The sequence below is a fragment of the Salvelinus fontinalis genome, chromosome 13 (assembly GCF_029448725.1).
Source record: "Salvelinus fontinalis isolate EN_2023a chromosome 13, ASM2944872v1, whole genome shotgun sequence".
Classification (NCBI taxonomy): domain Eukaryota; kingdom Metazoa; phylum Chordata; class Actinopteri; order Salmoniformes; family Salmonidae; genus Salvelinus; species Salvelinus fontinalis.
This window is the reverse complement of record NC_074677.1, coordinates 40,553,815-40,666,230: the sequence shown is the minus strand read 5'-3', so window position 1 is coordinate 40,666,230 and position 112,416 is coordinate 40,553,815. Positions and strand designations below refer to the sequence as shown.

The 112,416-nt window shown below is 42.8% G+C and overlaps 1 protein-coding gene, 1 long non-coding RNA gene and 1 pseudogene across 2 annotated transcripts; 1 reads left to right on the top strand and 2 right to left on the bottom strand.

Moving 5' to 3' along the window:
* Positions 1 to 20,785: 20,785 nt before the first annotated feature.
* On the top strand, positions 20,786 to 22,517 carry LOC129868676 (alpha-2Db adrenergic receptor-like). Its single transcript, XM_055942852.1, has one exon. It carries the CDS (start codon positions 21,183 to 21,185, stop codon positions 22,470 to 22,472), a length of 1,290 nt encoding a protein of 429 aa, XP_055798827.1. The 5' UTR covers positions 20,786 to 21,182; the 3' UTR covers positions 22,473 to 22,517.
* Positions 22,518 to 52,594: 30,077 nt separating this feature from the next.
* LOC129867846 (sodium-dependent phosphate transport protein 2A-like) lies at positions 52,595 to 94,663 on the bottom strand (annotated as a pseudogene).
* A 2,929-nt stretch (positions 94,664 to 97,592) lies between these two features.
* LOC129868675 (uncharacterized) lies at positions 97,593 to 105,222 on the bottom strand. Its single transcript, XR_008761791.1, has 3 exons — positions 104,766 to 105,222; positions 102,896 to 104,103; positions 97,593 to 102,655 (listed from the first exon to the last, which is right to left on the bottom strand). It is a non-coding gene; the product is annotated as an uncharacterized LOC129868675 (long non-coding RNA).
* Positions 105,223 to 112,416: the final 7,194 nt, after the last annotated feature.

Genomic DNA, 112,416 nt, shown 5'->3' with positions numbered 1-112,416 from the left:
GTGTTAAGCTGATAGGTTTGCTGTTAGAACCAGTAAAGCCTGCTTTACCACTCTTGGGTGGCGGAATGACTTTGGCTTCCCTCCAGGCCTGAAGACAAAGACTTTCCTCTATGCTCAGATTAAAAATATGACAGATAGGAGTGGCTATAGAGTCAGCTACCTTCCTCGGTAGCTTTCCATCTAAGTTGTGTAAATGCATGAATATGATGGCTCACAATAATTGGCAACATTAAATGTTTTTATGATGAATAAGCCATCTGATTCAATGAAAAATGGAGTTCAATTTGCCTCCAAATATCATTGGTCTTGGCTTTATAATGTAGTTATTTTTTTTTAGTCACATCATTTCTCAATTTTCAATAAGTGAGCCAGTCAGATTTATTAACCACTCCTTTTGGCCCCATCTCTTTCAACCATAATTTTTTTTCAATTCCTCATCAATCCATGATTTATCAGTTCTAAGAGTAATTTTCTTAACAGGTGCATGTTCATCAATAATTGTTTATCAATAATTGAAAGAAGCAATTTTATAAATTATCAAGTGCAGCATCTGGATGCTCCTTATTAATCACATCAGTATTTTTTACATCACCCACATAAATCACAGCAAAATCTTTTATACATTATTTTAGGCCCAGCGTTTGGAACTTTAGCCTTCCTGGATATAGTCACTGCATCCAATGGGTACGGATAAAGCTTTAGAACAAAAATGTGATCAATACAAATGGAAGATTTTGTTCCTGTAGTGTTTGTAAACACCCTGGTAGGTTGGTTAATAACCTGAGCCATATTACAGGCACCGGTTACAGTGAGAAGCTTCCTCTTGAGCGGTCAGCTTGATGAAAACCAGACAATATTCAGGTCCCCAAGAAATTAGACCTGTTGACATCATATACACTATCAAGCATTTCACACACATTATTTAGATACTGACTGTTAGCACTTGGTGGCCAATAGCAACACCCCAAAATAATAGGCTTTAGATGAGGTGAACCTGCAACCACAACACTTCAATAAAGTTTGACATCATATCTTCTCTAACCATTACAGGGATGTGGCTCTGAATATGTACAGCAACACCACCCCCGTAAGCGTTCCTGTCTCCTCTATAGATGTTATATCCTTGTATTGCTACTGCTCTATCATGAAAGGAATTATCTAAGTGAGTCTCACAAATGGCTAATACCTGTCACAGCCGGCCGCGACCCATGGGGCAGCACACAATTGGCCCAGCATTGTCCGTGTTAGGGGAGGGTTTGGTGCACGGTGTTTCCTCCGACACATTGGTGTAGCTGGCTTCCGGGTTAAGTGGGCATTGTGTCAAGAAGCAGTGTGGCCTGGTTGGGTTGTGTGTCGGAGGACGCACGGCACTCGACCTTTGCCTCTCCCGAGTCCGTATGGGAGTTGCAGCGATGAGACAAGACTGTAACTACCAATTGGATACCATGAAATTGGGCAGAAAACGGGGTAAAAAAAAGACAAAATGGAAAGGAGAAAAAAAAAGGAGAAACTGCATATGACTGTTATCGGATGTTAGCAAGTTATTCATTTCGCGAACCTTATTTCTGAGCATACAAATGTTAATATGGGCTATGTTCAGACCTTTCCTGGGTAGCTTATCAGAGATAATAATATGGAAAAGAACAAACAAAGCAAGATACATTTTTTTTTTTACATTCAGTAGTCTATTAATCAGTTGGTGTGTGTAAGTATGTGTGTGTGCTGCAGGGTTGAAGCTACGAACCCATAGGCTTGGGCTCTCTCATCCCTTCCAGGCTTCTGGGATGGAGGGTGGACAATGAGCCTGTCACGGAGGATTTCAGGAATGTCTCCATTCTCTGGCAGCTTTTATGGATGAGATAAGTTCTTTCCTCTTCTGGCGCACAGCTTCAGGATCGACCTCGTTGAGGAAGATGTGCGTTCCTGTAAAGTTTATTTTATAACTTTTTTATTGAATATTAAAACATACAATCTACCTGCAGTGAAGCGGCTCAACATTTACATTACATTCAGTCATCTAACAGACGCCCACCCAGTGAGACCCGCAGAAGCAACCAGGGTCAACGCAATGCTCAAGGTCAAGGTCAAAAACGGGAACCCGAACCATCAAACTATCAGCCACCGGCCAAAGCTCCCAACCGCCAGGCCACCAGTCCTCCAAGATCCCCTCCACAGTTCTCCGAGAGCTGCCCCTCAACCTTTCGAGACCCCCCCAACCAAGTCCCCATCCTCCAATGCACCAACAAACAACAAAATTAACAAAAAAGAAAAAAGAGAGAGACAAAGGAAAACCTGAAAACAACAATTCAGGAAAGAAAAGACATCAAGGACAACAAAAATCATAACAGCAAGGCCAACTGAATACGTTTGAGCACATGCATGGCACTATTTACATTGAATGAGTGTGTGTATATGCATGTGTACAAACACCTGTGTGGCATTAGCCTCAGGCAAACAGGCATTAACTGTAACAATGCTGCCCCTCAGTGTCATTCAAACATACTTTTTGTTTTGTTTTTTTGACTTATCTTTTTTGACTTATCTTTGACCGTCATTCTATCCCCCGCCCAACAACTCCACTCCCACTTGTCTCCAATTCCAATTCCACATCTCAACCCTCAGCTTCCCTAAGCCCATCCCACCCATCTCTGCTGGCCACTCTCTTCGGATTTCTACCAGCCATATATTTTATTTTTATTTTATTTCACCTTTATTTAACCAGGTAGGCAAATTGAGAACACGTTCTCATTTACAATTGCGACCTGATATCTTTCAACTATGCTGTGATGGTTAACATACAATACGAATCTATCCAATCAAATAGAATCCACAGAGTTGAAGAGAAATACTTTTACTAAGATTACTAGTAATCGACTGACCAGATCTCTTCAGATCTCCCAACAATGCTATTTCTAGGGTCAATTTTAGATTAATGGCTTTTTCAGCCATTCTGTCACGCCCTGATCTGTTTCACCTGTCCTTGTGATTGTCTCCACGCCCTTCAGGTCTCGCGCATTTTCCCCAGTTTATTTATTCCTGTGTTTCCTGTCTCCTGATTTTTTCTATTCTCCTTTTTCTAGTCCTCCGGTTTTGACCCTTGGCTGTTTCTGGACTCTGTACCTGCCTGCCTGTCCATCTGCCTGCCTTGTCTGCCACTCTGTACCTCCTGGACTCTGATCTGGTTTTGGCCTTTAGTCCGTCCACAACCTTTCTCTTGCCTACTCCTTTTGGATTAATAAACATTGTAAGACTCCAACCATCTGCCTCCTGTGTCTGCATTTGGGTCTTGTCTTGTGTCATGATACATTCCTGAACCTGAGACCAGAATCTGCAAAACTGCAATGATTATATTCCCCGAATATTAAATGTTTTGTTGGTGTCAATAATTCTGTATAATAATTTTAGCTGAAAAGCACAAAGTCTTGAATCTTGCGGAATTTTATTTATCAACTCATACATCCTGTACCATGGAATCGGTACATCAAATATCTCTTCCCAACTATTTTGCAATCTGTATGGCACAGCTGTCAACATCCTGGTCCTCAAATGAAACTGTCATACTTACCTATTTATGCTATTTTTATTCCTCCTTCGGGTTTGGATCCTTCATATTGGGCAGACAGACCTGTTCCCCGCTGCCACCTGCCTCCATTTTTGGGGTAATGCTGTAATCTTGGATTGAGCAGACCTTTCAATACAATTCTGATAACTCCATGAAAGACATACCTCTACCATTCCAATTTACAATATCATTTAAAAACAAAATACCCTTTACAAACATATTTTATCAACCAGCATATTTGAGTTCAGCCATAATAATTGTTATATATTTTCATGGGGATAAAATTGTAACCAGCTCTGCAATACTTGTTTGAAAAATGTACTTTGAAAAAGGTTTCATTTTCAATGAATCAAAAATGAGACATGGCAATCTGCACAAAAGCAAAAAGGACAATTTTAAACAATTTATGAGCTTTTCTTAGTAATCTACTTGAGAACCATTTAGGATTCAAGTAAAACTTTTGAATGAGTGAAGCTTTTAGAGAGCTTTAGTGCTTTTATATTTAATAATCTCAACCCACCCAGTTCATATTCATTATATAGATATGCACGATGTATCTTGTCTGGTTTAGCATCCCAGATAAAGCAAAATATTTTTTGCTCATATGATTTGAAATTCAAAAGGCACTCGCACATCTGTCTTTGTTGCAGGTGCATGGTAACAAATCAAATCAAAATCAAACAGTTGAATAAGATGAGAAAAAAGAAGAAACCGGCACACTGCTCTTGCTAGTATTACTGCTCTTTATTAAGCTTTATGTATCGGCCTCAAGGCCTTCGTCAGAGCTTTAATGAGTGTTCACAACCTGCAACCCTATGTAGACACTGCTCCACCCACATCCGTTCAACACATCCAATGGGGTTGGAGTCGAGGGAAAATAAGCAAATGTTAACAAATATAACAATGTGCATTTCATAAGTATTCTAAAAGTGCGTACATAATGCATCAAACAAGACTAAACCACAATGAGGAAAGTTGAGTGAAGTTCAATCTCGTGATTCTCTCTGTAGGCTGATATTTCTTCTGTGTGGCAGTCCTGGGGGAGCTGCAGGCAGTCTCGAAGCTACTGTGTGCCAACACACACGCACAGTTTAGAGGGAACATTGCTCCCTATTCTTATGTAGCAAAATTTTGAAATTGTGTTTTTTACATTAGATAAATCAAAGACTCAGAGCTTCAAAATAGTATATCATACACTACAGTTGAGGAACAATGGGAAAGTAATTCTGCTTTTAAAGTTGATAAACTTTTGAATGTTTTGGTATGGTATCTGGCGAGCTCTTCATTGTCTACACCTATTCACACCGTTCACATCTACTTAAGCTTTAGCCCCACCCATCTCTTTAAGGATTCACATGAGGCCATGTACTAAACAACCAAAGATTTTAAGACTAAAGGCTGGTTTATACTATGGGTGTGTTTGTAAATTTAATCAGAGGGTTTTCTGGGTGTTCGTTAACTCGGAGCGTTCTCTGATTGCCCATTCATAAATTCAGAGAGTTTTGCTTTCGGAGCGTTTAGAGTGCAAACTGGATGCTCTGGCCCAGGACTAGGGTTGACTCAAGCATTCTGACCTAATAACAGCAGTCAAGCACCCAAGCTAACTGGCTAACATTGGCTAGCTTGCTAGCTACTTCCAGACACAAATGAGAGAACAGCTCACTCTAACCATTTTACTCACCCTTGTTTTATGTTATCCAGAGCGTTGGTGACTGCAACTGTGCTGCTGGCAACAATTTAATTACACTTTTTTGCCAACATTTACTGACCCCGCATTCGTAAATTTGTCAGTTATTCTGCGCTCTACCAGCTATGTCTATCGACAGTTGTCGCAGTCACAACATGACCATTCTATTGAAAGGGTTACTTGCATAGTGGAATATTTTGTTTCGACACGTAGCTAGCTAGCTAGCTAAACAATTAACCATAATCCCAACTCATAACGTTACTACCCTGTATGAATCTGCAGGTACCAAACCAACCAGGTTCAATGTTAGCTAGCTATGCAAATGAGATACGAATAATATTACATGTAACATTAGCTAGTGACCCAGCCAGCTAACGTTAGCTAGCTAGCAAACAGTACACTTTAACTTGAAATTAAAACGACTTTCTGACAAAATTAGAAACGTGTAATATCTGAAAATGTAGCTATCTAGACTCTCTTACCCGTATACATGGATGGACACTTCTCCCTCTCTGTCACGGATGCTATGGTTACCCTTAGTTTGAAGATGTAATCCGGAGACCGGTGTTTTTTACAACAGCCATCTGTGTTCTCTTTTCGACTCCTTCTCCATATTTGCAATCAAACCCCAGATTTTTTCTCCATCTCCTTGGCTATCATACTCTAATTCCACTGATTTCAAAACTCGGTCCTCCAGAAAGCGGAGAGCAACACTTATGCAGTTCTACTATGTGATATCTTTCAAAAAAGCTTTTTTAGAAAGGATGACCTACACATACTGACCAGCTCATGTTATATGGATGTGGAGTGTCACTGCACAGCTATTTTCAGGTCTCTCCAGAGATGTTAGATCGGGTTCAAGTTCGGGCTCTGGCTGGGCCACTCATGGACATTAAGAAACTTGTCCCGAAGCCACTCCTGTGTTGTTTTGGCTGTGTACTTAGGGTCGTTGTCCCGTTGGAAGGTGAAACTTTTGCCCCAGTCTGAGGTCCTGAGCGCTCTAGAGCAGGTTTTCATCAAGAAACTCTCTGTACTTTGCCCCTTTCATCTTTCCCTCAATCCTGACTAGTCTCCGAGTCCCTGCCGCTGAAAAACATTCCCACATTATGATGCTGCCACCACCATGCTTCACTGTAGGGATGGTGCCAGGTTTCCTCCAGACATGACACTTGGCATTCAGGCTAAAGAGTTCAATCTTGCTTTCATCAGACCAGAGAATCTTGTTTCTCATGGCCTTAGTCCTTTAGGTGCCTTTTGGCAAACTCCAAGCGGGCTGTCTTGTGCCTTTTACCGAGGAGTGGCTTCTGTCTGGCCACTCTACCATAAAGTCCTGATTGGTAGAGTGCTGCAGAGATGGCTGTCCTTCTGGAAGTTTATCCCATCTCCACAGAGGAACTCTGGAGCTCTGTCAGAGTGACTGTTGGGTTCTTGGTCACCTCCCTGACAAAGGCCCTTCTCCCACGATTGCTCAGTTTGGCCGGGCGGCCAGCTCTAGGAAGTGTCTTGGTGGTTCCAAACTTCTTCCATTTAAGAATGATAGAGGCCACTGTGTTCTTGGCGACCTTCAATGCTGCAGACATTTTTTGGTATGCTTCCCCAGATCTGTGCCTCAGCACAACCCCTGTCTAGGAGCTCTACAGACAATTCCTTCAACCTCATGGCTTGGTTTTTGCTCTGACATGCGCTGCCAACTGTGGGACCTTATATAGATAGGTGTGTGCCTTTCCAAATCATATCCAATCAATTGATTTTACCACAGGTGGACTCCAATCAAGTTGTAGAAACATTTCCAGGATGATCAATGGAAACAGGATGCACCTGAGCTCAATTTTGAGTCTCATTGCAAAGGGTATGAATACTCATGCAAATAAGGTATTTCCGTTTTTTTTTATATAAATGCTCAAATATTTCTAAAAAACAGTTTTTTGCTTTGTCATTGCGGGACATTTTTGGTAGACTGATGAGGAAAACATTGAATTTAATCAATTTTAGAATAAGGCTGTGACATAACAACATTTGACAAAGGTCTAAGGGTCTAAATACTTTCTGAATGTACTGTACAGGGCATGCTCTCTTTGAAGTGTAAAATACCATCTTACAACAACAAAAAACACAGGGATTGGCATCTTTAACTTTACCACGTGATATCAAGCAGCCAACGTGAGGCACAATGAAGAACATTTTTAGAAGGAACAAAGAGAGGATGGGAAGAGAGGAGTTGGATGAGAGTAAACCAGTCGATGGGAATACTGGCTCCAGCACACACAACATCCCCTTCAGCTCTCTCTGTCTCTGGCTGTTTGATCATCCACATTACAAGAGTAATTACAGGCACACAACTCTGGCAGGGACAGCTTGCCTCCACCAGCAGTGCTTTACACGCACAAAGGACATGCACAATTTCCCAGATCCACCATACGTGCCCAACTCTTGCAGATAGCATAGGCCCCATGCAATCCCCAATAGAATAATCATGATCTATACGAAGAGGCAATTTTGTTTGAATCTTGTTTTGTTTTGTAAAATGATATCTCTCGGCCCTCGAGCTCTGTATAGAAAAGCATTCCTTCCATCCGAATGCGAATGAAATTACCAACAAGGCCAACAATAACCAATATTTGGTCTTTAAAAATTATACAATTCAAGGGCTTCCCAGCTAACACATAACGTTCTGAGAACCACATGTTTCTTAGAGCTTGGTGAGAGCGTGAATGTTCTATGGTTATTTTGAACACAACCTTCTCACAATTTTCTGGAAATGTTGCAGGATAGTTGCTTGGCTTTAAGACATTCTCAGCACATTTAAGGAACTTCACAACTATAATTTTTTCTTGGCATTTTAGTACTTTAACAGAACATTTTCTAAATGTTCAAAGATGGTTACATTTAATTTCAATTTTGGTAATGTTCTAGGAATGTTCTCCAACTGGTTTGACATTCGGAATGTTCTCAAATAGTTCAGAAAACATTAAGAAACAACATTCTTCTGTGGGAATTTCAGTACTTCAGCATAATGTTACCTACAGGTTTCCTCATGGTTCTATTTAAAGTCATGTTCTCAAATTGTTCCGAGAACATTAAGAAACAATGTTCTTCTTTGGGAATATCAGCATAATGTTTCCTACAGGTTTCCTCATGGTTCTATTTAAAGTCATGTTCTCAAATTGTTCCGAGAACATTAAGAAAACTCTTCATAAAAACCATAAGAAAACTTTTGTAACGTTCAGAGAAGAGCACAGCAATGGGTGGGCCTGGGAGGGCATAGGCCCACCCACGTGGGAGCCAGGCCCAGTCAACTGGAATTAGCTTTTCCCAACAAAAGGGCTTTATTACAGACAGAAATGCTCCTCAACACCCCCCTCCCCTCCTCTGACGATATTGCAGGTGAAGAAGCCGGATGTGGAGGTTGGGCCACACCTGGGCTGGTGTGGTTACACGTGGTCTGAAGTTGAGAGTCCGGTTGGACGTACTGCCAAACTCTTATCGCAGAGAAATTAACATTAAATTCTCTGCCAACAGCTCCGTTGGACATTCATGCAGTCATCATGCCAATAGCACGCTCCTTCAAAACATTGTGTTGTGTGACAAATCCTGCACATTTTAGAGTGGCTTTTTATTGTCCCCAGCACAAAGTCCACCTGAGTAATGATAATGCTGTTTAATCAGCTCCTTGATATGCCACACCTGTCAGGTGGATGGATTATTTTGACAAAGGAAAAATGCTCACTAACAGGGATGTAAACTAATTTGTGCACAACATTTGAGAGAAATAAGCTTTTTGTGCGTATGGAACATTTCTTGGATCTTTCATGAAACACTTTATATGTTGAGTTTATATTTTTGTTCAGTGTACATTCTATCTGAATCTGAATGAAAATTATACAAATCTAAAAGTAACTTAATGTCACACCCTGACCTTAGAGAGCTGTTTATTCTCTATGTTGGTTAGGTCGGGGTATGATTAAGGGTGGGTTATCTAGGGGAAATAGATATCTATGTTGGCCTGGTATGGTTCCCAATCAGAGGCAGCTGTTTATCGTTGTCTCTGATTGGGGATCATATTTAGGTAGCCATTTCCCCATTGTGCTCTGTGGGATCTTGTCTAGGTATAGTTACCAGTGAGCATTATATCAGCTTCACGTTTCGTTTGTGTGCTTTATTGTTTTTGTTCTTTGAGTTTTTCTCCTCCTAATAAAAGGGATGGAAACATACCACGCTGCATTTTGGTACAATCATTATGACGAGCGTGACAGAAGATCCCAACACAAACGGACCAAGCAGCGTGGCCAGGAGGAGCAGACATCCTGGACATGGGAGGAGATCTTGGACGGTAAGGGATCCTGGACATGGGAGGAGATCCTGGCTGGAAAGCATCGCCTTCCATGGGAGCAGACGGAGGCAGCGAGGGAGGAACAACGACGACACCGGTGTTCGCAGCCACGACGGAAGCCTGAGAGGCAGCCTCAAAAACAATTGGGGGAGGCACACGGGGTGGTTGGCGGATCCAGGTTTCAGACCAGAGCCAACTCCCCGCACTCGCTTTAAGGAGCGTGTGACCGTTCAGGCACCATGTTATGCGGTGATACGCACTGTGTCTCCAATGCGCATTCACAGCCCGGTGCGCTCGGTGCCAGCTCTCCGCACTTGCCGTTTGAAAATGAGCATCCAGCCAGGACGTGTTGTGCCGGCTCAGCACTCCTGGTCTCCAGTACGCCTCCTTGGACCAGGATATCCTGCACCGGATCAGCGCCCCTCATTGGCCGGGCTAAAGTGAGCATCCAGCCAGGACGGGTTGTGCCAGCTCTACGCTCTAGACCTCCAGTGCGCCTCCACAGTCCAGTATGTCCTGTGCCTCCTCCCCGCACTCGCCCTGAGGTGCGTGTCATCAGCCCGGTGTCACCTGTACCGGTCCCATGCATCAGGCCTCCAGTGCGCCTCCACAGTCCAGTACGTCTTGTGCCTCCTTCCCGCACTCACCCTGAGGTGCGTGTCATCAGCCCGGTGTCACCTGTACCGGTCCCATGCATCAGGCCTCCAGTGCGCCTCCACAGTCCAGTATGTCCTGTGCCTGCTCCTCGTGCTCGTCCTGAGGTGCGTGTCACCAACCCGGTACCACCAATGCCGGCCCCACGCACCGAGCTTCCGGCGACAGTTCCCAGTCCAGAGCTTCCGGTGACAGTTCCCAGTCCAGCACTTCCGGCGGCAGCTCCCAGGCCAGAGCTTCCGGCGACAGTTCCCAGTCCAGAGCTTCCGGCGACAGTTCCCAGTCCAGAGCTTCCGGCGACAGTTCCCAGTCCGGAACCTCCAACGACGGTCCGCAGTCCGGAACCTCCAATGACGGTACACGGTCCGGAGCCTCCAGCGACGGTCTGCGGTCCGGAGCCTCCAGCGGGGGTTCCCAGTCCAGAGCCTCCAGCGAGGGTTCCCAGTCCGGAGCCTCCGGTGACGATCTACGGTCCGGAGTCACCGGTGACGAACCACGGTCCGGTTCCTCTGACGATGATACACGGTCTGGTTCCTCTGGCGATGATACACGGTCCGGTTCCTCCGATGACGTATACACGAGCGGAGTGGGTACTCGCCCCGCACCGGAGCCGCCCCCGACGGGAGATGCCACCCGGACCCTCCCCTATTGAGTCACCTATTGAGTCAGGTTTTGCGGTCGGAGTCCGCACCTTTAGGGGGGGGGGGGGAGATACTGTCACGCCCTGATCATAGAAAGCTGTTAATTCTCTATGTTGGTTAGGTCGGGGTGTGATTAAGGGTGGGTTATCTAGGGGAATTAGACATCTATGTTGGCCTGGTATGGTTCCCAATCAGAGGCAGCTGTTTATCGTTGTCTCTGATTGGGGATCATATTTAGGTAGCCATTTCCCTATTGTGCTTTGTGGGATATTGTCTAGGTATAGTTGCCAGTGAGCATTATATCAGCTTCACGTTTCATTTGTGCGCTTTATAGTTTTTCTCTTCCTAACAAAAGGGATGGAAACATACCACGCTGCATCTTGGTCCAATCATTATGACGAGCGTGACACTTAATGCCATTGCCAACTATGTAAAAATAATCTACATAAAGCCTACACAGAAAAACATTGCAGCCTGCAGGTAGGAAAAAAATCCTGATTAAAAAAAAATCCTATAAATCACATTGGCTACGCATGGCCTGTCTGCAACGAACTATCAACTGGGTCGCCTGAAACTCGAGCGAGAAAACTTTAAATAAAATATTCTGGGCCCTCAGAGTTTCCCATGCCAGTGACCTTGGGACAGACACAGCTGTAGGCTATTCTAAAAACAGACTTTGTTAACTTGTTGTTTGAGATGAAGAAAAACTACTTTGAGAAACTCCACAGCTCATTAGCGGTGGTGAGTTAAGACAATCAGAAATACTATCAGACATCCCCAAATGGGAACATTTATAGGCCTACATTTGCGAGCAGGCCATGTAGACTATTCCTACTTCTATACGCATAATCAGATGCACATCCTTACTCAACATTGACAGCAGCTTTTCAAACAAAAGATGAATAAATTGACAACTCATATATGAAAAGAAATTAACAAAAACTTGTTTCTCACAAATGTAGCATAGGTTGTTCTGCAAAACACATGTTCACTCCAACTATGAGAACTGTAGTCCTAAATGACAATAGCAATTATACAGGGTGTAAAATTAACACCCGCCACCTGCGTGTAGATTTTGGCATTGGCAGGTAAAATGTAAATTTCACCAGCCACATTGGCAGATGGTCTGGGCTCCACAGTGTGAGCACTTCACTCACATATCTGAATATCAAAGTATGATCACATTTATAGCACAGTAAATGCTGCAGTAGCTGTTTTCAAATGATTTCTGCATTTTGTTTCATAGCTGGTAAATGAATCGCACAAAGTCAAATAACTACAAATCCTATAGGCTGTCCTACCTACCTTGAGCTGCAACACTGCCTGGCTAGGGGCTGTGCACAGTGCACGTGAGGAGCTGACTGTCCACATGCATAACAGTTGGTCTAATTTACTTGAAACAAAAGTCTACTGAAGTGAGACTTTGTCCTTGTGTTTCTTGGCTATTTGCATTGTTTTGTTCTCAAGCTAAATTGTTTTTCAATGGATGAGTTTCAACTGCTAGGGAAGAGAAGACCACGCAGCTCTTAGTCAGACTCACAAATCTCACAGGCACATGACTTTCAAGTCATATTAACATGGTAACCTCCCACCTTAAAGGGGCAGGTGAACATTTTTAAAGGCTCAGGTGCAGTGGCGACCCATCATTAAGGGCAAGTGGGGCAGCTTAACAAAATCATGAATAAAGCTGCATACAAACGTGGTCTCTTTTTTGCTTTCTTGAGTAAGGCAGTTCCAAAATACAGGTGTTTCAGCCTAGCGCAGTGCTTTCTGTGGTGGTGGGGCAGCCACAGGGGTTGGTAATGTTCTCTAGTTGCACAGTGATTGGCTCAGTGGTCTGTCACTCATTGGGACACTACGTCACTGCCAAATCTAAGGGTAGAGCTTGAAAATTCAGGTCCCTTGGGTGCTGGCATAGTTACATTAGAAGTGCCCATCCAAGAAGTCTCAAGGTCATTGGCCACAGATAAAATGACTTCGAATCATGTTATATCAGCTTTGATTGGACTGATCATGTCAACATCATATTTTCAAAATCTTAGCTAGCAAATTAGCAGTCATCATCATGAATCAAGTCAACAATCTACTAGAAAAATCCTTTTCAGTCCTTGTCACATGAAGAAATTATAGATAAAACTTATCGGTGCTCATCGGCCATTGGACATAAACATTACACAACAAGTTGGAAATCGCAAATTCAACAATGAGTGGTTTGTAAGGAATAAGTGGCTAACTGCAAGCATTGCAAAGCAATCACTAGCCTACTATTCAATGGAGTGGATGTATGGTCCAAGTCTGGGTTTAGGGGTCTCTTTTCCAAGCTTAAAAGGATAAACATTCAACATTGGCCATGCTGCCAATCCAGCATGACTTCTGCCGTGTTCAAAACAACTGGAAACTCGGAAGTGGGAAATCTCAGACTTCAGTGAGTTCAAGACAACTGGGAACTCAGAAAAAAAATAGCTACGACTGGGAAAATACGTTTTAAACGGTCATCCAACTCAGAATTCCAAGTCGGGAACTCTGGCCTCTTTCTAGAGCTCCGACCTGAAGATCACTAACATCATGATTCGACCTTGTTTTTTTCAGAGATCCCAGTTGTCTTGAAAGCACGATAAATCCAGAGAATGCCAAACTTTGGTGATAAAGTTTGATGACAAAATTTGCCTACAAAGGACCGCCGCGCCACCTTCCTGTTGAAGTGGGCACAGAACAACAAGGTGAGTCCAAAAATGTCTTACATGCTGCTGCATAAATGTAATATGCCAGGAGATATGTATACTGTAGCTAAGAAAGTAATACTAAGTGTATGTTGTGTAGTAAGCTGTTAGTAGCCCATGTGCCTCACCCTAATAATTTGATACCTTTTCCCCTCATAATTTCCCCTTCTGTTCTGACTTGCACATATAGCCTATAGCCTGTTTTAGAGAAATGTCATCATCGAATGTTGTAAGAGCTTTCATTGTCTGCTTATGTGCCCCGTTTAATTATCTGATGATAATATATTGAATGCATTAACAGAGATGACCTTAACCAAACAAACATTGCAGATTAGAACGGTAAATGTAGGCTACCGCTGGTAATATATGTAATGGGGAATTGATGGACACAGCAAACAATGCGTACAATGAAGTTATGAAACAATGAATACCTATGAAATGGCGGGAGAGAGCTCATTCTGGAGAGAGACGTGCCTTGTTCATCTGAGCCACATTCCCCATTCTCTTGGATTGTATCATCCCTACGGCCTCCTCAATGGATTGGTCCACTGAGACAGGCGCAAATCACACAGGTGTCTTGTGTGCAATGGGGGAAAAAATGATGTTTTCAATAAAGGCGCCTTTTGTCATACAGTATCCCATTTAAGGCACCCAGACCTTATGAAAGTTGCACAGTGTACCCTTAATCTTGTAATAAATCAAATCTAGTGATACATAGCATTTCTGCCATCCATTGTGACATTGTGGGAGGATAACCAACCTTCCAATTAAGGGCTATGCATTTCTTAGCCACTATAAATGCTAGATTACATATTTCTACTGATAACAGTCTCCATTATCAACATGTTCAAGCAAACAAAAACAGGGAGAATTTGTAGACATGCTGAGATAAAAGAACATACTATTTGCCAGAATTCAGCCAGCGTTCACAAGATCATAACATTTGTAAATATGTCCCCTTCTGTGTTTTACACCTCCAGCAGAATAGTTACATTTCTGAGTGCATGATATTCAGTTTAACTGGTATATAGTTAGTTCTATGGATGGTCTTAAACTGCAGTAATTTATGTCTGAGATTATGTGAAAATGACTGGGTATTCAAACATATCTGTATCCATTCTTCATCATCGATAGGGTCTCCCAGGTCTTCCTAACATTTTTAGTTTGACATGTTTCGTGTCTGTCACGGCCTGATCTGTCTCACCTGTTCTTGTGATTGTATCCACCTCCTCCACCTCCAGGTGTCGCTTATTTTCCCCAGTGTATTTATCCCTGTGTTTCCTGTCTCTCTGTGCCAGTTCGTCTTGTATGTTTTCAAGTCAACCAGCGTGTTTCCCCGTGCTCCTGTTTTCTATTCTCTTTTTCTAGTCTTCCCGGTTTTGACCCTTGCCTGTTTTTTCTGGATTCCGTACCCGCCTGCCTGACCCTTCTGCCTGCCCTGACATCGAGCCTGTCTGCCACTCTGTACCTCTTGGACTCAGAATCTGGTTTTGACTTTTTGCCTGTCCACGACCATTCTCTTGCCTACTGCTTTTGGATATAAATAAACAACTAAGACTCTAACCATCTGCCTCCTGTGTCTGCATCTGGGTCTCGCCTCGTGCCCTGATAGAGGCTTTTCCTGATGACACTAACAACCTTTAATACAGTTTGGAAATCCACTTGAGATTTGTCAGACTGCCTTAAAATAGTTGAAATCTTTTAAGCTTCTGGCTTGTCCAGTGTTTGCTGCACTGAGAGAATCAAGTGTTGTAGAGTATCTGCAAAGGTTCACCTCAGCGCCATCACAGACTGGTCTTCCCTGGCTGCCTGACCCTGCTGAGACCCCTGTCACCATCTGATCCTGCTCAGATGAGGCATGACAAAGAATTATCTTGGTGTACATTTATACATTATATTATCCAAGAATAGAATCAATGGTTCCATAATTGAAATCACCATTATTCCCAGATCTCAGACTGTAACCTTAAGATGCTGTGTCACGCCCTGGCCTTAGTTATCTTTGTTTTCTGTATTATTTTAGTTAGGTCAGGGTGTGACATGCGGGATGTTTGTGTGTATTTGTCTCGTCTTGGGTGGTTGTATTGTATAGAGGGTTTTGTAGAGTGTATGGGGTTGTGTTCAGTGTCGGTGTTTAGGAAAGTCTATGGTTGCCTGGTTTGGTTCTCAATCAGAGACAGCTGTCTATTGTTGTCTCTGATTGGGAGCCATATTTAAGGCAGCCATAGGCATTAGACGGGTTGTGGGTGATTGTTTATGTGTAGTGTTTAGTGTCAGCACTATTTTGTTGATATAGCTTCACGGTTGTCTGTTTGTTGTTTTTGTTTGTTTGTTTCGTCTTTCTAATAAAAAGAAGATGTCTTTCTTTCACGCTGCGCCTTGGTCCTCTCTGCCTCATTACGACGATTGTGACAGAATTACCCACCAACCAAGGACCAAGCAGCGTGGTAAACGGCAGGAGAAGCAGCAGCAGCAGCAGGAGAGGCTGCACTATTTGGAGGAATGGACATGGGAGGACGAATTAGACGGCAAAGGACCCTGAGCAGAGCCAGGGGAATATCGCCGCCCCAAAGAAGAGCTGGAGGCAGCGAAGGCGGAGAGGCGCTATTATGAGGCGCTAGCACGGCAGAGCGGCTGGAGGCCCGAGAGGCAGCCCCAAAAATGTATTGGGGGGGGGGGGGGGACACGGGGAGTGTGGCAGAGTCAGGAGTCAGACCTGAGCCAACTCCCCCTGCTTACCGTAAGGAGCTGGTCAGGGCGGAATTGGAGGTGAGTGACGAAGAGACAGTGAAGGAGTTAATGGCGAAATTGGAGGAAAGAGTTATGAGGGAGGTGCTGGTTTGGTGCATGAAGCACGACATCCGCCCGACTGAACGTGTCGGGGAGTTGATGTCACCGGGGACAGCTCTCCATACTCGTCCTGAGGTGCGTTCTAGCGTCTGGTTAAGACTGTGCCAGCCTCACGCACCAGGCCTCCTGTGCGCCTCCCTAGCCCTGCACGTCCTCTGCCAGCTCGGCGCTACAGCTCTCCCAGCCGTGCTTTCAGTGGAGAGAGGGGGCGTCGTACCGGGCAGGCACTGTGTTATGCGATGGAGTGCACAGTGTTCCCGGTGCGTGTGCTTAGCCCGGTGCGCAACATCCCAGCTCCCCACATCTGCCGGGCTAGGGTGAAGATCCAGCCAGGGCGGATGGTGCCAGCCCTGCTCTCAAGATCTCCAGTGCGCTTTCACGGTCCGGTCTACCCAGTGCCACCTCCACGCACCAGCCCTCCGGTGGCAGCCCCCCACACCAGGCTGTCTCTCCGTCTCATCGCTACAGAGTCTCCCGCCTGTCCAGCGCTGCCAGAGCCTTCCTCCTCTCCAGCGCTGCCGGAGTCTCCAACCTGTCCGGCGCTGCCAGAGCTTCAGCCCCTCAGTCCAGAGGCGCCAGAGCCAATCTGCCCAGAGCTGTCTGAGCTGTCTGCCTGTCCAGAGCCGTCTGAGCTGCCTGCCTGCCCAGCGCCGTCTGAGCTGCCTGCCTGCCCAGCGCCGTCTGAGCTGCCTGCCTCAACCAGCGCCGTCTGAGCTGCCCGCCTGCCCAGCGCCGTCTGAGCTGCCCGCCTGCCCAGCGCCGTCTGAGCTGCCCGCCTGCCCAGCGTTGTCTGAGCTGCCCGTCTGTCCCGAGCCGTCAGAGCTGCCCGTCTGTCCCGAGCCGTCAGAGCTGCCCGTCTGTCCCGAGCAGCCAGAGCCGTCCGACAGACAGGAGCAGCCAGAGCCGTCCGCCAGACAGGAGCAGCCGGGGCCGTCCGCCAGAAAGGAGCTGCCGGGGCCGTCCGCCAGAAAGGAGCAGCCGGAGCCGCCAGTCAGCCAGGATCTGCCGGAGCCGCCAGTCAGCCAGGATCTGCCGGAGCCGCCAGTCAGACAAGATCTGCCGGAGCCGCCAGTCAGCCAGGATCTGCCGGAGCCGCCAGTCAGCCAGGATCTGCCGGAGCCGCCAGTCAGCCACGATCTGCCAGAGCCGCCAGTCAGCCAGTCCGGAGCTGCCCCTCAGTCCGGAGCTGCCCCTCAGTCCGGTGCTGCCCCTCAGTCCGGAGCTGCCCCTCAGTCCGGAGCTGCCCCTCAGTCCGGAGCTGCCCCTCAGTCCGGTGTTGCCCCGTAGTCCGGTGTTGCCCCTTAGTCCGGTGCTGCCCCTTAGTCCGGTGGGGTTATTATGGAGGGTGGCCGTTAGGAGGAGGCCACGGAAGCGGGTAGTGACTATGGTGAAGTGGGGGCCACGTTCCACACCCGAGCCGCCGCCATAAGAAGGCCCAGCCGGACCCTCCCCTTCTGTGTCAGGTTTGCGGCCGGAGTCTGCACCTTTGGGGGGGGGGGGGGGGTACTGTCACGCCCTGGCCTTAGTTATCTTTGTTTTCTGTATTATTTTAGTTAGGTCAGGGTGTGACATGGGGGATGTTTGTGTGTATTTGTATCGTCTTGGGTGGTTGTATTGTATAGGGGGTTTTGTAGAGTGTATGGGGTTGTGTTCAGTGTAGGTGTTTAGGAAAGTCTATGGTTGCCTGGTTTGGTTCTCAATCAGAGACAGCTGTCTATTGTTGTCTCTGATTGGGAGCCATATTTAAGGCAGCCATAGGCATTAGACGGGTTGTGGGTAATTGTCTATGTGTAGTGTTTAGTGTCAGCACTATTTTGTTGATATAGCTTCACGGTCGTCTGTTTGTTGTTTTTGTTCGTTTGTTTCGTCTTTCTAATAAAAAGAAGATGTCTTTCTTTCACGCTGCGCCTTGGTCCTCTCTGCCTCATTACGACGATCGTGACATGCTGCACTGTAGCTACTGTAGATCTACCCATCAATTCAAGATGGAACTTTGTATCCATTCACTGATTGTTATGGTATACTGCAAAATTCACCTGATCTCTGTAGACTGGTCTTCCTTGGCTGTCTGACCCTGCTGGGACACCTATAACCATCTGATCCTGCTAATACATGATGAGCATAGTGTTGTGTACTGACTGTGCACCATGACAGTGTAGCCTGTAGGGCTGTTCATACCGTGTCAGTGTGAAAAGTAGGGAATTAGATAGGGACAGATCAATGCTTTACTGACTCTAATAAAAACTCCCATTGCGCTGTCAAAAAATGTCAGAATATTAGTCTTCAATTGTTTGGCCGCTGGTTGTCATCGTTGATTCAGGTCTAGTGTGATTGGGGCAAAAATAATAGCTAAAGTTAGTAAGCTAGCTAGCTGATGTTAGCCAACTTATGGCTAGCTCTAATGGTATATCAACTGACAAAAACAAACCATGTTAAATACCTTCTGTTGAAACAGGACAAAAAGGCTACAAAACATTTCCATACACACAACAGCTGTTAGATACTTCTACTTGACAGATAGCTAGAGGCTAGAGCTGATCCGGCTGTGCTAGCTACTAGCTAGTTCATTCTCTTCAGACATAACTTCAGTCAAGAGGGGATGAAATATTACTGTAGCTAACGTTACATGTCAGTTACACTACTAGCTCAGAACTTTTTCTGTTAAGTAAAACAGAAGTTACCTTGCCAGCTACATCAGTCAAATTAAGAGTAGCCGGTTTCTGCTCTGCTTGCTTTTACAACCCAGAGGAAAACGCAACACACACAGAGACAGCAGCTACAGAGAGCAGCAACCTGTCTTTCAGAAGCTTTGCCTTCACACAGCCTTCCTGCGCGCTCTGTAGTTTCCGCATGGTCGGTCCTAAAGCACACCATGCTGCTTTTAGTATCACAGTGCAATGATAAAACTGGGGGGGACAAAAATGCACTTTTAGAATGTGGAGGGGTCATGTCCCCCCGTCTCCAGTGAACGTTGTACTCCTGGTTTTGACATGTAAAATGATCAGGTGTGTAACGGCTGTCTAAGTCGTTCTCCTTCTCAGACGAGGAGGAGGAGTAAGGGTCGGACCAAAATGCAGCGTTGAATGTAGACATACTGAATTTATTTGACAAGACGAACACTGACACGAACTACACTTGATAATTACAAAAATAACAAACAAACGACGTAGACTGACCTGAACATGAGAACTACATATAACGAAGAACGCACAAACAGGAAAGACTAACCAAACGAATGAAAACATGAAACAGTCCCGTGTGGTGCAACGGACACAGACACAGGAACAATCACCCACAAACAAACAGTGAGAACAGCCTACCTTAATATGGTTCTCAATCAGAGGAAACGTCAAACACCTGCCTCTAATTGAGAACCATATCAGGCAACACATTTAACCCAACATAGAAACACATAACATAGAATGCCCACCCCAACTCACGCACATACAAAAAAAACACATACAAAAACAAGGAAAACAGGTCAGGAACGTGACAAGGTGCTGTTGATCATCATGTTTCACAGGGATTAACATTAAGGTCTGAATAGCAAAGTATTTATTTTCACCTACACAGAGGGGAGGAATCAGAAAGACCAGACTGGAATTCTCAGCGTTTTTGGTTGTTATCAGTACTTAAAGAAAGCACCTGTCCAATGGGGCAGCCACCTTTATGTCAATCCCTGAAACAGGTGTCATAGTTTGTCAGTTGAGTTTAAGTTGACAGGGATGTATACAATATATTACTGTCATGATGATAATAATAAATTAACTGCAAGGCTGTGTGTGTGTGTGTGTGTGTGTGTGTGTGTGTGTGTGTGTGTGTGTGTGTGTGTGTGTGTGTGTGACAACAAACTAATCCTTTGAGCCTCCAGGCTTCAGACATGAGATATCAAAAACGTCACCCCCACAGAACCCGTGTCTATTACCAGCCTGCTATTGTATATTACGACTTGACATGTTTATGGACTAAAAGTGAATGCCATTCTAATTAAATGTGGATTTTTAATTGATTGAATACCATGAAACAGCACGCACCCGCGTTGGTCAATTATCGTTACGTTAGCCTACGCCTTATAAAGATAACTAGAACATTGATAGCCTGACAGATTGTCAAACAGTGATGTTTTATTTCTTTGACAATTAATACGATTCCAAAATAATACTAAGAATAACAGGCCTATAAATATTAAATGTTTTATTTTTCACCCGTCTTTACTGCCATTATTACATTATTCCAAAGTTTAATCATGTGCATAATTCCGCAGTATCTCTTTCTCTCTCTCTCTCTCTCTAGCTCTCCTTCTCTCGATTTTCCACTCTCTCTCTCTGACTCCCTCTCCCTCTCTCTCTGTGAAATGATACCCCTCTCCACTCCCACACTGCACTAGTAGGGAACACGGCCAATGCGCATCAACCAGATTAAAGTGGGAACTTCAGGCTGCCATCTGACCCTGGTTTCATGGAGTGCCGTCGTACTCAAGGGAAGCGGGCATTCCAAACATGATTATTTCCTTGCACAAATACAAACTGTAGTGCGGCCAGGAATCGCCGGAGACTTGTGCGCTCGCACTGAAAACAAAACACTGGAAGGGTGCTACTTTTCCTGGTCATTTCGTCTGTGATTTCGATTGAACTGTGATGTTTCCACATAACGGGTCATCTGTACAGCGGTTAGATGAAAGATTACATTGATCAAACTGCGCAATTTGCGATCCTCACCCTGTGTAGCCCTGATTGGAATGCGAGAGGAGAATGGGGAGGGACAGACTTTTCTATCCAGAATGGATATAACTCCAACAACTTTTGCTGCGCCGAACTCATCAGAGGATACGAATTCCACGAGTGCCCCGAGACCTCCGCCTCACTCCCAGAGCGCGGCCGTCTTCATCGTGCTCATGGTCACTGTTATCATTCTGGTGACGATCGTGGGGAATGTACTGGTTGTGGTGGCCGTTTTCACCAGCCGTGCGCTCCGTGCGCCGCAGAATCTCTTCCTTGTCTCCTTGGCATCGGCCGATATCTTAGTGGCTACCTTGGTCATACCTTTCTCCCTCGCCAACGAGGTCATGGGTTACTGGTACTTTGGGAGCACATGGTGTGCCTTCTACCTGGCCCTCGACGTCCTCTTCTGCACGTCCTCCATTGTGCACCTCTGCGCCATAAGCCTGGACAGGTACTGGTCTGTAACCAAAGCTGTTAGCTATAACCTGAAGAGGACGCCAAAGCGTATTAAGTGTATGATCGCCGTGGTCTGGGTCATATCAGCGGTCATCTCTTTCCCACCGTTGCTTATGACCAAACACGAAGAGCACGAGTGCTTGCTCAACAACGAAACATGGTATATTCTCTCGTCTTGCCTGGTCTCATTTTTCGCCCCTGGACTAATCATGATTCTGGTGTATTGTAAAATATACAGAGTGGCCAAGCAGCGCGCATCGACCGTGTTCGCGGCCAAGAACGGGATGGAGAGACAGCCTTTGGAGTCGGAAACTTGCTTTGTGCCCAGGGAGAAATTTGAGACGGAGAGCCCCAGCAGCCTGAGTATAGGTGGCCACCCACGGAAAGGAGAGCTGGACGATATATACCTGGAAGAGACCTGTGCCCCCGATAGCAAACCCAAGAAATGCCACTTCTCCAAGAGAGGGAAAGTGGAGGGCGCGAACACGTTCACAAAACAGAGCTGCCGCGCGCCGCCGGCTTCGAATAGCAACGCACAGCTCTCTCGGGACCAAAGGACGAGACAGATGTCACTGTCAAAGACAAAACTGGCGCAGATGCGCGAAAAGCGCTTTACATTTGTCCTTGCAGTGGTGATGGGGGTGTTTGTACTCTGCTGGTTCCCATTCTTTTTTACATACAGTCTGCACGCAATATGCAGAGATAGTTGCCCAATTCCGGATGCTCTCTTCAATCTGTTTTTCTGGATTGGTTACTGTAACAGTTCAGTGAACCCTATAATTTATACAATATTTAATCGTGATTTTCGGAGATCTTTCAAGAAGATCATATGCCAGACTTCACACACATAACGTTCATTCAATTTCTCTCTCCTTCCACCCCCCCCCCCCCACCCCCCCCCCCCCGTGTGTGTGTGTGTGTCTCTGTCTGTCTGTCTGTCTGTGTGAAGCAATTAATACAATAGAGAGAGAGAGGAAGGAGTGAGTGACTTCTTAAGTTCTGTTGCTCTTAGTATCTGTCAATTGATAGCCTACTTACGAGATGTGTAACACGTGTTTGTAGAATACTGCAATACCATTGTTTTTTATATAACCTACTTTTTACGTCTTGTAACATGGACTTCAAATTTGAAGAAGTGAGTTTGTAACCTTCAGATGATGTTTCTGTGTACTTAAATGTATCAGGTTGACAATCCTAATTGGCATATTTGATAACTAAAAGCAAATATCGATACCACTATCTGATCTACATATTAGAGAACCATGAGCCTGCACTGCTATGCTTCTAGGTGTTGTTAATTACATTTCGTAGTGTGCTGTTAATAATACATTAAAGGGCGAGAAGGGCTTACCAAGAAACATTTCCAAAAGGTCTAATTCGACGTGAAAAGGAGTTGGAGTACTCAACAAAAATAGCGAGAGATTTTTTTTTTTAATTTGCTCACTTTGGATGCAAGCTGGTGACTGACGTTTCGACGTCAAGCTGACATCTTCCTCAGAGTGACCTGACCATTGCACTTAGCTCCTATGTATAGCCTAGTGGCCCATTGAGACACAACAATGTGGAAAATAACAATGAGAATATGTTTGAAGTTAAATGGCAAATTATAACACAGAATAATATGAGAAGTAGTGTGTCTCGTTAATCATAGGCCATGTCAAAATATACATAGGTGATATTTTGGGCGTCTGTGAATCTGGAGACACAGAGACCCAACAAATCAAGGCAACAACATTATAGAAACGATGACCGTAAAAAATCATTGCTTAGCTCCTTTGAATCCACAGTGTCTAAGAAATTCTGCCAGAAGGCCTCTATTTGTTTTTGTTTACATATGATGTCAGGCTCCCGAGTGGCACAGCCGTCTAAGGTACTGCATCTCAGTGCTGTGCCTGTGATAAATCCCAGGCTGTATCACAACCGGCCGTGATTGGGAGTCCCATAGGGCGGGGCACAATTGGCCCAGCGTCGTCCGGGTTAGGGTATGGCCGGGGTAGGCCGTCATTGTAAATAAGAATCTGTTCTTAACTGACTTGCAAAGTTAAATAAAGGTTAAATACAATAAAAAATATATTGGTGAAAGTTGGACGTGTTCTATGGGGCAGGGAGGAAGGTGAGCCCTGGTTGTATATGATATCTGTGGTGCTACAAATGATGAAGCTTTTGATTTTGTATTCTTTACCTGTTCTCTGGTGATAAAAACTTTAGTATTGGTTGTATTGTCACAATGAAAAACAGTAGTCACACTGGTGATTGCCATTGGGCGGGCCTGGGAGCCATAACTGAATAGGCTAGATTGCGCGCACGGCGAAAACAAATGCGAGGAGGCGATGTTGTGAACTCTCAGTAGACTTGGATCACTTTTGAGGATGTTTCCAGTGTTTCAATACAATGGATTTTACACGACCAGCAAATGCGCTCCACTGTACTCCCTGGAAAAACACAAACATGGGGGCCTTTTGTTCTGGCTTCTATAGAGTACCACAGTATTAGTCATAATACCCATAAAACCTAGCAGTCAAACAAGGAAATGGTTCCAATTGTTTTTCCACCATTCATTTTCCCCATTGGGCCAGTAGCCGAAAGGTTTCTAGATCAAATCCCCGAGCTAGAAAATCTGTTGTTCTGCCCTTGAACAAGACAGTTAACCCACTGTTCCTAGGCCGTCATTGTAAATAAGAATTTGTTCTTAACTGACTTGCCTAGTTAAATAAAACATTTAAATAGGGGATTTTAGAAACATTTCAAATAAGGGCTGTGTTCTGTGTAGGCTCACCCTGGTGTGACGTTTTGATAACCAGGTAAATCTTTCTAGTACTAGGTGACTTTTATCAATATATTCTCCTATATTTAGCTGCTAATGTGGCTATCATAAAGGACTACAAATGCCATGATGATCTGGATGAGACTGCCGAATTGAGGCAAAGGTAAGAATCTAACTATCTAATGTCAGATAAATATAGTAATAAATAAATTGTCTACATTTATTTGAATGGACAATTCTGTGAACTGTCGTGTGCAAGTTTCAAATTGACACAATACCTGTTGGCAAAGTTGTCAGCTAGAGATTACGTGCAGGAGCAGGCAGTGATATGTAGTCTTGCATGAAGTCTACTTTGGTGCCAATTAGCAGTGTCTACTCTGAGAGTAAATAGAGTCGAGTATATTGATAAATCACCTTGTCCGAGAGAGATTTACATTGTTATCAAAACGTGATGCCAGGGTGAGCCTACACGAAACACAAACCTTATTTTAAGTGTTTCTATAATTCCCTTTGGGGAAAATGAATGGTGGAAAAAACAATTGGAACCATTTCCCTGTTTGACCGCTAGGTTTTATGGGTATTATGACACTTCCACTGTGGGGCTCTATTAGTGCCAGTGAGTAGGCTTGACTTTCAGTCTCTCTAGCAGGGCTATTGATAGGCCTGTTCAATGACACTCTTATAATAACCGCTTTGCAGGAACCTGGTGCGCATATCATTACGTTTGCGCTTGAAATCTAAGTCTGTACTACAGTTAGTCGGAGTCTTAGGAATTGACCCACCGGTATGTTCAGCTTAAGGTGTACCGGGTGGTTGGTTACTGTCTGGGAATAAAAGTGTATTCCTACTCTGCGGCTTGGAGAAGATAGTAGATTCTCCGACTTCTCTCTGCTGTTAATTTGAAATATATTAATATAAGAAATTATCTCTGAGAGGAGAGCGTTAGTACCGTTCCATACCAGTAGGATGTCGTCTATGTACACTACATGACCAAAAGTATATGGACACCTGCTCGTCGAACATCTCATTCCAAAATAATGTGCATTGATATGGAGTTGGTCCCCCCTTTGCTGCCATAACAGACTCCACTCTTCTGGGAAGGCTTTCCACTAGATGTTGGAACATTGCTGCGGGGAATTGCTTCCATTCAGCCACAAGAGCATTAGTGAGGTCGGGCCCTAATATTGGGCGATTGGGCCTGGCTCGCAGTCGGCGTTCCAATTCATCCCAACGGTGTTGATGGGGTTGAGGTCAGGGCTCTGTGCAAGCCAGTCAAGTTCTTCCACACCGATCTTCGACAGTCCAGAGAAGTTCTTCAACACTGATCTCAACAATCCAGACCATTATTCCCCCTCCACCAAACTTTACAGTTGGCACAAAGTTGTCTGTCGGACTGCCAGATGGTGAAGCGTGATTCATCAATCCAAAAAACGCGTTTCCACTGCTCCAGAGTCCAATGGCAGCAATCTGTACACCACTCCAGCCGACGCTTGTTATTGCGCATGGTGATCTTAGGCTTGTGTGCAGATGCTCGACCATGGAAACCCATTTAATGAAACTCTAGACGTGCAGTTCTTGTTACTTCCAGAGACAGTTTGGAACTCACTAGTGAGTGTTGCAACCGAGGACAGACGATTTTTACGTGCTACGTGGTTCAGCACTCGGCGGTCCTGTTCTGTGAGCTTGTGTGGCCTATCAATTCGCGGCTGAGCTGTTGTTGCTCCTAGACGTCTCCTCTTCACAATACCAGCTCTAGCAGGGCAGACATTTGACGAACTGACTTGTTGTCACTGAGTTCTTCAGTAAGGCCATTCTACTGCCAATATTTGTCTATGGAGATTGCATGGCTGTGTGCTCGATTTTATGCACCTGTCAGCAACGGGTGTGGCTGAAATAGCCAAATCCACTAATTTGAAGCTGTGTCCACATACTTTTCTATACAGTGCATTCGGACGGTATTCAGACAGGTTGATTTTTTTTCCACATTTTGTTACGGCACAGCCTTATTCTAAAAAAAAAATGTTTAAAACATGATCATAAATCTACACACACTACCACATAATGACAAAGCGAAAACAGTTTTTTAGAAATCTTTACAAATGTATTACAAATAAAAAACAGAAATACGTTATTTACATAAGTAATCCGACCCTTTGCTATGAGACTCGAAATTGAGGTCAGGTGCATCCTGTTTCCATTGATCTTCTTTGAGATGTTTCTACAACTTGATTGGAGTCCACCTGTGGTAAATTCAATTGATTAGATATGATTTGGAAAGGCACACACCTCTCTATATAAGTTCCCACAGTTGAAGGGGGAGAAGGACCTTGGTCAAGGAGGTGGCCAAGAACCCAATGGCCACTCTAACAGAGCTCCAGAGTTCCTCTGTGGAGATGGGAGAACCTTCTAGAAGGACAACCATCTCTGCGGCACTCCACCAATCAGACCTTTATAGTACAGTGGCCAGATGGAACCCACTCCTCAGGAAAAGGCTCATGACAGCCTGCTTGGAGTTTGCCAAAAGGCACCTAAAGGACTCTTAGACCATGAGAAACAAGATTCTCTGGTTTGATGAAACCAAGATTGAACACTTTGGCCTGAATGCCAAGCGTCATGTCTGGAGGAAACCTGACACCATCAATACGGCGAAGCATGGTGGTGGCAGCATTGTGCTATGGGGATGTTTTTCAGCGGCAGGGACTGGGAGACTAGTCAGGATCGAGGGAAAGATGAATGGCACAATGTATAGAGAGATCCTTGATGACAACCTGCTCCAGAGCGCTCAGGACCTCAGACTGGGGCCAAGGTTCACCTTCCAACAGGACAACGACCCTAAGCACACAGCCAAGACAGCGCAGGAGTGGCTTCGGGACAAGTCTCTGAATGTCTTTGAGTTGCCCAGCCAGAGCCCGGACTTGAACCAGATCAAACATCTCTGGAGAGACCTGAAAATAGCTGTGCAGTAACACTCCCCATCCAACCTGACAGAGCTTGAGAGGACCAGCAGAGAAGAATGGGAGAAACTCCCCAAATACAGTTGGAGCTGGCTTGTAGCGTCATACCCACGAAGATTTGAGGCTGTAATTGATGCTAAAGGTGCTTCCACAAAGTACTGAGTACAGGGTCTGAATACTTATGTAAATGTGATATTTCAGTTTATTATTTTTAATAAATTATCCCCAGAATTCTACAAACCTGTTTTCTATTTGTCTTTACGGGGTATTGTGTGTAGATTGATTTTAGAATAAGGCTGTAACATAACAAAATGTTGAAAAAGTCAAGGGGTCTGAATACTTTACGAATGCACTGTATATAGTGTATATAGGCCTAAGGCCGAGACAAAAAGAAGACACAGTTGCTGAATAAATTAAACAGACATTTTTGGACTTCTAAACTTGTATTGATTTAGAACAACAGAGAGTTACCGCAAGTCGCAAATAAAATAGGAGCTGCCTTCACTATTCCAGCACCATTTCAACTACAACATTTCAACATTATCTAATGCTTGCTCGCTAGCCTAACTTCCTTTCATGGGCTTACGATGCGCCAGGCCAGCTAGTTATAATTACCATACTACATCTAGCTACATGTTGAACTTCCATCCTCTTAGGCCAGGGCACAATGTATTAATTTATGATTGGATCAGAATCGCAGTTATAATCATTGGCCAGCACATAGAATTAAGTAAAACCACAAATCCAAATCCCTATCTTCAGCCGTGGCTGTTGGCTAATTTAGGAAAGAGACAATTTTATCTAGTTAGCTAGCCACCGTTGGACAACGACACAACGAGATGCAACAATTCAAGTTTTTTACTCCTCAATGATGTTTGGCTTCTGATGTGTTATGATTGGTCTGAAGCCAAATCCAAACTGGTTTTCCTTTTGTTGAATGCTACAGGCGGCAACAGTGTCATGCTCTATTTGACCAGACAGCATCAGATAAATACACTACACATACTGAGACAGAGGGTCGCTGTTTTGTTTACTCGGAGGCTTTCTCCGGTGAGATACATTCAGCCTCTTGCGTATTGAAGGACATTTATGAAATACAGAGAGACGAAAGATCAATTATTTTGTATGTTTTTTTCTTGGTACATTTGATTGTGAAGCCTGTCTTCCCTTGGCATCCACAAATACACGCCACTGATTAGTCTTTATGTCAACATTATTGTGTTTTGATGTATTTCCGCTACATTTTAAGACTTTTCTGGTAGATGTTTTCGAAGACACATTTTCCATCTGTTTATCCAGATATCAAAGCCTATACTTATGCCTAATGTTAAGATGGAAAATGGCTGAAAAATATATCTATGCCTTCATTTCCCTTATTCGACACCCAATTTGATATGTTCCTATGAACTTCATGTTTGTGCTCATGGGTCATTTTCGATGGAAAATGCCCCTTGGCTAAAGCCATATTGGTTGAAATATCATATGTTTTGTCACATCTCTTTGCGAACAAAAATCCTACCCAATAGTTGAGCCACAGCTGCCTATTTACACTCCGTATCAATTGTTAGCATTTGTAAATTGAACCCACGTAGGATATTTACTAGCATTAATTGCGAAAAGACTTTGCTTCACTTGCAATATTCACAGAGGCAGTGTCTGACAGTGTTGACCTATAATCTGTTTATTCTGAAGCATTCATCCATCCCTTGACATTTCTCTGTGCATCAAATGACATGAATTAATAAGATGGGCAATGTCATGTCCCTGAACCCCAATGTTTTCACATCTCCTCCATCCATACTCAGACATCCCTGCATTCTCTATTGTCTTTTGAACCAGTCAGCCGGTCAGCCACCAAGCCAGCTAGCCAGCCAGTCAATAAGCGTTTTACTTCCTGCAATTCAAGGCAGCCGTATAGAGTAAAGCACCACACGGTATCAGACAGACAGGAGAGACTGTAACCAGGTGACTTTTTATGCTCCCAAGGTTTATATTCTGTCTGAAATAACACAGGAAGATCAAATGCTCTCATCTCATTCAATCTGGGTATATCGTCCAATCTGGGTACATCAATGACGTTTCTTTTGAGAAATATAAAAATTAAGCTCAAGGATCAGTTTAACACCTGACTTACGATTTATTTAAAAGTGTAGAATAATAAGAACTAGGATGGTTTGTGGTATGACCCTCTGTAGTGCCCTGTGTTTTGGTTGATCATGTCACATGACCTTTAATACTTTTCCAGAAATGAGAATTACAATTTTTTTACAATTGTCTGAGGATGGTGCTAGCCCATCTGACATAAAAAGGAAAGGGGAAAGTGTGATGAAAAGTTTTAAATAAATGTTAAAATCCAGGCCATGTGACATGATCAACCAAAACACATAGCCCTAGGTATGTGAACAATTGCACGCAAGTCTTTAGAACTGTTATTAAAAAACCCTAAAGCACTGGTGCGTCAATCTAAGAAACAGAACAAAAGTAACAAAAATGTTGCCCTTCCGCATCTGCTGTGGGAAGTGGCAGAGCTACAGCACTGTTTGTCAGACCAGGAGACATCCCGAAAATCGGTAGAAAGGGGAGACTCTCACTAACACTATGGTGTTTTGCTCTACGACGGTACTCGTGGGGTAACTTTTGTCTGAAACGTCCGAACCGTTTGGGCTAAAAGTAATATGACCCCAATGTAGAAAAGGTGGACTCATGAACACAATTGTGTTCTCCATTTTGCTCTACGATCCCCAGAAGTGTCACTGGACTTCTCTTCAGGTAATCCATACAAATGAATGGAAGTATGACTTTAGTTTTGTGACAACAAAAATAAGGGGTTAAATATGTGTAAAAAAAATATTTTCTGACATTTCTTATATCTCCTAGAAAGACATTTCAAAATCTTATTCCTTCTGATTTACTTTTAGACTTTTTTTTGCCAATTATGAATGTGTTATTCAATGTGTTTCTATAGTCTATAGTAGTAAAGGCCAGATTCAAGATTTCATTAAATTAAAAATTAAAAAAGGTACCTAAAATGATCCTAAAAGTCTAAATCAAATAGCTAAATGATCCATGGTATGACCTTTTTAAAACAATTCCATATGTCAGTTTAGAACCGCCCCTCAAACTCAATTCTGGACCTCTGCTTTTTTTAAATTGTTCCCCTGTATTCACGGACTGATTTAGACCTGGGACACCAGGTGGGTGCAATTAACTATCAGGTAGAACAGAAAACCAGCAGGCTCCGGAGCTCGTAGTGTAAGGCTTGAATACCCCTGATGTATGGTTACCAATACCATGTAGCATAAGGTTGAAACATTTCATTTTTAAAACTCATTCTTATTAAACAATTTTAAGTAATTACAGTGGTTTGGATATATTATAAGATTAGCTATGTTGTGGGTTGTTAATATAATAATTCATAATTCCCATGTCTTTAAATATCAGATAGAAATTGTTTCCCAGAATACATTAGATCAAACACTGTAGTATTGAAGGGAACAATCTAACATCTCATGACCAAGATAAATACTGTAAAATGGTATGCATATAGTATTAGTGATGTGCATTCTTTGCCTTAAAAATTTGAATATCCTTTTGAGAATAATATATCAAATGAAAAGAGGCTTTCATGTTTTATGTCTCAGTTGAATAGTTTTGAATTGCTTTGAATTATACTGAACAAGTATATAAATGCAACATGTAACAATTTCAAAGATTTTACTGAGTTACTGTTCATATGAGGAAATCAGTCAATTAAAATAATTTAAGTAGGCCCTAATATATTGATTTCGCACGACTGGGAATACAGATATTTATCTGTTGGTCACAGATACCTTAAAAAAATGGGCTTCACAATGTGCCTCAGGATCCTGTCACTGTATTTTTGTGTATTCAAATTGCCATCGATAAAATGTAATTGTGTTCATTGTTGTCACGTCTACTCCTGCTCCTCCCCTCCGGCATTTGACGTCTCCGGTTTACTAACCACTAGTCCTGGGAACCATCATTACGCACACCTGCGCTTCATCATTACGCACACCTGCGCTTCATCATTACGCGCACCTGCGCTTCATCATTAAGCACACCTGGACTCGTTCCATGTTATTTGTTATATTAAACTTACCACCTGCACCTGCTTCTACACTCCCAGTGTCTATGTTGCAGTTGTCTGTAGCTTATGCCTGCCCATAGCATAACTCCACCGCCACCATGGGGCACTCTGTTCACAACGTTAACATCCGCAAACCGCTCTGCATTTGTGAGGCCAGTTGGACGTACTGCCACATTTTCTAAAATGACATTGGAGGTGGCTTATGGTAGAGAAATGAACATTACATTTTTTGGCAATATCTCTGGTTGACATTCCAGCATTCCACATGCCAATTGTACACTCCCTCAAAACTTGAGACAACTGTGGCATTGTGTTGTGTGACAAAACTGTGCACAAACTTTAAGAGAAATAAGCTTTTTTTGAGTATGGATCATTTCTGGGATCTTTTATTTCAGCTCATGAAACACAGGACCAACATTTTACATGTTGTGTTTATATTTTTATTCAGTGTAAATTCTACTTCCTTCAATTCAAATTCAGTCAAAATTTTGCTTCCTGTGGGACATACATATACTTCACAACTATCCAGCAACTAATTCAGTGCACTCAACTCAGATACAGTAGCTATAACACTGGCAACACAAACTCTTTGAATACTATGCACCATTCGATGACAGAAAACCTTCAAGCTGTGAATTTCCAGACAGTCTTTCAGTGCAAAGGAGCTGGATAGTTCAGAGGGGTTCTACCTGAAATAACAACATGACCCATACAACCGAGAACAGACAAATCTGGTTCTGTCTATGTGTTGTTGTCGTACACCAGGGAAAGGCTGCTTTTTTTGTCTCAGCACATTCACTTTTAATTGACAGAATGTTCATCACAAGGCCAGTGTGTGTTTGTTTGTCTGTTTTTGTGAGTTGAATACCTAACCAGTGCGATACTGTACAAAGTTAGCCTTTACGCCACAGCATGCTTGATAATTGTGCAGAGACTCTGTGCTGTCCTATGAGGATGGGAAGCTAGCTGTGATCCACGAGCCCACTCCATAACACTCCCACTGAATCACCGCTCCCGCCGCTCTTAATGATAGAAATGCTTCTCTGTTCACCAGGAAGCAGTGGGAGTGGGAGGCTGGCTGCCTGGCTGGGGGCACCAACCAGGTTCATCAAATAGACTTTTAGAGGAGAGAACGGGTACACACTGTACTGCACTCTACCTTTTGAAGGTTTTGCTTGCCGGGAAAATAGACAGCATAAGAGACTGATTTCATCTCCACCACCACCAGAGAGGGTAAGGGTTACACAAACTATGTTTGACTCACCTTTGAAAACATTTTTTTTTGAGAGAAGGCGAGAGAGCTGAAGATCAGCTTGTTTTTCTCATTAAATTTTTTTGCTATTTGCTATTATTGGCCTATTCTCTTGCAAATACATAAAAACACTACGTCTTTGTGCCTAATAAGGTTGCACTAGATAGACACATTTTATGTAAAATCCTGCTTACTGTAGGTCCAAGTGACTCATCAATACTCACCATTATGCAACGCATTTTAATTTGGAATCAGAAAATGCTTCTGTATGCTTTATGATAATATACTGTATGGCCCCAACAATAGTGTTACCTAGACTCACACTCCAATGTAGGGCATAATGATTTAGCTGTAATGGTGATTTTTTGGGGGGCTGACTGATGCTTAATATTTGTTAAATGTAACTGCATGTGACATGTACAGATGTAGGATCTTAATTTGATCCAGTTTGCTACAGCAGGAAAATAATGATGTGAATTATGATGTGGATTATAATGAACGGACATTTGTGTAGGGGTGGATACATTCTTCTAAATGGAAAATCAAGTCTGATAGTTTTAAGTGGAAATTACAAACTTCAGAAGCCTTTTCAAACCTCAAAAACAATACAAGTTTTAAATGTCCTGCATTGCAGGGAAGTTCTCTTGCAACAGGGTAACATTAATATCCAACATCTGTAGAGGACCAAGTTGTATCACTTTGCCCTGCAGGGGGCAGAGGGGCACATGCCCCCTCAGATTTATCCTGTTCAAAAAATACATCTATGAAGTTGTTGTTCTTGTCGTTTCTCAGTAATAGTACTAGCCACCTAGAAATGTTATGAAGTTGGCTTTAGCTAGCCCAGATAGGTTCCAAATCTTCCAACGTCATAACTAGCTACCAATAAGCAATTTCAGGCTATCAAGTTAGAGTAGCTAACTTGTCTAACTACAGCTAACTGCCAAAACAAAGGAAACATAAAGTGTCTTAACAGGACGTTGGGCCACCAAAAGCCAGAACTGCTTCAATGCACTTTGGGATAGATTCTACAAGTGTCTGGAACTCTATTACAGGTATGCGACACCATTCTTCCACGAGAAATTCCATCATTTGGCGTTTTGTTTTTATCTCCCGGAAGTGTTCAATTGGGTTGAGATCTGGTGACTGAGACCACCATGGCATACGGCTTACATTGTTTTCATGCTCATCAAACCATTTAGTGACCACTCGTATCCTGTAGGTGGGGGCATCGTCATCCTATGGCGGCATAGCCACGGCAGCCAGAATAACGGCCTGGTCCACATTTTTACACATGACCCTAAGCATGATCGAATGTTAATTGCTTCATTGACTCAGGAACTGTGTGTGGAAGCACCTGCTTTGAGTATACACTGAGGGTACAAAACAACAAGAACACCTTCCTACTATTAAGTTGCTTTCCTTCTGTAGCTCTTTCCTGCAGTCAATGACCAAAGGCGCCCTCTTTGGCCTCATGGGTGGAATGTTATATATATTTTTTTATCATCATTTCATAATTAAACGAAAATCCTGTGTTTCTATGTCAAACAGTTTTGTTATATTTCAGTGTTCTGTGATGCATATAAAGTGTAACATTGGGGTGCAAATTCAAAATTGAATACATTTCAACTATCTGGTAGAGTGGCACATGTGTCTTCTTTTTTGTAAGCCCATAACCATGTGTTGTAGGTGTATAGGTGCATCCCATTATCATGTGAGTTGTTAAATTATTCCCCAATCAATCATTTTTACATAAATCATATCACGCACTCTGATCTGTGATTTAATTTCAGAGGATCAGCTGACCTTTCAGAAGCAAAAAAGTAAACTTTGGCCCAACCTGACTTAGTTAATAGAGAATGGCCTGGCATATCATTGGACTATTAAATCATTAATGAGCCATGTAATGAGAGAGAGAGTGTGTGTGTGCAGGAGGGAGGTCAGATGCCATTGTAACAGTGATTGGTTGGCCCATGGCAGGAAAGTGATGTCAGGTGGAGGAAGCTAGTGAGACAGAACGGGACAGGACTGTGCAGCCTTCATCCATCCATAAGCTGAGCTACGAGCTGATGTACGTCAGAGATGGCTCAGCTTGGGCAAGAAACTGAGTTAAGCCTTCCTACATTTTAGTCATTTAGCAGATGCTCTTATCCAACTTACAGTAGTGAGAGCCTACATTTTCCCACACTGGTCCCAATGAGAATTGAACCCACAACCCTGGCGCTGCAAGCACCATGCCCTACCAACTGAGCTACACGGGACCGCACCTATGCATGCACACACTGATGTTTAGTCATGTTTGTTCATTTACTTTGTACAGACAAAACAAAACATCATTTGAAAATGCTGTCACTTTGTATAGATCCCATCCCAACCACACCTTCTGTTCTCCTATTCGTTACCCTCTCTCAAAAACTCTGTGAATTGATGAGGAGACACTCTGACATTGTACAGTATATTACACTCAGACTGAAAGCAATTTGGAACACAATCTCTCTGTTGCCTCGAATTCCGTTTTTGGCTGTTCAAAAAGAAGGACAGAGAAGCTGCAAATGGAGTGTGAATGTAAGCTTGGTTTGGTTACTGAAAGCTGTCTATACCTCCAGACTGCTATGTGAGATGGCAATGCTGTCGGGAAGAGCTTGTCTTGCACTGCAGCTCTGACTGTTTCTACTGGGCACGGGACCCCAGAGAGTGTTGGCTAATCCTGGATTGTTGTCTCACAGTTACCTTTCTTGTTTAGGGGATATGTTTGGTGTTGGGGTTGGATTGTGCTTCTAAGTCCAATTCGATTGTAATAATTTGTTAATGTCTAAGTGTTCTAAAATAAATAGACAAAAAATACTGACTGTTACAACGCTTTGCTCACTCCCTCATTGGAAAAAAACACAATATAATTTTCCTCCTTTTCTTCCCTCTACCGAACAATTAGAGAATAGAGAGATGCCCATGATTTAACCTGTCTTAGATACTGTACTTTTGAAAAGGTTACAACTGTCATCTGCACTGTTTCAGCTGTCCTCTATCTGTGGATCTAACTTCAGGGGCCACCAGGCAGGAAGCCATACATACAAAGATAAATGTGAATCACAAAAATCCCTTTGTTGGAGTAACACAGGTACACAGTGCCAGTCAAAAGCGTGGACACACTTACTCATTCAAGGGTTTTTCTTTATTTGTACTATTTTCTACATTGTGTTATAATAGTGAAGACATCAAAAATATGACATAGCAAATATCATGTAGGAACCAAAAAAAGTGTTAAACAAATCAAAATATATTTTATATGTTAGATTCTTCAAATTAGCCACCCTTTGATGACAGCTTTGCACACCCTTGAATGAGTAGGTGTGTACAAACTTTTGGCTGGTACTGTATAAAAACACAATCAAAGGGAGCTAGGGATATACCTTAGCGAAGGGGCTGGTGGTGGACAACATTCAAGGTGTCTTTCAACCTCAACAAAACAAATCTGCAACCAATCTACCAAGGAGCACGAAACAAGCAGCGAGGTGCCAGCGGAAAGTGTAATGTCTCATCATGTTAAAGGCTTGCCTATCAGTAGCTGCTCCTCAGACGAGCACATTTACACACCCAGCTGTGGAACCTAATCGCCCCCACCAATACAGAGCTAGTGTCCAGCTGGGTCTAGTACGAAATGGCATGCTGTCAGAGTGGAGGGCTGCTGCAGAGGCTTCTGGAGGAACTGAACCTCCCTCCACCACATCTCTTTATACAGACCCAGTTTAGGAGTGGACAACTAAGAGATGCTTGAGAGGCAGTTCAAATACAACAAATGGGGGGGGGGGGGGGGTCAATGTAAATAATCCGGTGGCTATTTGGTTAACAGTTCAGCAGTCTTATGGCTTGCGGGTATAAGCTGTTACGGAGCCTTTTGGTCCTATAGCAGCAAGAAGCATAGGAAGATGTGAATAGAAAATATTTGAATAACAAATGTTGGTGTACTCCGATTTTAGATGGAACGGGGGAGAGAATATTCAATATTCTCAGTACAATATCAGTTCAAAACGATGAGTTAGTTGCTGAACACGCATTGTGGCAGAGCGCTCCAATGGGATGCAAATGTCTCCACATTTTGGCAAATGACTCAAGATTCGAGACCACACTCTGGGGTGTGTCGAGGTCTTGGTTGTGTTTGTATACATCCCCAAGCGGGCCAATCTGCTACCGTGGATACAGTGGAATGAGAAATGCCTGAGCATGTCCTATGGTCAAGTAAACTGCTGGCAGAGTGCATATGTTGATGCATGAATTCCAAATGTCAAATACACTACCGGTCAAACGTTTAAGAACACCAACTCCTTCAAGGGTTTTTCTTTCTTTTTACTGTTTTCTACCTTGTAGAATAATAGTGAAAACATCAAACTATGAAATAACACATATGGAGTCATGTAGTAACCAAAAAAGTGTTAAACATATCAAAATATATTTTACATTTGAGATTCTTCAAATAGCCACCCTTTGCCTTGATGACAGCTTTGCACACTCTTGGCATTCTCTCAACCAGCTTCACCTGGAACGCTTTTCCAGCAGTCTTGAAGGAGTTCCCACATCTGCTGAGCACTTGTTGGCTGCTTTTCCTTCACTCTGCGGTCTGACTCATCCCAAGCCATCTCAATGTGATTGAGGTCGGGGGGTTGTGAAGGCCAGGTCATCTGATGCATCACTCCATCACTCTCCTTCTTGGTAAAATAGCCCTTACACAGTCTGGAGGTGTGCTGGGTCCCACTAAGCCCAAACCAGATGGGATGGCGTACCGCTGCAGAATGCTGTGGAAGCTATGCTGGTTAGGTGTGCCTTGAATTCTAAATAAATCACAGAGAGTGTCACCAGCAAAGCACCTCCACACCATAACACCTCCTCTTCCATGCTTTACGGTGGGAAATACACATGCAGAGATCGTCCGTTCACCCACACCGCGTCTCACAAAAACACGGCGGTTGGAACCAAAAATCTCAAATTTGGACTCCAGACCAAAGGACACATTTCCACCGGTCTAATGTCCATTGCTCGAGTTTCTTGGCCCAAGCAAGTCCCTTCTTCTTATCGTCTTCTTATTTGTGCCCTTTAGTAGTGGTTTCTTTGCGACAATTCGACCATGAAGGCTTGATTCACGCAGTCTCCTCTGAACAGTTGATGTTGACATGTGTCTGTTACTTGAACAATGTGAAGCAGTTATTTGGGCTGCAAGTTCTGAGGCGGGTATCTCTAATGAACTTCTCCTCTGCCCTTCCCTCAATATAATGTTTGAACCGTGTACCTCTTTCTTCATTTCCACCCAGAGAATTTCACCTGATCCATAAATCTCCTCTCTGTCTCCCACGTCTGAAAACATTAACTATACAAAGAGCCTGTGGCACCGTTAATCTTAAGTATCTCCCTCGCCCTGCATCTCTCTCTCTCTCTCTCTCTCTTCTCTGTCTCTATTTCTCTCCTTTCGTCTCTTTCTTTCTCTCTCTGCGAGTTTAGTTCTCTCAGGCCACACATGAATGCAGTTGATCTTGATGTAATATTCCCTGTTATTCTGGCAACGACCCAGAATAAAAAGGCCAACAAAACAAACAAATTCTCACTAAATGATACAGTGTACATGGAAACTTGATCTACAGTATACCGGACAGCATTTCCTAACCTAGTTTCTGGATGATACAATTTTTGCCTGAAGCATGTAGATAATCCAACACTCAAATGTTATCAGTGAAGCAGATAAAACAACGATGCATTCACAATGTATTCAACTGTGCACTCATAACACATGACACAACACATGACACAACACACGACATGCACTCATAACACATGACACAACACATGACATGCACTCATAACACATGACACAACACATGACATGCACTCATAACACATGACACAACACATGACACAACACACGACATGCACTCATAACACATGACACATCACACGACATGCACTCATAACACATGACACAACACATGACACAACACACGACATGCACTCATAACACATGACACAACACATGACATGCACTCATAACACATGACACAACACATGACATGCACTCAGAACACATGACACAACACATGACACAACACACGACATGCACTCATAACACATGACACAACACATGACACAACACACGACATGCACTCATAACACATGACACATCACACGACATGCACTCATAACACATGACACAACACATGACACAACACACGACATGCACTCATAACACATGACACAACACATGACATGCACTCATAACACATGACACAACACATGACATGCACTCAGAACACATGACACAACACATGACACAACACACGACATGCACTCATAACACATGACACAACACATGACATGCACTCAGAACACATGACACAACACATGACACAACACACGACATGCACTCAGAACACGACACAACACATGACATGCACTCAGAACACATGACACAACACATGACATGCACTCAGAACACATGACACAACACATGACATGCACTCAGAACACATGACACAACACACGACATGCACTCAGAACACATGACACAACACATGACATGCACTCAGAACACATGACACAACACATGACACATCACACGACATGCACTCAGAACACATGACACAACACATGACATGCACTCATAACACATGACACAACACATGACACAACACACGACATGCACTCATAACACATGACACATCACACGACATGCACTCATAACACATGACACAACACATGACACAACACACGACATGCACTCATAACACATGACACAACACATGACATGCACTCATAACACATGACACAACACATGACATGCACTCAGAACACATGACACAACACATGACACAACACACGACATGCACTCATAACACATGACACAACACATGACATGCACTCAGAACACATGACACAACACATGACACAACACACGACATGCACTCAGAACACATGACACAACACATGACATGCACTCAGAACACATGACACAACACATGACATGCACTCAGAACACATGACACAACACATGACATGCACTCAGAACACATGACACAACACACGACATGCACTCAGAACACATGACACAACACATGACATGCACTCAGAACACATGACACAACACATGACACATCACACGACATGCACTCAGAACACATGACACAACACATGACATGCACTCAGAACACATGACACAACACATGACATGCACTCAAAACACATGACACAACACATGACACATCACACGACATGCACTCAGAACACATGACACAACACACGACACGCACTCAGAACACATGACACAACACATGACACAACACACGACACGCACTCATAACACATGACACAACACACGACACGCACTCAGAACACATGACACAACACATGACACAACACATGACATGCACTCATAACACATGACACAACACATGACATGCACTCATAACACATGACACAACACATGACACAACACACGACACGCACTCATAACACATGACACAACACATGACACAACACACGACACGCACTCATAACACATGACACAACACATGACACAACACACGACACGCACTCAGAACACATGACACAACACATGACACAACACATGACATGCACTCAGAACACATGACACAACACACGACACGCACTCATAACACATGACACAACACATGACACAACACACGACACGCACTCAGACAACATGACACAACACATGACACAACACACGACATGCACTCAGAACACATGACACAACACATGACATGCACTCAGAACACATGACACAACACATGACATGCACTCAGAACACATGACACAACACATGACAGGCACTCAGAACACATGACACAACACACGACACAACACACGACATGCACTCAGAACACATGACACAACACATGACATGCACTCAGAACACATGACACAACACATGACATGCACTCAGAACACATGACACAACACATGACATGCACTCAGAACACATGACACAACACATGACATGCACTCAGAACACATGACACAACACATGACACATCACACGACATGCACTCAGAACACATGACACAACACATGACACAACACACGACATGCACTCAGAGCACATGACACAACACACGACATGCACTCAGAACACATGACACAACACATGACACATCACACGACATGCACTCAGAACACATGACACAACACACGACACGCACTCAGAACACATGACACAACACATGACACAACACACGACACGCACTCATAACACATGACACAACACACGACACGCACTCAGAACACATGACACAACACATGACACAACACATGACATGCACTCATAACACATGACACAACACATGACATGCACTCATAACACATGACACAACACATGACACAACACACGACACGCACTCATAACACATGACACAACACATGACACAACACACGACACGCACTCATAACACATGACACAACACATGACACAACACACGACACGCACTCAGAACACATGACACAACACATGACACAACACATGACATGCACTCAGAACACATGACACAACACACGACACGCACTCATAACACATGACACAACACATGACACAACACACGACACGCACTCAGACAACATGACACAACACATGACACAACACACGACATGCACTCAGAACACATGACACAACACATGACATGCACTCAGAACACATGACACAACACATGACATGCACTCAGAAGACATGACACAACACATGACAGGCACTCAGAACACATGACACAACACACGACACAACACACGACATGCACTCAGAACACATGACACAACACATGACATGCACTCAGAACACATGACACAACACATGACATGCACTCAGAACACATGACACAACACATGACATGCACTCAGAACACATGACACAACACATGACATGCACTCAGAACACATGACACAACACATGACACATCACACGACATGCACTCAGAACACATGACACAACACACGACACGCACTCAGAACACATGACACAACACACGACATGCACTCAGAACACATGACACAACACATGACATGCACTCAGAACACATGACACAACACACGACACGCACTCAGAACACATGACACAACACACGACATGCACTCAGAACACATGACACAACACATGACATGCACTCAGAACACATGACACAACACACGACATGCACTCAGAACACATGACACAACACATGACACAACACACGACATGCACTCAGAACACATGACACAACACATGACACAACACACGACATGCACTCAGAGCACATGACACAACACACGACATGCACTCAGAACACATGACACAACACATGACATGCACTCAGAACACATGACACAACACATGACATGCACTCAGAACACATGACACAACACATGACACAACACACGACATGCACTCAGAACACATGACACAACACATGACACAACACACGACATGCACTCAGAGTACATGACACAACACACGACATGCACTCAGAACACATGACACAACACATGACACAACACACGACATGCACTCAGAGCACATGACACAACACACGACATGCACTCAGAACACATGACACAACACACGACATGCACTCAGAACACATGACACAACACACGACATGCACTCAGAACACATGACACAACACACGACATGCACTCAGAACACATGACACAACACATGACACAACACACGACATGCACTCAGAGCACATGACACAACACACGACATGCACTCAGAACACATGACACAACACATGACATGCACTCAGAACACATGACACAACACATGACACAACACACGACATGCACTCAGAACACATGACACAACACATGACACAACACACGACATGCACTCAGAACACATGACACAACACATGACACAACACACGACATGCACTCAGAACACATGACAAAGAATGCCCATGGTGTCTCTAAGGGCTACGCTTGCCGAACGCACACATATTCAAACAAAGCAACAACTTTTCTGACATTATGAGATTGTGTCTAGTCTCAGTCCTGGTCCATTTGATTTGAGTCACACCCTACTGTGTCTTAACGATGTCAGGTTTAAAGGCTTCATTTCCATCTCAGTTTGATTAAATCATAGTACAGTTGCCAAAACACAAAATCTGTCCAGTTGTGCTGACATTCATACAATGTTTGTATTAAGGTGCAGAGAGACACACTATGTTCCCTATTATTTATTCACCAATTATTTTCATATTCCATACAGTTGGGATGTTTAGACTTTTATTTTCTATGGACTTGGTTTCAGAAATCATGTTAAATTATTGCCTGACAGATTGTGGTGAAGGGCACGTAGACGTGCATACGTACTAAGACATATATAGCCATAGATTGAATCCTAAGGCAAGGATTTTAGTGAAAAGGGAAATCGACTGGAAACATTAGGATCCTGGTGGTGCAGCAGACTAAGTAGCCTACAGGGCTGGAAGATTGCCGGTTCAAATCTATGTTTGGACAATACCCTATTGAAGATTGAAATGCCATTTCTTTAAAAGTTTGTCAATTTCATTTAAAATGTTAAGTTATTCGTATGTTCCAAAGAACATAAAATATGTTACAGTGCACATTGATAAAAGAAGTACATCGCAGCAATGTTTTCAGAACGACTGAAGTATGTTTTTAGAACGTTTTTGGAACATCATGTCATAACATGAAGGAAAACTTTACGAAAGGGTTTCTTGTTTGTTGTTATAGGTGTTTGTAGTCATATCTCCATCAACATTAGTTCAATGTCCAGGAATGTTTTCTCAGAACTACTTCTGTTGCGCCAACATTTTATTGCTGAAGTAGGTTCAGGGAACGTTACTGGAACAGTTATGTCATAGCATCACACCATAATTATATGAGAGTCTTGCGGGAATGTTTTGGATGGCGTCTTCAAGAAAATTGGCAGAACGTTCCTGAAATGTTTTCACAGAACCAATTTCATTGAATCCAGACATAATTGCTGAAGTATGTTCAGGGAATGTTTTTGGAAAATGATGTCATAACGTCACACTCTAACTTTATGAGACCGTTGTAGGAACATTCCCTGCTTGTTGTGATGGGTGTTTTTTAATAATATAACCATCAACATTAGCAGAATATTCCTGTGATGTTTCCTCAGAACCACTTCTATTACTCCAAAATGTTGTTGTGGCAGTTTGTTCTAAGAACATTACCCGAACATTGTGCAATTCCATTCCCTGACAACATAATGAGAATCTTAGGAGAATGTTCTGTCGTTGTTGTTTTGAGCAAACATTTTAGTGAATGTTTTGGAGAACATTCCAAGGATATATCATTTTAAACACTTTCTTATAAGAAATAGTTGGTCATCAAAAACATTTTAGACGTTTGTGGGATGGTATCATCCTGATGTTAGCTCAAACCCTAATTAGAACTCAATGGGTATGTTAACTAATGTTCTGGGAATGTTCCCGGTTTGCTGGGTCCAGAGATGGGCAGTATTTCTGTTACTTCTGAGTATGTTAAATATGTATTTCAATGACTTCTGAGTATTTCGACATTTGTATTACACTGGGCTGAACTACACTTCAATGTATTTTGGAACAAGATACTTTCGAGAGCTGTAATTTGCTTCTTTTTTTTATTAAATATTATTTTCTATATCCTTTTTTATAGCGGTTGTGCCACCCTTTCACCATGCATTAGAATATTAAGTCTGAAGGCACTATGGTGTGATAAGAGCATCTGCTAAATGAACTAAATATAAATGTATGTGTAAAAATGAGCAATTGCAAAGCATGCTGAGTATTATTCGAATGAACTCCGTCCCGGAACAAGGCCAATACTAATACAGAGTGTGCTCTGCCGTTCATTTTGGCGTGTTCATTTTCACATATCAAGTTTCAGGTTGTAATGTCACATGCACAAGTACAGTAAAATGCCTTTCTTGCAAACTTACATTTTGGTCATTTAGTAGACACTCTTTTCCAGAGTGACTTACATTACAATCAGTGTATTCAACGAAGGTAAATAAACAACAACATATCACAGTCGTAGCAAGTAAAACATTTCTGTGACCATTGTTGAGAATGTTGTTGCTGTTCGGACCGGCTACTTGCAAATGTTTTTTTGTTAAATACATTTCAAAATACACGTTTTTTTGTAGTTTATTTTAATACATTGATCTTCATGGTATTTTATAATTTGCTATTTTATCATTTGCCCAGGCCTGGTTGGGGTCATTACTAAGACATTATAATTAGAAAGTGAAATGTCTCATTCTGCTATCATCAATAAAAGCAAAGCCCAACAATATATATGGGCTGACACTACACTGAAAGAGATTCTCATAAGAAGGCAGGGATGAGGAGAGTGATTTGTGATGATTCTACTGATTTATATATTTCAGTTTGGAGAGCAAAAGAGCCTATCAATCAAACCTGTAGGATGCATTTCAACGGTGTCATATTTTCTTTTCAGGCTGTAAAAAATCTCAAATGACAATTGGAGACATTTTAAGGTAACCAAAGGTGTCTCTCCTATGCCATGTCTGTGTCATTGTGTCTCTAGTCACAGAGCTAATTGTGGGGGCACTCGAGCCAATTAAAAACAAACTCCATAAACTTCTGCTGATTGTAGCAGGTGGCATATTGCTATAATGGAGTAGGTGACAGGCCAAGAAGGTCATATGGAAATGAAATACCACTGCACACGTATAGTTGCCAGAGACACCAAACAAAACAAAACTAAAGGCAACAGCAACTCTCTTAGACACCCAGATGAATATTCCATTTTGACCATTGTGCTGCTATGGATCCTGTCTCTATCTCTTTCTCTCTCTTTCGACACAATATTCTTTATGGGCTACATTGTGATTTGTCCCTATGGGGGTACACTTTTGGGTGCCACGTAGAACCCTTAGATTCTTTTTTTATCCCTTAGGGGAACAATTTGGGATATACATAGAACCCTGTCATGAAAAACCCTCTTGTTACAGAGTTATGTAATTTGTCCCTGTGAGGGAACCCTTATGTGTGCTATGTAGAACCCTTTGATTTGTCCCTGTAGGGGAACCCTTTTGAGTTCCATTTAGAACCCGATCATTAAGAACCCTCTGGTTCCAGGTAGAAGTAATGACAGCTTCTATAGTTATGCTCATAGGATACTTCATATGTGCTTATGGCACACAGTTAAAAGTTACCTATAAAATGACTTGTTGTTTAGCTTACATGCACTGCACTTTGTTTGAAATGAAGGTGAGGGAAATGTGCTTGTGGGGGCTCATTAGCTTATTTGGGGGCATGGTCTAAAATATGTTGTATTAGTGCCAACCGTTAGTGGAAGTGTTGAACCACTTTAATTGCTTTTATTGTTATGTTGATGAAGGTTGAGGGCTACAGTAAGGCACAACGGTGGTATGTACTGGGAGTTGCTGGTGCTGCTGCACATTTGTCCACACCCAGTGCATACCACCATTGCTCCTCGCCTTTGCCCTCAACCTTCATCAACATAACAATATGTTGAAAGGTGCTTACACTGCTACCTATGGTACTGGAACAGAACAGCTACCACTAACATAGATTTGGTGTAGTATGATTCGATCTTTGTCCTGTATTGAAGCTTTGCCTGTTTGATGCTTAATCAGAGGGGGTAGCCCGATTTCTTATAAGCGTCCGGATTAGTATCCCGCTCATTGAAAGCAGCAGCTCTAGCCTTTAGCGCAGTGCGGATATTTCCTGTAATCCACGGCTTCGCTGTGGGGACAACGTTGTCAATTCACTTATTAATGAAGCCGTTGACTGATGTGGTATATTCCTCAATGCATTCGGATGAATCCCGGCAAATGTTCAAGTCTGTGCTAGCGAAACAGTCCTGTAGCTTAGCATCCGTTTCATCAGACCTCTTCCGTATTGAGCACATCACTGTTACTTTCTGTTTGAGTTTATGCTTGTAAGCAGGAATCAGGAGGATAGAGTTATGGTCAGATTTGCCAAATGGAGGGTGAAGGAGAGCTTTCTCTGTGTGGAGTAAAATTGATCTAGAGTTTTTTGTCTCTAGTTGCACAGGTGTGTCGTGACTATTATTAATGTGATGACTGCAATTCATCGAATAATTACGTACTATGTTTAATTATTACTTGATTAAATGAATCATGTAACAATTAACTCATTAGGAATTTGGGGCACCACAGGAAAAGTGTATTTAATGAGCTACCATTTCCCGAATTAACTCAAGAATATATCGATATCATACCAGTCATCAATTAATCATTTCCTAATATCAGTCTCATTCTGAACGTCATTGACTTCGTAAATCTGCACCAACCCTAACCTGAGTGATGAATCAGCGATACACAAATTGGCTTAATTATTTATTTACTAACTAACTAAATAATCACACAAATACATTAACACACACACACACACATGGTACAGATTATTGATTACTAACATAATACAATGAAAAGTCCCTAGTGGACTAACCCGATATGACGGCTTGTTACACAATGGAAAGGGGGTGGGGAAAGATAAAGAGCAGGAGAGACAAAGAGAGTGGACTTATCATACATACATTTGGAAACTACGTTCACCGTAAATATGAATATTTATCACCCTAACAACCGCTCATTCCGATTAGAAATGCAACATATATTTACGTGTAGATGTCTTTCTCTGTCATCTCACTGTTGAAACCACTCGGTCTGTATATGGGAAGTAGTTCGATGCAAGTCTCTGGTTGTCCACCAGAGATCACAATGTCCTTCTTAGTTGTAGGCTGCTTTTGTTCTGGAGTGTTCTTAGAATGGATACATCAGATGTACCACACGGTGATGAGATGGATCTATCTTCCCTCCCGTCTTGGTCAATTGTCCTAGACTAATTTACATGCAGACCTGCAGACGGTGCATGTTTTGTTCTAGTCCTTAACTTCTTCACTCGTCGAGAGTTTCAGAGGGTGTTACCCTTTTCTGGTCTGCAGTTTTCTTGAAGATCACTCCGTGACCCAAACGCTGCAGCGCTGTCGTTCTCTGGTCTGTACTTAAATTCTCAGCACTCTAAGTACTCTGGCCTGAAAGGCGGTTCCATCATGTAGACACAGACTCTGACCTCATTAGGGGCGTGTCTTAGTTAGTTTTTCATATCTGTTGCGCACTATCTCATTAGAAGACTAAAATCACATTTCTATCTTTTCACAAAGAGTTTCATATTTACTCATGTAACTTTTAAAACATTTAGATGTAAATCTGATATATACCGTATGAAAGCTCTTAAAGTTATAATGTTCCCGTTATAACGTCTTTCTGATCATTTCAATCACAAAATAGACATTAATTTCCCATATTAAATTTCTCATCATTATCAACATTCAGAAGATTGAATATATTGTCCCGGTGTCCATTGTTTGATGTTTAAGTTCTTGGGCGGTAAACTCTTCATAAGGCATACAGACATTCCGATCACCCAAACTAGGCCCCAAAGGGAATTGTCTGCTGCCTATGGTTTACGATCAAGTGAGGTGTCATAAAACCCCAACATCCATCCCTCTCCCCCTCTGCGGGAGCGAGAGAAGGCTGTAGAGCTGATCCACTGTAACCTGATCCTTTGGATCCTCACAGGAGAGTCATGACAGGTGACATGCTGGTAGAAATTAAGTCAAATGGATTTCAGTTTTCCTGCGTTATAGTCACCGACCAGTAGGAGCACCGCCTCTGGGTGAACATTTTCCTGTTTGAATATGGCCCTATACCAGCCTTTCTTAAAGTATGGGTCGCGACCTATTAATGGTGGGTCGCGACGTGTTAGAGTAAATGTAAAATGATTTCATGAATTATTGGAATATTTTTGGCCAAGTGCAACAGCGCTCTGTGTTCAGTGCGCTCTCTGCTTACCGGTGTCGGTTAGGCAGGTGCGTGAGTGGGAGGGAGATAGACATGTGCTTTGCGGTTTACCAGATCTTTTTTCTGCAGTTTTCTTGAAGATCACTCCGCGACCCAAACGCTGCAGCGCTGTCGTTCAGCCAATGACTTGTCGTTCCCACTTGCCGCTGCCTAAGTTGACTGAGCTCAATCGCCATGAAAAGCAAATACAGCGATTAGTTCCTAGTTCCTCCTTACTCTCTCTTCCTTTCATACAAACTTTGAGAAATAACGAGGAGCGCCCACAATGTGTTTTGTGTGGGGAAGTGCTTAGTAATGAGTCTCTCAAAATGAACAAATTAAAATGACATGTCCTGTCCAAATACACACAACATGACCAGTGTTGCCATGTTTGCGGTTTTCTGGCAAAATTGGGCACTTTGAAAACGATGTCATGGGTGAAAATTGCACCGCGCCCGCCATGGCATTTCTCTTTAAAAAAAAATATATATAATTAACTATCAGGCAGTGAGCAGGTTGTTACTGAGTGAGTGAGTGAGTGAGTGAGTGAGTGAGTGAGTGAGTGAGTGAGTGAGTGAGTGAGTGAGTGAGTGTAGGGCCAGAGGGGTGTGTGTGCATTGAGAGCACTGGTTAAGAGAGTGCTGCAGCAGAGGCAGCTGTGTCAAGGAGTAGTAGCAGCACATCGTGACAACTTTTTACCAGTAGGTAGGTAGGCTATTTAGATTGGTCATTAAGGAGACACCCTTTTTCCATATAACATTAACGTGCTAGAACCGATAAGGCAAGAACTCATTGAAAAAATGTATTTTGGCGCACTAGAGCTCTTTAGATAAATTCGCTCTGAAATGAGATGTTGGCCTTTTCAGGGGCCATAGACTACCTGCATCTAGCTCAGCAAACCATGGCAGTTGAATTACAATTTTAAACCCAGATTATCGTCAGTATGGCTAGCCTATGTTTACTGAAATAAGTCAATCTAGCAATAAGACAATTCATAACGGTTTGTTGTCTTAACATCGGGCACAATTACCAGAAAATAATCTAACATTCGTTTTTTTGAAGTTTATCCAAGTGTTTCTTGCACAGAGATTGAGATCCTCTGTCCAACTTTCATCACTCAAACTCTCCTGTTGGATTTATCTATAGTTACGCACATTTATTTAAGCAATAAGGTCAGAGGTGTGATATATGACCAATATAACCACGGCTAAGGGCTGTTCTTATGCGCAACGCAACGCAGAGTTTCTGGATACAGCCCTTAGCCGTGGTATATTGGCCATATACCACACCTCCTAGGGCCTTATTGTTTAATCATTGCACTTAAAACAAGTTAAATCATCATCCATTGATAAAAAAATATATATCTGGAGAGTTTAAGGGCAATTTATCTTTTGTCTTGCAACATATTCTTAAACTTAAAATAATTATTACTTTGGTGGAAAAACGAATTTTGCTTTTTAGCTTACATCGTTAAAAATTATCTAGATATTCGTTCATTCGCTCGATAACATTATGGAAAAAGGGTTTCATGGATAAATGTGGGAACTTGTCTCTTGCTGTGAATTTTTTTGGGGGGCTAGTTTTCAGGCCTTGTGTGCAGGTTTTCAGAGCTCATTGGTCTAGAAATTTTAGCTGGACCTGGCAACACTGAGCATGACAGTAAACTCAGAGTTCTTTCAGAACAGGGCAGAATGCTTCAGGAAACAAAGCTTTGACAGTGGAAAAGTAAGTCGGCTAGCAAGGCATTGTTTTCAAATTAAAGCAGGTGATAATCAGCAGAAATAAGGGAGTACTCTCTCATAGCAGTAGATGTTTCTCTTTCAAACAATCCCCTTGTACACAGCTAATAGCTAGCTAGTTAAAGTTAGACAAAGCTAGCTAGCTAACTACTGATAGTGCTGCCCTAAAAAACAGTACATATGAAGATGAAACATGATTAGGCCTACTGTACATCTTACTGTAGAAATTATTGTTGAAAGCAAGTCTAGGTTGGAACTATTTCTGTTAAAATACAAGTAAAAAAAATGTATTCTGAAGTGGAATAAACAGATTGAAGCAAGATGCTTTTTGAGGAAAACCCACTTACACAGTTTTGGAACTCATCTACAGCAGGAAGTGGTTTCCTGCCTGACTAAGAAAGCAATAGATGTTCTGATCCAGGTTGGCACCACATACCTATGAGTCAGGGTTCTCAACTCTGGCGTACTTAAAAAACAAGTACAGAAACAGACTCCGTGCTGAGCATGACCTCAGGGTTGCACTGTCAGAAGATGAGCCCAGAATAGAAATGCTTGTTGAAGCTTCAACCAGCCACACACCTCTCATTAGGGTTTTGTGTGTGTTTTCTGGTTTTCATCTGTGTGATGTGATCAATCCGTTTATTCCAGTTCAGAATGAAAATTATCTATTGTATTCTAACAGCAACAGTTCCAACCTAGACAGTGTTTTTAATGGGGGAAAAATAAACATGAATAGCTATTTATATTTCATTTCATTGTTATTTGACTGTATTGCATTTGTTTTAGGCTGGCACAAGGGCAATTAAATCTACCGATATTTACGTGTAGTTACATGTTTTCATAAGCTTGGGTCCCAGGAAAACACAGATTTTCTCATTTGGGTCCCAGGATGAAAAAGTTTAAGAACCTCTGCCCTATACAGCTCATTGAGTGCGGTCTTAGTGCCAGTATCAGTTTGTGGGGGTAAATAGACAGCTACAAAAAATATTGATGAATACTCTCTTTATCACATTTCAGGGAAGACCCAGATGCAGACAGTGTTAAAGTAACAAAAGGTTATTACTAGAACAGGGGTAGGCAAAATGACTCATGAAAGGGGGATGTATACGGAGGGTACGGGGCAACAGAAGATGAACAGCAGAGGGGCTAATGATTTTGGAGACGGGAAAGGGATGATAAACCAGGGGGAAAGTTTGCAGGACTCCACCCAGTGGGGTAGATCACAGGTGGCCAGCCATACCTTCTGCTCGAGATGACACTGGGAAAACAGGGTCCTGTGGCGGTCCGCTTGTTGTCAATACCTGAAGGTCAGTCTTGAGACGAGCCGACCGGGCTCTCTTCCAGGTACGGCGACAGCGGCGGACAAACATCTGGGCCAAGGCCATGCCGACCTCTTCCTCTTAACCCGGAAACAGCTGGGGCTGATAACCCATGGAACACTCAAAGGGCAAGAGACCCGTGGCAGAGCAGGGAAGGGTGTTGTGGCTGTTTTCGACCGACACTAGTTGCTTGCTCCAGGTGGTGAGGTAGGCGGAGACCAGGCGGTGAAGAGCAGTCTCCAGGTCTTGGTTGGCTCGCTCCGACTGGCCGTTGGACTGAGGGTGGAAACCGGAGAACAGGCTGGCCGACAACCCAATGAGTGTGCCTTCCAGAACTGGGACAAGAACTGAGGACCCCGGTCGGAGACCATGTCCACTGGGAGTCCATGGATACGTAAGACACGCTGCACCATGAGCTGGTCCGTCTCTTTGGTGGAGGGTAGCTTGGGGAGAGGAACGAAGTGGGCGGCTTTGGAAAACCGGTCCACAACTGTCAGGATGGCGGTGTTGCCATCAGACGGGGGAAGACCCGTGACAGTCACCGTCCAGGAATATGTGAGACCAGGGACAGTGAGGAACAGGCAGAAGTTGGAGCAGACCAGTCGGAGCTTGCAGTGGAGTGGACAGTGTCCGGAACAAACAGCCGGTTATTTGGGACCCCCCCCCCCCCCCCCCCCCCCCGGGGTTCGGCTGGGAACTCTACACCTCCCGGACCTGCTTCCCTATTCCCCAACTGAGTGCCGTCACCAAGCACGAGGTGGGAAGGATGGTCTCGGATTCCGGGGGTGTAGCCGTGGGGCTGACAGTGCATACGGCTTGACATTCTTGGATCCCGGTCGGGATGAGAGGGAGAAGTTGAACCAGGTGGAAAACAGAGCCCCCCTAGCTTGCCTGGAATTGAGTCGCTTGGCGGTGCAGAGATATTCCAAGTTCTTCACAGCGAGACGTTCACAATTTCCCACATTGTAATTCCTCTCCGTGACGTTAGGAGAAGAAGGCACAGGGATGTAACTTAAGGTCCAGGGCCGAAAGCTGGGACAGAACCGCCACCACTCCGACATCCGACGCATCGGCCTCCACCACAAACTGGCGGGAGGTGTCAGGATGAACTTGTTTGAGGTCCCGCAATGCCCGGTCACCAGCTGGGGACCATGTGAAAGGAACCTTAGGAGAAGTGGGTTCAGACAGGGGGGAAGCCAGAGTGCCTGGAGCGGCTCGAAGGCCGAGGAGATGATTGGTAGCGGGTAGCGGTTCTGCACTGTGATGTCATTGAGGCCCCGTTAGTCGATGCCAGTGAAGCTGTCAGTATGTTACTGGCAGTTAATTGCCAGTGAGTTACTAGCAGTTAATTGCCAGTGAGTTACTAGCAGTTACTGGCTATTAAGTTAGTCTGAATTATACAATAACTTACTGACAGTTGATTGGTAGTTAGGTAACTAAATTTCACAGTAACTTCCAGACAAGTTCAATTAAGTTACTGTGAAATGCACAGCGAATTCTTATCAGTGCAGTTCTTTAAAATAGCATGCCCAACATAACCATCAACCACTTAAACTGATACAACACTTCCACTGATGATTGACACATACATATATTATTAGATCATGTCCCTAAACATGCTAATGCACCCCACCTACATTTAAAAAGCACAGTGATGGTTATACCTTATGTTTGTCCACACATGTCCACACATGTGCCCTAAAAGGAACCGACCAGTACCATGTGAGTTTCTATGTGTACCTCTGAAGGTAGCTTATGTGTACCTTTGAACTTTTTGTACCCCGGTGAACAACCCTGTACCCTAACCGAACCCTAATTTTGAGAATGTGTAGATATACACTGAGTGTGTAAAAACATTAGGAACAACTGCTCTTTCCATGACATAGTCTGACCAGGTGAATCCAGTTAAAAACTGTAATATATTATTGATGTCACTTAAATCCATTTATATCGGTGTAGATGAAGTTTAAAGAAGAATGTTTAAGCCTTGAGTCAATTGAGACATGTATTGTGTATGCGTGCTGTTCAGAGGGTGAATGGGCAAGACAAAATATTTAAGTGCCTGTGAACGGGGTATGGTAGTACATTACCAGTCAAAAGTTTGAACACACCTACTCATTCAAGGGTTTTTCTATATTTGTATTATTTTCTACACTGTAGAATAATAGTGAAAAACATCAAAACTATGAAATAATACATATGGAATCATGTAGTAACCAAAGCTGTCATCAAGGCAAAGCATGTCTACTTTGAAGAATCTCAAATATAACATATATTTAGATTTGTTTAACACTTTTTTGGTTACTACATTATTCCATATGCGTTCTTTCATAGTTTCGATGTCTACAATGTAGAAAATAGTACAAATAAAGAAAAATCCTTTAATGAGTAAATGTGTCCAAAATTTTGACCGGTACTGTAGGTGCCAAGCTCGCCGGTTTAGGTGTGTCAAGAACTGCAACACTGCTGGGTTTTTCACACTCAACAGTTTCCAGTGTGTATCAAGAATGGTCCTCCACCCAAAGGACATCGAGCCAACTTGACACAACTGTGGGAAACATTGGAGTCAACATGGTCCAGCGTCCCTGTAAAATGCTTTTGACACCTTGTAGAGTCCATGCCTAGACGAATTGAGGCTGTTCTGAGGGCAAAAGGGAGTGCAACTCAATATTAGGAAGGTGTACCTAATGTTTTATACACTCAGTGTATGTTCTTGCTAATAAAGATATACCTAGTTGCACTACTGAAACATTAATGCACTTCTCCCCAAAATCTGATAATTATTTACTTTGATTCTGGACAACTTTAGCAAAGTGCAGAAATGTATTCTTGCCTTAAAATCTGTGGCCAATCTCTGTCATGCCCACAGACCTTGTGGAGCAGCAAGAAATGAATTTCATTAGGAACCAAGAAGTTGTAAGTTCAAAACCCAAGTGAGGTATATGCTCTAGTAACCAGCATTCAGCAACCAAGTCTCCTATACAGGGCTCAGGACTGACACCAAAATACATGCTTTGGTGAAAAAAGTTAGCTGAATGTCAACAGCATGGTAATTTAAAAGATGGCCAGTCATTACTAGCCTGGTTCTGAATGGAATGCAGGTACATTATGGGACATAGGTCAGGTCATATGGGACACAGGTCAGGTCATTGGTGCGGCCAAATAATGTGCTGGTTCCATCAACTGAAAGGTTGGTAACCATCAGTGGAAAAAGTTGGAAAAAGCAACAACACCTTAATTCAGCAAAAATAATAGTAACTTGCTGTTGTTTTCCTTACTTTCACTGCAACTAGTAGCCTTTAGTATACCGTAAAATTACAGGAACTTTGTAACAATGTAACATTTCATGGCATAAAAGGAAAACCTGGTGGATCACAACCATCACAGCAGTAAAGAACCCTTCCTGATATGCAAAATTTCATTGTTACACTTATCACCCTCACCCCTGACAAAGAACAAAATAATGAGAGTGTATACTGGTCCAGCATGGTCTTCTAGCTGGTCAAGCTGGTCTGCAAAACCACACTCATGACTATCATAGTTCCCAGCATGCTCTATACACAAAGATAAATAATATAAAATGTTCTAAACTAATTCAAACTGTTATTTGGATTTATTGCACCAGCTACTAAAATGATTGTTTCTGTTTAAATGGTTTACATACAGTAGTCTCATTTATTCATCCTTCTTACTCTGGTAGTCATTTTGAATGCACATTGTGGGTAAATAAAAGTTCAAATTGTTGGATATCTACAGTCGTGGCCCAAATGTTTGAGAATTACACAAATATTAATTTTCACAAAGTCTGCTGCCTCAGTTTGTATGATGGCAATTTGCATACACTCCAGAATGTTATGAAGAGTGATCAGATGAATTGCAATTAATTGCAAAGTCCCTCTTTGCCATGCAAATGAACTGAATCCCCCAAAACATTTCCACTGCATTTCAGCCCTGCCACAAAAGGACCAGCTGACATCATGTCAGTGATTCTCTCGTTACCACAGGTGTGAATGTTGACGAGGACAAGGCTGGAGATCACTCTGTCATGCTGATTGAGTTTGAATAACAGACTGGAAGCTTCAAAAGGAGGGTGGTCCTTGGAATCATTGTTCTTCCTCTGTCAAACATGGTTACCTGCAAGGAAACATGTGCCGTCATCATTGCTTTGCACAAAAAGGGCTTCACAAGCAAAGATATTGCTGCCAGTTAGATTGCACCTAAGTCAACCATTTATCGGATCATCAAGAACTTCAAGGAGAGCAGTTCAATTGTTGTGAAGAAGGCTTCAGGGCGCACAAGAAGTCCAGCAAGCGCCAGGACCGTCTCCTAAAATTGATTCAGCTGTGGGATCGGAGCACCACCAGTACAGAGCTTGCTCAGGAATGGCAGCAGGCAGGTGTGAGTGCATCTGCACGCACAGTGAGGTGAAGACTTTTGGAGGCTGGCCTGGTGTCAAGAAGGGCAGCAAAGAAGCCACTTCTCTCCAGGAAAAACGTCAGGGATAGACTGATATTCTGCAAAAGGTACAGGGATTGGACTGCTGTGGACTGGGGTAAAGTCATCTTCTCTGATGAATCCCCTTTCCGATTGTTTGGGGCATCCGGAAAAAAGCTTGTCCGGAGAAGACAAGGTGAGCGCTACCATCAGTCCTGTGCCATGCCAACAGTAAAGCATCCTGAGACCATTCATGTGTGCGGTTGCTTCTCAGCCAAGGGAGTGGGCTCACTCACAATTTTGCCTAAGAACACAGCCATGAATAAAGAATGGTACCAACACATCCTCCGAGAGCAACTTCTCCCAACCATCCAGGAACAGTTTGGTGACGAAAGATTCCTTTCCCAGCATGATGGAGCACCTTGCCATAAGGCAAAAGTGATAACTAAGTGGCTTGGGGAACAAAACATCAATATTTTGGGTCCATGGCCAGGAAACTCCCCAGACCTTAATCCCATTGAGATTTTGTGGTCAATCATCAAGAGGCGGGTGGACAAACAAAACCCCACAAATTCTGACAAACTCCAAGCATTGATTATGCAAGAATGGGCGGCCATCAGTCAGGATGTGGCCCAGAAGATAATTGACAGCATGCCAGGGCGGATTGCAGAGGTCTTGAAAAAGAAGGGCCTTTGACACGTATGAAATGTAATCATACTTCAGTATTCCATAGTAACATCTGACAAAAATATCTAAAGACACTGAAGCAGCAAACTTTGTGGAAATTAATATTTGTGTCATTCTCAAAACTTTTGGCCACGACTATACTCAGGGTGGATTCCAATAGGATTTCGACATCACCTTGCAAACTGTCATATTGTGCTGGTTTTGCAGGATTCAGATTAAGTTATTGATTGCCTGTGTTTGTTACCATAGAGAGGGTTAATTTTTGTCTGTCCCATTCGCAGCTAGTTTACAAAGTGCTTTGTCGTCTGTTTTTTATTTGTATTGCATATGGTCACGTACTGGGTGCCACCCGGTTGCTAGGATGCATTTTACCACCTAAACCCTTTGAGGCTCGCTGTGACAACATTACCCCCAAGTGGTGCTGCAAATCGGGGTACGTCACTGATGGCCGGAGCTCTTGTACCCAGAGTGGACTTTCAAACTTTTTGACCCGTGACCCTGAAAAAGCAGTGGTACAAAACTTGTGACCTCCGCTCACACACATGCACGAGTGCACGAGCGAACATGCTCGCACAATTGCTGCGCAAATGTAGCCTGTCATTACAGATATGAACGGTGATGCACTTTCAAAATGCAAGATAGTATACAGAAATAAACTGCGTTGTATACCTGCATTTGGAGCTGAAAGTCATTGATGTTAGCTGACCTATCAACTAGGGATGTATCATGTCACTTCTCTGGAGTCTAGAGCAAGCTACATCATATGGCCTACTTGTAGCAGTGGTTGCAGGATCAGTTGGAAAGTATGTCCTGTCTGCATCGCACCATCACTCTGGAGGGCAGCCTGCCTGCAGAGTGCTCATTGCCAGCCGGGTAGCCCGGTTCTTCCTCACAAATATCTTAATCAATTCGCCAGACGTTGTTACACCTTCATCCCATAATACTGAAGGCAGTGCTATGTTACAGCTGCTTATCTTTAGACGTGTAGTCCTAGTTTAGGTGGCTACTGGCTATCTGGAAATGATCAATCAAATCGCCAGGTAGGCTGTTGTTCTGGTAAAGATAAGTCAGTAGTAGATTTCTAAACTGTATTTTATATGGATGATAAACGTAAGCCTACTCTGTTTTTACCAGGTAAAACTGGAGGAAAGGAAGTTCTTTCTGGTCTAGATATACGTGCCCGCCCAATTCTGATGACTGGTCATTGGTCAACAATCAAGAATTGCACATTTTTGTTTCTGAAGCATAGATATGAAATGAACTACAACTTGAGGGCAGTTGGTTCAGAACAATAATGACAAATTTAAAAAAAAATATACACTGCTCAAAAAAATAAAGGGAACACTTAAACAACACAATGTAACTCCAAGTCAATCACACTTCTGTGAAATCAAACTGTCCACTTAGGAAGCAACACTGATTGACAAGAAATTTCACATGCTGTTGTGCAAATGGAATAGACAACAGGTGGAAATTATAGGCAATTAGCATGACACCCCCAATAAAGGAGTGGTTCTGCAGGTGGTGACCACAGACCACTTCTCAGTTCCTATGCTTCCTGGCTGATGTTTTGGTCACTTTTGAATGCTGGCGGTGCTTTCACTCTAGTGGTAGCATGAGACAGAGTCTACAACCCACACAAGTGGCTCAGGTAGTGCAGCTCATCCAGGATGGCACATCAATGCGAGCTGTGGCAAGAAGGTTTGCTGTGTCTGTCAGCGTAGTGTCCAGAGCATGGAGGCGCTACCAGGAGACAGGCCGGTACATCAGGAGACGTGGAGGAGGCCGTAGGAGGGCAACAACCCAGCAGCAGGACCGCTACCTCCGCCGTTGTGCAAGGAGGAGCAGGAGGAGCACTGCCAGAGCCCTGCAAAATGAACTCCAGCAGGCCACAAATGTGCATGTGTCTGCTCAAACGGTCAGAAACAGACTCCATGAGGGTGGTATGAGGGCCCGACGTCCACAGGTGGGGGTTGTGCTTACAGCCCAACACCGTGCAGGACGTTTGGCATTTGCCAGAGAACACCAAGATTGGCAAATTCGCCACTGGCGCCCTATGCTCTTCACAGATGAAAGCAGGTTCACACTGAGCACCTGTGACAGACGTGACAGAGTCTGGAGACGCCGTGGAGAACGTTCTGCTGCCTGCAACATCCTCCAGCATGACCGGTTTGGTGGTGGGTCAGTCATGGTGTGGGGTGGCATTTCTTTGGGGGGCCGCACAGCCCTCCATGTGCTCGCCAGAGGTAGCCTGACTGCCATTAGGTACCAAGATGAGATCCTCAGACCCCTTGTGAGACCATATGCTGGTGCGGTTGGCCCTGGGTTCCTCCTAATGCAAGACAATGCTAGACCTCATGTGGCTGGAGTGTGTCAGCAGTTCCTGCAAGAGGAAGGCATTGATGCTATGGACTGGCTATGGACCGTTCCCCAGACCTGAATCCAATTGAGCATATCTGGGACATCATGTCTCGTTCCATCCACCAACGCCACGTTGCACCACAGACTGTCCAGGAGTTGGCGGATGCTTTAGTCCAGGTCTGGGAGGAGATCCCTCAGGAGACCATCCGCCACCTCATCAGGAGCATGCCCAGGCGTTGTAGGGAGGTCATACAGGCACGTAGAGGCCACACACACTACTGAGCCTCATTTTGACTTGTTTTAAGGACATTACATCAAAGTTGGATCAGCCTGTAGTGTGGTTTTCCACTTTAATTTTGAGTGTGACTCCAAATCCAGACCTCCATGGGTTGATAAATGTGATTTCCATTGATAATTTCTGTGTGATTTTGTTGTCAGCACATTCAACTATGTAAAGAAAATTAATTCATTCATTCAGATCTAGGATGTGTTATTTTAGTGTTCCCTTTATTTTTTTGAGCAGTGTATATATATATATATAAATTATACCACCACCCAAAAGGGCACTTCTAAGACTGGAAGGGCAAAAGGGCATGTGCTCTGCACAGGTAGAGCCCCATCTGTCCATGCGCCTGTGAACAGATGTCTACGCCCTTCGTCTGTGATTGGTCAACAGTAGTAGGTATTCTTCAAATTTAAGCTGTGGGGGAACCCCTATAAGTTCTTTGAATAACCTTTTGAAGAACCTTTAGCGGTAAATGTTTTGATATTTTAAATTTATATTTTATTTTATTTTGTGTATTATGATTTTAGTAGCAAAGCAGAATGAAAAAATCTAAATATGAGGTAAACTCCCAGCAGAGCCCCAAGTCCAATGGGTATACCCTCTGGTGTGTTGATATTAATGTGTTGATATTCTCCGTATCCATAGCCAGAATGATTTTACAGTGTATGGTGATGAAACAGGTTTCCTGTTATATTCATCAGAGGTGTTGGGAGGGTGAAGTCTGTGAATCCCCAAAATAGTAATTACACAGATGTTTAACAAAACATGCACACGACAGAATTCATACTTTGGTTTTAGTGGTGAATGTGAATGAACAAAAACTGTTTTGATAATGGTTTTCATACACATACCTTGTCCATAATGTAGAGAAAAATAGGATTTTCATTGAAGAGGTAAGGGAGGAGGATGGTACATGTGATCTGCATTACATACCAATATCAATACCAATTGACATACCTTTGTATGCCTCCTCGTCTGTATACCTGCAGGCACAAACACAAAAGTGAGCAGTTCAGTCATCTACACCCAATAAAGCTAGCCTTCAACATATTCTTATAGCAAACATATTCTTACCTCTTTGTTGATTGATATCCATTGAATTTGTGTCCATCATCTTTTAAAAGTATTCTTTATTTAACTAGGCAAGTCAGTTGAGAACAAATTCTTATTTACAATGACGGCCTACCCCGGCTAAACCCGGACAACACTGGGACAATTGTGCGCCGCCCTATGGGACTCCCAATCACGGCCGGATGTGATACAGCCTGGATACGAACCAGGGACTGTAGTGACGCCTCTTGCACTGAGATGTAGTGCCTTAGACCGCTGCACTACTCATAAAACAAATCAATTCAGATCGTACAAGGTACAAACCTTACCTTAAATTGAGGAGATCCCTCAATTTGCTTTGTTTAGTGCCTGCACCTGCTGTCCTTTCAAATCCAAATCCAAATGTTTCAGTTGGGCAGTTAGGTTCCTGCAAGAACCCCCACCAACTAAGGAAGTCTCTCGACTCCACCTCCAATGGGGTTCTTGGAAGAACTCCACCTCCTATGGGGAGTCTTGGAAGAACCTTTTGGGGGCAATTTTCAGTGCCAAGAACCCTAAGGTTCTTCAAAGAACTTTGTTCTTGCATAATCGCATTTGCCGTCACTTTCGAAAACAGTGTTTTCCCGCTAATTGATTGCATTTTTGTCACACCCTGACCTTAGTTATCTATGTTTTCTGTATTATTTTGGTCAGGTCAGGGTGTGACGTGGGTGGGTATGCTTGTTTTGTGGTGTCTAGGGTTTTTTGTCCAAAACATCCAGCACTAGTTGTTTATAGCTTCACGTTCGTTTTGTTGTGTTGTTAGTTTGTTTATGTGTTCTTCGTTTAATAAAAGAAGAATGTATTCCAATCACGCTGCGCCTTGGTCTCCTCGTTACGGTGAACGTGACAATTTTGGAACATTCACGCTTATAGCCTACTGCCATGTGCACATTGCTGCACTTATAATGTGAAGAAATAGCCTAATAGTTTATCAACATTTTAAGCTAAACCTTCTGTTCTGTTGTATAAGCTTTTTTTAAATGTTATTGATGGTAGTGGTTGTATTAATTTGGGATCTATCGCATCCCACACTGTCCCAGAGTAGGTTTGGAATATTTATTTATTGCACAGAAGGACAAGTTGACCAATAGAATAGGTCAACTTTTGTACCATGGGGGATAGTAGATTGACATAGGCTAGTGCGTTTGCTGTTCGTTAGGCCTACTCATCTTGTTGGCTGATGAAAAGTAAATGTGGACAGTTCTAACATCTTCAATTAATTCAATAAGGACGAGCGCAGTTGCGTTCCCGATGCATCTGGCTTCACTTGTAGCCTACGTCGGAGCTGAGATGCCTGTGAGAAGGACCCGATCACGTGACAGGTATTGGCTACGTCTGAGAGAGCCATGTGAGGAAGAGGTGCTTCGGAGCAAGGTGGCCAGGAATTATAATGATTATTTTCAGCCCAAGGGCACAAAGGCCACTTTGGCCGCAAAGGGCATTCATTTTTTTAGGGGGTATTAGTGCCACACAAGGGGGATGCCGCTGGGAAATTCGAGGCCTGGTGAGTATATTATGAAATTGTGAATGAGAGACTGATGAAGAGAGTGCAGCTTGCAACTTTTTTCAAATCATCATTACAGTCTCATCATTCAGCCTTAGAATGTATTACGAATCAAAACATATAGCTCAATATTTGTATCACAACTAAAGTTGCATAAATAACTAAATTAAGCATATAGGAGGACCAGTTCCATAACCACTCAACACAGAAAAGCCGCATGTGCGCACTTCCTAGGAAATCGTTTGGAGAAAATATCCTTTCTATTTTTAAGCTCTGTTCAATTGTATTCTTCATACTATAAAATAATACAAAAAAAACAATGCCACAGAATTCTAAGCAAATCTTGTCTGCTAAATGAACTAGTGTTGCCCAAAGCCATACGGCAGAGCCATATCAGGGCCTAACATAAGGATTGCTCATAGTATGCTACTCTGTTCTTCTGAAATAGACTACATTTGCTTCAGACCATGTTTTTTTAGACCTGTCTAAAATAAATAATGGATTTATTGTGCTGGTGCAGGCTATATTAAATGGAATTATTTGACTTTTTAAAATGTTCCAAAGGTCTGCATCAGCGGCTTGTAGGATATGCGTGGAGGCCAGGAGATGCTAAATGTGTTAATGTTCATTAACGGTCAATTACCGTGAGATCGGCAGTTATTTGCTTGACAATCACCGGCTGACAAAATGTCATGACCGCATAACATAACAAATACTTCAGCACACAACAAGTCAAGCACAGACAGTATAGGGGGAATAGTGAACAATTACGGGCACTAGCCTTGTGAGTGTTGGTTCCAATGACAAATCCAATGTGCCACTATATGAGGAATCTCATTGAAGTCGAGGATGCTTGAACAAATAGCACAGACCACAAAACTTACCTCGGTAATTAGAGTATTATGGAGTGCTGAGTAAAGTGTTCAGCTCTGTATGAAGGTATATAAGATGAATACAGTTATATCGCAGCTGTAAAACACTGCGAGAGGAAAAGACAGCTGAGAAAGGTTCATCTAGTTATGTTGACAGGGTCGTAATGAAAAGACAGCCAGCATGAGATTCTTCCAGATTGGAGGTTTGAATTCAAAGTCCACTTAAATCGATCTGTCACTGGACACTCAAAATATGTCGAATGCAATTGAAGGGCTTTATTTCTGACTGCCTTTCAGCCAATTGAGTGTAACTACGTAATTGAAGTTATGTCTTTCCATGTGCAGCAGCAGGTGAGACCGTTTAATGGGAGCTGAATCAAACCTCGAAACCAGCATCACTTCATTCATATGGGATCATCCTTTTGATAGCCTTTTGATTCTGGGGATTTGCAGCCGGAAAACGTCGTGCTCTGAAACGTGCAAATGTTGCACACAAGGACGTGCTCCATCCACAAGCATTGCACATAGACTTGTGTACGGGAAATCAATAGCATTCATCTGTGACTGGGGGGGGGGGGTGAAGCCATTAGAGAGTATGTACACTGGGGAAAGCTTCTCACTCATGGGCAATTACTATACTGCTGGCTCCATAGCATTGCTCTGACTCGACTGAAGCCTCATACCATGATGGCCACTGAATTATTTTCCATTACAGTCAATGACACCAGTTGAGAGCTGTGAGAGGTACTAGTATGTGTATAGTATGCAGCGTTGTCCCTTAGCTATCCCCTAAGGGACAACCATTGTGCGTTGACCTTCACTGCCAAATTCTCTTACAAAATGGCTTTTCCCTCATACACAGGCAAAGTCCCTTCTGAATCTCTAAAATCACAATACATAACCAAAAGCCTTTGGCTCAGTGATGTAGATAGTTGGGAGTATATTCATTCTTGCTCAGAGATAAAACTGAAGAAATGCGCAATATTTTTGCCTGCCTATGGCTGTGATGGATCAATCAATCAACTGAATGAAATTTATTTATAAAGCCCTTTTTTGAACTGTTATGCAAGCAAACAGTAGTTCAACCACATAAAATATGCACCCAAGATAAACTGAGGTCTTATCGGAAATCGTTTTCTCAGCTTTTAATTTCTTCCAATCTTTCCACTGTTTTTGTCACACCCTGGCCTTAGTTATCTTTGTTTCCTTTATTATGTTTGTTAGGTCAGGGTGTGACATGGGGAAGGTTTGTGTTTGGGTGGTTATATGTTTAAGGAGTTGTTGGGTTTTGTGTGTGTGGTTTTGTGTTGAGTGAGTATGTCTAGGTATGTCTATGGTTTAGTGAGGGTTTCTAGTTATGTCTATGGTTGCCTGAGTGGTTTCTCAATCAGAGACAGGTGTCTTTCATTTGTCTCTGATTGGGAGCCATATTTTAGGCGGCCATAGGCATCATGTGTTTGTTGGGTCATTGATTTAGTCATTGTCTTAGTCTGTGTCTAGGTCTGTTTCAGGTTTGCATGTTTTGCATTTAGTCGGTTTTGGTTTCACGTTCTTAGATTTGTTGTTTTGCTTCGTTAGTTCCTCTCCTAAATAAAGAGAAGATGTATTATTTACACGCTGCGCCTTGGTCCTATCTCTCTCCCATGGACGATCGTGACAGTTTTGGAGTTATTGCATAATCTCCCCAGTGCCTAAAGGAAACCGACAACTTTACCGGTGTTAACTAGATTACTAATGCATTCATTCTATCAATGTAAGACATTACTCTGGTGAATACTACTTTATAGTCTTCTGGGGCAACAAGTTATGACAGAAGAGAAGCCTCATCCATCTAACTATAGCTGACAAACAAATGTCGGAAATTATAATATGGCCCACCAAATGTCGAGAAATTATAAGCAGAAACGTGTCTAAATTAGGGGTGAAAGTAGCCAGTAGACTATACGGTCCAGTACGGAGTATCAGCAAAAATAAACTATTATGGAATTATGCTGGATCCAACTGCGAAGGTAGCCTACTTTTTGAAGTGATTTGTTTGACAATCAGATGAAAACATCATCACACAACACCCATGATATGCGAAACTGAGCCGGCGCATACCGTAAAAAAATGTGAACGGGATAAGATGTTTACATGCCACAATACCCCATCTAAGATCAGCATATCCCAGGCATCATATCCAGGTTTCTCATAACCGGGATTCCAGCTTTTTGGGGTTATTGTCAACAGTATATGATGTTTATATGAGACAACTCAAAGACAGAATACTTCAGTATCCTGAATAAAAGCGGGATATTGGTGTGCATGTAAACGTGGTCACTGTCGGCCATAGTCAGACCAGGCAGGTTTAATAAAGGCTGAATGAAAAGCAATTCCCTGGTGGATCTCAATTACCGTGTGCCACCAGGACTCATTAACACACATACTGTATATCCATGAATTCACACACCACTCGCCACGATTACTGAACCTGCTTGGGCACAAATGATATGCAAAGCCCAAAAGCCTTGACATTAAACAAGAGATTCTATTTGACCTTTTTGACAGTAAATAGGAACTCTTGTCCAAGACAGTGACATGGCCAGCTGCTTCTTTGATTCAAGTATCAGAATATTCTCTGGGTATGTCTTGAGTTCTTGTCAGCGTGAAGCAATTCCACTGGGTGACCCTAGTATCAACCAGGTTGTGATTAAAAAGCAATTGCTAAACCTTATCATAATGACTGGAACCGGGTAAAGGTAAAGGCACATATTTTGCAACAATTATTTTGTTAAAATGCTTCCTTTTTTTGCTAGTATGCTAGGCTAGCTAATGCTAAAGCAGCCCACTGGATTCCACAACACTTCCGGCAGCAACTAACCCCAACGCTAGGGACACATTTTCATGTAATCCACAAAAAAATAGTTTTTTCTCATACTGGTGTTGTGATATCCGTTTGATCCGTTGATATCCGTTTGATCCGTAATGCAATCAAACAGGCAAAACGTTAGTATAGAGACAAAGTGGAGTCGCAATTCAACGTTTCAGACACAAGACGCATGTGGCAGGGACTACAGACAATCAGGGACGACAAAGGGAAAACCAGACACGTCGCCCAAGTAAGGGCTTTGCATAGACGCTTTGTTGCATTTCAATGTGGGACTAGAAAAAAATGCCTTGAACATAAAAGGATGTTATTAACCGGATCTCATGCTTTTAAAGTAACAGTTCTGTGGATCACTTTCATTCTAGGTTCCGTTTCTGTTCCTTGATAAGTGTTTTCTGGTTCCAACCTCTGACTGGTACTGGTACTCCTTGTATATAGCTTAATTCTTGTGTATTTTGTTCCTCTTGTGTTACTATTTGAAATGTTCTTATTTTTTTTTACTCTGCATCGTTGGGAAGGGCTTGTAAGTATTTATTTCACAAGTCTACAAACGTTGTATTCGGTGCATGTGACAAATCCATTTTGATTTGATTTAATTTTGGGGAGTAACAAATAACAAAATGTTTATTTTTTTTGTGACCAACTTTTTTTTTGGTGAGGGACTCAGATCACAGACAGGAAATAATATTCAAAAAGTACATAGACAAAGAATCGAAAGATAGTATAAAATAAAAACTTGCATTCAAGACTAAACAACAAACATCACAATTTAAAAAAAATAATAATAATGAATTAAGAAGTCAATAATTGTTCTGTTCGTCCATTTCCCCTTTCTCTCCCCCTTCTCTGTAGGTGTGAACCATTCCTACTCCCCCACTCCCTCTATCCACCCCCCTCCCTTCCTAAAATGTCTCCCCTCTCCTCCCCTCCCTCCCTTCCTACCTCCCTGCCCCATGGGCTGATAATGTGGACATATCTATGCATAAATCAAAACACATCATAGATAACTCATCTTATGTTTTATACTTGTTGGTGGAACCAAGGTAAACCTGGTTCTGAAAACATAGAGAGACTGAATACATTGGACTGAGCTCATGCATTAATAACCCTCAACTCAATATGCAAATAAATTCCTCTTACCCAATACTCTTTTGTGTCTTCGTAATATATGAGAAACCAGTGGAAAGGACAAAAGGAAACCAGATCCTTCCTCATGGGCCCTATACTGTAACGGTTAACCCAATCAATACCCACAGAGAGACAAAATACTCTCAGGTACATGCTCTGGAGCTGGATGGACAACTAATGAAGTGTGAAGAGATTTGGATTAATCCACACAGAAATAGTTTCAAAATGTGTGTGAAAATAACATGCAGGGAAATATATCAATTTATGTGGCCAAGAGTGAAAATAATCTAGGTGAAAAAAAAACATTTTTCCCATCAACATAAAGGACATAGAAAAAAATGAGACCTTAGTTGATGTAACATCGCCATGGTTTTAAACCTGGAGCAATCTGAATTAGATGGAAAGACGAGCGTATTTTAGAATGATGTGTAAATATGTTTCTCTGTGGGAATGGGGAATACATGAAAACACACAGTGCCTTCAGAAAGTATTCATACTCCTTCACTTATTCTACATGTCGTTGTGTTACAGCGTGAATTCAAAATTGATTAAAAAAAAAATTCTCATCAGCCATCTACACACAGTACCCCATAATGACAGTGAAAACATGTTTTTAGAGATTTTTGCTAATTTATTGAAGATGAAATACATAAATATTTCATTTACATAAATATTCACACCCTGAGACGATACTTTCTAGAAGCAACTTTGGCATTGATTACAGCTGTGAGTCTTTCTGGGTAAGTCTAAGTGCTTTCCACACTTGGACTGCACATTGTTCTTTTAAAAATTATTCAATATCTGTGAAATTGGTTGTTGATCATTGCTAGACTACCATTTTTAGGTCTTGCCACAGATTCACAAATAGATTTAAGTCAAAACTGTGACTTGGCCACTCTTGGTAAGCAACTCTAGTGTAGATTTCGCCTTGTGTTTTAGGTTATTGTCTTGCTGAAAGGTGAATTCATCTCCCAGTGTCTGGTGGAAAGCTTACTGAACCAGGTTTTCCTCTAAGGTTTTACCTCTGCTTACCACCATTCCGTTTACGTTTTATCCTGAAGAACTCCCCAGTCCCTAACGATTACAAGCATACCCATAACATGATGCAGCTACTACTACACTTGAAAATATGGAGAGTGCTACTCAGTGATATGTTGTATTGTATTTGCCCCAAACATAACACTTTGTATTCAGGAAAAAAAATCTTGCTTTACCACTTTTTTTGCAGTATTACTTTAGTGCCTTGTTGAAAACAGGATGCATTTGTTGTAATATTTTTTCCCTGTACAGGCTTCCTCCTTTTTACTCCATCAATTAGGTAAGTTTTGTGTAGTAACTACAATTTGTTGATCCATCCTCAGTTTTCTCCTATCACAGCCATTCAACTCTGTAACTGTTTTAAAGTCACCACTGGCCTCATGGTGAAATCCCTGAGCGGTTTCCTTCCTCTCCATCATCTGAGTTAGGAAGGACGCCTGTATTGATACACCATCCAAAGTTTAATTAATAACTTCACCATGCTCAAAAGGATATTCAACGTCTGCTTTTTTTTACCCATCTATCTAATGTGCCCTTCTTATCGAGGCATTGGAAAAACTCCCTGGTCTTTGTGGTTGAATCTGTTTGAAATTCACTGCTCGACTGAGCAGTGTGGGGTACAGAGATGATGCAATCATTCAAAAATTGTTAAGAACCATTATTGCACACAGAGAGTGCATTTAACTTATGTGACTTGTTAAACAAATATTTACTCCTGAACTTATTTAGGTGTGCCATGACAAAGGAGTTGAATATGTCGTGACTCAACACATTTCAGCTTTTCATTTTGTATTAATTTCTAAACATTTAGAAAACATTTTTGGGGTATTGCGTGTAGGTCAGTTATTTAATCCATTTTAAATTCAGGCTGTTACACAACAAAACGTGGAAAAAGTCAAGGGGTGTGAATACTTTCTGAAGGCACTGTAGGTATAGCAGGAAAAAAGAAAAGAAAATTGGGGGTGGGGAAGTAATACTCTATTAGGAAACTATTATAATGGGGAAATTACATAAATACTGCACATTTTTCTAATGTAATTCAAAACGTCCAGAATTCATAGCTCGCATGGCTGCATGAATGGCTAATGAACAGTATAAGGTGAATTCATTAATTTAAAAACATTTTTATACACAGGCGGAATCGACGATTTGCATGTCAAACTGAAAGTTCTAAGGTCAATTTCATTTTCAATACCTGGGGGCATTTTGTAACTTTCTAATGGAATTCATTTAATATACGCTATGGAGGAGCTTGGGAATAAGTTGCAGCGGATTACTTTCCACACACCTCTTCTGACCCCAGTGAATATTGTTGTGTGGGAGAGGATGACTACATTCAGCTCTCCTCATAAATATTGTATTTTACACCGTTTAGTACTCCAGTAGGGGACTCCTAAATAAGTGAGATGTAGATTAGTTGTGATTAAGGCGCTAAGTGTATTCAGTGCCAGGAAAAACTACTTGGAATGTTTTTGTCATAAATTCAGTAGATTTGGAAGCAACATCTACATATTTACAGAGGTGGATGCCTTATGGCGATAAGGAAAAGGTTGTAAAATATTTAAATATATTCACAAATAGCCACGCTCTCACATGACTGCCACATAAATCTCACTGTGTTCGTGTCATATTCACGTTAATCAAATAAAAATGAAGATAACACTTTATATTAAGGTCCCTCATCCATTTATAAACCGTTGTTCCTAAATGTCAATAAACAATCTTTAAATAATGTTTATAAATGAGCAAAGGACTATTTTTAATGATTTCTAAAGGATTTTTAAGAATTAAAAAGGTGTTTGATCATAGTATATTCACCATTTGTAAATTATTAATAATGTACTACTAATATACTTATATACTACGTACAAAGGAGTTATTGTCAACTCAAATTATTATTTATAATGCATTTGTTAATGGTTGGTAAATGCTTTGACTCACAATTTACATACATATTTATAAATGTATTTAAATATGTCATGAATGGGATATTTATGCATTGTTAATGAGTGCATTTGTAAATGTGAGTACATGCACTTAATAATACATCAGTTGATAAATTATGTAGATCATTATTCATTTAATTATTAATAAACTATTTTGCAGCCCCTAATCTAAAATGTGCACTATGTATACTTTAGATATGTTTATAAATGACTTGTTACTCATCGGACATCTTTGCACGTGCGATAGAACAGCAGAGTATGTACTATTCTTTTTTTTACCACGACGCTGGAGCTCCTATTCCCCGGCATTTTTTCCCCTAATGCAGATCTCAGCCTTAAGAAACATTTTTATCAAGAAAATATCATTCAGAATAACAGATTAGCATATTTTGAGTTTAATTATGCTACTGTGCTTAGTATCGAAGTTCGACTTGAAGTTCGACTTGAAGTTCGACTTGAAGTTCGACTTGAAGTTCGACTTGAAGTTCGAAGTTCGACTTGAAGTTCAGTCTGCCTTCAAGTCGAATATGCCAATATGTTTTCACCATGATGACGGTTGAGGGATATGGCTTGAGAACATATCTTAATACAAGGATGGAAGCTGTCCCTGTATTTCTAATTATCCAAGCCGCAAATTTGAGAAGATTGAAATACTGCTTGTTTTTTATTAAACTACCTTTTTCATCAGCATGCTAGGCTATGGAACCCCCACAGTCTTTGTGCTGTGTACTTCTTTTACCATTGCATTTTTTAGGTAAGATTTTTGCCATTTGGTGAAGAATCAGGTATTAAAAATAATTAAAAAAGGAGAGCCACACACCCTAGGAGCTGAGACGCAAAAATGTAATGTCCAACGTTTCGACAGACAAGCTGTCTTCATCAGGGTATAATGACAAACACTGCGGGGTGACTCGTTTATATAGTGTTAAAAGACACACACAGGCGTCTGTAATCATGGCCAGGTGTGGCCTGATATCATTGGTTAATTCTCATATTAAAATAGCATACAAAAAACATAAATGGATAGAGTATGATCATAGATACAATTTGGCTACATAGGCCTACAAACATTTACAATAGCAAAATCACAATAATCACAAGAATGGCTTCAGATCAAAGTCTACGTTGAGACCGAAGGGAGCAACGGTCTTTAAATTAAAAATCCAGGCAGCCTCTCAGAGAATCAGGTACTGTGGTCAGCTTTTGGGCGCTATATTAACCATCAACTGATATATTAGTAAGTGCATACACTCACATCTACACAAGCTCTTAATTAATAAATTAATGAAACTATTTACAATTAATAAACATCCTATTCATGACATAAAATATAAATACATGTAGAAATATGCATATAAATGGTCAAACCATTAATCAACCATTAACAAATTACTTATAAAGAACTGGTTTAAGTACATTAGTAGTACATGATTTACGAATTGTGAACATACTATAATCAAACATCTTATTACTTATCACATAAAAATGAGTTCATAATATAAAGAACCATAAACAAAAAACAGGTTTCCAATCCACATATCAACACTATCAGATGTATCTAGTGGTTCAATGTGTCCTAAATACATCCCCTACCCTGCTCCCTTCAGGAGAGGGGCTTGTTGTTTCTGTCTGAGTGTAGGTGGCTGGAGTTTACGAGACACTTCATGCTGGAGAGTGAGTGGGAGGAGCTCACAAGAGCTCAGCAACAGCAAGCCCACTGATCTCACCAAGTTAAAAAGGCTTAAAAGGTCACATTTGACTCTGTTAAAGTAGCAATATAGAGTCAGAGTGTCTGAAAGAGAAATTGAATGCAAATGGCTAGCCAAAGAGGAAATGTAATTATGGCTGTTTTGTTTGACATGTTTAAATCCACAGTCTGTTTTTGGGGAATGGCACAATATGTGATTTTGAAATGGGTAGAAGCTCAAGGTACTTGGACATAACACAGGAGGAATGGCAGAAAACTACAAGTGTGGTATCTTTGATTTGATCACTCTGTTGTCAATGAGAATTTCAAATGAGCGTTGTGATTTACATAAATTCACTGAACCTGCAGTTCTATTTCTCTCTCGCTGGTTCAAACGCTAATGCAACAGACATAATACATGTCCTACTAGTGTAGGTCCTACTACTGCAACATTCAAATGTACAACAACCTTTGTTTTATACAGCTTAATAACACAAGATAGATATTGGTCTCCACTATGACATACACTTGTCTCAGAAATGCAGCCGTAGGTTACACCTAAACAAAGCAGACGAGGCCTGTGAAAGCTAATTTCCTGTTAAAAAAATGATTACCTTTTTGAAAATAATCAAAACCTTCTTCTGCAGGATTATTTGACTCCTGAAATGAAACTGGTCAAATTAAGATCCGATATCTGTACACTGTGTTGTTTTTGTCTCATGTTTGAACATGAGCAGTCTAAAACTGCTACAATGTGCTGCTGCATATGACATGTAAACCTATGCCTTTTGACATATTTCAACTAATCCAAGCTGACTGCATTGACTCCAGGTCCCGTCTTCTCCTCTGCTGTGAATGGTAGGATGGGAGCGTCATGGGGATGTCATCCAGGCAGGCGTTTTGATTTCTCACTCTGCAGCTCGCTATAATTCAACGCTTCGCATGCTAATCCTTCAGCCGTGCCTTTTTCAGCTTCAAGACTGATACAGCTTCCGGCTTCAAGACGTGCGCCTTGACAAGGGATATGCGACAGTTTGAGAATATATTTTGTTTCCTGTATACTCCCTCCCTCAGCATACTCCTATACTGATGTGAATCATACATGGTGAAATGAACAACTGTACAGTTGATACACCTGGTCAAGTGATGACTAAAATCATCCATACGATATAGATAGTGGAACTGGAATGCAGACACCACTCCACCGACATCCAGGACAACCACATGACATAGCCTGATAAACATCAGCATTCAACTAAGTACAAATAATCAACGAAGTCAGTCCTCGAGGTCATTCCTCAATTCAATGTGAAGTTCCTACCACAATTAAAACACACACCTAATGAATTAAGGCACATTTAAGGCAAAGAACAAATGTGGGTTAAATACCACATCTTAACGGCTACTCATGTGAAATTAATTTAAAGTGAGTTTCCTGGTTCTTCTGTTTCCCTTTAGATTCTGTCTGTCTAGTTTTTTTCTGGGGAGGAAATGCGTCGATATTTTGGGAAGAAACTTGATTTCATGGAAAGATCTTCTGGTGTACTTTGCCTCAAGCTAAACTGGCAAAATGATCTACGTCTTTAAGTATAGAGAGCAAAGAGTGGTATCCTCTTCAACTTTGCGTAAGGGCTCTGTCGGCAAAAAGGTTGCCTACGCTAAAATAAGTCTAGCTCGACAACTTCGTATCATCTTATGCAACACAACATGGCTGCTCTTATCTACACTGAACAAAAATATAAACGACACATGCAACATTTTACTGGGTTACAGTTCACATGAGGAAATCAATCAATTGAAATAAATAAATTAATCGCTAAATCTATGGATTTCTCATGACTGGTAGTGGATCAGAAAACCAGTCCGTATCTGGTGTGACCACCATTTATTTGCCTCATGCAGCGTGACACATATCCTTCGCATAGAGTTCATCAGGCTGTTGACTGTGGAATGTTGTCCCACTCCTCTTCAATAGCTGTGCGAAGTTGCCGGATATGAGTGAGTATGCAGCCCATGGAAGAACTGGGATATTTTCAGCTTACAGGAATTGTGTACAGATCCTTGCAACATGGGGCCATGCATTGGGCTCCCGAGTGGCGCTGCTGTCTAAGGCACTGCATCTCAGTGCTAGAGGTGTTACTACAGACCCTGGTTCGATTCCAGGCTGTTCCAGGTGGATGAATGGCACGACAATGGGCCTCAAGATCTTATCAGGGTACCTCTGTGCATTCAAATTGCCATAGATAAAATGCAATTGTGTCCATAGCTTATGCCTGCCCATACCATAACCCCACGGCCACCATGGGGCACTCTGTTGACAACGTTGACATCAGCAAACCGCTCGCCCATACGCCATACACAATGTCTGCCATCTGCCTGGTACAGTTGAAACCGAGATTCACACTTCACACTTCTCCAGCATGCCAGTGGCCATCGAAGGTGAGAATTTGCCCACTGAAGTCGGTCATGACCCCAAACTGCAGTCAGGTCAAAACCCCAGTGAGGATGACGAGCACGCAGATGAGCTTCCCTGAGACAGTTTGTGCAGAAATTATTTGGTTGTGCAAACCCACATCTGTTCGGATGGCTGGTCTCAGACAATCCCGCAGGTGAAGAAGCCAGATGTGAAGGTCCTAGACTGGCGTGGTTACATGCGGTCTGCGGTTGTGAGGCAGGTTGGACGTACTGCCAAATTCTCTAGCATGACGTTGGAGGCGGCTCATGGTAGAGAAATGAACATTCAATTCTCTGGCAACAGCCCTGGTGGACATTCCTGCATGCCGATTGAACGCTCCCTCAAAGCTTTAAACATCTGTGCCATTGTGTTGTGTGACAAAACTGCACATTTTAGAGTGGCCTTTTATTGTCCCCAGCACAAGGTGCACGTGTGTAATGATCATGCTGTTTAATCAGCTTCTTGATATTCCACACCTGTCAAATTGATGGATTATCTTGGAAAAGAGAACTGCTCACTAACAGGGACGTAAACCAATTTGTGTACAACATTTGAGAGAAAGTAGCTTTTGCATGTAAAAATTCAGGGATATTTCTTTTCAGCTCATGAAACATGGGACCAACACTTTATATATTGCGTTTATATTTTTTGTTCAGTGTATAATCTATGTCTATCATGGATTATATCAAACACCCTCCCTGACACTGGCAACTCTCTTGTCTGTCTCGTCTGAACCCTTGGTTGGAAAAACTACTACTGGTCTGGTCTGGTGAAAAGCCATTTGCCCTGCTCTATTGTGTCTTCAAATAGGAAGACGTTGTTACACGCAGTTGACTTGACACATTTAGCCTCATGATTGCTTCCCATCTTCTACCAAATATGAAACTCCTGCTCTTTCCATAACATAGACTGAACAGGTGAATCCAGGTGAAAGCTATGATCCCTTATTAATGTAACCTGTTAAATCCATCTCAAACAGTGTAGATGACGGGGAGGAGACAGGTTAAAGAGGGAATTTTAAGCCTTGAGACAATTGAGACATGGATTGTGTATGTGTGCCATTCAGAGGGTGAATGGAGAAGACAAAAGATTTAAGTGCCTTTGCACAGGGTGTTGCAGTAGGTGCCAGGCTCACCGGTTTGAGTGTGTCAAGAACTGCAACGCTGCTGGGGTTTTCACTCTCAACAGTTTCCAGTGTGCATCAAGAATGGTCCACCACCTGAAGGACATCCAGACAACTTGACACAACTGTGGGAAGCATTGGAGTCAACATGGGCCAGAATCCTTATGGAACGCTTCGATACCTTGTAGAGTCCATGCCCCGACGAGTTGAAGCTGTTCTGAGGGCAAAAGGGGTGCAATTCAGTGTATATACGATAATTGGGATTTTAAACAAAATGACAAAATCATCACATTTTTACTGTCTAGAATTGGCATGTGGTTGGGGCTGATATTTAAAAGTTCCAATTGTTCATTGAGAAGCGAGGAGACGTAAAGTCTAAAGTGTATTGAAACTGTGGAAATCACTTGCCATAATGTCACCAAATGGATTTAATAACTATTCAAACCCCCGTTGCTATATAATTAGCGAGTGGATGTGCCCATTGCCTCCTGAATAGCATGAATCAATTAGTCAGTCATTTATATGCATAACTTGTACGATTTTTCAAGGCCTTCTACTTGGCTGAGTGAATTTTTTTGGTTCTATTCAATTCGACATCCTGCATTCTCAGCAAAGAGACACACATTTACTGCCGCTAACGAGGACTGATAGCAAACTTTTAACATACTTTTGATATCTGCACTGTTTTTTCAGAGGAAGAAAGTTTGGGAACCCCTGGTGTAAAGTAACTAAGTAAAAATGCTTTGAAGTGCTTTAGCAGTAGGGTTTTGGGGTATATGTACATTACTATTTATAATGGTCCAATTCATGCACTTATCAAGAGATGATGTGGTCATCCCTACTGCCTCTGATCTGGAGGACTCACAAAACACAAATGCTTCGTTTGTAAATGTTGTGTGAGTGTTGGAATGTGCCACTGGCTATCTATAAATAAATGAAAAACAAGAAAATCGTGCCATCTGGTTTGCTTAATATTAGTATTTTTATATTATTTATAGCATTTACTTTTCTTTTTGATATTTAAGATATTGACTTTTACTCAAGTAATATTTTCCTGGGTGACTTTCACTTTTACTCAAGTCTTTTTCTATTAAAGGGCAGCTCCACCATTTCTCATTGTCGTTATCTCCAGCACAATACCTTTGTCTACAAATGTGAAAACGGGATATTTCTAGGTTTTGTAAGGGGGAAATATAATAAAAAAGTTCTACCCTATCACAGATTTGCGCATAGCTGCAGGAAGTAGGGGTGCTGAGGTTGCTGCAGCACCCCCTGATAAATCACAATAAAAAAGATATAATAAAAAATTGTATTAAATAATAGAAGAAAAAAAAAGTTCATTAGGCTTTTATTACTGTTGACAAAAAACTGACCTCAGCAAAGCAGCCCCCCACCAAAATAACACTGCAAAAATGTGTCTAAGAACTTTTGGGCCTGATTACAAATCATTATGTTTGGAAATGCAAAGAGTGATCCTCAGTGATGTGTTGTGTTTGATTGGTATCGGCAAGGACCAGGGAGTATTTTTTTTTGGTGTACAAAGCACTCTATGAACGCTGTAGGGTCCCGTGCCTTATAGTGCCAAAAAGCCCCATTTGTCTGCCATGAAGGTCGGTAGTGTATGAGTTTTTTCTTATTCAACAAAAGTGGGGCAAAAGTGGTTTGGAAATTAAATAAATGCTTTCTTAATGTAGTAATATTCACATTTTAAACAACTCTGTCACGATCATCTTCTGGTGAAAGAGTGGACCAAGTCGCAGCGTGATATGAATACATCTTCCCTTTTATTTAGAACGAAGATGAACACGAAACGAAACACTTTTGCAAACTATACAAAACAACCGTGAAGCTACAAAACGAAAATGCACACACAAGCTACTAACGTTTAGACATAGACAATTACCCACAATCACCTAAAGCCTATGGCTGCCTTAAATATGGCTTCCAATCAGAGACAACAATAAACAGCTGTCTCTGATTGAGAACCAAACCAGGCAACCATAGACTTTCCTAAACCTCTCTACTGAACACAACCCCATACACTATACAACACCCCCCTAAACAATACACACACCCTAAACTAGACAAAACACACAAACATCCCATGTCACACCCTGACCTAACTAAACTAATAAAGAAAATCAATATAACAGAGGCCAGGGTGTGACAAACTCACTATAAGATTTCACATTTCTTATAACTGTAAGATAAATATAATCATACTTAGTGACAGTACCATATTGGCACTGTTTCATAATACTGAAGGACGGAGAAATGTCTCCTAAACGTCCAGTGATCGGTGCAGAGTCCCCATTTAATAAAACGCGTGCAGACACTTTAGGGCAACACAGCGTCACCTTCACCTTGGTGACGAGGGTATCCAGAGGTTGAAGGGAATGCATCCAGACAGGCAGGAAGTCCCAGCTCCACAGCCTCACTGGCAGACAGCCTGCCCTGTGTACCTGCAGCATGTTCGCCACAGACACCAAGTGGAGGGTCGCCTTGAAGGGCACTGCCACCCCTGCCATCACCTGCCAGGGTGAAATGGAGAGGGCAAAGATGAGTGAGGGCAGGAGCAGGAAGCACAGAAGCAGGTAGAGCACAGCGAACCAGCGGTACTTGGTTACGCACTGCCCTAAACTCCTGGCCATATGGGTGGGCAGGCGGGTGATGTGCGCAGGGTACCACAGCAGAATTTATTTATTTCACCTTTATTTAATTAACCAGGTAGGCAAGTTGAGAACAAGTTCTCATTTACAATTGCGACCTGGCCAAGATAAAGCAAAGCAGTTCGACACATACACCAACACGGAGTTACACATGGAGTAAAACAAACATACAGTCAACAATACAGTAGAAAAATAAGTCTATATACAATGTGAGCAAGTGAGGTGAGATAAGGGAGGTGAAGTCAAAAAAAAGGCCATGGTGGCGAAGTAAATACAATATAGCAAGTAAAACACTGGAATGGTTGATTTGCAGTGGAAGAATGTGCAAAGTAGAGATAGAAATAATGGGGTGCAAAGGAGCGAAATAAATAAATACCGTAGGGAAAGGGGTAGTTGTTTGGGCTAAATTATAGATGGGCTATGTACAGGTGCAGTAATCTGTGAGCTACTCTGACAGCTGGTGCTTAACTTTTCTAGGGTAGGGGGCAGCATTTTCACGTTTGGATGAAAAGCATACCCAAATTCAACTGCCAGCTACTCATCCCCAGAAGATAAGATATGCATATTATTAGTGGATTTGGATAGAAAACACTCTGAAGTTTCTAAAACTGTTTGAATCATGTCTGTGAGTATAACAGAACTTATTTAGCAGGCAAAACCCAGAGGACAAACCATTCAGATTTTTTTTTTTTAGGTCACTCTCTTTTCAATGGTTTTCATTGGGAAACCAGATTTCTAAGCGAATTGCTTGCAGTTCCTACGGCTTCCACTGGATGTCAACAGTCCTGAGAAATTGGTTGAGGTTATTCCTTTGTGTAATGAAGAAATACGGCCATCTTGAAGTCGAGTCACTCTAGGTGTCCTGTTTGATTGAAGCGCATGACCAGAAGGCATGCTACATTTGGTTTTAATCCTGTATTGAACACAGATCATCCCGTCTTCAATTTTATCGATTACTAACATAAAAAAATACCTAAAGTTGTATTAGAAAATTAGTTAGAAATTTTTGGGCAAAGTTTACAGGTAACCTTTGAGATATTTTGTTGTCACGTTTGAGCAAGTTGGAACCTGTGTTTTTCTGGATCAAACGCGCCAAATAAATTGACATTTTGGATATATATCGACAAAATTAATCGAACAAAAGAACCATTTATGATGTTTATGGGACATATTGGAGTGCCAACAACAGCAGCTCGTCAAAGGTAAGGCATGAATTATATTTTTATTTCTGCGTTTTGTGTCACGCCTGTAGGGTTGAAATATGCGTATCTCTCTTTGTTTACAATGTTGCTATTCTCAGATAATAGCATAGTATGCTTTCGCCGAAAAGCCTATTTGAATTCTGACATGTTGGCTGGATTCACAACCAGTGTAGCTGTAATTTGGTATCTTTCATGTGTGATTTAATGAAAGTTTGATTTTATAGTATTTTCATAGTAATTCATTTGAATATGGCGCTCTGCATTTTCTCTGGCTTTTTGCCAAGTGAGACAGTAGCGTCTTGCCTAAACTCAGATTTTTGGATATAAATATGAACTTTACCGAACCAAAAATACATGTATTGTGTAACATGAAGTCCTATGAGTGTCATCTGATGAAGATCATCAAAGGTTAGTGATTCATTTTATCTCTTTCTGCTTTTGTTACTGCTCTCTTTGGATGGAAAAATGCCTGTCTTTTTCTGTGACTAGGTGCTGATCTAACATAATCGTTTGGTGTGCTTTCGTCGTAAAACCTTTTTGAAATCGGACACTTTGGCTGGATTTACAACAAGTGTAACTTTAAAATGGTGTAAAATACTTGTATGTTTGAGGAATTTAAATTATGGGATTTCTGTTGTTTTGAATTTGGCGCCCTGCAGTTTCACTGGCTGTTGACGAGGTGGGACGCTACCGTCCCACATACCCTAGTGAAGGTAAAGCTAGTGTGGTGAATGGTGAATGGTGTCGTCTGCGTAGAGTTGGATCAGAGACTCACCAGCAGCAAGAGCGACATCATTGATGTATACAGAGAAGAGAGTCGGTCCAATAATTGAACCCTGTGGCACCCCCATAGAGACTGCCAGAGGCCCGGACAACAGACCCTCCGATTTGACACACTGAACTCTATCAGAGAAGTAGTTGGTGAACCAGGCGAGGCAATCATTTGAGAAACCAAGGCTGTCGAGTCTGCCGATGAGGATGTGGTGATTGACAGAATCAATGGCCAGGTCAATGAATACGGCTGCGCAGTATTGTTTCTTATCGCTGGTGGTTAAGATATCGTTTAGGACCTTGAGCGTGGCTGAGGTGCACCCATGCCCAGCTCTGAAACCAGATTGCATTTCGGAGAAGAATACCCAAGAATACCCAATACCCAATATGTTGAAAAATAAATGACACAAGGCAACCTCTAGAACAGACCAAGGTAATGCGAGAGCTACGATGAGATAATACTGGGACAGAAGACCCTGTAAACACACAAACCCCTGTAAAAAAAAGAATACAAAATTAAACAGCTATGTGAAAGATTAGTTTTATGTACCTGGAAAGCTGCAGCTAGCATGTCAATGCAGCCAGCTTGCCAATGCTGCCAGGATAGCTGTGGGGGTTGTCCCAATGTTTGACCCCAGTGTCAAAGGATAGGCACTCTCAATTCTGATAACACCAATACCTGAGAGCACAAGAAATCACAGTGCAATGTCTTGTCATCACAGAGCCACGTAATGGGACTGAAACTCCATAGAGTAGATCTTTGTTTAGTATAGAAATCAGATGGTAAGTTATCTAGTTCTAGTTAGGGAATTGCATTGGCTCCCGCTGTGAAACAACTGTCAATTCTGAGATGAGATTCTTAGTGATTTGCTGTCTGAGAAAGACCTGCACAGCGGATCCCAAACTCCAGGGGATTAACCAGACCAGTAATTGGGATTCCATGGAGCCACAGCTCCCAACCATGCTTCACTGGAGAGTCCAGCAACTGTGCAGTTAATTATTGCTGATCTCAGAACACTGAGGCAGATGTGTTCCCCAGAGAGTGGCAGGGATTTTTTTTTAAAGCATGACTAAAAGCATGAAATGGATCCTCCACTCTCTGAAGTCACCAGACGCACATCATTAATTCATATTAATATGACCGCTTGTTTCTCCTGTAAGCATTTCATCACCAGAATATTCTTATAAACAAAAAGAGTCAATCGAGAACTGCATTTTTCAATTGGGTGAATGTCCCACTGACTTTGAGAGGTTTGAGAAAGCTTTGCCATGCCAAAGCTTGAAGATTAAGTACTTCTTCAGGAACTCAAATGTGTGTCACCACCTCAGAGGAATTAGTAACTTAGTAATAGAATACCATAGTAGCTTTGAAGATTCCAGGGCCCATATTATTAAAGCATCTCAGAGTAGGAGTGCTGATCTCGGATCAGTTTTGTATTTTAGATGATAACGAATAAGATCTGTGAGTCAGTATGTTAGCGTGTCAGTATTTGTAGCTCTCACCTATGAGAGGAGTGATGGCGGAGGAGAACACTGAACTCCTCTGGACAATGAAGGTCATGCCAGCCCCCACCAGTATGGCCGGGTAACCGGCCCGCCAGCCAAACGGGTAGGGGGAGTCTGGAGGGGGGGAGAGAAGGGGATTCACATTACTTTCTGTATGTGAAGTTTCAGTAATGAACTTTCAGGGGAAATATGTGGGATGCTGGGGTGGTCGTTGTTATTTTGCATCCTGTACCATCTAGCTGTGTTTACAGATTTATTTAAGCTTTGCTTTATACTTAAGAGATTTCCCCATACAACCTAAATGTAGCTATGCTTACTACATTAGTATGTCAGCTATATTGTAATGCTTATGTAAAAGCTCTGCAGAGCCTATGCGCACCATCTCAAATAAGCTTTGCAGAGCCAATCGACGCCACCTCAAATCGGCACCATGCCAAATAGATATTCACTGCAATCATACACCACAGTGATTCCCCCCCAAAAAGGCAATGCTTCAGTCCCTTCGGGAAGCGTTCACATCCCTTGACTTATGCCACATTTTGTTGTGTTACAGGCTGAATTAAAAATGGACTCAATAGATTTTTTTTCCTCACCCATCTACACCAGTGGCGGTCGGTGACGTTTAAGATGAGGGAAGATGATTATTTTTTTTTTTAGGAGCATTGCCTTATTTCTGTTACAGCACATTGGATGACTGTCATTCATATTCCATTCACCCAGCTCAATGTAACATGTTTCCCTATTTATATTTTTATGAAATTCAATGAGGAGTATGGTCCTCCAGTACCTCCTCTAAGGAATCTCCACTGATTGACACATAATACCCCATAATGACAAAGTGAAAACATGTTTTTAGAAATTTTAGCGAATGTATTGAAAATGAAAGTTACATAAGTATTCACACGCCTGAGTCAATACTTTGTAAAAGCACAGTGGCAGTGATTACAGCTGTGAGTCTTTCTGGGTAAGTCTCTTAAGAGCTTTCCACACCTGGATTGTAAAATATTAATTAGAGCTCTGTCAAATTGGTTGTTGGTCATTGCTAGGCAACCAATTTCAGGTCTTGACATAGATTTGTAAGTAGAGTTAAGGCATAACTGTTACTTGGCCACTCAGGAACATTCACTGTCTCCTTGGTAAGCAACTCTATTGTCCTGCTTAAAGGGGAATTCCTCCCAGTGTCTGGTTTTCCTCTAGGATTTTGCCTGTGCTGAGCACCATTTTGTTTCTTTTTTATCCTGAAAGATCCCTCAGTCTTTAAAGCATGAAAACCTCCCTGATCTTTGTGGTTGAATCTGTGTTTCAAATTCACTGCTCGACGGAGGGACCTTACAGACAATTGTATGTGTCGGGTACAGAGATGAGGTAGTCACTCAAAAATCATGTTAAGGGATCGGTGTCCCTAAACCGGGACGGTTGTTGCTAACGTGCGCTAATGTGACTAGAATGACATTGTAAGTAACAGCCAACTTCATAGACATGTCTTATATGGGCAGAAAGCTTAAATTCTTGTTAATCTAACTGTCATGTCCAATTTACAGCAGCTATTACAGGGATAAAATACCATGCTATTGTTTGAGGATGGTGCACAACAACAAAACACGGCAACTGGTTTGATATATTCACCTCTGAAGGTAAATAATGTACTTATATTCAGTAATCTTGCTCTGATTTGTCATCCTGAGGGTATAAAGATTTGTCATCCCCAGATATAAAATGTAACAGTTTTGTTTGATAAAATACATTTTTACCTTAAAATATACGAACTTTGTTCTACAGTTTGAACCCTTGCTGTCTCTGAGACAGGGGACTGGAACTGACAGGTTTGATCAGGGAGACTTGGAAGGATCTTGAGAGAGGCTGGGAGTGTCAGGCGCACAGCAGAGGGGTTAATGATGCTCTCAATTTCAAAGGGACCAATGAATCAGGGGGAAAGTTTCTTAGAAGTCACCTTCAATGGCATGTCCTTTGATGAGAGCCATACATTTTGGCCTGGAGTGTAGACTGGGGCTGAGGAACGGCGACAGTCAGCTTTGGACTGGGTCCTGGTGGAGGCACTAAGAAGGGCAGCCCGGGCCTTCCTCCAGGTGTGATGACAACGGCACGTATGGTTATGGACTGAGGGAACCGCCACCTTGACCTCTTGGGCAGGGAATAAGGGAGGTTGATAACCCAGAGCACACTCGAGGGTGACATACCTGACGAGGCGTTGGTGAGGGTGTTGTGGGCATATTCAACCCAGGGTAGCTGAGCACTCCAGGAGGAAGGGTTAGCCGAAGTTGCGCAGCATAGGGCAGTCTCCATCTCCTGGTTGGCCCGTTCGGTCTAGCCGTTGGTCTGGGGGTGATATGCAGATGAAAGACTGACATTGATACCCAGTGCTGAACAGAATGATCTCCATACCTGGGATGTGAACTGGGGTCCCCTGTCAGAAACGATGTCAGTTGGAATGCCATGCAGACGAAACACATGGGACACCATCAGGTCCGCTGTCTCCCTAGAGGACAGAAGCTTGGAGAGGGGAATGAAGTGAGCCGCTTTGGATCATCTGTCAATTATGGTGAGGATGACTGAGTTACCGTTGGATGGGGGAAAGCCAGGGACGAAGTCCAGAGCTGTGTGACCAAGGCTGTTGCTCATATACTAGTGAAAAGGCCCTGCAACTCTGAGGTTGTCATCGTAACGCTCGGGGGTCAGAACAAACAGATCACGGGGCAGAGGAGAAGGACTCGGGGCTGGTTGCGAGCTCTGGGCAAAGGTTTGGCAGGTCCGAAAGGCTCCGTGAAAACTCCTTGACGTGCTCCAGAAGGATTTTCAGGGCTTGGTCATGTTGCTCGAGCTGGGTGCCTTGGCTGGCGAGGGTTTGGTGGAGTGGATCTGTGTCTGTTGGGTTCATATCTAGGCCAGAACATGTGAACCCAAGAGCAGACTCAGACGAGGAGACTGTGATGAGGTAAGCAAGGTATTTATTGAAACGGGGAAGATGGGGTGCAGACCAGGGGAAGCTCGGGCAGATTGCAGGAAGCCAGGTGCGAAGCCTGAGACTGGAGCGAGGGGAGTACGGACTGGGTAAGCAGGTCCGGAGAGGAATCCAAGGATGCAGTGGAGTGGGGGGTCCAGGACAAAGTAGCAGGACTGACGAGACATGAGACTGGAGACAGGGGCCAAAGTCAGAGCGGGCAGAATAAGCAGAGATTACGTTCTGGTAGCGTGGAAGTGGCAAGGCTGAGTATTTGTAGAGGTCTTGATTATGGAACAGGTTGCAGCTGGTGGGGATCTGCTCTGCCTCCAGCACACCTGTCTCCGCCCACACAATCTCACACACACACACACACAGAGGAAGAGGGAGAGAGCACTAGGGGAGTGGCGGCAGGTTAGGGAGGCACAGGATGAGAAGTAGAGGGCGTGGCAGGAGCAGATGTAACAATCTGTTTGTTTGGCCATTGTCATGCATTTCAAAGATAACGGCAACATTTCATTTTTGAAAACACGTGTTTTTTGGTTTGTATTATCTTTTACCAGATGTATTGTTATAGTCTCCTACATTAATTTCACATTTCCACAAACTTCAAAGTGTTTCCTTTCAAACGGCGCTGTATCAAGAATATGCATATACTTGCTTCAGGTTCCGAGCGACAGGCAGTTTGATTTGGGTCTGTCATTTTAGGTGGACATTTGAAATGGGGTCTGATCCTTAAAACTTCTTAAGGCTAGGGGGCACTATTTCCACGTCCAGAAGAAACGTGTGCCGAAAGTAAACTGCCTGCTACTCAGGCCCAGAAGCTAGGATATGCATATAAGTGTGTATATATATGATTTGGATAGAAAACACTCTAAAGTTTCTAAAACTATTAAAATTATGTCTGTGAGTATAACATAACTTATTTGGCAGGCGAAACCCCGAGGACAAACCATCCAGGGAAAAAAAAATTGAGGTCACTCTCTTTTCAATGGGTTTCTATGGAAATCTAGAATTCTAAGGCAGTTGCTTGCAGTTCCTATCGCTTCCACTAGATGTCAACAGTCTTTAGAAATTGGTTGATGTTTTTCCTTTAAGAAATGAAGAAGTAGCCCTGTTCAGAATGAGGGTCGAGTGAAGTGTACTGTTTGTTAGAGGCGCTTGACCTGAAAGCACGTTCCACTTTGTTTTCCTCCGGTATTGAACACAGTTTATTCTGTCTTAAATTTTATCGATTATTCACGTTTAAAAATACCTAAATTTGGATTAGGAAAGTTGTTTGAAATGTTTGGATCAAGTTTACAGGTAACTAATTAGATAATGTGTAGTCATGTTTTGCGAGTTGGAACTGGTGTATTTTCTGAATCATACGCGCCAAATAAATTGACATTTTGGATACATAACAACAGAATTTATCGAACAAAAGAACCATTTGTGATGTTTAATGGACATATTGGAGTGCCAACAAGAAGATCTTCAAAGGTAAGGCATGAATTATATGTTATTTCTGACTTTAGTGTTGTGTCTGGCGGGTTGAATTATGATTTTCATGTGTATGTTTGCTGGAGTGCTGTTCTCAGATAATAGCATGGTTTGCTTTCGCCGTAAAGCCTTTTTGAAATCTGACACTGTGGCTGGATTAACAAAAAGTTCATCTTTAAACCCATGTATAACACTTGTATGATTTATGAATTATTATTATGAGTATTTCTGTTTTTGAATTTGGCGCGCTGCTATTTCACTGGGTGTTGTCAAATCAATCTCGTTAACGGGATTGGCACGCGAAGGGATCACTAAGATTAAGAGGTTATTAAACACTATTATTGCCCATAAAGTGAGTCCATGCAACTTATTATGTGACTTGTTAAGCAATATTTACTCCTGAACTTAGGTTAAGGTTTGAAATAACAAATGGGTTGAATACTTATTGACTCAAGACATTTCAGCTTTTCATTTTTTATTAATTTGTAACAATTTCAAAAAAACATGCGTAATTCCACTATGACATTATGGTATATTGTATGTAGGACAGTGACCAAAAATCTAAATTTAAATTCAGGCAGTAACAAAACAAAGTGTGGATAAAATCAAGGGGTGTGAATACTTTCTGAAGGCAATGTATGTTTTCTAAGATCAATCTTCCAGTCACACTTGATCATCTGGATGACATTGGCCACCTGGCCTTGGAGCAGAGAGTTGAGTAGCTTGACCAACAGCACCAGACAGATACACAGGAGCAGCACTGAGCAGGCCAGGGGAATGAGGCCTACTGCCAGTTCTGACAACGGCGAATCCACTAACACAGGTATTCCTAAACTGGGGTACGCGCAATGCCGTCAGGGATACGCCAAATAAAAATGTGATTCAAATAAAAATGTTTTTTTTTTGAGAGAGATAATAAATAAATACAATTCTTCATGTTTTCAATCAGTCCATTTATATTGACCAACGGGGCTATACATTTGGGTGAGATTTTTTTTCTCGCCTAGCCTCGTTTCAATGCCCCCCAAAAAATGTAACCATCTAGTGTTCAGTGAAATAACAACACAATGTCAAATACAGGTAGCCTAGTCAAATAATTAACAGCCAATCACATTAACAGTTGGTTTATTTTTATTTTTACTCTAGACCCTGATTTGACGAACATCTCAAGACTGTTTCAAGGACAGCTTTTTTCCATCTACGTAATGTTGCAAAAATCAGACTTTCTGTCCAAAAATGATGCAGAAAAATGTATCCATGCTTTTGTTACTTCTAGGTTAGACTACTGCAATGCTCTACTTTCCGGCTACCCGGATAAAGCACTAAATAACCTTCAGTTAGTGCTAAACACGGCTGCTAGAATCTTGACTAGAACTAAAACATTTGATCATATTCCTCCAGTGCTAGCCTCCCTACACGGGCTTCCTGTTAAGGCGAGGGCTGATTTCAAGGTTTTACTGCTAACCTACAAAGCATTACATGGGCTTGCTCCTACCTATCTTTCTGATTTGGTCCTGCCGTACATACCTACACGTACGCTACGGTCACAAGACGCAGGCCTCCTTACTGTCCCTAGAATTTCTAAGCAAACCGCTGGAGGCAGGGCTTTCTCCTATAGAGCTCCATTTTTATGGAATGGTCTGCCTATCCATGTGAGAGACGTAGACTCGGTCTCGACCTTTAATTAAGTCTTTATTGAAGACTCATCTCTTCAGTAGGTCCTATGATTGAGTGTAGTCTGGCCCAGGAGTGTAAAGGTGAATGGAAAGGCACTGGAGCAACGAACCGCCCTTGCTGTCTCTGCCTGGCCTGTTCCCCTCTCTCCACTGGGATTCTCTGCCTCAAACCCTATTACAGGGGCTGAGTCACTGGCTTACTGGTGCTTTTCCATGTCGTCCCTAGGAGGGGTGCGTCACTTGAGTGGGTTGAGTCACTGATGTGATCTTCCTGTCCAGGTTGGCGCCCCCCCTCGGGTTCGTGCCATGAGGGAGATCTTCATTAGCTATACACGGCCTTGTCTCAGGATAGTAAATTAGTGGTTGAAGATATCCCTCTAGTGGTGTGGGGGCTGTGCTTTGGCAAAGTGGGTGGGGTTATATCCTGCCTGTTTGGCCCTGTCCGGGGGTATCGTCGAACGGAGCCACAGTGTCTCCCGAACCCTCCTGTCTCAGCTTGAAGTATTTATGCTGCAATAGTTTATGTATGTCGGGGGGCTAGGTTCAGTCTGTTATATTAGGTGTCTTGTGTGATTTTAACCTGTCTAGGATCAGCGTGCCGCTAGCGGCACTCCCCCCCCCCCCCCCACTGAAAAACCAGTGCCGCGAAATTCAAAAAAAATATTTTTTTAAAATATTTAACTTTCACACATTAAAGTCCAATACAGCTAATGAAAGACACAGATCTTATGAATCCAGTCAACATTTCCGATTTTTAAAATGTTTTACAGGGAAGACACAATATGTAAAGATGTACATCTATTACCTAAAAACACATTAGCATATTCCACCATCTTTTATTTGTCCACCAACACCAGTAGCCATCACCAATTCGGCTAAACTAAGATATTTATAGCCCCTAACCAACAAAAAAACTCATTAGATGACAGTCTGATAACATATTTATGGTATGGGATAGGTTTTGTTAGAAAAAAGTGCATATTTCAGGTAGATGGCATAGTTTACAATTGCACCCACCATCACAAATGGACTAGAATAATTACAATGAGCAACGTGTTTACCTAACTACTAATCATCAAACATTTCGTAAAAATACACAGCATACACGAATCGAAAGACACAGATCCTGTGAATACAGACAATATTTCAGATTTTCTAAGTGTCTTACAGCGAAAACACAATAAATCGTTATATTAGCTTAGCACATAGCAATTAGCAGCCCAGCATTGATTCTAGCCAAAGTGAGCGATAAAAGTCAACATCGCCAAAAGATATTAATTTTTTCACTAACCTTCTCAGAATTCTTCCGATGACACTCCTGTAACATCACATTACAACATGCATATACAGTTTGATCGAAAATGTTTATATTTAGCCACCAAAATCATGGTTAGACAATGTGAAATGTAGACAAGCTGGTAAAGAAAACGTCCTTGCGCCACTTAGACAGTGATCTACTCTTATACATAAATACTCATAAACGTGACTAAAAAATATAGGGTGGACAGGGATTGATAGACAATTTAATTCTTAATACAATTGCGTTATTACATTTTTTAATTTATCCTTACTTTTCAATACAGTTTGCGCCAAGCGAAGCTACGTCAAAAAACATGGCGTCCTAAGCCACTAAAATGTTTCGACAGAAACACGATTTATCATAATAAAAATGTCCTACCTTGAGCTGTTCTTCCATCAGTATCTTGGGCAAAGGATCCTTTCTTGGGAGAAATCGTCTTTTGGTGGAAAGCTGTCCTCTTGCCATGTGGAAATGTCAACTACGTTCGGGATGAACTGAAAAGCGTGACCAACTTTTCACATCGTTGCAAAAATAAATGTCCCAAAATCGCACTAAACGGATATAAATTGCTATAAAACGCTTTAAATTAACTACTTTGTGATGTTTGTAACTCCTATAACGAGTGAAAAGATGACCGGAGAAATATAACAGGCTAAACTAATGCTTGGAACAGGAGAGGGTCGGTGTCTTCCACGCGCGTTACGCAGCAAGAAAAGACTTGCTAGCTAAAGGTTTTTTTCATTTGTAGGGCCTGTGAACGAGCAATCGAGCCCGTTGGAATCGTCATCACGTAAAGGCATCCAGGGGAAGACGTAAGAAGTGTCCGTATAGTCATAGCAACGACAGTGCCCGTTTAAATGACTTCAGAAAAGTGGCCAACGTTTCTCAAATCTGACTCCATGTCAGGGAAATTGCTGTAGAATGGGCTCTGTTCCACTTAGAGACAAAATTTCAACTCCTATAGAAACTATAGACTGTTTTCTATCCAATAATAATAATAATATGCATATTGTACGATCAAGGATTTTGTGGGAAGCCGTTTAAAAAATTAGCCACATTAGCATAAATAGTCTAAACAGCGCCCCCATCCCCAACAGGTTAAGTATGCTCTCTCTAATTATCTCTCTCTCTTTTTCTCTCTTTCTCTCTCTTTCTCTCGGAGGACCTGATCCCTAGGACCATGCCTCAGGTCGACCTGGCCTGATGACTCCTTGCTGTCCCTAGTCCACCTGGTCGTTCTGCTGCTCCAGTTTCAACTGTTCTGCCTGCGGCTATGGAGCCCTGACCTGTTCACCGGACGTGCTACCTTGTTCCAGACCTGATGTTTTCAACTCTCTAGAGACAGCAGGTGTCGGGCTGTATCACCGCCTGGTACGGCAACTGCTCCGCCCATAACCGTAAGGCTCTCCAGAGGGTAGTGAGGTCTGCACAATGCATCACTGGGGGCGAACTACCTGCCCTCCGGGACACCTACACCACCCGAAGGCCAAAAAGATCATCAAGAACAACAACCACCCGAGTCACTGGCTGTTCACCCCGCCATCATCCAGAAGGCGAGGTCAGTTCAGGTGCATCAAAGCAGGGACCGAGAGACTGAAAAACAGCTTCTATCTCAAGGCCATCAGACTGTTAAACACACATCACTAACATTGAGTGGCTGCTGCCAACATACTGACTCAAATCCAGCCACTGGAAAAATTGATGTAATAAATGTATCACTAACCGCTTTAAACAATACCACTTTATATAACGTTTACATACCCTACATTACTCATCTCATATGTATATACTGTACTCTATACCATGTACTGCATCTTGCCATCTTGATGTAATGTATCACTAGCCACTTTAAACAAGGCCACTTTATATAATGTTTACATACCCTACATTACTCATCTCATATGTATAGAATGTACTCTATACCATCCACTGCATCTTGCCTATGCCGTTCTATACCATCACTCATTCATATATTTTTTTATGTACATATTCTTATTCATTCCTTTACACTTGTGTGTATAAGGTAATTGTTGTGAAATTGTTAGGTTAGATTACTCGTTGGATATTACTGCATTGTCGGAACTAGAAGCACAAGCATTTGGCTACACTCGCATTAACATCTGCTAACCATGTGTATGTGACAAATAAGATTTGATTTGATTTGCGGTAGAGATACTCTGAAGGATCAGCTATGAAATGCCAACTGACATTTACTCCTGAGGTGCTGCCCTGTTGCACCCTCTACAACCACTGTGATTATTATTATTTGACCCTGCTGGTCATCTATGAACATTTGAACATCTTGGCCATGTTCTGTTATAATCTCCACCCGGCACAGCCAGAAGAGGACTTGTCACCCCTCATAGACTGCTTCCTCTCTAGGATTCTTCCTAGGTTCCGGCCTTTCTAGGGAGTTTTTCCTAGCCACCGTGCTTCTACACCTGCATTGCTTGCTGTTTGGGGTTTTAGGCTGGGTTTCTGTACAGCTCTTTGTGACATCAGCTGATGTAAGAAGGGCTTTATAAATATATTTTATTTTTATTTTATTTGATACTCTCTCGCTAATTCCACTAGCGGTCCGTGTAGCCAAACGTAGCTGCTGCTCATTTCGTTTGCTTGAAAACTGGTAAATGCTAAAAAAAAAAGTAAGGCCCACGTCCGTAGAGACACATACCAGCTCTACCAGCAGTACTACACCTGCACCTGTGTACGACACAAGTTGTTCTGCTTCCACGAGCACATCCAATGCTAGCATCAGTAATTCTACATTTGTTGTTAGCCCAGCTAGCATGGACACCGACAGTTGTGAATCTGATGCAGCCGAAGAGCTACTGTCTCGTTACCCGGGAAAGCACCAAACAACAGACAAGGAAGTTAGACGACCAAAGAGGCGCAAATATGATGAGAACTACATTGATTTGGCGTTCACTTACATTGGGAGTAGTGCCTTTCCTCAGCCACAGTCTGTTAAATGTGTAAAAGTACTATCTCACAACTCGATGAAACCTTCACTCTTACGCAGATATTTAGAAACAAAACATGCACATTTGAAAAATAAGCAACAGGAGTTTTTCAGCGAGAATTAAGACGACTTTCGAGTAGTAAGACATGCATAAAAATAACAGATACCATTAATAAGAAGGGGCTAGAATAGTCTTATATGGTGAGCTACCGAGTGGCTAGGACAGGCAAGCCCCATACTATTGTGGAGAACTTCATTCTTCCTGCTGCCGTGGATATGGCTGGGACAATGCTGGGGGAAAACGCCCCAAAAACTATACAGACAATGCATTTATCAAACAACACTGTTTCACGACACATCAGTGACATGGCAGGAGATGTTTTGAAACAATTACTGCTTCACATACAAGCCAGTGAATTCTATGCATTACAGCTGAATGAGTCAACAGACATGGCGGGCCTGGCACAGCTCCTGATATATGTCCATTACGTTTATGGGGGGTCAGTTAAGGAAGACATCCTCTTCTGCAAACCACTGGAAACCAGGACAACAGGAGAGGATATTTTAAAGTACTGGACAGCTTTGTGACCTCAAATGGACTTTGGTGGTCAAGATGTGTTGGTATCTGTACTGATGGAATAAAAGCCATGACAGGGAGACATAGTGGAGTAGTAACGAGAGTGCAAGTAGTTGCTCCCGACGCCACTTGGGTACACTGCAGCATCCACCGGGAGGCTCTTGCTGCCAAGGGAATGCCTGACAGCTTGAAATATGTTTTTGACACTCCAGTGAAAATGGTTAACTTTGTTAAAGCAAGGCCCCTGAACTCTCGTGTATTTTCTGCATTATGCAATGAAATGGGCAGCGACCATGTAACGCTTTTACAACATGCAGAAGTGCGCTGGTTATCAAGGGGAAAAGTATTGACACGTTTTTTTAAAAATTGAGAATCGAGCTTAAAGTTTTCTTTACTGACCATCATTTTCACTTGTCTGACCGCTTGCATGATGACGAGTTTCTCACATGACTGGCCTATCTGGGAGATGTTTTTCCTCGCCTGAATAATCAGAATCTAGGATTACAAAGACTCCACAACGATGTTCAACATGCGGGACAAAATTGAGGTTCTGATTAAGAAGTTGGAGCTCTTCTCTGTCTGCATTAACAAGGACAACACACGGGTCTTTCCGTCATTGTATGATTTTTTGTGTGCAAATTAACTCAAGCTTACGGATAATGTCAAATGTGATATAGCGAAGCACCTGAGTGAGTTGGGTGCGCAATTACGCAGGTACTTTCCCAAAATGTATGACACAAACATCTGGATTCATTATCCCTTTCATTCCCTGCCTCCAGTTCACTTACCGATATCTGAACTAGAGAGCCTCTTCGAAATTGCAACAAGCGGTTCTGTGAAATTTGAATTTAAATCAGAAGCCACTGCCAGATTTCTGGATTGGGGTGCGTTCAGAGTATCCTGCCTCGGCAAATTGCGCTGTTAAGACACTGATGCCCTTTGCAACCACATACCTATGTGAGAGTGGATTCTCGGCCCTCATGTGCAAAGTTTTAGACTGATCCAATGAACCATTGCATTTCTGTTCATTTTGTATCAAGACTGCCCAAATGTGCCAAATTTGTTTATTAATAGCTTTTCATGTTCAAAATTGCGCACTCTCCTCAAACAATAGCATGTTATTCTTTCACTGTAATAGCTACTGTAAATTGGACAGTGCCGTTAGATTAACATAATTTAAGCTTTCTGCCAATATATGAGGAATTTCTTAACCTGGGAAATGTTTTTGTTACTTACATCCTCATGCTAACTGCATTAGCCTACGTTAGCTCAACCGTCCCATGGATGGGATACCGATCCCGAAGAAGTTTAAATAAAGAGCAAAATTATTGATTATTATTATATAAAAAAAATTGCCCTGGTCCAATAAGAGCTCTTTGTCACTTCCCATGAGCCGGGTTGTGACAAAAACTCACACTCATTCTTATGTTTAATAAACGTATCGTATAGTGTGTGTGAATGGCTCTTGGGGAGCAGAAAACACACAGCTTGAAATAATATTTTTGAACTGTTTGTTCATGTTTTGAAAATAACTTTTTAGTTACCAGATTTGGTTTTGAAAATGATGGCAAAAAACAACATTTGAAAGTGCGCTGACCCTGGTGCTAGAGGGGGTACGCAGCTGGAGGTTGAATGTTTGAAGGGGTACGGGACTATAAAATGTTTGGGAACAACTACACTAACAGCTGCCTGCCTTGGGGCATCAGCAGAGCAGAGAACTGGGTCAGTCATTCTATTCTGCTACTTTTTTCTGGAAAGACCATCACTAGGGGCCCAGGCCCCAGGACTGTAGTGGAATCAGCATGACTTTCACATATTTCCATGTGATAGTACTTTGACACTCGATCAATTCTAAGAATTAAATTACATTGACCTGCATTTTTCTATACCTACAAGTAGTCACTTTCTGTGTTTCCCAGGTTGCTGCATTGCTTTGTATTGATGTACAGTTGAGGGATTAAGGAGGAGAGAAACATCTGTCTTTGAAACCAGCTGGTGACTCCAAGTATATTACACATCAAGAGAGGCCTATGGCTAACCATAAGGATGTGGTTCTTAGACCGCACCCTCACCAGACTCATGCCCTCGTCTCCCGTGGCGATGCCTGTGATGACAAATGTATCCAACTGCGAGGAAGAATAGGAATAGATGATATTACAAAGTGATCAAAGGAAGCAGGAGGGATTCACAGCCAAGCTCGTTACTCAAGTCTTTCCAGTTTCTGGGACATTTGAGCAAAGTACAGACTGTTTGGCCCACACATGAACCCAATAGCTGGATGATGAGTTTGCTGAGTGGCTCAGTGATGTCCCCTCCTGGGACTCCTCTCCAGAGCTGATGTGGAAGGTGTCCACCATGGCCTGAGACAGTCTCCTCGGCAGGCCTGTGGCTGCCTCTAGTGGCAGTAGCACCAAAACTTTTAAACAGCCATGCAAATGCCGTGCAATGAACAGACCATGTTACTGCACATCGTGCATGATGCCAAACTGTAGAGGTACTTGATTCAGGGTTTTTCTAAGGCAGGGCTCGCCAATCCTGTTCCTGGAGAGCTACCGTTCTGTGGGTTTTTGCTCCAACCCTAATCTAGCATTTTGATGAGCTGAATCAGGTTAGCAACAACTGGGGTTGAAGTGAAAACCTACAGGAGGGTAGCTCTCCAGGAACAGATCTAACACCTAAGGCATTATGGGACAGGAGGATACACAACCATTTCCAGTGGTGGAAAAAAGTACCCAATTGTCATACTTGAGTAAAAGTAAAAATACCTTATTCAGTGGCGATTTTAGCATGTCAATTTTGGTGGGGCAAAATAAATGTTTGGGGGGGATGCATGCCAGCAAGCCACAACACAACACAACACTAAACAATACATTAGTTGCATTGTAACGGTGACAAAGCGGTGCCCACAAACTGTTAGGGCCTACATAAAGCTGTCCCAACAGCAGAGCTTTCTTTTCAGCACCACGGAGTGAATCCTTACCACTGCCACACCTGGCAATCAGCGGAGCCTTGTTTGGCAGAAGAAAAAAATCATTCAGCCTTACTGCCTTTTTTAAAAAACATAGCTGATATGGCTGACTTGCTTAAACAAACGGGGTTTCTATTGACAGTTGAGATTTACAAACTATGGCATAAGGGAACGATGAGCGGATAATAGGAAATCCTTCATTTTGATTAAACATTCATTAGCGAGCTAAGATGGACGTAGCCAATATGCATGCTCTTCAACTGATCGCTGCCCGCACCCGCCCGCCCGACTAGCATCACTACTCTGGACAGTTCTGACTTAGAATATGTGGACAACTATAAATACCTAGGTGTCTGACTAGACACTAAACTCTCCTTCCAGACTCACATTCATCATCTCCAATTCATATTCGTCGCCAAACCCACTGGCTCTAGGTCATCTATAAGTCTTTGCTAGGTAAAGCCCCGCCTTATCTCAGCTCACTGGTCACCATAGCAACACCAACCCATAGCATGCGCTCCAGCAGGTATATTTCATGGGTCATTCCCAAAGGCAACACCTACTTTGGCCGCCTTTCCTTCCAGTTCTCTCCTGCCAATGACTGGAACTAATTGCAAAAATCACGGAAGCTGGAGACTTATATCTTCCATACTAACTTTAAGTGTCAGCTGTCAGAGCAGCTTACCGATCGCTGCAGCTGTACACAGCCCATCTGTAAGTAGCCCATCCAACCAACTACCTACCTCATCCCCATATTTGTTTTTCTGCTCTTTTGCACCCCAGTATCTCTACTTGCACATCATGATCTGCACATCTATCACTCCAGTGTTAATGCTAAATTGTAATTATTACGCCTCTATGGCCTATTTATTGCCTTACCTCCCTAATATTCTACATTTACACACACTGTACATAGATATTTCTATTGTGTTATTGACTCTACGTTTGTTTTATGTGTAACTCTGTGTTGTTTTTTTTGTCGCACTGCTTTGCTTTATCTTGGCCAAGTCGCAGTTGTAAATGAGAACTTGTTCTCAACTGGCCTTCCTGGTTAAATAAAGGTGAAATAAATAAAAAAATATATAAACATTTTGTTATGGTACAGCCTTATTCTAAGATGTTTTTTTTTTAAATCCTTATCAATCTTCACACAATACTCCATAGCGAAAATAGGTTTTTAGAAATTTTTGCAAATTTGTTTAAAATAAAAAACATAAATTACTTATTTACATAAGTATTCAGACCCTTTTTCTATGAGCTCAGGTGCATCCTGTTTCCATTGATCATCCTTGAGATGTTTCTACAAGTTTTGGAGTCCGCCTGTGGTAAATTCAATTGATTGGACATGATTTGAAAAGGCACATACCTATCTATATAAGGTCCCACAGTTGACAGTGCATGTCAGAGCAAAAGCTTGAGAAAAAAGCTCCGATACAGGTTTGTGTTGAGGCACAGATTTGGTGAAGGGTACCACAACTTTTCTGCAGCATTGAAGGTCCCTAAGAACACAGTGGCCTCCATCATTCTTAAATGGAAGAAGTTTGGAACCACCAAGACTCTTCCTAGAGCTGCCCACCCGGCCAAATTGATCAATCGGGGAAGAAGGGCCTTGGTCAGGGAGGTGACCAAGAACCCGATGGTCACTCTGACAGAGCTCCAGAGTTCCTCTGTGGAGATGGGAGAACCTTCCAGAAGGACAACCATCTCCATCAATCAAGCCTGAAAAGTTGAGTGGCCAGACAGAAGCTACTACTCAGGAAAAGGCTCATGACAGCCGGATTGGAGTTTGCCGAAAGGCACCTAAAGGAGTATCGGATCATGAGAAACAAGATTCTCTGGTCCAATGAAACCAAGATTGAACTCTTTGGCCTGGATTTCAGGCGTCACGTCTGGAGGAAACTTGACACCATCCCTACGGTGAAGCATGGTGGTGACAGAATCATGCTGTGGGGATGTTTTTCAGTGGCAGGGACTGGGAGACTAGTCAGGATCGAGGGAAAGATGAAGGACCTCACATTGAGTACTACACAAGCAAGTAGTACAACAAACCACTATTCATCTATTTTACAAAGCATGTTTTTCAAAGGCAACACATCAGCAAATACCATTTCATCTTGTATTGACTTAGGTCAGTTGCTCCTCCTGAAATCCAGACCTATTGTGCAGTAGAGTGCAAGTTTGCAATATAGTACAGTTGAGGTGTGTGTGTGTGTGTGTGTGTGTGTGTGTGTGTGTGTGTGTGTGTGTGTGTGTGTGTGTGTGTGTGTGTGTGTGTGTGTGTGTGTGTGTGTGTGTGTGTGTGTGTGTGTGTGTGTGTGTGTGTGTGTGCGCGCGCGCCACACAAAGCTCCCTCTCCCTCTTAAAGGAGAAGGTTTCTTTTTTTCTTGATGCAGGTCTTTAGATGTTGTACACATGAAATAGTGACATCCCAAACTTTATCCGCAATGTTTTATTCCCTGTTGAACAATTTTTTTTCTCACTTAACCATGGAAACAAACAATCATTCTGAATGTTTAACTTTTCAACATTATGCCTGGAGTGTTGCAAGTGTAAATCCCCTCTTTCACTTTCCATGTGCTTTTGTGAGTGGGGATTCAGGCCAGGTTTTTGCAGGGTCTGGAAGGATGTCACCTTCCAGGTGTGACTGTTGTCTCAGGTCTTTCCTCTCCACCAGAGCACATGATGAGTCCTGGAGGGGCATGCTGTCATGGACACGTCTGAGAGGCCTTTCCTATTGTGGAAGAATCTCTTTCCATTTCGAAATGAATAGAAATGACATTAGTGACCACAGTAAAGTCAAATTACATCTGCCTGTGAAAAATATTTCTCAAAGCATTGACCCAACAGAACATAACAAATATGATACTAAGCCATTTGGACTGAGGTCTGGTAAAATAATAGAAATGTGATTTTGTATACAGTAGCCTATGTGAGTCAACACTGCATGCATTCTTGTACGAAGGAGATTTCCAGTCATTTAAAGGATATAGGTTTTTGTATCACATTCCTCCATTATGCTAATTGTTCTCATTAAGAAATCTTTCAATGCAATATATGGTTGCATTCTCTCTTAACTTTCAAAATACGTTTTCATGAATGTATACCTCAATTAGGAGGCCCCTATACAGGAAGGAGCATTTTGTATGAATCTACCGCTTTTGAAATGCAGATCAAAAACGCTGCCACAAAACTGTTTTTGCAAAGCGTAGAGGCATTATAAAGCCTGGTGGTCCATGAAAGGGTTAGAGCCTGTCGTCACTGTCTATATTGCTGCTGAGGAGGCTGATCCTCGAGCCGTTAGTCTTCCACTTAAATAATTCAAAGGCTTTACATCTGTGGGTACAAAAAGTACTCTCCAATGCCACTCAAACTCTCTCTAATCCCTTTGATTCAAAACAAATATCTACATAGCCCATGCTAGCTTAGATCCGAAAAATAGACAATGTTAACAGGGGCCACAGAGAGAGAATCTGACATTGGTTAGATTAGTGACAGCTAGTAGATAGACTTGCCTTACCGTCTTATTCTCAACACTTTACCACCAAACAATTACAGAACACTCCTCTTTTGACAGTGTGTGAAGGAGAAAGACCTGGCTTTGTATGTCTCCCCCTGGGGTGCAAAGTCTAAATGTAACACCTCTCAAGTGGTTAACCACAAACCCTTCATGTGTTCCAGGTGGTTAAATAATAATTAGTGGAATATGAGGGTAGAGTTCATTGATCATGTGTGAAATGCCTAAAGGCTGCAACTCTCTTGAGGAAAGACAGTGTACGAGGGATGGGAAGCGTTCTCATCTTTGCTCTGGCTTGTTAATGTTGACATTGAATGTAAAGTGTGACACCTTCTGGTCAGACTTGGAGAGGCAGGCGGACGTTGATCTCTATTGAGCCAAATGGCTGCCCACTACTTGTAAGGTCACTCCGGACAGGAATAGTTGGTGGTGAATGATGTCATAGCCCTGGTGAATCTGCTTCCTGGAGAGAAACGTCCCATTTCTGTCACACAGAGAGGACAACCATGATGAGTCACATACAAACCTAACCCAGATAACAGACATCATTGATCACACACACACACATTTATTTTATTTTATTGAACTAGGCGAGTCAGTTAAGAAAAAATTCTTATTTACAATGACGGCCTACCAAAAGGCAAATGGCCTCCTGCGTTGACGGCGGCTGGCATAACAAAAATATATATATAGGACAGACACACATCACGACAAGAGAGACATCACAACACTACATAAAGAGAGACCTAAGACCTGGCAGAAACACATGACAACACAGCATGGTAGCAACACCACATGAGACAACAACATGGTAGCAACACAACATGGCAGCAGCACAAAACATGGTTCAAACATTATTGGGCACAGACAACAGCACAAAGGCAAGAAGGTAGAGACAACAATACATCACGTGAAGCAGCCACAGCTGTCAGTAAGAGTGTCCATGATTGAGTGTCTGAATGAAGAGATTGAGATAAAACTGTCCAGTTTGAGTGTTTTTTGCAGCTCGTTCAAGTTGCTAGCTGCAGTGAACTGAAAATAGGAGCTTCCCAGGGATGTGTGTGCTTTGGGGACCTTTAACAGAATGTGACTGGCAGAACGGGTGTTGTATGTGGTGGATGAGGGCTGCAGTAAGTATCTCAGATAGAGGGGAGTGAGGCCTAAGAGGGTTTTATAAATAAGCATCAACCAGTGGGTCGTGCGACGGGTATACAGAGATGATCAGTTTACAAAGGTGTATAGAGTGCAGTGATGTGTCGTTTAAGGAGCATTAGTGGCAAATCTGATGGCCGAATGGTAAAGAACATCTAGCGGCTCGAGAGCACCCTTACCTGCCAATCTATAAATGACGTCTCCGTAATCTAGCATGGGTAGGATGGTCATCTGAATCAGGGTTAGTTTGACAGCTGGGGTGAAAGAGGACAAATTACGATAGAGAAGGTATTCCCACCCAGGGGTATCCCTGTACATTTACAGGGGTACGGCACACCTTTCTATTTTCCAACGGGGATATTATTTTCTCGCCTGAGTAGCCTCGTTTCACTGCCTAAAATAACATTAAACTATCTAGTTTAAAATAACAATACAATGTCAAATACAGGTAGCCTAGTCAAATAATTAACATCTAATCACATTAACCGTTACTCTCTTGCGGGAAACCTTCACTCTTGAGCATACATTTAGAAACGAAACATGTCCTTTTGAAAAATAAGCCACGGGAGTTTTTTGAGTGAGAAGAAAGACGACTTTCGAGTAGTAAGACATGTATGAAAGCAACAGATACCATTAACAAGAAGGGGCTAGAAGCGTCTTATATGGTGAGCTACCGAGTGGCTAGGACAGGCAAGCCCCATACTATTGGGGAGGACTTCATTCTTCCTGCGTATGTGGCTGGGAACAACGCTGGGGGAAAGGCCAAAAAAACTATACAGACGATGCATTCATCAAACAACACTGTTTCACAACACATCGGTGACATGGCAGGAGATGTTTTGAAACAATTACTGCTTCGCATACAAGCCAGTGAAATTCTATGCGTTACAGCTGGATGAGTCAACAGACGTGGCGGGCCTGGCACAGCTCCTGGTATATGTCCATTACGTTTATGGGGGTCAGTTAAGGAAGACATCCTCTTCTGCAAACCACTGGAAACCAGGACAACAGGAGAGGATTTTTTTTTAAGTACTGGACATCTTTGTGACATCAAATAGACTTTGGTGGTCAATATGTGTTGGTATCTGTACTGATGGCGCAAAAGCCATGACAGGGAGACATAGTGGAGTGGTAACGCGTGTGTAAGCAGTTGCTCCCGACGCCACTTGGGTACACTGCAGCATCCACAGGGAGGCTCTTGCTGCCAAGGGAATGCCTGACAGCTTGAAATACGTTTTTGACACTCCAGTGAAAATGGTTAACTTTGTTAAAGCAAGGCCCCTGAACTCTCATTTATTTTCTGCATTATGCAATGATATGGGCAGTGACCATGTAACACTTTTACAACATACAGAAGTGCGCTGGTTATCAAGGGGCAAAGTATTGACACTTTTTTTTTAAATTGAGAGTCGAGCTTAAAGTTTTCTTTACTGACCATCATTTTCACTTGTCTCACCACTTGCATGATGACGAGTTTCTCACACGACTGGCCTATCTGGGAGATGTTTTTTCTCGCTTAATTGATCTGAATATAGGATTACAGAAACTCCACAACGATGTTCAATATGCGAGACAAAATTGAGGCTATGATTAATTTGTTCTTAACCGACTTGCCTGGTTAAATAATAAGAAAGCTTTGTTGTAGAGATCTGGGGAGGTGCCAGCTGAGTATAAAACTGTATCATCAGCATATAAATGGATGAGTGAGCTTCCTGCTGCCTGAGCTATGTTGTATATGTAAATTGAGAAGAGCTTGGGGCCTAGGATGGAGTCTTGGGGTACTCCCTTGGTGACAGGCAGTGACTGAGACAGCAGATGTTCTTAGTTTATACACTGCACTCTTTGAGAGAGGTAGTTAGCAAACCAGCCCAAAGACCCCTCAGAGACACCAATACTCCTTAGCCAGCACACAAGAATGGATTGGTCTACTGTATCAAAAGCTTTGGCCAAGTCAATAAAAACAGCAGCACAACATTGCTTAGAATCAAGGACAATGGTGACATCATTTAGGACCTTTAAGGTTGCAGTGACACATCCATAACCTGAGTGGGAAACCAGATTGCACACCAGAGAGAATACTATAGACATCAAGAATGCCAGTCAGTTGATTATTGATAAGTTTTCCCAACACTTTTGATAAACAGGGCAAAATAGAAATTAGAAGAGTAGAATAGAATAGAAGTTAGATCTCCCCCTTTAAATAAAGGATGCACCATAGCTGCTTTCCAAGCAATCAGAACCTCCCCTGAGAGGGGGGAACAGGTTAAAAAGGTCAGAGATAGGCTTGGCGATGATAAGGACTGCAACCTTTAAGAAGAAAGGGTCTTGAGCACCTCTCACTTTGTAGCGGGCAGGGAAAAAAGAGGGAGGAGCATCGGGGATAGTCTCATTAGAAGGGGTGGGAGATGAGGAAATGTTGGACGGGCAATGAGGCATGGCTGAGTCAAATAGGAGTCCCGACTTAATGAAGTGGTGATTAAAGAGCTCAGCCATGTGCTCCTTGTCAGTAACAACCACATCATCAACATTAAAGGGACATGGGCAGCTGTTAGGAGGAGGGTTTATTCTCCAGGTCTTTAACCGTTTTCCAGAACTTCTTGGGGTTAGACCCACAGAGAGAGCATGCACACACACACACACACACACACACACACGCACGCACGCACGCACGCACGCACGCACGCACTGCATGAATATATGATGTGAAGAATGCAGATGTAGGCATTTTGACCATTTTCAATACCGGTAGGTAAATCAGGTCATTTTCAGGGAAGAATACATTTAATAGAACATTATCTTCTGTGTTGTGTGGTCTCAAATCACCAACTCTGGAGAATACACAAGAAAGAAAGAAAGAAAGAAAGAAAGAAAGAAAGAAAGAAAGAAAGAAAGAAAGAAAGAAAGAAAGAAAGAAAGAAAGAAAGAAAGAAAGAAAGAAAGAAAGAAAGAAAGAAAGAAAGAAAGAAAGAAGAAAATAAAGATATTTTAGCAGCGGGAGTAATGTGACAGACAACAGAATATTAATGGAGTCTCAGGCCGTAAGATAAAACATGTTATACAGTATCTACCTTATTCTCCATCTCCGGCTTCCCTGGCAATGATTTCTGTGTTGTGTGAAAGGCCTGGAAAAGAGACTTTCATACCAACAAAAGGAAAACAGCCAAAAGGTACTGTATCTCTCTGATAAACAGTTCTTCCAAGTTGTATTTGTCACAGGCAAAAGTTCAGTGAAAATGCTTAACTTGCAAGCAATTCCCAACAGTGCAGTATACAAAATCAAAGTAGTATAACAACAACAAAAAACAGGAGAAATAAGAAATAAGACAGGAATGAAAAAAAAGCTGGAGAATGCAAGCTAAATACAGGTTCAGTGCCAGTACCACATTTTACAATGAGCATGGATACTGGAGTAGTTGAGGTAGATATGTACATGCAGGTAGGGATTAGGAGAAAGTGACTGGTAGCTGGATAAATAATAATAATAGTAATAATAGTCAACAACATGGCAGCAGCATAAGTGGTGTGTGGGTGTGTGGTGGTGAGTGTGTGGGTGTGTGTGTGTGTGTACAGTGTACATTATGTGGGTGTTAGTATGAGTGTATGAGTGGGTGAGTGTTTGTAAGTGTCAGTGTAGGCTTGATAGGCGGATATACTGTACATGCAAACAGGGCTATGTAAAAGGAATAACCAGTCACCCGGCATACTCTCTCTCTCTCTCTCTCTCTCTCTCTCTCTCTCTGTCTGACATAACTATACCACATTGTATCATGAAAGGAATACCTGCAGCTCAGATGGTTTCAACACACCAGCAGGGGGCACTCTTAGCTATGGAAATGCCGCGGTACAATGAGATGGATCAAGAAAGATGCTGTTGGATACACATGAGCAGATTGACTGATGGTACAAGGTCGTCTACCTTTATGGCTTGTTGAACCTCATCTGTTGACTTGTTCTTCACTGTGTGTTTATGAGGAGAGGTTGGTTGAGCCTGCATGGGATAAAGCAAAACAAGCACAAATACAACCTGTTCAGACAGGATGATGACAGCAACTGACACAAGTCCCACAGAATTGTTTTCTCTCACAAACTTTATTCTGTGCCGACTACATAGTAGTTTCTTCTAGACACAGGTCATGTGCAGAGGCTGTAGTTCATAGGCTGTTGATCGATGCAACCGGTAACTGTTCTTCTGCTTTAAAAACAACAGTCAACAAGAAACCAGGTCAGTGGGCAGACTGAGGCTTCTGTTTGATCAGGTCCTCTCAGTGATGTAAAGCTGTAAATGAAAACAGTGCATTGTAAGTTTCGTTATGAAGGTTTCTGATGTTTTGCAGTTGACTCGGTCTGTAATAGGCTACAAATTTGTAGGGTGTAAAGAATTCAACAAACACTTCATGAGCATAAGTGCATTACTGAGACTGCATGACCTTGAACGAACCAAAACGAGTGGTTACAAAGTCAAGGAAACTTGACAGCCCATGGAAAATGTTACACTGTCGGATTACTGTTGATGTAGACATCTGATAAGCCTCGTATAGAGAGGAATACATTGACCTCTAAATTGAATAGGAACTAGAGTTACAGATTCAGAACTCTGGTTACACAATACAGACTAGATTGAAGAAATTGTCATTCTAGTTTAGCTTTGAGGAGACCTGTGAAAGGCATCAAAGATGAAAATATATTCTCATTCTTTTAAAGAAAAATAACATCATACAGCCTTACTTTTCATCCCTGAAAAGAATTGTTATGTAGCAGACGTTCTTGTATGGTTCACTACTGCCCAAAATACAGTTCACCATACAAAGCCGGAACTAAAGCCAGAATGACTCTTAAAGCCAATTTATGCTTGATTCCCAAAATGTGGTCGGCTTCATATGGAGGGTGTAACACAATTGAGCCTCCGGAGGCATGCAGAGGCCAAATCCTGCTGCTTACCGCATCGCCGTGCACCTCTCAAATCTGTGTTGCTCCACATGGACATGATTGGTTGACGATAGATGGGGGTGGTACGTCCCGCATTAACACAAACTCGCTTCCTTGACAACAGCTCTGCTCTGCCTCCGCTAAGCGCAAGAAGTAGGAACGTCTTGAAGTCTGTAGAGGCTGCATGGTAGTAAATGCTGTACGGCCACTTCAGACGATGGATTGACCATGAAGACCCTTTTAAGGGGTCTACAGACACTATGCAAACAGGCCAGACGGAGCGTAGCGCAGTGCTGCAATGACGTTTTTCCTCACGAAAGGGGCGGCTCCTTATAATACGCTCCATCATTCGACCCAGTGTTGTTCTACCTGGAAATTGAGTCCCGGCGTAACATTCATTGCAAAGACGGAGGGGCAGTATTGAGTGAATTTTGCAACGGAAGTCCCGCCCCTGTGTCTACAGCACATCTTTTCCGATATCCCTTCTGGGATAAACACATAAGAGATTGATGTTCTGCTACTTCGCTTCTACTACTTGCAAGCTTCCTTTCTTTGTGGTTTTAATTTCGAGATTTGCTAAGCACAATTATGTCTATGTCCAGTTTTGAAGAGCATTTGTTTGAGCTGGTGAGACAATACCAGCACCTTTACAACTCTTCGATGTAGTTGTATTCGGCCAAGTAGCTGGAGGTAGAACACCGATACTGATATCAAAGAAACATGGAGAAATAATCGGGATGTTCGCAATGTGAAAAGGGTGAAGGAGACAGGGAGTGGAGCTGCCGCCGGTGTGTCCCGCCGATTATCAGACAACTGGATTGGCTTCGTGTTCATGTGAAACATCGTAAGACAGACACCAATATGCCAGATACGGTATATACTCGTCATGCAGCCGGGTCCTTTGTACAGTGTGTGTGATCTTATTTGACTTATTAAGGATCTCCATTAGCTGATGCCTAGGCAGCCGCTTCTTTTCACCAGATCCATCAACATTAAGAGAGTTATATACAATTTAAAGTATTACATGACATTACATTTTATAACACTTTTCACAACACATTAAGAGCGTGCCCTCAGACCACTACTCAACTACCACAAACTGTATCTACACATACTGTAATACCAAATCCATGTGTACGTGTGTGTAGAGTGCGTCCTCTTATCATGTTTAACTTCTTTGGGATAGGGGGCGGTATTTTGACGTCCGGATGAAAAGCATGCCCAAAGTAAAATGCCTGCTACTCAGGCCCAGAAGCTAGGATGTGCATATAATTGGTAGATTTCGATAGAAAACACTCTAAAGTTTCTAAAACTGTTAAAATAATGTCTGTGAGTATAACAGAACTGAAATGGCAGGCGAAACCCCGAGGACAAACCATCAACAAACAAAAAAATCAACATACCACTGTGTAACGGGTGTCGTAATCCTCCTCCTCAAACGAGGAGAGGAGAGAAGGATCGAAAGACCAAAATGCAGCGGGTTGTGAATACATAATGAATTTTAATAAACAAGACGAAACTAAACACAGGAAGAACACTTGATACTTTACAAAACAACAAAACGAAGTAAACAGACCTGGACACGAACTTACATACAACGTGAAGAACGCACGAACAGGAACAGACTACAAATACCTAACGACAATGAAACAGTCCCGTATGGTGCGCACATACACTGACACGGAAGACAATCACCCACAAACAAACAGTGAGAACACCCTACCTTAATATGACTCTCAATTAGAGGAAAACGCAAAACACCTGCCTCTAATCAAGAGCCATACCAGGCAACCCAAAACCAACATAGAAACGGAAAACATAGACTGCCCACCCAAAACTCACGCCCTGACCATCACACACATAAAAAACAACAGAAAACAGGTCAGGAACGTGACACACTGATTTCAATGCCTGGCACTTTTATAATAGGGTGAAATCGTCCCCGATTGCAGTTCCTAGGGCTTCCACTAGATGTCAACAGTCTTTAGAAAGAGTTTCAGAAGTTGTAGTTTTTCTAAGTGGCTCCCATTTTGGCTGTGGTGTTTCCAAGCGCATGGCCGAGAGAGCGCGTTCTTTTTGTTTATCTCTGGTAAAGACAATAACGATTCTCTGTCTTAAATGTAATTGTTTATTTGAGTATTAGGGTACCTAAGGTTTGGTTATAAACGTTGATTGACTTGTTTGGATAAGTTTATTGGTAACGTTTGGGATTCCTTTTGTATGCATTTTGAAGGAGGGAAACCGAGTAGATTATTGACTGAAGCGCACCAGCTAAACTGAATTTTATGGATATAAAGAAGGACTTTATCGAACAAAAGGACCATTTGTAATGTAACTGGGACATTTTGGAGTGCCAACAGAAGAAGATCTTCAAAGGTAAGGCATATATTATATCGCTATTTCTGACTTTCATGTGGCAACTCCCTGGTTGAAAATGATTTGTTATGCATTTGTGTGCTGGACGCTGTCCTCAGATAATTGCATGGTTTGCTTTCGCCGTAAAGTCTTTTTGAAATCTGACACCTTGGCTGGAGGTAACAACAAGTTAAGCTTTATTTTGATGTATTGCACTTGCGATTTCATGAAAGTTTAATATTTATTGTAATTACATTTGAATTTGGCGCTCTGCCATTTCACCGGATGTTGGCCAGGTGGGACGCTACCGTCCCACGTATCCATAAAAAGTTAAGCGTGTGTCTATGCCTGTGTCACACTCCCCACTGTTCCATAAGGTATATTTTTATCTGTTTTTATCAGACCTCAGGATAACACCCAGATGCAGACAGCTCGAAGTAACAAAAGTTTACTAAAAAAACAGGGGGCAGGCGAATGACAGGTCAAGCGCAGGCAGAGGTCAGTAAGGGCAGTGTCACAAGGTACAGAACGGCAGGCAGGGTCAGGGTCAGGGCAGGCAGAATGGTCAAAACCGGGAAAACTAGAAAACAGGGACTAGAGTACGGGAAAAACACCTGGAGGGGGGTGGATACAAGCACAAGACAGGTGAAACAGATCAGGGTGTGACGTCACCTGGCTCCCTACCCGAGCACATACCTGGTTGACTGGGGTGCCGGCGGTGGAACTCAGCGGTAAGGGCTGGGTCCAGGATGTTCCTAGCGAGGACCCAGCACATCTCCACTGGACATGAACCCTCCCAGTCAACCAGGTACTGGAATCACCTGCCCCGAGGTCGAACACTCAGCAGACGCCTCGCAGTATATGCCAGATAGCCGTCGATGAGACAGGGGCGAGGGTGGGCCTGGAAAGAGGAGACAGAGGGCTGTGAGACAGAGGTTTAATCCTTGATACATGAAACGTGGGATGTATACAGAGGGTGCGGGGCAACAAGAGACGAACAGCAGAGGGACTAAGAATGTTGGAAATAGGGAAAGGGACAATAAAACGGGGGAACGTTTGCGGTACTCTACCCAGGGGGGCAGATCCCAAGTAGACAGCCATACCCTCTGCCCAAGACGAAAGCTGGGAGCCGGGGTCCGCCTGTCGACAATACCTGGAGGTGGTCTTAAGAAGAGCGGACCGAGCTCTCTTCCAGGTACACCGACAGCGGCAGACGAAGATCTGGGCAGAGGGTATATTGAGCTCTTCCTCTTACTACGGGACGAGCGGGGGCTGATGAACCATGGAGCACTCGAAGGGATTGAGGCCATTGGCCGAGCAGGGAAGGGTGTTCTGGGCATTCTCCACTCACATGAGTTGCTGGCTCCAGGTGGTGGGGTTGGCTGAGACGAGGCACAGAAGGGTTGTCTCCAGGTCCTGATTGGCATGCTCCAACTGATCATTGGATTGGGGATGAAACCCGGAGAACAGGCTGGCCGACGACCCAATGGGTGTACAAAACGCCTTCCAGAACCGTGACGAGAACTATGGGCCACGGTCGGAAAACATGTCCACCGGAATCCCATGGATCCGGGAAGACGCGCTGCACCATGAGCTGGGCCGTCTCCTTGGCCGAAGGTATCTTGGGGAGGGGAATGAAATGGGCGGCTTTGGAAAACCTGTCCACCACCGTGAGGATAGTGGTGTTGCCATCAGACAGAGGGAGACCACTGACAAAGTCCTGGGATATATGTGACCAGGGACGGTGAGGGACAGGAAAAGGTTGAAGGAAGCCAGCCGGAGCTTGCGGAGGAGCCTTGTTCTGAGCACAGACAGTGCAGGCGGCAACGCACGCGGAGACGTCCAGAACCATGGTGGACCACCAAAAGCGTTGTCGCACAAAGGCCAGGGTCCAACGGGAACCAAGGTGGCAAACAAGCCTGGAGGAATGAGCCCATTCTGGGACCGGGCAGCGTCACAGACGCCCCGCCTCACGAACATTTCTATTCCCCAGACGAGGGTAGCCGCCAGGCACGAGGTAAGAAGAATGGTCTCAAGGTCCGAGGGTGTAGAAACGGTGCAAAAGCGGGGTGAAAGCACGTCCGGCTTAGCATTCTTAGACCCCGGGCGGTAGGAGATGTCGAAGTTGAACCGGGTGAACAACAGGGCCCATTGCTCTTGCCTGGAGTTGAGACGCTTGGTGGTGCGGAGATATTCCATTTTCTTGTGATCCGTCCACACTATGAATGGAAGTTCCGCCCCCTCGAACTAGTGTCTCCACTCCTCCAAGGCCATCTTCACCGCGAGTAGTTCTCGATTCCCCACATCATAATTCCTCTCTGTGGCATTGAGGCGTTGGGAGAAGAAAGCGCAGGGATGCCGCTTGAGGTCCAGGGCAGAACGCTGGGACAGGACGACCCCCACTCCAACATCCAAAGCATCTACCTCCACCATGAATTGATGGGACAGGTCCAGATTAATCAATATGGAAGCTGTGGAGAAGCGGTGCTTAAGGTCCAGGAACGCCCGATCAGCAGCTGGGGACCACGTGAACAGGACCTTGGGAGAGGTGACTGCTGACAGGGGAGATTAACACGGATAACACGGCGATAGAAATTGGCAAATCCTAAGAAGCGTTGCAGCTGCACTCTGGACGTGGCTTGGGGCCAATCCACTACCGCTCTCACCTTTCCCGGATCCATCTGCACATTCCCAGCAGCAATGATTTATCCAAGGAAAGAGATGGAACTCGCATTTTTTGACTTTGACAAACAGCTGGTTCTCCAGGAGACGCTGGAGGACTTGTCGGACATGGAGAATATGTTCTTGAAACGAGCGGGAAAAGACGAGGATGTCGTCGAGGTAGACGAACTCAAACCGGTTCCACATATCCCGGAGAATGTCATTAAGCAGGGCCTGGAACACAGCAGGAGCATTGGTCAAACCGAATGGCATCACTAGGTATTCATATTGTCCACTAGCAGTGCTGAAGGGTGTCTTCCACTCATCACCTTCCCGTATCCTTACCAGGTGGTAGGCGTTCCCCAGGTCTAACTTAGAGAACATAGTGGCCCCCTGGAGCGGCTCAAAACTGAGGCAATGAGTAGTAGTGGGTAGCGGTTCTTAACCGGGATGTCATTGAGGCCCCGGTAGTCGATGCGCGGGTGTAAAGTTTTGTCCTTCTTCTCCACAAAGAAGAACCCTGCGCCAGCGGGGGAGGCAGACGGATGGATACACCCTGCAGCTAGGGAGTCCTTGATGTTCGTCTCCATAGCCTTCGTCTCCGGACCCGACAGTGAATACAGCCATCCCCGGGGTGGTGTGGTGCCCGGGAGAAGGTTGATCCCGCAATCATAGGGTCAATGTGGAGGAAGCAAAGTGGACCGGGCCTTGCTGAAAACCTCCCGGAGATCCTGGTACTCCGCTGGAACGGTAGAGAGGTCCGAGGCTTCTTTCGAGCCCACAGGAAGACGTCCCGTTGCAAGCTGCGCTGACTTCAGGCAATGGGCGTGGCAGAACGGGCTCCAGCTCATGATTGTACCAGCAGTCCAGTTGATAAGGGGACTGTGGCACTGGAGCCAAGAAAACCCCCAAACCACAGGAACCTGAGGAGACTTGATGAGCACAGGACCCACTGTATAGACTCACTGTGGTTCCCTGACACACGCAGGTGGATAGGAGTAGTATTGTGGGTAACCCTGCCTATAGAACACCCATCCAGTGCTCTAACATCCAGGGGACTGGAGAGGGGCTGAGTGGGGATGCCCAGCTCAGACACCAGGGTGGCGTACATGAAGCTCTCGTCGGCCCCAGAGTCAATGAGAACCCAAAGAGATATAGACTGGTCGCCTCACAGCAGGAGTACGGGGAAACCGCTGTTAGGCTTGACGAGACAAGATGAACTGGCAACAGACAAACAGAAAACCCAGGTTTAAATGCACAGGGGATAATGGGGAAAATGGGCGACACCTGGAGGGGGGTGGAGACAAGCACAAGACAGGTGAAACAGATCAGGGTGTGACATTTTTAAAATGTGATTCTACTGCTTGCATCAGTTACCTGATGTGGAATAGAGTTCCATGTAGCCATGGCCCTATGTAGTACTGTGCGCCTCCCATAGTCTGTTCTGGACATTGAGACCGTGAAGAGACCTCTGGTGGCTGGTGACTGCCTTGTTGATAAGTTGTGTTGTTAAGAAGGCAGAGCAGAGCTTTATTATTTGCAGACTTCTCCCCATCTTAGTTACTGTTGCATCAACATGTTTTGACCATGACAGTTTACAATCCAGGATTACTCCAAGCAGTTTAGTCTCCGCAACTTGCTCATTTTCTACATTATTCATTACAAGACATAGTTGAGGTTTAAGGTTTAGTGAATGATTTATCCCAAATACAATGCTTTTAGAAATATTTAGGACTAGCTTATTTTCTTGCCAACCATTCTGAAACTGACTGCAGCTCTTCGTTAAGTGTTGCAATGATTTCACTCACTGTAGTAGCTGACGTGTATAGTGTTGAGTCATCTGCATAAACAGACACACGGGCTTACTCAGAACCAGTAGCAGTTCATTAGTAAAAAAATAAATAAGTAAGGGGCCTAGACAGCTGCCCTGGGGGATTCCTGATTCTACCTGGATTATGTTGGACAATCTTCCATTAAAGAACACCCTCTGTGTTCTGTTAGACAGGTAACTTTTTATCCATAATATAGTAGGGTGTGTAAAGCCATAACGCATACATTTTACCAGCAGCAGACTATGATCGATAATGTCAAAAGCTGCACTGAAGTCTAACAAAACAGCTCCCACAATCTTTTTTTCATCAATTTCTCTCAGCCAATCATCATTCATTTGTGTATGTTCTTTGCATATTTAATGTCCTTCCCTATGAGCATGCTGAAAGTCTGTTGTTAATGTATTTACTGTAAAGTAGCATTGTATCTGGTCAAACACATTTTTCCCAAACGTTTACTAAGGATTGGTAACAGGCTGATTGGTCAGCTATTTGAGCCAGTAGAGGGGACTTTACTATTCTTGGGTAGCAGAATTACTTTTCTTTCCCTCAAGGTATGAGGGCACACATTTTCTTGTAGCCTTGGAAAGAAGATATGGCAAATAGGAGTGGTAATATCATCCACAATTATCCTCAGTAGTTTTCCATCCAAGTTGTCAGAACCAGATGGCTGGTCATTGTTGATAGACAACAATCACTTTTTCACCTCTTCCACACTCACAATTTGGAAATCAAAATTACCACGCTTGTCTTTCATAATTTGGTCAGTTATACTTGGATGTGTAGTGTCAGCATTTGTGTCTGATATGTCATGTCTA

Bases quoted from the DNA above. Each gene is read 5' to 3' on its own strand.
- LOC129868676 (XM_055942852.1), top strand. From the start codon at position 21,183: ATGCGAGAGGAGAATGGGGAGGGACAGACTTTTCTATCCAGAATGGAT.